General features: G+C 41.0%; 2 protein-coding genes across 3 annotated transcripts; both read right to left on the reverse strand.

Annotated features, from left to right (window-relative positions):
* Positions 1 to 38,911: 38,911 nt before the first annotated feature.
* gnrh3 (gonadotropin-releasing hormone 3) lies at positions 38,912 to 40,096 on the reverse strand. The gene is made up of 3 exons (XM_018749404.1): positions 39,959 to 40,096; positions 39,223 to 39,303; positions 38,912 to 38,977 (listed from the first exon to the last, which is right to left on the reverse strand). Exons 1-3 carry the CDS (start codon positions 40,094 to 40,096, stop codon positions 38,912 to 38,914), a joined length of 285 nt encoding a protein of 94 aa, XP_018604920.1.
* A 3,581-nt stretch (positions 40,097 to 43,677) lies between these two features.
* Positions 43,678 to 90,590, reverse strand: LOC108932908 (receptor-type tyrosine-protein phosphatase epsilon-like). 2 transcript variants are annotated; one of them, XM_018749623.2, is made up of 21 exons: positions 90,429 to 90,590; positions 68,272 to 68,547; positions 58,899 to 58,970; positions 58,008 to 58,107; positions 57,621 to 57,694; positions 55,524 to 55,672; positions 54,715 to 54,805; positions 53,319 to 53,395; positions 52,803 to 52,839; positions 52,479 to 52,576; positions 51,947 to 52,066; positions 50,840 to 51,003; positions 49,791 to 49,926; positions 49,266 to 49,415; positions 48,813 to 48,906; positions 47,889 to 47,965; positions 46,892 to 47,026; positions 46,308 to 46,433; positions 45,568 to 45,719; positions 44,616 to 44,751; positions 43,678 to 43,898 (listed from the first exon to the last, which is right to left on the reverse strand). In XM_018749623.2, the coding sequence occupies exons 3-21, from the start codon at positions 58,963 to 58,965 to the stop codon at positions 43,824 to 43,826; spliced, it is 2,058 nt and encodes a 685-aa protein (XP_018605139.1). In that variant the 5' UTR covers positions 58,966 to 58,970; positions 68,272 to 68,547; positions 90,429 to 90,590; the 3' UTR covers positions 43,678 to 43,823. The 2 variants fall into 2 exon arrangements, with proteins under 2 accessions (XP_018605139.1, XP_018605140.1); XM_018749624.2 differs by lacking the exons at positions 58,008 to 58,107; positions 58,899 to 58,970; positions 68,272 to 68,547; positions 90,429 to 90,590 and adding an exon at positions 57,801 to 57,948.
* Between the last annotated feature and the right edge of the window lie 53,589 nt (positions 90,591 to 144,179).

Below are 144,179 nucleotides of genomic sequence, written 5' to 3' on the forward strand. Positions count from 1 at the left end.
AGATGGCAGGATGCACAGGGGTTCTGCTCTCCATCCACACAGACACATAACTGTCGGGAGTGATCCAAACTCATCTAATGATTCACCAGCTGGGACCTTGAAAAAAAGGGGTCCCAAAACTTGATTCTGGAAAACAAGGTCTTCTGTCCAATCCAGAATGACCCTTTCCAGAAGAAGATGACTGTAATAAACAGCAGTGTTGTGAGCATAACCAGGCTGGAACACAATACAAAACTGAAATGCAAAACCTGACAAACTGAATGTGGAGATGACACTAAGTTCAGATTATCCTATATTACTGAAAACAGGCTAAAAAGAACCTTTTTACCTCAATGCAATAGATAGATTACTTGCTGCACTGTGACCTTCGACATATTCTGAAAGAACAGACCATAATGTTTCAAACAAAAGCATAAAGATCTTCAGTCATGTCTATAAAGCTTTAATTATACATATACGTATGGATTTACCGAGTATCTGAACTATTAGGATTGTGTACAGAAGGACAAAGTTCAGAAAGGAAAGTCTTTTACATTGCAATAATATTTAGAACTGATCACTCCATGTAGATCTTGAATTACAACCTTGGGTTGTTATCTGGATCACATTAAAGGACTACCTATTAAAAGAACACATTTTTTTTCTATGATTAGAACAAGGTGTTCATGACTAAATTGGGTTCGGACAACTATGTACTATCAAAAATAGCAATGCAATCCCAGTGAACAAGCTCCCATTAGCTGAGGGCAAATGCAGTGCATGGATTCACTTGCAGTCAGCGGTCAAAATTTATTGGAACCAGATTTTAATCCCTGGAAAGGTGCCCAAACATAGCATTTTAATTCAAATTACCAAGCATTGCTATGAAAGAGCCGATGTGGTTGCTCCCACAGGAAATGCCAAGCTAAGTTCATCTACAGATGGTAGTGCATATTGGCCAAGTCTGTCAAAAATCTGTTTCAGTAAATCTCTGCTTGAACACGAGATCATCTTTGTCATTTTTAAGTCATTTGAAGAAAAAGTATGGATTTTGTTGTTGGATCAGATGTGAGCTAGATTCATCGTGAACTCCTTTTGGTTGATAGAAACACCAGATTAAAACAACCACTCAGACAATGTAGATAACCCAGAGCATCAGAAGGCTTCTCGGTGCCATCACAAGGCCATCTTATCCTGAGGGCTTGCTATTGTGTCGCATCTGGAAAACGCCTTCCTCACCTGCTAGTCATCCTCAATCTCCATTCAAGGCCTCATATTAGAGAAAGTGAAAAAAGAGGAATATTATTACTGTTCACTGATGAGTAACAGACGCTTACAATCCCTACAATAGCACCTCTGGCAACCTCATCACATGGAACTTGCCGGAATCAAAAAGACTCTACAAGACCACAGATGGCCTACCTTCATTCTCTAGTTTTTATATGGTTTTCATTTTTTCTCACTTGAAGCTAGTTCCAGTTCTCATGACGTTGCAGTGAAAGGCAATCATTTTCATTAATTCAAATGTACCTTACATTTTTCAAAGGGGGTTTACAAAGTAAAAAAATAAACCTGTTCCCTCTGCAGAGTCTGAAATAATGGCAAACTCACTGCAAGACTCAGAGCTGTGATGAGGAGCTTGAAGCAACATATGAATTAAAAAAAGAAAAAAAAAATACAACGAATATTCAGGTGATGCCTATGTCTAAGGTGACACACACTGTTAGGTTTGCACTAAGGTGCTTATAGTTTACCAGTGTACACAGCTGGGTAAATCTTATTTTAATCTCCTGCTAAGCATATTAAGTAAGTTGGAGAAAGTATTCAAAGATGCATTATTTGGGACAGCTGTTAATGTAACGCTTACAGCTGCTGCCTTAGAGCCAAAGGTCATAGGTTTATGCCCCACCTCCAGCTGTAGTATCCTTGAGCAAAGTGCTTGCTCTGAACTGCTCCGGTAAAATTAGCCAGGTGTATCAAAGAGTAAGTAACCGTTGGTAGCTCAGCATTGTAAGTTGCTCTGGAGAAAAGTGTCAGCTAGATCAACAAATTCATTTTCTTGCACAGCAGTGGTCTAATCACTACAGTACCTGAAACCCTAAAAATGTCATTCCCTGAAAAAAAGCACACCAAAGAGTAAAGACTAAATAATAAATCTTTAAGTCTGGTTTGTACTCGGAATAAATAATATACATACCCAGATATTGCAGCAGCACCTTTGGACAGAGAGGGTGTTGGTAATTTTGAACTGATGCTATTTGTGGAAACATGGGAAACATACATATGGTGTACCTAGCTACGTGCAGTTGTTCATGTTGTCCCTCAAAAAACGAGCTCCATGCTGTTCTGATTTGATGGGATGTCGGAGCCAGCTGGCTTGGGTGGGAAGATGAGGTAAATAAGCTTCTTATTGCAAAGACCGGGCTTCTTCGTTCCACCAGGGCGGAGCGCTTATGTGCTGTTCAAGAGGCTTCCAGTGCTAATTGGTCTTCCAGTGAATGCAGAGAAGAACAGGATAGCACTCTTGAAAAATCTGTCTGCAGGCAATATAACCTAATTAGGATGACTGCCATTTTCAAGAAGCGCTGAGATCTGGCAAAATTTCTCCTGGATAACCAGGCATTCTGATGATTCAGGGTCTGTAAAACACCTAAAATTTTCTACAAACAATATAGCTTATTTTGCCCTTAACTGCATTATCTTTTAACTAATGTCATATTTGTTGATTAAGCTACTGGATCTAAACAGGCTTTCACTTTTAGTTTATTAACGCAACAAACTGAATTCCATTTCAACTTCAAATGATTTGTAACGACCTCAGACACAGAGTATTGATTTATCAATGAATAAAAAAGCAGAGGTTTGCCACAGAATTGATGAAGCTTTGACTAATTTTTTCCCTAAACTTTTGAAGGCAGAGAGAGGGCTGTGTGTAAATTCTTGTAAAACTTACAACAGTGTAAAATGAAAGGATTTTCAAGCTCGGGGTCCTGAGGTGAGAACGACACCTCGCTTCAGGCTTTTCGTTTTCTCCAGTCAGCCGAAGTCAGCCGAAGCCTCGGCCTCCTCTCCAAGCCCAATGTGCCCCCCGCACACTACACTGAACAAAAAGAGGCGCAAAGAAGGAGCTCTGATCAGCAGTGTGTGTTTGTGTGGGGGGTTCACCCCGGGAAGCAGACCCACGCTCTGACGGAGCACATGTCGCACGGGATGTGAAGGATGGCGCTGTGGGTCCGTCTCAAAGCCCCGAGAGCAGGTGTTCCTCGTCCACAGCTGCGGTGGCGCGAGTCCCAGCACCCCTGCTCCCCCAGTCCCCCTCCCCGCCAGCTCTGGGTGCAGCGAGCCGAGGCAAACACGCAAGGCTGGGCCCGCCTCGTACCTGTCCGTTGAGGAACACTAATGATAATGGATGGAGGCCTATTAACCCTCCCGTTTGTGATGGAACGCAACACTAATTGCTAAGGGGACTGAGTCAGCGGTTTTGTTTCAAAATAGAGATGTGTGCAAATAGAGTGTGTGTGTGTGTGTGTGTGTGTGTGTGTGTGTGTATATATATATATAGAAAGTAATATGAAAATTGCGTAACAACAACACACAGAGAGATCTGGATGCAGGCACATGATCTTTTGCACGGTCAATTTGTCTCATACCACCACGTGTGTCTGTGTGTATATGTGTGCATATACATTTTTTCCTGAAAAAAGCCGTTGCAGTAGACTTCTTGGCTCCATCAAGTAATGGAGATATGAAGTGTATACAGTAAGATCATTCATTTAATTGTAATTACTGAACAAGAACTTGGAATTGGAATATAAATAAAAAGTGTCCACATGCTGTCGGTAATTGCCGTTTTATTTCATGGCACAACAAAATAACACTTGACAGCACTGATGCCGTGGTTAATGTTAATGTTCAGTGCAATTTTTCATGTTTCTTCTCTTTGCCAGGTGTTCCTCAACAGGAGTCCGACAGGCAGCCAAAAGTGCACTGAGTGGTCATATATCAATCTGTGCAGAATAGAAACAGCCAGTAGGCAACCTTTGTCCTCTCCTCTGATGGTCTGCGCTTCATTACAGAGGGCTGCCGTTGCAAGGCTTTCCACAGAGGAGGCGGAAGTAAAATTGCACCCAATCCATTTTCAGAAATGTAGGCCAGCCACTTGGCTCCAAGAGTCCTGACAGCTCTACTGAATCCTCTGCCCGGCATTACATATCAAGGCTCTTTCTGCATACAGAACAATATTCAGCGGGATGCGTTGTATTTGTGTGACAGGGACTGCCTTGGGTGTACCTGCTCTCTGCTACCTGGGATTACACTGTACTCCCTATTTGGTACAAAGCCTATTATGGTGACATGACACTCCTCATTAGAAACTCCAACACTGGTCACCCGTAGTGCCTGCTGTTGACACACAAAAAAAGTTATTGAGAAGAAACAAGCTCCGTTTATTCTTGTTTCCGTTTTAAAATTCAGTGTCAAAAAAGGATTAAAAATAGTCAATAACAAATTCAGAATTGTATAAAAATTTAATCTTCTACACTTGCATAATATTACAGTGTTTCTAACCAGAAATTAATGAAATTGCCACCACAGAATGGAAATAAGAATAGGAAAAATAGGAATTTCTTAAAAAAAAAAAAAAAAGGGATTTTTTTTCCAGTTTATTTATTTATGTTATTTTTTATCAAGGTCATCACAAGCGAAGTCATGGATTTGAATGATTGCCAGCAATCTTGATCCTCATTCTCAGCACTTCATATCATAAATAACCTTCCAGACCATTATTGCTTGTTTTAAGATTATCTAAAAAATAATTGTGCGGTTCGGTGACAGGCCATAAATCCTCACTGTCTAGAAGTGGTCCCTGTAGGAACGCTGTGGGGTAATAGGAACACGACCTGCAATGCAATGCGGAAAGTACGTCTCCCTCAGACATGCAGCTTTTTGAGGCCTTGCTAAGGATGTGATATCATCACAGACTTTTAGCAGAAGGTTTTAAACGGCACATATATCAACATCTCGTGGAATAAATTACAAATAGTTATTTGCTTAGCTTGGGCTCCACTGTCTACGGGCTGCGTAAGTGGCTCAACATGGAAATGTGACATTAGGAAAAGAACAGTATGAATGAGTAAACACAGTTCCTCAACCTTGCTGACTACTTGCGGAGAGATTCCCTCTTTGCCAGACTGTTCCAACATAACCTTATGGTTTCTACATTATCACAAGTCCCAAGATTTGTTTCTTTGCTTATGCAGGAACAACATATCAAGCTCACCTGAAAAAAAAAATATCGATCCTTCTGGCATTTTCCAGTTTACATATAAGGATACTATCACTGGAACAATCTCAGTTGAGTGGCTATACAACTATGGCACCTGCTGGGACTTAAACCAACAAATTTCACGATGCACTTTATCCTTTTGCCAACTGTTCCTACTCAATAAGCTGCATAATCTATTTCTCTATAGAAATATGCTCAATTTTGAAAGTTGAGGTGTCATTACTGTGTTGTTCCAAATTCAAAGCAGTGTGTACATTTGTTGTCATCTTATTACAAAAAGTTATAGGTATTACCGTTTATTTAGTGATCTTAACTCATAGAAATTTTTTCTTTCTTATGGCAATAAAAGCCATATTCAGCTCAGGCAGGAAAAACTAAAGTTTATCATGTTACGGAGCTACAGAAAAAATAAGAAAAAAGAAATAAAAAAGAAATGAAAAAATTGCCTGCAGTGCCCTGGATCTCTTTGTTTCTAATACGCCAAAATAATTTCCATTTGAAAGTACAACAGTCAAATCCCAGACTAATTTCACTGTAATGGGAGAAATGTAACAGCTTCTAAAAATGAACCATCTTGACCTGAAGTAATGTTCTGGGTGTCAGAAGGGTTTCGGGGAGCAATTGGAGGAAGGATAAGAAATAATAATAATAATAATAATACCCTGTCTCAGGTTCACACTGTAGAGGCCTTTGGGGAATTGGACCACTTCTGGTGAGAACTGCTGGTTGCGCATGGAGGCGAGCTTGCTGGTGCTTCCCTCTCTAATAAACATAAATGGGTTCTTTTTTTGGTCGTTTATGAGATATTCTGTCTTTGTCACAAATGGCTTCTGGAAACTTAAGGCAGCTTTGGCCAGTTGGTGACACAGAGAGAGACACCATCCTTGGACCACTGAGAAGATCAGTTTCTGCCAGGCATACACACAAATTATCTCCCACAAAGAAACACACTGTGCACAGTCCTTTGGACGAGTAATGACGGGACCTAATGGAGGAAAGGGGGTGTGTTTCTGGAGCGGGGGGAGGGGGTCTTCAGCCTTTGGATAGAGAATGTGAGACCCTCAAGGGAATGTTGGGCATGGTGGTGGCAGCCATTACTGTGACAATGAAGGAGAGGGGGACTTCTTCTTTGTAGCTGACAAACAGAACCTCTGGGACTCACGTGCAGATGAGAAGACGAACTAAAACTGTTCTCTTGTTTGCTTCTGACAAGAAGCGCCTGGGCAAGAAAAAAAAAAACCTTCCCATCTTCCTACCATGACACGTGCGGTTTCCCCTGCGGAGAAGATCTGATGTCATACCTGGTTTAGAGCATTAGCTTGAACTTGCTGGTGCAGAGGGCTAATTATTCATTTTCCACCACTCCATCTGCTTTGTTTGCCAGAGCGCGGGCACAGGAGACGCAGAGCGATGGAGCCCGATCAGGCACGGGACCGACGGAGCGAGAGAGTGTGAAGAAGGCAGGGGCTGTGCGCCTTGGGCTACGTCCTCCTCTTGGCCGGTGCCAGTCGTCGGGAGTCTGTCGGAAAACCGCACTCCTAAATAAATAAAAAAAAATCTGCCAGAACTGCTGCAGGACCTCTGACCCCTACGTGTTCTCCCTCTCGCTCTGTAGGATAGACCCCAGAGACGATGGGAGAGGAGGGAGACGGGAAAACCGGGAGGCAAATGCTTGTGGAAGGCAAGGCCACGTGTCAAGCACACTAACGATTGTAAATGACCAAAGGTTATCACATGGAAAATTAGTACATTCAAAGGATAAGTACACAGGTTCATTGATGTTTTTATTACCTGTGTCTAATCTTATGAGGTATTTAAATCTGGCCACTTAGCGAAGCACTTTAAAATAGTTTTTCATGCGCTTGCACATAGAATAGTATACAACACTTCATTTCAAGAGTCTGCTCATAGCAGTTCAGTTATTTGACACAGTGCGGAAAAACTGTTAAAAAGAGCAACAACAGGAGATATAAAGCGACACATAAAGCAACAGCAAAATTTAGGAAAAACACAAGGGATATGGGAACATTCAACTTTCAGGTTGAAGATAATAGGGGGTATATGACTCCCAACTGTCATCACAAGGGAAACAGAAAGCAAGCAAATGTCTCATATATATGTTTTATTGATGGTCTCATATCAAGGTCCAGTCAGTTTGAGTGGCAAGGCCTTGACAAAGAGCGTCCTGAGCTGTAGAGGTGGACCGTCGTCCTGGTTCGAAGTCCATCACTCAGCCAGCCAGTCATGCACCTCGACAATCCGATCCCGTCCATTTACTCTGTGGTCCAAGGCCTGCTCACCTTCTGTCCGTCAGCCGTCACGTCTGCTGCTCCGGCCTGTCACTGGCCCTGCCATTTGCACCCTGTGACACACCCCCGGAGTAACCAGCCGTCATATAAATCAAATATTAAAATGGATACACCGTGTTTCTCCTCATGTATTATTGAGCCTTCTTTTTATCTGGTCATATGTAGGAGCAAGAGTCACAATAGAAGGAGTTATTTTGTAACGAGGGGTCTTTTTGCAGTAAGTACATTTTGGGCAAATAGCAGTTTTTATTAACAAACTGCTAGCTACATTTTGTATATTTAATCAGACTTATTCTAGCGCAAACAGGTAGTCACAAAGAGTGACTTGTATCCAAGTTCCTTTTTTGTTTGCCGACTGTACTAATTTTGTCCTCTCTCTTAAAGAAGACTCGCGGTAACTTTAAAACTTTAACAACCAGCAAGAATGAAAATCCTAAGGGAAATAGACACCTGTTTTGGAAATCTCAGACAATGAATTGAGATTAGTTCTTCCATTTAAGAAGGAAAATGAGGTAATAAAAATATAGTGTTTAATTATTTAGAAATGCATAACGATAAAATTGGTACTAAGATTTTTTTTTTTTTAAATAATGGATAACTGTCTTGTAGCTTCTTTCATGAAGTAAAAGCTTAGGTCTTTTTGTTTCCTCTCTAAGACACATTTCCTTATTGTCTTTCATTAAAGTTTCAAAAGAAGCCGTTTTAATTGTCAATCCTTTTGACGGGCTGATGGAAGCAACTTGACAATTAAGTTCCCGGGCTTCATTATGCATTTTAATTAGGACTTGTTTTGGCCCCTATTGTTATGTGACGGAGCGTTCCTGGTGCATCAAAATGTCACCTATTAACTTTCCCTTCATTTTCTTTAACTTTGGGTAATTAAACTCTTCGCGGTGTGACGGGAAGTGGAGGGACCCCCTGGAGGGGAAACGGGTTGGGCTGCGGTAGCGAAAACCGGCAATGCCCCCGTCCTCATCGTTGAGTGCCGTGACGAGACTCGACACGGGCCATGGTGCATCACCAACCGGACGACAGCCACCTGGCGCCCCTGCTTCTCTGCTCATAAATACTTCCCAGCACTCGGCTCACAACGACTGCACTCTTTCCGTTCGGGTCAGAACGCGTGACCGCCATTTGACATACAGGAGGCGGGAGGACTTGTCGAAGGGTCTGGGGTCTGTGATCTGGATGGTAGCTGTTTGCTCAGGTGGCTGGTCTCTGAGTGCACAGCCGTGAGGTGGACACCATGCCAAACCGGGTGTTCATGGAACAAGGGTCCAAAGACAGGTCATCTCACTCAGTCCCATGGGTATCCCCTGCACTTCAAGCAACCCGCATCTGCCTAAGGCAATGCTATGCGGCCTTCGTACGCATTACACGAAGGGCTTTACTTCCTTGTGCATGTTTAATAAATGAATGTTAAATACAGGGTGTTAAGGCAGTAATGAGTTTCTATGTTGCTCTTGTTTGCAGAGTGACTTCACTCAGGATTTTTACCAAGAGCTTGTGATGAATACAAAATTCGAAATCTTATTTAATTTTCCAGAGCACGCGACTCTCTTAAAGCTTTGGCATGTCAATGATGCATTTATACAAGCAAAATTGATATACAGAGGACAAAAATGAGACAATACTGCATTAAAAAGGGCATATTTAGCCTCGTACCATATGTTTTATAATAAACTCTGAACCAACACGTTCTGTACTGGACAAGAAGTTATTCTTTATGGACGGATGGATGGATTTTAGGTACATTCTTCATACTATAACTTCTTATAAAGTAGAAAAATATAACTTCTTATATATTCTTATAGACAGCTATCTTCTACAACTATAGACTTCATCTAACACATTTCATTTCATGTCAACTGGTGTCAAGTCAGTAGACCTCAACTGCTGTGCAATATCATACAGAGCACTCACATACTTGTGTATTATTTAAATGAGCATTTATTCATTTCACTGACACTTTTCTCCAAAGTGTCTTACAATCCTAAACTACCTAAACTATTTACCCATTTATACAGCCCGGTAATTTCTACTGGAGGTACATGGGGTACCTTGCTCAACAGCACTAAGCAGGATTTGTGATCTGAACCTGTTTATAGCTTATTTAACTATAAACTGAGCACCAAGGCCATTTTAATCATTTTCATTTAGGCTGCATGAGTCAGGTAGCTCATAATGAAGAGCAAACCAAAGGTTATAATTGCTCCTTGATATTTTTAATAACTCTGTCATGAGATCAAGTGAACTTGACAGATCGGGCCGTTGGAATGCTGCCTCTCCAAAGCGTCGTTCGCCCGTCGGCTCAAGGGACCCTGAATGAGTCGTGTCTCTGATGTCTAATTGCTAATTGTTTGAAACACCCTCTGCCGATTACGAACCTGGAAACATTGGTGCGTATGGATGCTGGTCCTCGATAACACTTCTGCAATTTTTTTTTTCCTCCCGCTTAGACAAGAAAGGCACTATTAGGCCAGCGCTCTGAGGCCTGCCCTGCTGTGTTTCTGCCTTACAAATGTTATTAAAACATAAAGCTGCATTTCGAGAGGATATCTTAACCATGTTAATGCGCGTTTGCGTGTCAACAGCTGACAGCGCTGCCATGCTACTTGGCCACAAGGGAAATTTACATGCATTTGAATTCACCCTGCCAAGCACTGCCATCTTCTCCTGACAGCCCATTTAACTAGGTGATGAGTCAATCTGCACAAGGCTACAGAGGTGGCGCTACTTCAGTCTGACCTACTCTTTAGAAGGATGGCTTTCTTCCTGCTCCGACAACACGTAATCCCTTTATTTGGAAATGTCCACTCTGCTTTTGCCTCCATTACAGACTTTGTAAGTGCCGGGGAACTGAATTCCCATCTAACTTCAGGCTACTTTGTCCATAAGCAAATTATGAATACATTTTGGTTACCTCTGTTTAAATCATTTGATTTATTTTTCAGATTAACCCTGTTTTTAGTGCTGGGGTTATGTCATTTGTGGTGAATATTGTGCTTTACAGATTCAAATATGATGGAATGTTAGGTTTGTCAGGAGCATATTTGAATCTTAAAGAAACATTTGCGAGTTCAAGTGAGTTCAAGTGTTACCTAACATTTGTCATCAGGACAATGGGATAGTGAAGAGAACATGCCAAAGTTACAAGTGAACAGCCCTAATTATATAAATCCAAAGAATACATGTTTCCAAGAGGGAGCTGTACTCACAGTACTGCAACAATCCTAACATTGCAAGTAGACTCCAAAAATTATCTCAGTTAATAATAGTAATAATAATAATAATAATAATAATAATAATAATGTAATTTACTATTTTACTACTAATTAATTATTTTCAAATATTTAGTTTGAAACTTCAAAGTTATAACTTGCAGTGCAAGTCATGAAAATCACCTGCTTTTACCAAAAGCTTTTTTCTTTTTTTTAAATATATATTACCCATCCGTTTTGCAATTTTCATTCATTTTCTTCATTGTACACAAAGTCTGAACAAAAGTATCACAACTTGGTAGGGTCACTGGGAGGTATGAGATATTCAACACACAGCAGAGCATTCAGCCTGGAGCTTGAGTAGTGCTGTTTATAGATATATTGTTTAGGGTGGCCATCATAAGGTCAAAATCCCATACCGTGACGTTTTTTTTTTTTTTTCCTGTACATTTTAGCGAGCCACTATTTCAACCTAAAAGAAGAAAGATGGTGATGAGAGAGCAGCCTTGGGACGCCACGTCCGAGGACTTGATCCTGTCAATGTCAGGGCAGTGAGGTGTGGGGCACAGAACTTGGGGAAGGGCTGTCCCGAGGGAGATGCTGCGACCTCCCTAATTGTATGGGGTCTGCAGCCCGTAGGGAAACCGATGGTTTAAGGGCACAGGTTGGGGGGGACTGGTTGCCAACAGACGTGTCGGACGCTTAACCCTCCCAATCAAAAACATCCCTCAACAGACAGGAGCTCCACGGACGGGGCAAGGCCAGCCACCTCTACATCACGGGGATAGATGAGATCTTACTGGCTGAATTAACATGGAGCAAAGTAAGATTAAAGAGCAGCACACCTCCATAATAATAAAGGAACAGACAGATACAACTGGAAATATCCGCACTGAAGATAGTACACACAAGGTAAAAAAACTGAATGATTTTTTTCAGGTCTTTTTTGACATCATGAAAATATCACAGCCAGATATTTTATAACATAGAATCAAGAAGAATTTTTTTCAACAGTATGTGGAGACCATGTAACCTGTTTTCCAAGCAGCTGTAGTATTAATAACAGCAGTGAGCTGTCAAGTCATCAGGGTAAGATCTCTTTGTGAATTTAAACACCACTCCTATATATACATCAGCACCACCCATAAAAAGCTTCTTATTTTCTTTAAATTTTACAAAAATGTAAAGTAATTGGTAATAACATTAGCACAAAACCTTGATGGGGATGTCAGGCTGAGGTGTACACAGACTAAATGTGGTTTAAGAAAGAACTGCTGCTGGAGTTTTAAATGGCAAACTCCACGTGATGACACTTTTTTGAAAGTGAACAGCTTTAAACATAAATACTGCACTTTTTACAGGCTATTATGCATAGGTATCTGATACACAGAATGTGCATATATTGAACTATGGTTGAGTGGTGCACCTAAGCATGTATTGGGGGTTGGGGGGACAGATGATTCTTTTTTCTTCTTTCTTCCTGTCTTCAAGTAGCAGAGGGCAGAACGGTCTCCCTTCGTTCTGATACAGTGACCTCTGAAGTGCATCACTGCCCCGAGGGCCTGAGGCCTGGCTCTGGCCACATCCAAACCCCCTGGGTTTGTAATCCCCTACCCCCTGCTCTCAACGTTGGACTCCAGACACCACGCCATTAGCCACATCTCCACGGGTGCTCATTAGTGCCGATCAATAAAGGCTACTAAAGGGACTGGCCTTGCCACCCCCTCTGCCCTTATTCCTCCACTTATTATATAAGAAGCCCTTCAACAGTAAAGCTTGCTCTTACACCAATTTCTGTTACAGTATTTTTTTTTTTTTTTTTTGTAAAGGGAAGTTGTTTCATACACATCGAAAGGCTGGGTTGGCATGTACCTATACCCAGATAATTCTGAAAAGTTCATGCTACAACTAATATGATAGATTCACTAAACAATGTTCCATAGCTGTCCTATGCTTTATGAAAATGGTAAATCACTGTTCTTTTCATGTCTTGATATCGTAGGTGAAACTTAGAGCCACTATACTAAATGTTGTAGGGCAATTATGAAAAAGATAATTACATTTAGATAGATAGATAGATAGATAGATAGATAGATAGATAGACTTAACTTCACTTAGCTTAAAAGTTTGCGAGAAATGCAAAGGCACTCTCTGTTACTTTATGATTAGAAGTACAGATTTAAGGCATTAAGAAAAACCAATGTGAGGTACACAAGACAGATGCAGATGACATCTGATGAGTGTGTGGAGCAATAGTGCGTGGGTGATCATCATATAGCCGCATATGGACTTTTTTCACAAGCTGACAGATTTTTTTCACAACTCTGAAACTTGAACCACTCAAATGCTACTTGTTAAAACAACGCAGATGCAGAGATGGGGAAACAGACAAGGGCATTATGTACTTCAATGATGTAAGGACTGTTTTTTGAAGGTAATCTTCTTTTTATTTTTATTTAAAATGGGTTTGGGGATAAAAATCTGAATGAATTAAAAGAGGTTAAAAAAACACAACCTGGTGTTGCATGAGCTTGTAGCGAAGTTCTGAAAATAAGCAAAGAACGGGTTTATTGATTTTTCTCTCTCTCCATCTCTCTCTCTTTTTTTTTTCTTTTTTTTTGTGGAGTCTGGGTGTGTAGAAGAGAGAAAGAATAAAGAAGTGCTCTTTGCCCGATATGTCCAAATGACATCCCTTGAGACCTGCCTAATGGTGGGGGAGGGTAGGGGAGCTGGGGGGCTGCAGGTGCCTAGCATGTCTCACGGATGGAACTGCCCTTAGGCTAGGGCTAATGGTATTGGCTGAGCCTGCTATAAGAAGCTCTTTTCTAATAGCCAACTTTGAGTGAGCCAGAAGACAGACGGATATTGATTAGTCCAAATGCCCTTGAGTTGACAACATCTGAAATGAAAATCCACCAGGCTAGCACAAACTTTTTGCAAGTTATGTTTCTGGCACACATTAAAAAAAGTAGGAAAAAAGATGGGAGCTACGTGAAAATGGTTGAAAGGATGGGTGGTCTTTCAACACTTCCTCTTCTCGTCTCTCGGGGATGCCTGACTACTGACTGAATTGTTATGGTGCTTCAGTTCTATGTAAACGCATTTGTACGCTCATTCTGACTCAGAGAGGCAACAGTTATGATGATGATATTCAATGTAATTAGACAGATTATTTCATGGACTTTTTGGAGAACTGTGTGGACCAGTGCTGATCTAATTCATAAAGACTAGTTGACAGGTTTAGTCTAAGTAGTAAGGGTCAAATTAAGCTGCCAGAAAACAGACAATGAAAAAATGTTATGCACCATCAGTGACAAAATAAAACTGATTCTTCATCCTATGACATTAAGGTCAATCATAACACACACGGGGAACCGGAGCCTACCCAGTAACACAGGGCGTAAAGCCAGAGGGGGAGGGGACACACCCAGGACAGGAGGCCAGTCCCTCGCAAGGCACCCCAAGCGGGACGCAAACCCCAGACCCACCGGAAAGCAGGACTGTGGTCCAACCCACTGCGCCATCGCACCCCTCCCAATCATAACAATATAAACATTATAACAGACAAACCCAATCATGAGTGAATTTCACAAGTGGCAAAAAATTTTGTATTCTTCACACATTTTGCGAAAGGAATATAACATTCATGCAACATACACTCTGCAGGCCAAATAAAAATATGAGGTCACAGAGATTTTTTTACACAGAATATGAATTGTATTTTTACACTGGAAACACATGACACTTCATAAAGTACCATGTAACCAAAAAAACAAAGAAGTTAGAACAGGAATTCACGGGCATCCAATGTTGATCTCAGACAGATCATTAACAATGTGAAATCTTATGGAACATCACAAGATCATTAAATCTTCACAAAGGAATTCATGCAACTACAGTAGATATGTTTCAGCCTAACAGTCAGCAGCAACAGGTCTGGGAACAGTTCTTTCGGAAGTGTGCCCCAACCTTCAATTTGAGATATGATTGACTGATCATTACACAAATGATGAGGCTCTCGAAAAAGGAAAAAATATATAATTTTCTTAACATTATGTATCATTTCAGTAAAAACTAAAACCCATGGAACATAATAAAATTCCCCCAAAACATAAGTATTGGCCCTGAAAATCAGAAGAGTATTTTGCGCCAATAACCCAAAACATTTATGGCAAACCAATGTCAACAGTCACTTGTCCCAAGCAGGGGTCATGGCAAGCCAGAGCCCACCCAGCAACACAGGGTGCAAGGCTGAGGGGACACATCTTGGACAGGATACCACTCTGCCACAGGACACCCCAAGCAGCATTTGAAAGTCAGACCCACAACACAGCGGGCACCAGCCAAACCCACCATACCACCACACCCCTGCTATAGCAAACCCCTTAGGACCAATAGTAGGTATTATTTATAGTGTTCAGTAATGCATTGCTTCTGTTCACAGATCAGAATACTTCTGAAGAGAATCCATCCTCAAAATTATGGTGCACATGACTTACACCAAGGTTTGATTTAAATTGACTTTGGCGGAAATAGTAAACCACCTTACACTGTATTATATAAACACTAAGGATATACAGTATAAACAATTAACTGGAATTAATAATATGCATGAATTCAAAGTTGATAATAGGTCTTGGTTAGATTTTTCACTAATTTCACAAATTATTCAAGCTAAAATAATACTTATTATACCATGATTTTATTTCCATGCTACACTATTATTTTCACTTTCATTTCTAAATCTTTTTTTTTTTTCTGTACCACCATAATGTTTATGTTTTTGCTGAATAGCCATTTTGAACTAAAAAGTTACTTGAATCAAATCACAAGTGAAGCATTGTGTAAACAAAGAATACATACATACACACTTTCAGAACCACTTGTCCCATACGGGGTCACGGAGCCAACCCGGTAACACAGGGTGTAAGGGATACACCCAGGACGGGACGCCAGTCTGTCGCAAGGCACCCCAAGCGGGACTCGAACCCCAGACCCACCAGAGAGCAGGACTGTGGTCCAACCCACCACACCACTGCACCACCGCACCCCCTACTAAACAAAGAATATTTGGAAATAAAAAGCAAATGCTGATAGACAGATTGACTGAGTCAGCAAGAAACTTGGTACCTTGTGGCAGTGCAGCCAGTCAGTATTATTGCATACCTCATGAAAGGGTTTTCATGAGACATTATGAGCAAAGTTTGGGACTTGAAAATAATATATTAACAGTCACATTGGTAAGTAGTGTATATAGCAGTGTAAGTCACCTTGGGAGAATAAGGTGTGGGCTGATAACACTACATAGAGTTCATTGGTACAGGTTGTTGGAAGTTGCTTATACCACACGTCGAAGATTACATATACATATGCTCCTCTACTTATGATGGTTGGACTTACGATTTTTCAGAGTTACAATGGTACGATATCAAGACACATTCGGTAGAACCCAAACTTCAAATTTTGAATTTAAATCTGTTCCCACACTTAGGATATGCGGTACGATACTCTCTGCCGATGATGGGCAATGGCAGGGAGCCACAGGCTCCAATCAACCATGCTCATGGTCTCTATAGCGATCAAGTCAACAAGTGTAAACAACCACAAGTATAAACAACCGACACTGTGTTGAAAGTGTTTTTTTTTTTTTATTCTGTGTTTTCGCATCCCATCATGTCTACTAAACGCCCCTGTATCTCCTGCTTAAATTTGCCCAGCTGTAAGCTATGGTAAGTAAGGTGAGCTGGGGTAAGCTGTAAGCTATGGGGGTGTGGTGGTACAGCAGATTTGGCCAGGGCTTGCTCTCCTGTGTATCTGGGGTTCAAATCCTGCTTAAGGTGCCTTGTGATGGGCTTGACATCCTATCCTGGGTCTGTTGCCTTGCACCCTCTGTTGCTGGGTTAGACACCGGCTTGCCGTACCCCGCTTGGGACAAACAGCTTCAGACTGTGTGTGTAAGCTATGGTAAGTGTTCTGAGCATGCCTAGGTTAGGCTATGATGTTCAGTAGGTGTAGTACTTATTCTTCTTCCACGTATGATTTTTTTCACTTACGATGGGTTTATCGGAATGTAACCCCATCGTTAATCGAAGAGCATCTGTATAATGAAATTTCTTTATTCTTATACTCCTAATTATACAGGTTTACAGAGGAAATACAGTGAATACAGTAATACAGAAAAAGTAAGAAAAAAGCATATGAGCACAGACTGTGGACTTTCATACATTAATAAATATTTGTTGACTGGTGTATACATCAACGTAAATGCAGAATAAACTGCATTACTCTAGTACTGTCTCTTAGTTTCAAAGCGTATGTAGCACATTGACAAGAAGTTCTTTGCCACAGCATTTTCATCAATAAATTTCCTTATGAGACTCCATAGTCGTGTTCCTTCAATATGAATAAAGAAATCAACTGACTCTCTATTAATATGAAGCCTTAATTCTTTTATATTAAGTAAGCCGACAAATAGAAGAAAAAGAAAATATTGTGCACTACAGCCTTTGAAACACAGCATTGGGCATTTCATATTTGTTTTAATTGTTTTATCTAGACCCATGGATTTTTTTTTTTTTTTTGTGTCAAAACTCACAAGAGGGCTTTAATGAAATATTGAGTTCAAAGACATCTGGACCACACGGAGGAGGAGCAGAACACATGAACGGTATCATAGGGTGGGTTCATGAGATCAAAGCCTAAACAAATCTTTCACAAAAAATAAGATTTATTAGATTAAGAAGATTGGACAAATGCAGTATGTATCCTGTGTAGGGGCGGGGGGACACCAGTGCAATTGTTTTATTAAGGATTTCATGTTAATGGAATGCGTAATACAAAATATTTATTCTTCTTTCTTTTGAATGAAATGACTATCATGACCTTTTTATTTGTCTGACATAATTTTTGACACAGTTTAATAATTCCATCATACACATGATGTAATGCCAGAATAAAAAAAAAACCCTTTACATAAAATATATGCAGTGTCAACAAAGAAAAACCTCAATATGCAATCGACTGAAAAAGCATTAAAACTGAAACCACCTCCCAGTTTTTGTAAATCACGTAACAGTTTGCTCCAGTAACACCAAAAACTGCATGATCCATCATAGTAGCTCACATTTTGTCAAAGCAGTAGGGTAAAATTCACATTCATCTTAGTTGCACAGGAAATCCCTTAACTAAAATACAATTAGGCCAGTACTCACAGTTGTCACTACTTGTTTATTGCAGGTGGCATGGTTCACTTGTTCTTCAGTTTCACCTGTAAGGAACAAATACGCACCTGCAAGTGCTGGCCTAGTGCTGGGCTAATTATATATTATTTCATTTTTTGTGGTGGAATCAGAATTTGTTACAGTAAACAGTTGCGGTGAGCACATTTTATATGTTCTAATTTCAATAAGAAGAAATAGTCATGAAATTCTCATGGTTTTGATTCTTTATAATTTTATTTCAACCCATCCATCCAGTTCCAATAACCCCTTTGTCCTGAGCAGGGTCGTGGTTATCCAGGGTCTATCCCAGAAGCACTGGGTGGAAGGGTAACAGAGGGGGGTAGATGCTGGCCTGATGCCAGTCCATCGCAGGGAAGCCACACACACTAAGGGCAATTTAGAGATGGGGTGAAAATGCAAACTCCACACAAACTGAGCAGAGATCAAACCCACATCACCTTGCACCACCAAGCACTGTCAGACAGCACTACTACTTGCTGTGCCACCATGACGCCCTTCATTTCAACCCTGTTTTTTAACTTCTGCAAGGCAGAACTCACAAAGTCAGCAAGGGACATCCTGAAAGAAACACTGTCAGAAAATAATAAATAAGTAACTAAAAATCCTGACTGCTTTACTTCATTGTGCATATCTGTGCCTGGACTTAAAATCCCAATGTCCGTCCTGGCTCCATAACTTACCGAAGTGTTAGAATATGAAATAGTTCCACAGTATGAAGTTAGTGCTATTGCATGAAGCCTGGGTGACTTTCAGACACAAGCTTAGCATGACCTCAGGCTGATGTCAGTGAAGTCTATATATGTGTGTGCATGTGTGTGTGAGCATAGTTCCGGGAAAGGCAGAAAATCCTCAATACAATAGCAATACAGCACTTAGGTGTACACATCTTCAGGAATTTACTGTACCCCTGTTTGGTTGGTGAGATGTAACACTGAACATATCAGGCCGTGGGGAGAAGGTATTTTCCGCTCAGGTTCATTCTACAATACTTAGCATTTAAGCATAACGGTTGCAGGCCGGGCGTCCCGATCTGATATCGTTCAACTCTCTTCCTGAGGAAACCAAATAGAGAAACAAGCTTTTGCTCAGCAGCGTGTGTACATTTTCCATGAGGCCAAAGCGCACGCAGGGGTCCCGCTTGAGGTTATCTCCAATCAGAAGGGGTGCAGGAATGGAACTGTCCGGGGATTGGAGAGAGAGGGTCGGGAACAGCATTTAGCACTTTACTGACCTCGAGTCCACCTCTTTGAAAAGTCCACATGGAGTTAAGATCCCCCCCTCAGTTATGTTCAAGTGATTTCTTTCCATCACCTCTAGAGAATAAAGTAGTTGATTGACCACCACTCTCAGGCCAAATTTACTCAGGAGAAGGGCTTGACGGGAATAGTAATGTGCAGGAGAAACAGAAGAACTTCACTCTATCACAAAAATCTAAAAGTGCTGACTCCATTTGGAGAAGGCAAAAGCCAGATGCTGGGAAAACAAATCCTGGAACGTAATAGCGTGGGGAGATACATGCAGTGGCAAGAATGGGAAAGAAAACAAGTCTGTGCAAGTCATTTGTTATTTCAGTCCATGTAAAACACACAACCCCCAGAAATATTATATTCAGATGCACCTTTCGGGCTCTGCAAAACTGAAGGCCAAAGAGGAAAACGATATTTCATTCTGCATCTTACTTTGAGCACACGCTCTGTCTTCTTGGGATGAAAAAAGAAGAGAATGAAATTCTAAAAAACTGCCATTTGGAGAGTCATGCGTGATAAAATTGTCTACTAAATGAAAAACATTGTAAAAAATAAAAAAAGAATAAGCCACCATAACAAGAGCAAACAGCAACATTCCACAAGCTGCTGCAAAGAAGTGAAAACCTGAAATGGTCACGTTTTTATTCTAAGGAGTTACTAGTATAAGTGAAACTTAATTATAACAAACAAATAATACATACAGTACATGACTGGCATTAAAACAACAATGGAAAGCAAAAACATAGAGGGTTGCTAGAGGGCTTCTGTAAGCACAGGACTACATTAGTACATGGCAGACATGAAAGAAGATTCAAGAGTTTATTGTCATATGTACAGTAAACAGTCTGTTACACCACACAATGAAATTCTTACTCTGTGAATTCTCTCAGCATGACATAAATTAGAAGGACATGAAGAAAGAAAATTTAGGAGCGAGATTTATACATTATATAAATATAAACATAATAGGAGACTCATAATATAAACATATATTATATAGTATAATAAGCTTATGTTAGGCTGAATGTAATAGGAGGCTTGGTTTAAGCCTCACCTCCAGCAGTAGTACCCTGGAACAAGGTACTTACTCTGAATTGCTCCAGTAAAATTACCCAGCTGTATAAATGGGTAAACAGCTGTAAATACCTGAACATTGTAAGTAGCTTTGGAGAAAAGCGCCAGCAAAATGATTATATGTAGCTGTAAATATAAAAAACGTACAGCTTCTCCATAGGACCAGGCTTTAGACAATATGTCAGAGTGGACTGATAAAGATTTAATGTGCTTTTCTGCTTGTGAACATGCCACTTACTTCGCACTTGAGGTCCCTGAGCTCCCTCAGCCATAGGAGTAAATGAAGAGACCTGTCCCAGCACTCAGGCAATGCACCACTGGAGGTTCGCGCTAGCAAAATAAAATGCACAAAGAATAAACAGAATATTACAGTGTTACTGGGGCTGAGATGAAGTTGCACCTGCTCAGGGGAAAACCCTTTTGCACAACAACTCGCACGATATCCTTCATAAACCTTACCTGCGGGAGAAGATATTTGCATTCAGCCAACGACAGGAAGCCCATAAGACTTCTTTAAATGGCCAAATTTAGACCTCACACACAAAGAAAATCCTTAGACGATAAACATAAAATTGGGTGGTTGTATGAATCACTCACATAATACAAAGATGGAAGAAAGATGAGGAATTACGTTTCTTAGACCACTGGATGCTAGGGATAGTTGTGCCCTAAAATGCATATTTCTTGTTATTTACGAAAATGTAGCAGAAGAAGTGGGGACCAAGAATCACAAAGCTTTAATAGTTGCTTAATATGCTTAATATGGTTTGCTTAGATGTGAGGAGAATATATTTGCCAAAATTCAAAGATGAAAGATGGAAAATGTTTTAAAATATGAATGGGGCTGACAAATGATTTCCACTTTAAGAGCAATTTGACCCATGAACAGTTCGATAGCCACAGCAGGGCTGCTTTGCTCCTGGGCCTCCTCCGCAGCCTGGCATTGTGCTCTACTGCATATACAATAAAGCGGGGAGCTTACCTGTCCCAGGAGAGCACGTTTAAAACATGCTTGAACTTATCTGAAGCCATGATCAGTGGAGCGCTCCCAGAAAGGCCTGAGTTTACACTGAACCTTAACCAAAATCACGCTCACGATTTTTCCTGCAGAACTGGGCTAGCTCCGAAAGTGCGGGTCAACTGGTCTTTCACACAAGGAGGGGTTGAAATTCGTAGATGTTTGGACTGAGTTTAGACTGATGGACACCTTCAATTGTGTCCATCTCAGTGTTGGGGCAATTTAATCTGGAGCGCCTATTGCCCACCCCGGAGTTAGAGGGCCTGGACAGTTATGATTATGCAGATAATTGTTTTTAATCCCAAGGCAAATACGAAGTTAATGGAGCATTTTAGCATTTCGAGTCACTTTGAAGAACACATCAGACTGGGGAAGCCCGTGGGTGAAATGAGATTTGTTGCATTTTGCCAACAATGAACAAGTACCTTAAACAAGACAGTGGTTCGTAAGAGGCCCAAAGTGATCATTTTGGAAAACAACACAAACCATGAAAATTCTCACACTAAACTGTTTTCCAGATTTTTTTTTCTTTTTTTTCTTGGGGGGGATATGGATGCAAAGCTAGGCCCCTAGCTTAGGGTGCATGGGAATATATCTGTGAATCATTGAGGATGACAAACTCACTGTCACTCACCATGCACAGCTTGCGCAGGATCATGGTGGTCTGGAGCCTATCCTGGGAGCACAGTGAGCTAAACTAGGTAGGATGCGAGTCTATTTCAGGGTGAGGAGGATAAAGGGTTTAACTCCAGACAGCTGGTAGTGTAGTGGTTAGCATTGCTGCCTTCAGATGCAAAGGCTGCAGGTTGACTTTCCAGCTATAATACTGTTGTGCAAGGCACTTACCCTAAAACTGCTCCAGTAAAATTACCCAGCTGCATAAATGGGTAACTATTTGTATCATTAACATTATAAGCTGCTTTGGAGAAAAGCGTCCGCTAAATGAACAAATGTAAACCGTTACATCGTTTTTCAGAGTTCACCATTTACTTTCAGGAGTAAAAACGGGCTTCGGCACTTGTACAGCCTGTCAGAAATGCAAGACGCAAGAGAAACTTTCATCTCAAAGATCTTCATCGGTGTTATTAATTTACCTTTGTGATTCAGAGAAAACAAAAGTAATAATCCAGCCCTTCCAAAAGACACTGTGATTGGAATAAGCATACAGACAAATGGCTTTTTTTTTTAACGTATAAAAAAATAATAAAGTTCAACTATTTTATTTCCTCGGCAAAAGATAATTAGGAAGAAAAAAGAATACGCGGTGAGCTTTGTATGTTTCTATTAAAATGGAAAAGCTCATCGCTGAAAGACCAAAGACATTCATTAGTGTTGCAACATGAAGCTGGAAAGGCATCGGCAGGCCGGCCTTTCTTCTCAGCAGCCGAAACGGCATGAGCTGCTTCCAGCGTCGCTTCGCTCTGGAAATAAGATGCGAATGCTGGTGCGACAACGCTAGATCGCCGGAAAGGTCGGTCTCGTACACACACGCGCGCACGCACAAAAAACACCCAGCTGGTCCAGAGATGAAACACATTGATAATTACATGTAAAATGCAATATTTCATCAGGAAAACTTTTAATAATCTTATTTCTTTTTGCACCGCCGTACCCACTTCCTGCTGGCCGTACACAGCAGAGGCCCTTTGTTCTTAAGACATTATTACCATACTTGCGTCTAATTAAACTGAGGAGGCTGCCTTTTCATGCTGAAACCGGACCTTTCCCACAGCCAAGGTGCGCTGTTAGCTCGGTACTGCTCAGCTCAGCTTGGACTTGCTCCTTGTTCTAACTGCCTACAATCCGGTGTGATCCAAAGCAGCCGCCACGGGGTAATGGGGAAGTTATGGGAAGAGCTGCTGTCTCACAGCGCCTGGGTGGTGCGAGAGGACATGGGTTTGATCCACGCTCCACGCTCCACGCTCAGTCTGTGTGGAGTTTGCATCTTCTCCCTGTGTTTGCATGGGTTTCCTCCGGGTGCTCTGGTTTCCTCCCACAATCCAAAGACATGCTGTTCAGGTTCCCCCATAGTGTGTGGGTGTCAGAGAGAGTGTGCTCCACTCATGTATGGATGAATGACCCATTGTAAGTAGTGTATCCAGCAGTGTAAGACACCTTGGTGAATAAGGGGTGTGGGCTGATAATACTACATAGAGTTTATTGAAAGTTGCTTTGGAGAAAACGTCTGCTAAATAAATAAATGTAAAAGTAAAAGCACGTGATGGGGAGAACAGGTAAAGGTGTGAGCTCAGGTCTGGTCAGTGTGGGTCACAGAGCCCCTGTGGTTTTTGATGCCTTCACTCAAAGCCATTGGTGGTCATGCACTAAGCCCAACTCCCTATACTCATGATGTCCTTCTAATTAACCTCGCAGGACAAAGTGAGGCCGCTGATGGGCCTCGTCCCGCTTGAGCCCAAATGCAAACTTCCTTCTGAAAAACACATCTGTTAATTATACATCATATCTTTGTTTTTTTTTTTTCACTATGATTTCATCTATTCATTTTCTATAACCCGTTGTCCAGTGCAGGGTCATGGTGGTCCAGAGTCTATCCTGCAAGGGCAAGGCATGAGGCAGGGTGTACCAGTCCATCACAGGGTGCACACACTCTTTCACTTGTACATACACACACTAAGAGCACCTTGGACTGACCAGTTCACCTGAAACCGATGTCAACATGGGGAGAACATGCTAACTTACCAAAATGAGCCTGATTGGAACCCATAACCAAACCCACAGCTCTACAGGAGTAAGGCACCAGTGCTACCCCCTGTGCAGCCATACCACTGTGTCGCACTGTGATTTAGGTGTTTATGTGTAACACTATATAAATTGTAACGCAATATAAATAAACAGAAACAATAACTGTGTTAATCAATGAGTGTGTGTGAGTGTCCTGTGATGGACTGGCAGACCGCCCAGGGTGCACCCTGTTCATGCCATTTGCTTCTGGCATAGGTTCTGGATCAAACACAACCTGCGCTGTGCAAGTGGTTATGGAAATGGATAGATGTGAATGCAATAATAATGATAATAATAACGAAGATGCAGTGATGACCCTTTGCAGGTGTGTTGCGAGAAGCAAACCCCTGCGCTTTCACTAATGTGAGAGGAAACCTGTTTGTGACAGCGCGGGATACACAGATTTACCAACTCCGCCTCGTGTGTGGAAGGGGGTGCATCTCAGGGGTATTCGAACCCTGCCTCGAGGCAGAAGCGCCTGGGATCTGACAGCAGAGGCAGATCCCCAGCAGCACGAGCGCAGCAGAGATGGCCGAGGGGAAAAGGGCAAGCCGACTGAGGTTCTAGCCGAGCCCCCCCCCGCTGCGATTGCACCGGGCTGAGGGGAAAACATACCTCTGTGCCCTGCTCCAAGGCATAGCGGGTTTTACCCCAGACTCAGCTATGTCACTCAACACCTGGCGATCAGAGCCCATGGTTGTAGTGATTGCGTTCCGCTGGGCAAACCGTAGTCCCACCTCACCTCAGATCACCACTGGAGGGCGCCGCCTGCTCTGGAACGCCACCCCTCCCGAGCTCCATTTTTTGTACGTCAAAGCTATAACGGCAGGTGTCGGCTCTCGTAAATTGTTTCATTGTTTAATGCAGAAACACGAGCCAATTCTTCGGGGGGATGAATCAGGGAACAAAAGAAACATTTCCTGCATTTCTTTTCATTATATAAAGCCACTTTGAAACTTTTCCATAACCTTGAATCGATGTCGACGCGCAGTCAAGGTTGGGTAGGAAGCGATGTCTCAGCAACCAGAAAACTGCCGCTACTTTCTTGAAAACGAAGGCAGTCATATTTGTCGCGCGCTTAGGCCTGTGATGCTTATAATAAATTTCATAAGTTAAATTAAGCAGAGTTTTTGCACACGGAGCTGGAACTGGAACTGACTTCCAGAACTGAACTCTGTGCGCAATATATATATATATTTTTTCCATTTCCTTGTGCGTGTTTGTAACAGGCGTGGAACAGAATGTCATTAGAAGCACTTCTGCGTTATTATCAAGCAAAGACACTTTAGTTTGCCTTATGCAGATGTTGGAGACATCTGTTGAATTCCTCTGATACGACACGAAGGGTGAGGCCACACGCGCTCCAGATCTGTAATTAATGTAAATAAGGGGCTTTGAACTGCGGCTCCTCGTTTGGGAAATGGTTCGAGAAAAATTAAAGGCTCACGCTTCCCGTTTTTGCACTTTTTTACACCTTTCTTTAATTTCCCACAAATGCATTCGCTAACTGCAAACTACTCAGTTCACCGTGCAGGTTAGTGTTGGTTGTCCAGTGAAAACGTGCCCCAATGCTATACTGGGTGTCACAATAATATATGGATCATGTTCCAAACAACATGAGGTGAGTGCTTATATTTATATTATATTTTCAATATCCTTAATTTTGGGCATAACACATTTAGATCCACTTCCCATTCTTCGGAGAACCATCTCCCGGACCACTCCGTGAATAAATGGAGCAGTGAAAAAAATAAGTTTTTCATTAGCTGGTACCGTCATATAATTTTGGGTAGTATTATCACAATTTTAAACCGACTGAAGAAAATCCACCGAACTCCCTTGCTTCAGAAAACAGGACTTCTTATTCTCACAAAAAAATAAAAAAAACATACATTAAAGTACAGAAAAATAAAAATTACCAAAGCTTAAGAGTGCCACCATGTGGAAAGTAAGAGCAAGGCCCTCCATACTCCATTCATCCAAATCAGAACCTTCTTGTCCAGTGCAGGGTCATGGTGATCCAAAAGCCAAAGGCATAAAACAGGGACACCAGACCACCACAGGGCAATTGCTCTCTCTCTCTCTCTCTCTCTCTCTCTCTCTCTCTCTCTCTCTCACACACACACACACGCACAGTACAGTGACATTAGATTAACCAATTCACTTGAAACACAAGCATTTTGGCTGTTGGGGAAACTCAAGCAGATATGAGAACACGCAAAGTCCAGATAAACAGAAATAGTTTCAGTCCCAAAGCCAAGGAGACACCATGCTTCACACCGTTTTCTTCTAAGTAAACCATACAGCCACTGTTCTAGACTGCTTTAACTGGGGGGGGGCATTGACTTTTAATACAGTAAATGGCCATACCCAGGGCAAAAAAGGTGGGTAGGGTGGGTCATCCCATATCCCAGCCCCCACTGGTCCTGATAGCACATACTATCATCTCAACCTTTTGAAATGGACTGGTCTGTGCTGTCCATAATTTCTTTATTTATTTTTTCGAAATTTTGTCCACCACCAGTCATCACCAAACGATACAGTCCATGTCTAAAGTGTGGAGTGGACTCAGTCTGCAAATGATAATCACAATAATCCCATAAAAGTCTCTAATTTTCTCATTCTGTCCTATGTATATGTTGAAAAACTTGAGAAGAACACCATCATGAGGATATGTCATGTAACATAACTGCTCCTGCAGCGAATCCTATAATGTATGTAAATGTTTATATGTATTTCAAAAAAAAAAAAGAAACTTACTAGGAAGGTGATCAGGTATTGTGGACATTCTGATAAAGTTTTATGCAGCTACTCGTGTGATGAACTTTGGTTCATATAGTGGAAAGAAATTAACTGTACTTAACAATCACATGTCTACAACTATGTCTCTCTTTCTGCTAATATAATAAACACATTTTATTCTCTTTGAGATGTATGTCACTTTGGAGAAAAGCGTCTGCTAAATGAATAGATGGAAATGCAATGACACAAGAAATAAATGTGTTAAATGTGTTAAAAAACTGAGCAAATTCCATGCCATTCAACAAGGAATTTCACAATCCAATTATACCGGTCACTGTGTTTATATAAAAAATAAACAGAAAAGGCTGGTTTACATATTTTCATTTCACACGGGCCAGACAAAAGCTAGAAGCCTTTAAATTCCTACATTAACACATGTGATGGTCCTATAGAAAGGTTGTCTGTCATTACTCCTGTGCTTAAGAAGCTTTCCATGAATCCCACCATACTCCAGGTCACATTAGTCAATTCCCTGCTGGGCACGGATCAGACGGAACGGAAGAGTGAGGCTCTAAACAACTTAAAAGTACGTCCTTTCAGGCTTCATCCACAAAAGCAATCACAGGCAAAACAAATCTTCGCAAACGCTAAAATGTCCCAGTGGTCCAGCACTCAAAAGATTTGACCGCGTAAGTAGGCTGACAAGACAAGCCATCTAGACTGTCATATGTAGCCTGTCTACATCTAAATGTAGGGTGGCATGGTGGGTTGTGCTGCTGTCTCGCAACTCCTGTGTGGTGTGAGAGGACATGGGTTCAAGCCCCCCTCAGTCTGTGTAGAGTTTGCATGTTCTCCCTGTGTCTGTGTGGGTTTCCTCTGGGTACTCTGGTTTCCTCCCAAAGACATACTGTTCAGGTTCCCCCATAGTGTGTGAATGAGAGAGAGTGTATGTTCCACTGGTGTATGGATGAGTGACCCATTGTAAGTATTGTATCTAGCAGTATAAGTCACCCTGGTGAATAAGGTGTGTGGGCTGATAACACTACACAGAGTTCATTGGAAGTTGCTTTGGGGACAAAAGTGTCTGCTAAATAAATGTAAATCTTACCAATTCCTTGCAATGGCACAGGCTCTCAAGATGTGCATTCATGCTGTTCTAAAGACAGATTGAGTCCACTCCACACTTTAGGCATGAACTGCATCATTTGGGGATTACTGGTGGTGGAAAAAATTTAAAAAAATAAATATAGAAAGAAAGAAAAAGGCAGGCCACATTATGGACAGCACACACTAGTCAGAACCCGTTCCTCACCAACTCCAGCTTTGACACGACCCTCATCCCTGCGGAGATCCTATGAATTGCCATCCTACCAGCAAGGCAGTGCAGACGGCAGAGGGAGAGGAAACAGAAGTGGGGACATGAGCAGGGCCACATGCTCGGCTAAAGGGTAACTCGTACACACCAGCAAATCCAAGCCCGTGTCTCGGCACCTCCAGGTCTATTACCAACAAGATGGACGAGATCAGTAGGGGAGCGAACGAGGGACTCCGAGAAGAGCGGAGGAGGAGGACCGTGCATCTATGTAAACAACAGCTGGTGCAGTAGGCCATACTTTCCCCGACAAGCCGAGGCTACGTCAGAGTTAGAACAGCTACGTGAAAGGACTTCAAAGTTTCAATCTAATTCTAATTTATTTACTTATTTCTTTGTTTCTCTATTTCTTTATTTAGTTTATATTATTTTGTGTTCTTTCTTTTAGCTGTTGTTGTTCTGAGGGCTGCTGCACAAAATTTTGTTTTATTGCTTACAATGACAATAAAGTATGTTACGTCATCTCATCTCATCTACACACACACACACACACACATTTTCAGAACCGCTCGTCCCATACGGGGTCACGGGGAACCGGAGCCAACCCGGGAACACAGGGCGTAAGGCCGGAGGGGGAGGGGATACACCCAGGACGGGACGCCAGTCCGTCGCAAGGCACCCCAAGCGGGACTCGAACCCCAGACCCACCAGAGAGCAGGACTGCGATCCAACCCACTGCGCCACCGCACCCCCCATCACACATTTTCAGAACCGCTTGTCCCTTACGGGGTCACGGGGAACCGGAGCCTACCCGGCAACACAGGGCGTAAGGCCAGAGGGGGAAGGGGACACACCCAGAACGGGACGCCAGTCCGCCGCAAGGCACCCCAAGCGGGACTCGAACCCCAGACCCACTGGAGAGCAGGACCTGGTCCAACCCACTGCGCCCCCCCTCTTTCATCTCATCTAATATTGTTTAAAAAAAGAAGCAGCCGGGACATTAGCTGCCACTGCTGATTCACAAGTCACACTGTATAGACCAGCCAACATTGAAGAAACACTTCTGTCTTAAAACACATTTAAAGGTGGAAAAGTTTACGATCTGTGTCTACATTGTAGTTATTATCGCGCTTTTAAACTGATTTTAAACAGATCCTAGCCTGTAAAATAAATTACTATAAATAACCGATTCACTGGGGTGAGTCATAATCCTCATGGGCATAGAAGCAAATTCCTTTAATGAAAGAAAAGAAAATTCAAGCATTTCTAATTTCATAATTAGAAATTACATTGGCGCTTAAAACTGAAAATATAGCCAAGAACTTTGGCTCCTATCAGTTGACATTTACAGTAGAGGATGCTTTGGTTTGAAATATATGTGCCAAGGACAGAGTGGAAGGAAAAAAAAAGTTTGGAAAACTTTCCTTTTAAAAGTACAAATGATGGGACTCAAGCTGTCATACTTTTGACATGTCAGACAGAAACTGGGTTGTCTTTAAAAATGATAATGTCTAGGAAAGGGTGGTGGGGGGGGGTCAAACAACCGGCAACCCAACAAATTAATTCAACCACAAAAACAATGGATGAACCCCTCTCCACCCCAAGGACACAAAGGGAAGACAGATTATTCTGGAGGTACGTTATTTAGGTGTGTAGCAAGAGCTGACATTGACTCAATGTCTTACACTTAAAAACAACGCTGTGGTATTCTGTACTACAAGGTTGTGTCCAGTCATAACAGTCCTGCCAAAGTGGCAGTGGCATAATAAATAAAAATTCTCTTAAAATTAAAATCAATAGCACATGTTTTGTCATTTAGAATGGGTTATCACTGCTAAAATGAATGGACGCACTGGCTCATTCTGAAACGCCCATGTGGATTCACCTTTACTTGTGAAACCATCCAGCTCAGCTTCCTTCCTCAAAACATTATAGTAAAGTCTGCCCTGGGAAGTGACCAAAGAAGAACTGAAAAAAAAGGTGTTGTTTCTTCCCCACCGCGCTGTCCTTACGTCATTAGACACAGTGAAACTCAACATTAACTTTGTCACACTACTATAATCACTGTACTGACCCCACATGCATTGTGACATCATCGCTGTCACCTCAGGCCTTTTATACAGAGTCCATAATTGGTAAATTGGCTGCACTTGTTTTCCATTCAATGAACCAATTTGCTGGTGTAGCTGTCAGTAAGGGAGACTGGACAGGACCAAGCTGAAGCTTGATGTAATGTGTAACGCAAGAAAGCAAAGAGGAAAAAAAAAACATATTTATATATATACCGGGGCGTGGTGGTGCAGTGGGTTGGAACAGGTTCAAGGGGTCTGGGGTTCGAGTCCCGCTTGGGGTGCCTTGCGATGGACTGGCATCCCGTCCTGGGTGTGTCCCCTCCCCCTCCAGCCTTACACCCGGTGTTGCCGGCTTAGGTTCCAGCTCCCCGCGACCCTGTAGGACAAGTGGTTTCAGATGATGTGTGTGTGTATATATGTATATGTATATATAATTACAGTTACTGTTATATATATAATAATAACAGTAACTGAAAAAATGGGTGGCTGGTGGCAGCGTGGTTGATGCGGTTGCCTTTGGCTCCGACGATTGCCGGTTTGACCCCCACTGTGGTTTGTGTGTGTGGCTGTTGTGCCCTTGAGCAAGGTGCTTGCCCTGCAATTACTCCAGTACCTTTGCCTGGCTGTGTACCTGGGTACATAGTTGTGGCCCTGTGATGGACTGGCATCCCGCCCAGGGTATGCCCACTCCCCACCCCTTCTGCCTTGTGCGCAATGTCTCCAGAATAGGCTCCGACTCGCCGTGACCCCGCTTGAGACAAGCGGTTATTGAAATTGATTAGTTGGTTGGTAACTGCAGAAGTGTTTCTTCTGAAAAGTGAATGCATATGAAGAAAATGACAGAAAATCTCAGTCACTCACTCAGTATTGGTAACCCATTATCCCAAGGTAAAGTTACAGTCTTCTGGGGGCCAACCCTGATTGCACAGCCCGCTAGGCTATGCAAGATACACCCTAGATGGGATACCAGTCCCCTGAAGGAGGAGAGTCTGCTCCACTACACTTTGTCCAAAAATCCTTAACAACGGTAGACTCGAGCCATTAAGATTCGACCTGTAGCCACAGATACACAAGATCTCATTTCTGTGTGTTCTCATAAGCCTCCATCTGAGCAATCTTGACCTTTCTATGTTTAAAGACAGCCCCAGCAGCCTCGTCCTATTCTCCACCCCGTCACTATTTGCCCGTGCTGTGTTGAGGGCTCGTAATGAAAGGTCCACCATCATCTCAAAGACAAGTATTAAAAATTCAACCCATATTACGCCATTATGTGCGCGGGAAATAAACTTAATGAGCTGGTTAATAAAGAAGTTAATTGTATCATTTTCATGCAGATTAGGGCCACGTGCATGCAAATCCCAGCTCTGCAATTATAAATAAATAAATAAATAAATAAATAAATAAATAAGCATGCACCATATAAATGTGCTGGGACTAAGAGGCCAGTAAACAATAAGCCGCAGTTTAATTTGTGTGAAAACAAAGTAAAGCTACAGCAAGGCTCTCCGGATGAGAAGCAAAGGAGTGAATTAAGAGTAGGAATGCGTACACGGGCAGTTTGTGCACAAAGGCACTGTGTTGGACAAAATGTTAATAGTGAAAAAGCTGAATACAGGCAATATTTCTTGAGTTGCTTCTTTGAAAAGAAAAAAAAATGCGACACAATGTTGTCACTTTTTTGGCATTCTTTTTGTGTTCAATCTTGGATTTCAGGTAGAAATTTTTATTATTTAAAAGTTGGTTACTTATAAGTTATTTTACTGAACCATTACTTCGGTAGGTACCCCAAGAACCCCAGTGTCACAGCACCTGGGTGGTGCAAGAGGACATGGGTTCGATCCCCGCTCAGTCTATGTGGAGTTTGCATGTTCTTCCTGTGTCTGCGTGGGTTTCCTCTGGGTACTCTGGTTTCCTCCCACAGTGCAAAGACATGATGTTCAGGTTCACCCATAGTGTGTGTGTGATAGAGAGAGTGTGTTCCACTGATGCATGGATGAGTGACCCATCGTAAGTAGTGTATCTAGCAGTGTAAGTAACCTTGGTGAATAAGGTGTGTGGGCTGATAACACTACATAGAGTTCATTGGAAGTCACTTTGGAGAAAAGTGTCTGCCAAATAAATAAATGTAAGAAAGTAACTGCATGTCTTTGGACAGTGGGAAGAAAGCAGAGAGTAGGAAAACGTTGAAACTGCACACAGACTGCTCTGGATTCAAACCTCCTACAGTACGGTGTCGCCATAAAAAAAAAAGAAAAAAAAAAAAAACCCTTTACCAATATCTACCAATGTTGTTGTTTTATTAAATAAAGTAGCACAACTCACAATAAAATTAAAAAAAAAAAAAAGGAAAGAAAGAAAAACAAACTTTGTAATCTTTCATCAGTTCAAAATAATTCTCTTCAGGAAACATCTATACAGCTGTGCATATTAATTTGTTGATTAAAGAGCTTAATGAAGGAATCCTTTGTGCTGAAAATGCAGGGGTACATGCTTTAATTTCTCACTAATTCAATATTCTTTGATAATGTTCACACGTTCCCCAAAGTGTCTACTGATGGGTTTAGGAATGTACACAAAACTGCACTCTAACAATGCTGCTTTCCCCTTGTGTGAATACAACTCATGATCCACAAGCCCTAATGCACAATTCTATTAGGGCGAGTTTTGTCTACGGGGCTTTGCCTGAAATTAATTCACATTTTTGAGTTAGCCTCCTGCAGTTTTTAATTTTTTTTTCCATCTTTATGATAATTTAGGAAAGGCACAAGGTGAACTGAAAGCTGAAGTTTTAAAGTCTAATTAGAAAATTATATGGAGCAGTTTGTCAAGTGGATCAGTTGCAACACTTGCTGCTGTTCAAGAGTTTATGTCCAAAATTACTTACAGTGTTGCTTAGGAAGTAAACTGCAAGGTGTCTCCCGGGGACTTCGAACCACAATGTTATAACATTACTAAATTTCAGCTGACACCTTTCTGCAACTTGACCTACAATGTTAGATAAGCAAATTCTCCGTGATTTAACTATTTGTATGTGAGGGTATTTTTATTATATTGAGTTGCAGTAAATACCTCGATCAAGGGTATTACAGCAGGAATTGGATTTAATCCAGGGACTCAGTTAGTACTAATTACTATGCCGCCTGCTGTCATTCTTATAAATAATAACATACATATGAGTAATGATACAACTGCCTGCAATGTGATGGTATCAGAAACATTACAAAAATAAAATCAACCCTTGAACGTATTTCATAGAGGTCTGCCTTAACGTGCCTTTCTGCATAAACTCAGAAGTAGTCAGGAGTCATCCGAAACAGCACAGAGTTGTTTTCTTGGTGTTTCAGAAGGAGACGGACCAGCTGGATGTGAGTTCAGTGCAGTCTGTATATCTCCCACACTGTGGCTGCTCACCTTTTAATTCCTGCTGTGATCAAGGATGGTAGCAACAGATGTGCTCTCACTAGAATTTACCACTTTCAGATCTTTTTTTTTTGTGACTTTCAAAATGGGCTGGGTTGTCATTCAAACATGAGCAACAAACCAGAAGTTTCTGGAAAGATACATCTTTGAAGATTTCCTATGCAATCACATAAAACGCGGACAAAGCATTGAGAGTAAAGGTGACTCGTTTGAATTTTTGAATGCATTCTGATTATTTGGCACATTTGCGAGCCTTTATCACAGGTGTCTTTTATGCCAAAAATCTGCCGTGGAAAAGGCGCCTCCGCTGACACCAGCAAGGTGACCTCTGCAATGTTAGAACGTGCAAGAGCTTCAGAGAAGCATGCGAAGTAAGCATTTTGTTCTTTCTTATGGTGTTCAGGACATCAGAATTGCGTACTTAGAATTAATGTATACTTTTACGGTCAAAATGAACCACAAGCTGAGTAATAGAATCACATGTATGGTGCAGCACAAAACAAACCAGCTAATATTACGGCCATGTAACCTGTACGTTATTGTTCAAGCCGCCCTGTACTGGTGTAATAACATCGAACTTACCCTATATTGCTAAAACTAAAGTGCTATGTGTAGAAACGCATCCCATTCAATGATGAGTCTTGAATAAAATCATTAAAGGAGATGGAAAGGCTGAATCGAACTTACCTGACTTCCTTGTGTTTCCTTCCTACGCCGCGATCCCTTGGTTTCAAATTCACTTACATTTATTTATTTAGCAGATGTGTTTCTCCAAAGCGACGTCCAGTGAACTCTATGTAGTGTTATCAGTCCACACACCTTGTTCACCAAGGTGACTTACACTCATAGACACACTACTTACAATGGGTCACTCATCAATACGTCAGTGGAATACACTCTTTCTGTCACTCACACACTACGGGTGAACCTGAACAGCATGTCTTTGGACTGTGGGAGGAAACCAGAGCACCCGGAGGAAACCCACACAGATACAGGGAGAAAATGCAAGCTTCACACAGACTGAACACAATTCAAACCCTCTTCTCTAGCAACCACCCAGGCACTGAGACAACAGCACAACCCGCTGCACCACCGTGCCGCCCACTTCTGTAAACTGTGCACTTGAACGCAGCACAGCCCCCTTGTAGGCCTGAAGATGGATGGGATATTCTTAGTTTACCTTTGAATGATGTTCCCTGTGTATAAAATGTAAGGCGGGTAATTTTGCTAGTTTGTTTGAAGCCGCACGAACACGTGCTAGGACAGTTACAACCTACGTATGATATTGTCAGTCTTACACTTATTGCAGACTGATTTGGTGTTGGTTTGAGAGAAACCAATTAGAGAGAGGAGGGATGGAACGCACTGCAGGAAGCTTTGAGAAGAAGTAGGGTTCTGGAGTGTTCGAGGTGTGAGGAGAGGGAGTTCATATTTTTTGGTTGCTTCGAAAGTAACCGAAGAGAGAAAATATCGTTTTAGTTTGATTGTGTAATGACAAGCAGTTTGTTTTGTCTGGAGAGGAGTTGATGAAGATACGTTTCCGTTTTGTACTCGTTTGTGTCCAATGAGTTTAGTGGGTTGTTTTAGAAAATTAAAGTGGAGGTTTCCAGCCCATCACGTCGAGCGGCCATGGAGATGGTGGAGAACCCGATAGTGCTTCGTGCTCCTGGCAATGCACCAAGTTCCTCGGGCCTTGTTAAAGCTCTCATCGCTGAAACGCGAGTGGACGATCCCGAATTTTCCTGGTTGTTGCATGGACAGCAGACGAAGAGGTCAACTGTGATTCATTTTCCTTGCTCGAGTTGTGAGAATGTCCGGGACATTATTTTTGGTGTCAGCAACGTGCGCAAACTTCCATGATAGGGCCTGCAAAGTAGGGGGGTGTTTTACATAAAGCTAAAATATTCTAGATACTATTGAGTTTGTGTTTGTTTAAACTTCTACTAGAAGTTCTAGACTCGTTTTGCGTGAAGTAACTCTGTGATGTTGTTTCTAATATTGAAGTATTACTTCTGCCGTGAAGTCTTTATTTTAATCATTATAAAATGTTGTTTGCATTTCTTTCAGTAATTTGTTGAAGGGATTTGGGTTACCGCTGCTGTTGAACAACACAATCCTGTATGCTTTGGTTTTTTTCTATTTCCAAAGTTTGGGAAAATTAGTACGTTGGATGTTCTGTTACAAAGCTATTTGCGTTGTGGGCTATAACGTTTCAGTCTTGATCCCAGGGCACTGCCCTCAGGTTAACAGATACACATACAGTATTTTTCCAGAATAATCTTTATGAGGAGTTCTGTACAGGGCTTGACATTAACTTTTTGGCTTACTGGACATTGTGACTAGTGATTTTCCAAAGTCAATATCCACTCAGCATTTTCACTAGCCAAAATGCAAGCCAACCCCCCCCCACACAAACACACACACACACTCAAACACAAACACACACACACACACAAATAAATAAAAGGTAATTGGAGACTAACTACATTTTTTTATCCTTTATTTGAACAAAAATGAGTTCAGCCTTTTTGTGCATCCACATTGTCGACAAAAATAACAATTTAATTTTACTTAATAGGCAACCTTTTTCGAAACATTACTGTCTGGTTGGTCTGGGGTTTTAGTCCTGCTTGGGTTGCCTTGTGATGGACTGGCATCCCATCCTGGGTGTGTCCCCTTCCGCTCCAGCCTTGTGCCCTGTGTTGCTGGGTTAGGCTCCGGTTCACTGCGACCCCTCTCGGGACAAGCTGAAGTTTTAGACTGGTATATAGAGATTTTTAAACTTTGAATATTTATTTTTTCATTTTATTTTTTATTTTTTAACTGGATGTTAAGGCGTGTATTGTTTTTTGCGAGTCCAATGTTGTGCACTGGCCGTGTCATGGTGTCCAAGACAAACTTCCCTGGAAAGGGACAATAAAGTATGTTCTATTCTATTCTTCTAAGCAGTTTCAGACAGTGTGTGGGTGTGGCCAGCCTTAATGGTAATTTAGGCTGCTCAGACCTCTTCATCTGCCCACATTCCGAGACTCCCTAGCTGGCGATAGTATTACAATTTACATGTAATCTAAGTTACCTTACTGTCTTCACGCCCTTAATATGCCGCTACATTTTCAACTTTTCTTCCCTCCTTCTTTTGCTGGAGTCTGGTGCCGAAGCACCCAACAGTATGCACACACTGTGCAGCAAGTGCTCATGGGACTTGTAGTATTATTTAGGATATCATTGGACTTAATTTGATTGCCCAAGGAGAGTTTTGTGAAATACATTTTTTTTTTTTTATTCATGCCACCGAAACGTCAGCCACCAAAGTGGTCAGTAGGGGTGATGGAGTTACCCGCCATCGCCATTTTCTACCCGCATTTGGCGGGTGAGCAGGTGTTAATGTCAAGCCCTCGTTCTATAAAGGGTTCACTTTACGAACAGTAATTAGGAACAATTTACAATGGTGAAATGAGGGTAGCCTATACTGGAAGCTGCAGGTCAGAGAGTCACAGATCTCAGGTATTGAAAGTCACAGGTTTCACATCATGGGTTCGATACATAGTTTGAAAAAAAAAATGGATGTTTTAGAATATTGCCTGAATTTTGAGTTTTATCTTTTCCTTTAGACTATTGACTGAAGGCACTAAATAAAGCCGATACAACAAATTATTTTTATTACTCGTGATACTGGAATTTTGAGAAAACTGGGTGCAAATTGAGAGTAGTAAATGACATTTGAAATTATGATTTGGAGCCTGAAAAATGTTGCTTGTTCCTTGTTGGAGCACCTAGAACTCCAACCAGGTTTTAATTTATTATAGAAAATATTTAATGACATCTTAGCAAATTTTACAGTAATCAAAGGGGGTATCTACTGAAAGACATTTCATATTATGTATAGTTTTCTTTTATTCTTGATGAAAGATTAATGCTACTTGATGGTAATACATTAACTTTTATTCATTTAGCTGATACTTTTGTCCAAAGTGAGTGACAGTGTTAAGTACCTACAGTTATTTACCCATTTATAAAGCTTGGTAATATTACTGGAGCAACTTAGGGTAAGTACCTTGCTCAAGGGTATTAGGCTAATGAGGTACAGAACTATAGAAATAACCTTTAGTTTTCATAAACAATAGATGGCAATATTTTTTTCAGGTTTTATTTCTGAGTCCCGCTCTTTTGATCCAGCAGTATTCTGGAGCAGGGCAATTGGGAAAGTGGTGCGTTCTTTTGCTTGTGGGATTAGCCTTTGTTTAGACCGTTTAAAGTATGAAGCTCACTACGTATTAACAATATTTGCCTTACTTTAAGGATGCTCAGTCGTCTCACTTGTAATTCCGCCCTTCAGATTTTTGAAGGATGCACGGGAAGCCTTGTGATAAAGTCCACTTGAACATGTAAGGAAGCAATTTCCACTTCTCTACTGGGGATCCAGAACCTTTTTGTTTTTGTGGCAGACTCAACCGCTTCATCTTTACCTGGTCTGACAGCCCTTTGTTTTACTACCTTTATTTTGCAGTTCAGTCTCGTGAAAATAAAAAAAAAAAAAAAAAAATTTGATTTGCTTTATGCTTGTTTGGAAAGATATTTTCTTTTTCTTTTCAGGCATAATTTTACAGTATTATCTGTGCAGAGGCTTTATTCAATCCAAAACTGACATTACTTTGCAAAACAAATGAAATAACTAATTTATGACAGCCACCCCTTTGGTGTCAGTGAAAAATGTAATGATTATGAAAAAACTTGTAAACAGTCTAGGTAATAAAAGACAAATTGCTTTCAGGATTGTAACTGTCAAAATATATTATCCATCAGTTTTAGAATACAGTATTAAATTACCACAGATTCAAGCAATTAGTGGCTGAAGTGTATTATCCAATTTTCAGCTATGAGCATAATGATAAACTCAGCACCTACGCATAGTTCACTGAATCCTAAGTGCTTTGTTAGATTTCGGTAAAATATATCATCCCTACTTTGTTGCTATGTAATTAGCTTAATTGCAAGAGCCTGTTGAATTATCTGCATATTGTAAAAGTTAGGCATACTCATCAAGCAATTTCTAAACTCAATTTTATTACAATTTTACAGAAGCAAAGTGAGGACAAGGGCAATAACATTTCTCAACTTACTACTAAAGCCAGTTGCAAACGTCATGGAGAAAATGCAAAGTTTTACCACTTTGGCGCCGGTTCTGTCGTTGTATCTAAAATTAATCATTTTTACAGTTTCCTTCAGTAGTTTTTTTTTTTTTTTTTGTAATCAAATTATTCTTTTCTGGTGCATCCATTTTCGTTTTCTGGTAAATTCTCCACCATCTTCTCTTCCCTGAGGAAATGGAATGACTTAACATTTTATGGAAAAAACATCATCTGTATAAAAAAAAAAGAAATTCATACAGGATAAAATATGTTTGCTTCCATATAACTGCATGTACGTACTCAGAAAATAACAATAACAATAACAATAACAATTCCCTGTGTTTCTGATTAGATATGGAATATTCTGGAACACTTTTACCAGGAAACCATGTATGACTGGACATTTGTACTGTAGTTAACGGGTGTACTTACGAACTGATTTGTACCCAAACTCTCCAACACAAAGGGGCTGGGTTCATCAAAGAAGGTCACTAAGTCTCCACTGTCCATCATCTGGAAGAAATAGTGGCTTTAGCTGAGTATTTCAGGAATATGCATTAAATTTCATTATTCAGCTATATTGTGGTCAGTTGTATTAAAATCACTTTACAGCACCCCACCCCCGTTCAACACAGAGCAGCAATCAGTGATTAGAGCCATCACTTTTACACTGGAAAAATGCAGGTTTAAATCCTACCTGTAATACCTTGGACCAAGGTAATGAGGTTGTTTTTTTTTTAAAATTTTACATTTATTTAGCAGATGCTTTTCTTCAAAGCTAATTCCAATGAACTCTGTGTAGTGTTATCAGCCCACACACCTCATTCACCAAGGTGACTTACACTGCTAGATACACTACTTACACTGGGTCACTCATCCATACATCAGTGGAACACACTCTCTCTGTCACTCACACACTATAGGTGAGCCTGAACAGCATGTCTTTGGACTGTGAGAGGAAACCAGAGCACCCAGAGGGAACATGCAAACTCCACACAGACTAAACGGGGATCAAACCCACCACCCGGGTGCTATAAGGCAGCAGCGCTACTCACTGTACCACCGCGCTGCCCCAGTCGTAAGTAGTCGTAGGTTCCTTGGGAGGACATTGTCATGGTCAACGTGACAGACTTCAAACACAGTACACAGCCCTACGCTAACAGTGTACCTTAACCTTTGCTTCCGTATCACCAGCACTTCTCTTCCCGCCAGGCAGCCAGCCGTACGACCAGTGCTGGGAGAAACCTATCTGAGCGACATGTGCCAGGACCACCAGGTGCAGAACACTTTTCCCTGTGAGCTCCATGGAAACTGAAAAAAAGACATTAAGACTTTAAAGAACAACCTGACATAAGACATCAAATGCAGGCTCAATTTAAATGGAAAAAAAGAAGTATATAGTTTTTATAGTACACTAAAGAATGACAAGCATTTACTTTTGAAAAGTGAAAACTGAATATTTGTTAAAAGAATAATACACAGAGCGACATACATTTTCACTGTGTCCGTCTGAGGTGCGGGGCACCGTACTTCCCTGCTTTTATATGAAATCTTACTCGCTGAGAAGGGAAATGTTTCTCCATGAGTCACAAAGATAATCCCTGCTCCAAAGGTGAGCAATCCTCCTGACAGATGCGTTTCATCTTTTAATGGCTAATAACCAGCTTTGCCAATAATAAACGCAGAAGGTGTCCAACATCCACGTACAAACTGGGGTAATATCCTTTAAAAGTTGTGGTGCCTTACCTAAGGGACCGCCTGAGAAAATGACGTTTTTAACAAAAAATTCTTCATCAGACGGCAAATTAACCACAGCTTGTCAGAAAATTAACTATTTAGTAATCCTGGTTAGTGTATATACACGTGGGTGACTACACTGCAATGAAATGGCCTCTGAACAAGGTACCTTTACCCTGAAATACACACGCTTGCTGAAACCCCTTGTCCCAAGTGGGGTCACGGCAAGCCAGAGCCTAACCCGGCAACACAGGGGGTGAGGCTGTTGAGGGGGGTACACACCCAGGCCTGGATCCCAGTCCATCACAAGGCACACCAATCAGGACTCGAACCCCATACCCACTAGAGAGCAGGTATAGGCCAAACCTGCTGTGCCACCACACCCTCTTCTACCCTGAATTAGTCCAGTAAAAATCACTCTACTATCTAAATGGGTAAATAATTATAAGTAGCATAATGCCATAAAATCACCAGCTAAATTCATTACTATCATTAATAATAATAATTATGAATTTTCTGTTTCCTTTGTTGGGGGGGGTGCGGTGGTGCAGTGGGTTGGACTGGGTCCTGCTCTCCAGTGGGTCTGGGGTTCGAGTCCCGCTTGGGGTTCCTTGCGATGGACTGGCATCCTGTCCTGGGTGTGTCCCTTCCCCCTCCGGCCTTATACCCTGTGTTGCGGAGTTGGGCTCTGGTTCCCCGTGACCCCGTATGGGACAAGCAGTTCTGAAAATGTGTGTGTGTTATATTACTTTGACATTACTGATATTTGTAATTGGTTAAGGACAGGGCATTATTCTCCCATGCTGCATTGCACTAAGCATAGTAAATAAATTTACTGTATTCTACAACGTTTGTAATGTTTGTTCCCTGTTTACTTTGTTGTTGTGTTGAATAATGTTCTGACCACGGAAGGGAGCTGTGTTGTCAGGAAACACCTACATGTGGCTGTGCGCATGTGTGTGGTTGCGATATCTTCTGTATCATTGTCACTATTGCACAAAACACACTTACTGGAAGTAAAATGACAGCTGAACAGGACAGATATGCCGCTGTACTGAATTTATCAGCTCGTTGTGCGGAAAAAAGTGTATATTCCCACATGCTCACTGGGTGATTTTTTTTCATTTCATATTTTATATGTACAGCATATCATGGTGTGCTGCTTTAGAAATATTGTTAAAGAATGACACTTCAGTATCCAATGATTTTTTTTTTTTTTTTTTATTTCTTGCAAATACTATGTACAATATAAACAATATTCAAACTTGAATGAGACTGTATGACACATAGCACTAAGATCAGGTTACACTTACAATGGTGCAAGCAACACATCGGAGACATATTTCATACACAGTTAATAAGATCAGTTATCACAGCTATTGTTGATCCCGTGAGCTCTTTCAAAAAAAAAAAAAAAAAAAAAAAAAAAAAAAAAAAAAAAAACTCTCCCCACCTCACCAACTTCCCAAGAGTAGTTTTCTGTCCAATGCCACTCCTTACAGCATAGTAACTTTGGTTAGAAAAGTGTATATAAAGAATTAGTAGCTCTTAGTAACCATCGAAAAATACACGTCTTGTTTTTAAAGTGTTAACTAGAGGTTTTGCATACAAATCAGTGTAGAAATTCTATGACATTGTAGCATGCCCTTCATTTTCTCTTTGGTGAATATATTTTTGATGTCTATGTAAAATTCGTACCTTATGTCACATGAGTAACCATAAATTGCATCATAATGTACAAATTCTTATTTCTTTATATAAAAAGTTGCCAATAACCGCTAAAAACATAAGTATACCCAGGTAATGTGAAATCACTTGTATAACTTTTGATATCTGATCAGAGAAGTCTAGTGGCCATCTCCCATTGCACCATGCAAATATATACAGTAATTGCGATTAAAATCAGATCTGCAACACAGGACTCTCAATTGTTTTGACTATTTAAAAAAAAAAAAAAGGGAATGAAAATATATTCTCATTGTGCATGTGACTATTTGTGTATTTAGGATACCTGGCTGTGCCGAGTTGTTCAGTGTGCTTGTTATGTGCAAAATGAGTTAATACAATTGAACAAAACCTACATTATTTCAGTGCTAAACGTTAAGAAATAAAAGCATCAAATCGAAATTATTTTTAAATGTGCCATTCATGTGTCCTGTATTGGTACAACAACAGGTAGCGCTGGGATCCTGTGCTTTTCAGTATGGGTTCAAAAGTTTCCATGTTCTTCCATGTTCTTCCCTGTTCACGTGGGGTCCCGCTGGGTGCTCCTGTTCCCTACCACAGTCCAAAGACTAGTTTCAGATGAACTAGTCACTGTAAACTGAATTGTGTGAGACAGAGACCATTATACACCATCATTGTCATTAATGAATTACCTTACATTGGAAAAGGAAAATCTAGTTAACACTCTGGTAATCTGGAAGACCTTCAGCGCATAGAGTAAACTTTGACCATTTTAATGTGTACTGTACTCTACACCCTCCACATGAACTAATGTTTGTCTTCACAGTAAAAACCCCTGCTTTCCAGATCAATTTACACAAAAGGAATTCCAACATTTTCCTTTTGAGTTAATAGTGCTGGTGCAAAACTGCTGGCAACAGAAAGCCTGGCAGATTTTTGTTTTTTTTTTTTTTTTTTTTTTGTTTTTGAGTATACAAATATTAAATTTATATAAAAACTCAAAGCTGCTGTTTAGAGCTCAAAATGACAGTGCAACCTTTTACTCAATTATGTTATTCTCAAAAATAACATTCATTTCAGCTCATGTGTATTTAAATAAAAGGAAAATATCTACAAAATAGTTTGAAGGAGAAAAAAAAAAAAAAAAAAAAAAACACTGGCAGGGATGGCTGGACTCAGCAACACTGCAGCATTGAAACAAATAGTTATGTACAGAAATTGGTATAAGTACAGGAAATCTAACCAATAAGTATAGGAAATCTAACCAATTTTCCTAGTTAGAAAGGTAAACATGAAATGAATTTACATTCTTGTCATATCAAATATCCTGTACATTGTAATGACAATAGAAATACTGTCAAAATCCACCACTAAATAATTCAGCCATTGTCAACTTTTTTTTTTTTATATTTTATATATACACACACACACACACACACACCTTTTTTTCCATGGATTAAGTATATTACAGTATTACACATCATGGTCTTTTTGTAGCTCTTGGGACAGGTGCCTAGCAAAACGTAGGACCACACATAGCAAAAAAGGAGTAACACATCCCAACCAAGGGACAGTGAAATAGAATTGAAGTAACGTTAAGGCAGAGCTCTTCATTTAAAATTGGCGTAGTCAGAGAAAATGTCAACAAAGTCTTGAACGACTCTATAGCAGAAGTCATACTGCTCCTGAGAAAACGAAGAAAAATATTTCATTAGCAAATACCTTTGTGTACAAATATGCTTTTTAAAATGATTATTCTAATCACATTGAAATAAGCCCCATTGTATCCATTTTTTTTTTTCCCCTGGGTCCATTAGTTTTGACTGGAATATTCATTACTGTCAGGGAGTCATGAAGCTAAACCTGTACCTGATCACCAACGAGAAGAAAAAATTAAATATAATGCTACAAAAATTACTGTCAACACATCTGGAGCTTTTTTTTTTTTTAAAAAAACCCTCTTATTTTCAGTACAGTGAACAGATACAGTGCTATGTGAAAATGTGTGAACTCTTGTGTCCCTTAGTTTTAACCACAAAATGGTTATTTAATTAGAAGCAGTCTTTCTCATCTGACCTAATAAGTGCGTGAAGATCACTTCCATAATATTGGTTTACAGGAAATGTGTGCAGTAGAAAAACCGGAAGTAGTCCAGGTACAAAAATAAGTGAAACCCAAGTTTTACCGGTTAAACCAAGTAAATGAAATCAGGTGCGTAGATCAATCGTTTTATAAGTTTAAGATTTAGATGTTAATATTTTATACAAGAATAATGACCATCCCTATAGGGTTCACACACTTTCAAGCAGCACTGTAAGCACAGGTACAGCTCCCAGGTTGCCTGCTGCTGCTGCGGCCGCTTTGAGGGCTACGTGTCACTCAGGATCGTTGTGAACACCTACCACCGTCTGCACCATGTGTGGCCTCTGCATTCGCAAGCTCTTCACGGTCTGGAAGACGTCCAGCAGGCCCTCGGCCTTCACCCGCTCCAGGATGTTGCTCAGGGCTATGAAGGTGCCCGTCCGGCCGGCTCCAGCACTGAAGACACACCAGACCAGCGTAGAACACCAAAGTGGAAAACAGATCAACTACCCTCCAGCAAGTTATTTACCCTTAATTACCAACCTTCATAAATGGGTAAACAATTGTAAGCCGTAGGAAGAGGAGTAACTGTAAGTTTCCCTGATTAAGTTCATATTATAAAAGCAGTGAGCTTCACGCTAAAAAGGCCTGACGCCATTCTTCCGGTTTTACCATCTTTATATTTTATGCAGGCATGGTGGGTGGAAATGAGCGAGTGTGTTCCTGCACGACACTGGAGAACCGCCGTTTCCCCCGGTGAGCAGCAATAAACTGCTCCAGTCGGATAATGACACCATTAGCCTCAGACGGTTCATCAGATTAAATGAAGTCAGTGTCAGGAAGGATTTCACATTTATTTAATGTTAATTGACTCTGAATCACAGGAGCAAATCGACCCCGTGGGACCCGGCTGCTTCTCAAATACTTCACCTAGAGCGACTTTCTGATCTTACAGGTTTTTCCTAAGAGGGAACGATTGCTTTTAATGCTCTGCGTCAGACAGAGGCGAGAAGTACAATTAGGCTGAAAATAAATTTTTTAAATGATTCCCATTATTTCTGCAAAGTTATTGAGCACTTTTATACTGTAATGCGAATGTTTGCCTTCCATTCTGCAGAACATTAGAAACGTTTCATTTTCACTGAACCAATAAGGAAACTAAATAGCGTTAGCGTCAAACTTGTCCAACAGCAGCCCTAGAGGTAGCGAAAGTTACTGCAACTGTGTCACTAAATTGGGCAGCGGGACTGATATTTCCATGTGCATTATTACCTGCAGTGCACAACAATGGGGTGGTTCCCTGACTGCTGCTGCTGCTTCTGCACGGCGGCAATGAGGTCAATCATCCCCTTGCCCTCGGTTGGGATGCCAATCTCCGGCCAGCCGTGGAAGTGGAAGTGCCGAATGAGGCGCGTCTCCTGCTCCTGTTGATGGACACACAGCTTACCTGGTGGTGATGCCGTATGTTTTTATTCTATAATTAACTCATTTGTCATTTACTCCCGTATTTATCAACATCGCTTTATATTGCATATGTATGTTTAATAAAATATATATTTAAACATGCAATATAAAGTGTGACAACAATTTTAATATTTTATATATTTTGGATTGGGCTAGACACATTTTATAGAAAGCATTAAGTACAAGACAAAATGCTATTATAATTACACACCTTCAGAGACAAAAAGAATCCAATATATATTCTTGCTCTTATATTTAATGCATCAACATTTCCAGGGTGATGTGAAATGAGCTGTCAATGTAATGACTTATCTGCCTAAAGCAGTCTTATTTTTGTTAAGAGTGTGTATCTACTAATGAGAACACATTGGAAACAGCAGTGCTATATAAAAACAGCTGACAGTTGCATTCATTTCTAAATATATTTAACAAAATACTACTAAATATGTTTAACAGAAAAGGCAGGTAACCATTAACTTTTTTCTGCTTTTTTTGTAGGGCTAGTGCTGTTTCGCAGTAAATGTGGGGATTTTTTTTTTGTTACTCACTGGCTCATATTTAAGAAGCATATCCCGCAAGTTGAAGGTGTCACACAAGGTGTCCCCCTTGGCCTCCACAGTACAGTCACCATATGTCATACTGCCCTCTGCTGGCCAGTACTGGAAGCACTTTTCCTGTGAACGTTCAAGTCAAAGAAACAGAGCTGGGAAAATGCAAACATCTTGTTTGAGACTTCGGTTACGTGAAGCCGATGCTTCCTCCAAGGTCACTTAGTGTTTACGTACCTACAATTACTTACCCATTTCTACACCTGAGTAATTTTTAATTCAGGGTAAGTACCTTGCTCAAGGCTGCTACTACACCTGAAGGTGGGATTCAAACCTGCAACCTTTAGGTCCAAGGGCAGCAGCTCTAACTACTATGCTACCAGCTGGCCCTAGTCTTAAGTTCTTAAATGGGGGGGGAATCATGCCACAAAATACATATTGCACAACAATATACGGAAGTAGAAAGATGTGACAATATAACTTTTCTTCGTAAAAAAAAAAGGAACAAATTCCTACGAAGCCCCGCCAGTTTGCCAGCCCATTCACACTCATCCGATGACAGCTGCTGATGGCTGACGTAATACCTGCTCCCTCTCCTGCAGCTCAGTCAGCACGACCACAGAGTGACACTTCCACTCCCACACCATCCTCCAGAAGTCCTCCACCGTACTGGCCAGGGGCCCCTGGGTAGCGATGAAGTAGTCCTTCTGCCTGTAGCCCTATGTAGGACAACAGAGTGTGACATCTTCACTTAACCCCATCGTTATACACAGCTTTTTGCAGAATTATTACCTCTATTATTGTTATGCAGGGTGGGTTATCACCATCACTCCACTTTATACAGATCCACACAAATCATACGCCGCCACTAATTATGGTAATAATAATCCTCATCATCAGCACTTTTTTTACGCTATTGTTACTTATCCTGTTATTTGTCTCCGTCAGTATAACGGCACTTTGTTGTCACATGTCAGATTGAGGAGCTACGTGTGAATTTCCCTGCAGCGATTAATAAAGTCCCATCCTGTCGCTTGGTGCAACATTGTTTTTGACAGTCAGGTACTTTGTAGCTACTGTGGTTAAGCATCCTGATATCGGAGCAGTCCATCCCCCCCATATTCTCCACACTAGAGCAAACAATGTCACTTTTCATAAGCCGCGCAGTTTGACCGCCCTCGGTGTCTTCACTTCAACAGCTGAGCTCCTAGATGAGAGGCAGAGCGGAATGCAGCCGGACACAAAGCGGACAGCGGCCCGGGTCACTCAGGGGCTCCGACCACATCGACAGAGGCGGTGTCTCCGCACAAGGGCTGCACTCTCCCTTGTTGTCCAACTACATTCACATTTGGATAACTGTGTTTAACCAAGAGGAATTTTACTTAACATTTTCTCAGCCTATAAACCGATAAACCCGAGTTCCACTGTTGGGACTCATTTCCGGCTATTGATCATTTCAGGTTATAAGTGTACTTTACATTTGCTCATTCGGCAGCTGCTTTTCTCCAAAGCGATGCACGACTCGGTAGTGTGATTTTACTCTTATTCATGTACGTGAGAACAATGGCAGAGCGTACTTACGTCTATGAAGGACGCATTTATGTAATCTGTAAATTCCTGCCCTCGTTTCATGGACAGGATAACTCTGTTGAAATCATCTAGAGACGGAAGACACAGAGAGAAATAAAAGCTAAAGGTCCCATCAGAGCTCCGGGGGCTCCACTAAAACTGAGAGGACAGTCACTGAAAGGTCATTGAGTCAGAGTGACGGAACCCCACTTGACGGCTGCCCTGCCTCGGTCGCTCGCAATCTTCTTTACTTCACTCCAACGCCACCGAAAGGCTGCGGTTTGAGTGCAGCACTCCAGCGGAAATATCAGCTTGTACCAAAATATTGGAAAATATCAAGATCCCTCAGTTCCAAATGACAGAAATATGAAAAGGTGGCTATTGCAGCCATCCGTGTGTGACGACACTGAACGTTCCTACTCTAAAAGTTCAAATGAGCATAAACTTGCGTGACGTGTATAGAGCGCATTTCGCAAATTACGATGACAGTAAAGGTCAGGGACTTCACTGGAACTGAACTTGATGGGAACGCACGCTGGGGCAGCGAGTAGTGGCGCGCTTAGAGCTGCTGCCTTTGGAGCCAAAAGGTCATAGGCTCGATCCCCGCCTCCAGCTATAGTACCCTGGAGCAAGGTACCTACCCTAAATTGCTCCAGTAAAATTACTCCGCTGTAAAAATGGGTAAATAATTGGAAGCAGCTTAACATTGTAAGTTACTTTGGAGAAAGTGTCAAATGAATGAATGAATAAATAAACGTAGATCACTGCAGACCGAACATTTTAAAAATCCTGACATCCACCCTGCACACAGAAATACATCCTTTCATCAAAGTAACAAATGTTTTATCCTACAGTAGGTAGGTACGTATCTATGTATGTACGAATGGACAAATGAATGAAAAGGGATCTGCCCAGTCACGCGATGCCTGTACTTACAGGGAATGATCTGAAGAACACGGTTCTTCTTCATGTTGGCTGGCAGGTTCCCTGTTCTCATGTCCTCTTTCATTATCCTAACATTGGTCAGTTTCTAGGGTTAAAGCATGGGAATTGTTATTCGATTTGGGAAAAAAAAAAGACACCCTTTAGAATCCCATCTCTACTTAAGGCATATGAAAAAAGGGGACCAAAAAAGTAAGAAAATGGATACAGTGGTCCTGTTTAGCTCTACTCTTGAACTGTGCCAAGAGCCTTCTGACAACAAGAGTCAGACAGCCATATATGTAGCTCAGCTAAAGGATGTAAATTTCTCTTCGGTTTCGGGTGCGCGCTCTACATTTATAACGGGTGCCGGGGGGTGGGGGGTGTTACTGAGCGTGAGGAAGTGGTTATATATTTTGGAGCTACAGGATGCAGAAGAAAGAGCTTTAACGGCTACGTCACTCTTACTCTGAACTCCTCCTCCAGGCCGACCCTGTCGAGCGGCACGCTCGTGTTGTGGAGCTTCTGCAGATGTCCCTCCAGAGAGCAGACGTCGAGCTCGGTGTCGCCGTACAGGTAGTACTCCAGCAGCGCCAGGTATATGAATGAGTACTGCATCTGGGGGCCAGCGAAATAAGCAGAGATTATTGCAGTATAAACACACTGATCACATTTAAAATATCATTTTTTAAAAAAAAAAAAAAAAAAAAAAAAAAAAAAAAAAAAAAATTGTGAAAAGTAAGCAACAATGTGCAGAATGGTTAAGGTCATGGGCTTCAACCCTAAAAGGCTACTAGCTCAAACCCCTATTTTTGTGTTCTTGAAGTACAAAAATCTGAAGTGCTCCCATAACAAAATAAAATGGGGGGGGGAAATCTGCCTGCATAAATGGGTGTTAATGTAAAACTGAGTACTTAGCATCCTGATGTTAAGCAGAGGATGACCATGAAGACGACCTCCATGCTTTTCTCAGGGGTTCGAGAGTCAACTCACATCCGTCTGCACGAGCTGCGAACGCTGATCTCGGATTTTGGACACAAAGCCGAAGACATCAATCTTTTGCTCCATGTGCATCATGTCGATCATGGCGTCGATGACGATGAAGGTCCCTGTCCGGCCCACCCCGGCACTGCAGAGAGAGGGCACAGCCTTTGCAAACAAGAAATAACCTCTTCAAATAGTTAAAATACATCTAAGAATACATGCAGAGGGACAATCGAAGCATCTCTGCATGAGCTTCTGTTTCGTAACTCTGACTCCGAGCACTGAGCACCTGAGAAACAGCAGCAGCATCGGAAACAAGGACCGAGACATCCAGAAAAACATGGGAAACAATTACAATTAGTGCAAGAATGGAAGATGGCATATGCACGATTTCTAATCAAGTTCCTATGCATTCTCATAAAACTTTGTGGCCACCCTGTGCTTTAACGTATCAGTTGATGCACCACCTTTATAAACAAATTGAAGGGGGGGGGGGGGGGACTTTGGGGTTTCATTGCTTTCTCCCTGCAAACTGGAAGCGCAGGATCCACTGAAGAACAGGTGGGAGCCCACTAGATGACCCTCGGACACACGCTCCGAGGGAGCTGAATGGAGGCATTGAGATGAATCTCGACATGCCCAGTACTGATCTGAGAGCCTTAGTCAAGAGTGCGGGGCACAACACAACCACCTGCTGTAGCAGCTGTTGGAGAGACTTAATATGAGAGATGACTGCCGTCAGCTAGTACCACAATTCTATAATCATGCTCAAAAAATGTAAGTGCTGGATGGATGAAGAGGGATCATAAACAGTAGAATGACTAATGGATATAAGTGAAAATATAATTTGAGGAATAAGTGAACACCTTTTTACCTAATTAAAAAAATAACGAAATATCTATAAAAATAAATTATTAATTTTTATATTACGTTAAGAGACTTAAGCTACTAGTTCAATTACCGGGGGGAAAAAGATGTTTGAAAATTGGATCGAACTGAATTGCATGAGCCAGAGTAGCTCCAGCAGGGCGCCCTCTGCTGGTGGCGGTGGAGCCCACCTGCAATGCACGACGATCGGGCCCGCGTGCGGCGGGTTCACTGCCTTCACCTTCTTGAGGAACTTGAGCATGCCGATGGGGGAGAAGGGCACGCCGAAGTCAGGCCAGCTGGTGAAGTGCATCTGGGTGACGAGCCGCGGGGCCTTGGAGCCGTCGCCAGCCTGCTGGAGATCACAGAAGGGGTGGCCTTCAGCGGGGCATCCACAGAACTACACCCACGCCTCTGGAGAGTCAACACACCCTGCGGGTCCTTATCTGTAGGCCAAGGGGCGCTTTTAAGGTAGTGCCACAACGGATGTATTTAGCTACTTATTTAGCCATTTAACCAATGCTTTTCTCCAAAGCGACTTAACAACATGAAAGTAGCTACAGCTATTTACCCATATATATAGCTGGGTAATGATCAGTGGACCAATTCAGAGTAATACCTTGATCAAGGGTACCGCAGCATGGGATCTGAACATACGTTTGAGTGTAATACAGCGGCCGTACCACTGTGCTACCGGCTATCCTGAGGCTTTTTGGTTTACGTCCCGCGTCCTAGTATTGCTGCAGTACCCTAGAAAAAAAAAAAAAAAAAAAAAAAAAAAAAAAAAGTAGGTACCCTAAATGGCTATAATAAAAGTATTCAGCAATATAAATAAATAAATAGCAAAAGTCAAATTGGAAAAAGAAAGAAAAAAATCTTCAAAGAATAGAAACAATAACAACTAGAACTTCGTCTGCCCTTATGCTTCAGTGTTGTGCCGGAATACTGGTAAATTACAATTTTCCTGGAAGGGATTCGTAATGTTAACGATGAAAATACGTTGCAGCTTTGTACAGCATTCTTGCGCTAAAGAGGCACTACATTTAACAACTGAGACTCAAACCACAGAATACATGCGAAAGAAATTCAAAGTCTGATGTCTTCGCTGCTCAGACAGCTGCATTTTTTTTTTTTAACGTACAGCTTAGCTACTGTACTGATGATCATTCACACAGTTGAGCAATTTAGGGTAATTGCCTTGCTCAAGGGTACTACAGTCCTAGGTGAGGATCGAACCTGCAACCTTGTAATCCAAAAGCAGCAGCTCTAACCACTACACTACTCGCCGCCCATCTTACATGCTGCACACAGAACTTGCGGATCGTGTAGTCCACCAGCACGGTAAAGTCCTCCACTGCCACCCGGATGTTCCCGTAGCTCCAGCATCCCTGATCAGGCCAGTACTGACAGCATTTTTCCTGGAAGGAGGCAGACGGGCACCGATTTCACTTCGCCGGGACACTACGGACATGATTGCGCGCACGCGCACACGCACACACTTCTTGCAGCCTGCAAACTTACCACTTCAAATAATGCTTTAACCACATTTGCAAATAATTAAGCACTTCTTCAGAGTTTGGAAACAAATTTACGGAAGACTGGACATAGGCCTGCAGGTGGCATAGTGGGTAATGAGTCGAGAGTTGGCACTAAAACCCCCGCAGTGCCAAGAAAAGGCCTTGCTGTTCCCCTCGGAAACGGGCCACGTGTTAACAGCTCCAGTGAAATATTGCGTGGTTTAAATTAGCCGAAATACGTGAAAGAAAAATGCGAAACGGTTGCACAGCCCACTTAAAGTGCTTTCAACGAAGCGGCGCGAGCGGCCCTCACCTCTTTTCTTTCTTTCAAATTAGTCAGCATCACGATGGTCGCCGTCTTCCGCTCCCATATCATCCTCCAGAAGTCTGCCACCGTGTCCTGCTTCGGTCCTGTCCAATGCAATGCGAAGTCTTACTGACGATCAGTCCAAGATACCTTTTTTTTTTTTAGCTGCAATGTCGTTTGTCCACAACGTATTCCAACACAAGGAAATACATTCAAAAAGGCAGTTATGAAATTTGGCGCTAAAATTAAAACGGACCGATTCATAGATTTACTCGTAAACTCATAGTAACACCCTCTAAAAAAAAAAAAAAAACGGTTAACTGTCATTACCTTGTGCTGCAATGAACTTGTTCTTGTCTTTGTAACCCTGTTAAACAAATTCCACTGTTACTCTAAGATACCATGACATTCAAACTAGTTATTTATTGCAAAAAGTAACTACATTTGTAATAAATGTAACTACACTAACTACAATGTAACAATCTGATCTCTATATCGTGTTTTTTCTTTCTGCTGCTGTCGCTCTGAGGGCTGCAACACATTTTATTATACTGTATACAATGACAATAAATGTCTTATCTTTTTTCCCCCCTGCATGATTTTCAATGTTACAATGTCAGGTTTATATACAAATCTGATATTATTTCTATTATCTGCCATCTATTAGCGACCCATTTATACAGGTGTATATTTTTTCCTGGATCAGTTTCATGCCAAGTACCAAGGACACAGCAGAAGCAGGACCGGGGATTCGAACCCAGGTCTCTTGCATGCCTGACCGCTAAACCGCTTGCTTTAATAATACTTATAACTAATGAATAATAAGAGCAGTGACACACAACTCACATCAATGTAGGAGGCATTTATGTAATCTGAGCCAGGAATTCCATCTGGATCCTCCAAGACTACACGAGAATGGTCATCTGGTGAAGAGGAGGAAGGGAATTTATGGAAATAACAAAGAGTGCAGAACAAGCGCACAAGTTTAATAAAACGTCTCAACAGGTTTCGTCCAACACCTCACCGAGCGAGTTATGCAAGGCGACGATACGGCTGAAAGAGGAACAGTGCAGCAATGACCACGCTTTCTGTGGTGAAACATCATCGTGACGTTAGGAAAAGTCCCCGATCTTTTCCGAAGCTCGTTTTGGTTACCGTCTTCCCCTGAAGTACTGTCGGTCTTACATGGTGCTCTTTGCTGGTTCTTTCGCTTGACTGAGTACTTGCGTACCCGTTTTTCACACCCTTGCTCATTGCTAGGAGTTAACAGGATGTTTTAGGTTAATAACCCTTGATAGGATCTGAGTTGATGTTTCTGACCCCGAGATCAACTACATTTACATTTTTACATTTAGCTGATGCTTTTTTCCCCCCAACACAACTTACAATGTTATGGTTACAATTATTTACCCCATTTATACAGTTGGGTAATTTTACTGGAGAAATTTTAGGGTAAATACCTCACTCAATGGTATTACACCCAGAGGTGGGGATTAAACCTATGACCTTTGGATCCAGAGGCAGCAGCACTATCCACTACACTACCAGCTGTCCCTAGCAACTTACAATTTTACATTACTTAGAATTTTTTTCCCCGTTCATACAGCTGGGCAATTTTCAATAGAGCAATTTAGCAATGTACCCTTGCGCAAGGGTATGAACGCAGGAGGTGGGACTCAAACCTGAAACCTGTGGGCCTAAAGGCAGCAGCCTTAACCAATGCACTACTCCGTACCTACAAACTAACTAGCCACTACAAGCACTACAATAAGGAAGTGTGTTTCAGGACCTCCGCCCATTATTTGAGGCACTGCCAGGGACACCGCAGCACGGTAGGTCACTGCAGGATTATTTTTAATCGTACACAACCCGGGCTTCTTAACATACTGCTCATTCAGGGCAGCATAAAAATACATTATTAATAATTTTTCACGTAAAGGTTCTATCCAACGGAGTTTCTGCTGTCATATGTTTATATAGGAAAAAACTTCAATTGGGCAGCTGAAGGGACTTGAACCAACAACCTTCAGGGTGCAAGACCTTGACAGTTACGCTGGCTGCTGACCTAACATGTCTACACATTGTGACCCCGACTAATCAAGTGCCTCCCAAAGAATGAATGAATGAACGAACGGATGATCACTCATGTGCGGACCCCGACCCGTGGAACATGCTGTACCTGGTCTGTCGCAGCTGTGCTCTCAAGGAGGGGAAGCAGGTGAGGATATATCTCATTACTCACAGGGAAGGATGTTGGGATATCGGTTCTTCTCTTGGTTGTGATCCTTGTTGGCTTCTTCACACGTGCCTTCGGCATAACTGGCAGGCAAGGCCTGGAGGAAAACGTGTCACAGCTCATATAAGGGAAAATGACTAATTAATTAAATAGTTTCTGATTAAATGATACGGACAGCTGGTAGTGAAGTGGTTACAGCTACTGCCTTCGGACCCAAAGGTCACAGGTTCTATCCCCACCTCCAGCTGTAGTACCCTTGAACAAGGTACTTATGCTAAATTGCTCCAGTAAAAATGACCCAGCTGTAGAAATGGGTAAATAATTGCAGATAGAGGAACACTAATGCGGTTTGGAGAAAAACATAAGCTAAATGTAAGCAACGGAATTATTTATGATGCAAGTCAAAAATGTGTGTCTTTTCAAAAGTCGAATCATTACTGTGGATACTTGCCGAGTTACACTTGTACAATTTTTCCTTAGCCGTTTTATATATATATTTATATTCATGGGCAGTTCACATAAAGACCACCCTTCATAGACAGTGGAATGCAAATAGTAATATTCCATCACACCTCAGCTTCAAATTAAGTAACAGCAGTGATTATTAAAGTAATAGAAAGCCTTAATTGTACCCCAGTGTCTTCATACACTGATATCCTAATATGGAGAGTTGGGTTTCGTGTCAGCCGCCTGCTCAGAGGTTCACTTTCGAACCCGGACCCGGTTCTTGCCGAGGCGGAAGGTGAAAAGACGCAAAGGAAAAGGACGAGGCCCCGCAGAGAGCTAGTGGTGGGGTGGGGTCGGGGGGTAATTACGTTGTACTCCTCGCGGAAGAGCTTGCCGTCGTCGGCCGAGCGCAGCCTGTATTCGTCTTCCAGGCACTCCAGAGAAATGGCCGAGTACCTCTTGGGGGCAGCAGCAGCAGTAGGGGGCGGTTGTGGTAAAAGCACCACAGTCTGTTGTTCTGCAGGGTCAACATGGGATCAACAGGTTTCATCGACTCAAGCGGTGCAAACCTTTCTCTCTATATGCAGTTTACGTATAAAACAGTCACATGTACAATGTAAACACGGTTTAAAATCTGTGGGCAGAAGAGCTTAAGTAAACATCACGCGTAAACCACTAAAGTAAAATTATCTAAAGACCACTTCGTAGTCTATTCTTTCATATAGGTGACATGTGCTGTATACCAGGGAACGGGCAGCATAACACACACACACACACACACACACACACACACACACACACACACACACACACACACACACACACACACACACACACTTTCTGAACTGCTTGTCCCATACGGGGTCACGGGGAGCCAGAGCCTACCCAGCAACTCAGGGCGTAAGGCCGGAGGGAGAGAGGACACCCAGGACGGGACGCCAGTCCGCCGCAAGGCACCCCAAGCGGGACTCGAACCCCAGACCCACCGGAGAGCAGGACTGTGGTCCAACCCACTGAGCCCCCCTAATTTTATAAATAATATATAAAATATTTACTTAATTAAGAAATGCCTCTGCTTACATCTTTCTGCCAATATACAGAGTAGATCATTGATTTTTTTTTCCTAAAAAATTTATTCACTCAAATCAATCTCCCTCCTCATCAGTACTATAGCTAGACTTGAGATTCAAACGTGTGTTTGATGTGCAAGGCAGCAGCTCTAACCACTGCACCACCCGGTGCCCCCTAGAAACCGATAGCAGGAGCAACTCATAAGACACGGACACTGCCTGTACACATGTACAGTGAGGTATGCAGTATACAGCTTGAGTAGCTCAGCCAGAGATCTGAAGATTAATGGAAACTACTGTGGCTGTGCCCCCTCCGGGGCTCTGACACATAACGCCTCTGCTTCTTGTTAGGCGGTATTTGAGGGGTGAGGGTACTCTAGTGGAGCAGCATGGTAAAGACTTCATACGCTATATTGCAGTTTCAAATATGAGCGGAAACTTTCATTTTAAGTGTGTAACGCGAACCATCGACTGGGTGTTGCAGAGGCGTTCAGAAAGGTGCTTGGGGGGGGGAACACAGCACATGCATACCTGTGCAAATTCACAGACATATATACGTTTTAGGTGACATTTTCCTAAGAAATAATTAAGTATTAATGCTAAGGAGAACACATGTCCATGTACAGTACGAGTACAGAGAGTAACGCAGCCCGAACAATAATAGGGCTGAAATGGCACTTCCTGTAATGCAGTAAAACCCCTCGAACTGCTTGTTGAGAAACATCCATCAGGCTGCTTTAACCACACTTGGTCTGCGTGGAGAGAAAGCGCTCGAACCCGGTATGTTCAAGGGCACCGGCACCGAGACGAGGCCTCGCCATCATCCCGCGTAAAGCACCTCGGTACAAACTGCTAGTGCGTTTAATAGTCACGATTGACAAGGACCCGATTCAATATCTACCAACTTATGTATCTCTCTCTCACACACACACACACACACACACACACACACACACACACACACACACACACACACACACACACACACACACACACACACCAAACTGCTATACAACTGCCACTGTGTAGAAAAAGTCCCCACCCCTCGCCCCACATAGAGAGTTTAATATTAACCACAGGAAGTAAGGGTTTAACAGTTTGCAACTGAGCAATTAAATAAAATTTTAAAAAAAAAAATCAAAATTAATGTAGCTGTGTTCTGTGTCCTACTGTCTTCCGCAAGCATTCAGCCATGTATCAGTTAACAAACATATAACTTGATTTTTGCATCTGGAAATAAGAAGGAAATATCAGAACTCTGAAATGCAAAATGAAATTTCTGGAAGAAAGAAAGAAAAAAAAAAGCTAAATTAAATTCCGAACGCGAAGGGGACCGTTATTCCAAAGATGCCACGACTATTAGTAGCGACGGCCGTCCCTAAGGTGAACACTAACCTTGTTCCTCCAGAAAGCCATTTGGCACCTTCATGTCCACAGCGCTGACGTCTGCCTTCCTCTGTTTTCTTAACCTGACAGATGAGACGAGAGGCAGGTGAACGCGGCGAAACGTGAACGCGGATCAACGCGACGCCTGCGAGAGGAACCCGCTTTGACGCGCAGGGAAGGGAAACCCACCATCTGAAGTTGTAAAAGCTGTTTTTTCTCATTAGACTAGAAGACCCCCAGGGTGGCGCCGAGCGCACAATGCTGCTGAGACGGGGACAGGCGTGCTCTAGCTGTCCGCGCACACGCTCGTCTCACTTTTGGCTCAGGCAGCTGTTCCGGGTGCAGGCCCTGCCCACGCGGCACCGCGTCACGGGCGCCTCTCGCGCCCCTCCTCACCTGAGGAAATAGACCGCCAGGAGAACGAGGACGGCGAGCAGCAGCAGGGAGATCACGGACACGGACAGGACCGCGGGGGGGCTCAGGAAAGCTGGGTCCTCTGCGGAGACACCGTGCGCCTATTAATCAGTCAAATCGGATCAGCTGCGGGAAGCAGGAAACGTGGTATTTGACAGCGGTACCGTTCAGCATGGTGCGGTGTGGGGTACACAGCTGTCTGTACAGGGTTGAACACATTAAATACCCAAACTGCTCCATAAAACAATGACATATAACTACACTATTGACATTTATTCCTTCAGCTTTTGTCCACAGCAACTTACACTGTTAAGGTTACAATTATTACAAACATACAATTATTTACCCATGTATATAACTGGGTAATTTTTAGTGGATCAAATTTCAGATAAGTGCCTTGTTCAAGGGTACAACAGCTGGAGGCAGGATTCGAACCCACAACCTTCAGGTCCAAAGGCAATGACTCTAACCACTACGCTACCAGATGTTTTATTCCATGTGTTCATATGGGGCAGCCGGTAGCATAGTGGTTACAGCTCCTGCCATCAGAGTCACGGGTTCAAATCCCACCTCCATCTGTAGTACCCTTGAATATAATACTTACCCTAAACTGCTCCAGTAAAACTATTCCACATTTCTAAATGACTGTTCATGGCTTAACATTATGAGCCAATTTGGAGAAGCCAAAGGAATAACTATAACAGATGACTGATCTTATCGAAATTAATACATAAATCATACCGGTGAAGTTAAGTGAAAACGAACGTCTTGGTTTTCTTTCAGAGAAATACATAATTACCTGTACGACTTTTAGCAAGGCTTGAATTTGTGCACCGCTGCACCGCGGTTTCCTGGCCGAGGTGCTGAACTTACCACTTGTGTGATTTCCGTTCACTGAACCATTGAGTGCCGTTGCCACCAAACACAAGACTGGCACCATCGTTTCTGCAATAAAACATATGGATGTCACTATCATACAACAGAACTTTCATTCATATGAGGGATTTTAAAAAAAAAAAAAAAAACCCATCATCAAGTACGCATCACAAATTCCCAAACTTATTTTTTTGGTAATTGTTTATTATATATTCATTTTTTTTCTGCACTGATTTCTTATGAAAGCGCCGGAACTTGTTTGATAAATAACTGAGCAAAGAAACATTAAATTAAGTGCTTCGAAATGGAGGAAATCCACTGCGTAATATGTGCAGTGGTGGGGCACAGTTTTCACATAACTAGAGAGCAATAAAAGTTTTTTTTTTTTTTTTTTTTTTCCCCCCCCCCTCTCTCTCCCCTTCTTCTTCTCTACCAGGATTATTACTGGGTAAGAAAAAAAAATAAAATAAAATAAAAGTAAAAGAAAAATCTTGCCGCTAGAGGGCACTCGTCCCACATACATCTGGCAGCTGATGCAAAAAATAACTAATGTTCAAACTAAATGTGACATCAAGACAATGTATTTCATGTCTTATAAATAAATACAATGTATTAAAATGTTATATAAAATAGCAATTTTAAAGCCATTGGCTTCATATATTTTAACAGTCATCAAAAGATCAACAATATAATAATAATATTATTATTATTAACAACAAAATAACTGTCCCTCTAGTTAACTTTGCAGAACACATCTTGAGACCCCACGGCTCAACCAACAGAGCAATGGCTGAGAAGAAAATGCTCCTGCTTGGCTGGCGCAAGTGGAGGTACAGTACGTTCCTCCATGCAGCAGCGAAGATACTGGAGAAAGTTGGCAGATTAATAATGCTGCCTACTGACACGTCTCAAACACGCAGCCATAAAGAGCAAACAAACACGTACGAAAGTGCAGCGAAGCGCAACGCTGGAGCTGCAGGCTTGTAGGTTTTTCGGAAGTTATTTTAATTTTCCAAAGCCAAACATTCCATTGAAATGGGAATTAAGAAAACCAAATTTGGGCCAAGAGTGGACCATTCTTCTCAAGCACTTCGACGGAAAGGAAGAGGAGAACTCTGTAGGTGAGGAGTGTCAGCGCTCCGAGATACCACCGCCCTGCGCCGGTTTGCCATGCGAGGAGCGGTGATGCCTATCGGCACCACTGGATGTGGGTCAGTAGGGTGGGGGGGGGGGGGTCAACTCCTAGCCTCTCGTGAATCCTGCTCTGACGTGAAAATGAATCTTAGATTTGAACGGTATCTTTAGTATCACTACTGTCAGGGAAGGGGCTGGGATCAGCTTAGCAACCAGCACCTCAACACATTTACATATTGTGGTGCACAGCGCTGCGGGTTTGGACGGGGCGAAGAAGGACGCGGAGGCAGTGTTCATGACGAACGACTTATTCGAACACTGGCACAAGGGAAATCATGCTCTCGGTCCGCAGACCCCGTTTCCTCCCGTCATAGGTGCTTCCTCCACTGGATGCTCTTCTTCCGCCCTGCTGGCTTTCAGTGTGGCGCCGTCTTCCCACCCTTCTTCCTCAGTGTTCAGCTGCTCCCGGATTCAGCCTCATCGTCCTGCCCCATCCCACTCTGACACCAATGTGGCATGCAGCACCGTGGGTTTGGATGGGGTGAAAAAGGACGCCGAGGCAACGTTCATGACGAACAATTTATTCAAACACCAGCACAAGGGAAATGATGCTTTTGGTCCGTGGACCCCGTTTTCCTTCAGGACCTCCACTTACAGCCAGCCTAGCGCCCCCAGGCTCTTTCCCCAACACACTGGGGAACACAGCCACCCCATTATTTTCTCCGTAAGTGTCCCCAGTGGTTACAGACACATTTAACATTATTTCCCATAATGCAACTATTTACATTGAACGAGTAACGTGGGTCGTTACAATATTTAGCAGATGCTTTTCTCCAAAGTGACTTCCAGTGAACTCTGTAGTGTCATGAGCCCACACACCTTATTCACCAAGGTGACTTACAGTGCTAGATTTGAACCTGTCCAAAAGCAGAACTTCTAACCACTTTGCTAGCAGATGCCCCAACAGCCCTGAATGAGTTCACAGAATCTCTGTAAAACCAGGTCCTGTTCAATTGCTTTGTTAATTTATTTATTTATATGGCACCTTTGTTCAACCCGACTCACACTGATTTGCACATGTATACAGCAATATGCTTTTACCCTTTCAGTTCTGGGTAAGTACTTTGACCCAGGGTACAAAGCAATGGTCCTAACCATCATGCAATGTGCTGCTCCTTCATGCAACCGCAGGGGTGGTTACTGCTGTAACCCCATTTGAGGGTGATTTGAGGGTAAAGAAAAAGACAAAGAAAACTAATAAATACCAGTTTGGTGTGGATGAGGGAACATTTCGAGGATGGACCCGTTAAAAACAGAAGAATCTTCGACATTCATATGAACCTTTATGCAGCTACTCGTGCGATGAACATTGGTTCACATGGTGAGCAGAAACTAACTGTACTTTAGAATCACACATCTGCCACTATGTCTCTTCCTGCTAATGTAATGTACACTTTGTATTTTCCATGAGATGTACATCACTGGAGAAGAGCTGCTAAACAAATACATGTAAATGTAAGCTAAGTGGGGAAAGCAGACAGGCTTAAGACATCTCTTTTCATACTGGACCTTTTGTCCCCCCCGATTCATCTTTATATCTGATCAGCCAAGGCTCTGTTTAAAAGTTTCACTGCATCCAGCTTTCAGGCTGAAAAAGAAAATGAGCCATGGGCCTGTTTACAGCTCCTCGTACACCACAGATAACCCACACGTCCCACCTCCTCAACCGGCTGCGTCAAAGCACTGGAGGAAGCAAGGACACGACGACTCTTTATTATAACACATATATTAATACAGTATGAGCTATGTCTGTTTAGTCAACACTGAGTGTTGAGTGGATATTAATTTTAAGCTTATGGTTTTAATATGTCATGTTCTGCTTAAATTACCCAGCGGAGCAGCAGGAACAAGGGAGTGTACCACAGTGTGACGTGCAAGCAGAAACGCGCGCAGTTGCCTGCCAAGTGAGTGGGTGGAGAAACCCTGGCTATCATTATCATGTAAGTCACTCAAAGGGCTGCGTCAAATTTATTTCAAAAACATCACCACCTTAATTTCCTAACTATCTTGTGGCCTTGGTTTGTGGGTGCATATGTATCGAAAAGTACCCATGACAATTTATCTTATATATGTATGTATTTATATATAGCACATCACATACACACATCTGAAACTGCTTGCCCCAGGTGGTGTCACGGGGAGCCAGAGCAAGGCACCCCAAGCGGGGACTCGAACCTCAGACCCACCAGAGAGCAGGACTTGGTCAAACCCACTGCGCCACCACATTTTTTATATTATATATATATATATATATAGCAGAGAAGTAAAAGTTAAATGGCATGCTCCCAGGTTTCTACCCGCAGAGAGTCACAGTGACAGTTAATGTGTGGTCAGACATGGGCCTGAGCGCATGAGAGCCTGAAAAAACAAATAAAAAAAAAAAAGGGGGGGGGTTTCTGTTGGTGAGTAACAGGATGGTTATTCCTACAGGGCACCCAGGGCTGACAATGAGATGCAGGTGATAAATGGTGATATTAACATCATAACATGATATTATCATCATTTTCTTGTATTATAATAATAATAATAATTATTATTATTATTATTATTATTATTATTATTATTATTATTATTAATAATAATAATATTATAATGAGCACATTATTATTATTATTATTATTGTTATTAATTCACCTTTATTTAACCAATGTTTTGTCCAAGGTGACAGTTTTAGGCTTGTATACTAAGGAACAATTATTTACCCATTTACCCAGCTGGTTTATTTTTAATGAAGCAATTCAGGGTACATATCTTGATCAAGGGTGCTGCAGCAAGACGGGGGGGGGGGGGGGGCTTTAAACCAGAAAATGAGGCGTCTGTCTAAGGGTGGGGGTGGGGGGATGCCTAACATCCCGAGGACTGAGATTCATAAGGCTCAGTGAATGCTAATAACAGTAAGCAAGAACAAAGCATCACTTAATAAGAGGATGGAAGAGGATGACGGTGGAATGGATTATAAATAAAGTCAACCAGCCAGCATGGATACGTTTCATGTTTTCCTATGGAGAACCTACAGATCCCTGCTCACACACTATTTATTAAAAACTCAGCATGGACCCCACAAATACTGCAAATGGCCATTATCACTATGTGCTGAATGAGAGTTGCTCTACGGCATCTCAGAATCTGCTTTCATTTGATCAATATGTAAATGGAAAACAAAAAGGATTATTTCTACAATGACACACGTGAAGCAAGCTTCGCCTTCGGACCTGAAACGCAGCTCTACTCGGCGTCTCTTTGATGTCGGCAAGAGGGAGCACCAGGGAACTGCGTCTTAAGGACTAAATTATTTAGAGCATCGCGGTTACCTTGAGGTTGTGAATGGGGGGGATAATAGGTTCCAAGAGAATTGACTCAGTTACAATGGCTTGTAATGTGTAGCCTCGAGCGCCGCGAAGGACAAAACGAGAGCGCTGTCGTAGTCCATCACCGCAGACAAGAAATGGCTCACGGGGGACAGACAGAGAAACCGGGACAAGATCCTGAGGTTTTGAGTCGCATTTGTTTTCTGCACATTGGTTCAAAATCAGGGCTGGATTTGCCTGTATATCATGAAACTGGGGCTCAAACATACTGTTACGTTTGTTATTATTTAACTATACACAGGAGTACAGCATGAACGAAATACGGTTTGCACAGGTTCGGCACGACACAAATTGGCCTAGTGCCATGCCACTTAAACACAGCTGATACACATGCGCACACTTACCGAGACAAGGGAACACCAGTCATCGATCCGTCAGGTTGCTATAATTTACATTGTTGGTAATAACATACAGTGTGAGGTCCTCAAAATAAGGTGCACAAGAAGTGTAGTATGAACGTAATGTGATCTGAGTATAAATAAGAGTACTTAATACTTTAATAGAAAAATGTATTTTTACTTTTTATTCTGCCATTGTGATTTAATTTGAATTATTCTCCACTTTATTATACTTTTCACTATATCGATTTTTTTTTTTTTTTGGTTACGGACTATTACTCCATTATATTTAATTGTATGCCTTTTTGTTGTCTGCTGTGAAAATTTCTAGAATAGCAAGCACTTCTGTTCAGGGGACTCAAATGGCCTGTTTTATGGGTACTGATAGATAAGACAGTATATATAAGAGGCAGAAGGTATGGCTGTCTGTAGTGGGGTAACGTGTGTACACCGTGGAAAAGAAATAAACCATTTTTTAAACTTGTTTCGGCACCGTTATTGGATGAAGGAACACAGAGCTAGGAAGCGTCTGTAAAAGAATAACCTCGGCCCATGTAACATGTCCAATGTGCGCAAAGATACTATTTATGAGTAAAGCAGTAGCTCTTACTCTGAACCTTAGTGACTGTTTACTGTATTTTCATTGCTTGAAGGAACATGTGAGATTATGACAAACTACAAATTCCCACGTTACAGCATCAGCAATGGTTGGTTGGTCCAATGGTTCGGTGCTCTTCTCAGGAATTCTTTGTGAGCCTAGTGACATGTGTTGTAGTTTTTAAAAATGTTTATTCCAGTAATTAAAAATTTCCATATAAGAGTGTGGGGGGCAAGTTCTGGTGGTTGTGCTCCATCTGCCATGGAAGGTAAGTCCTCACAACAGTTACTCATTGTAAAGTGTGTTTCCCCCCCCCCCCCCCCCATTCCTGATTAACTCCCTGGCTTTGTTTCATCGGTGCTGAGCCAAAGAAAGTAGAGTGGTAAAACTACAGTGCATATTGACAAAGAGCAGGTGCCAGAGAGACCATCCATTCAATGCCCTCCTTACTCATTAGCAGATATTCTTTTATAAGCTGTTCTCATCACTCCTGCCAGTCTGAGTTTCCCGCTGAGGATGGAGCAGACACAGAGAAAAACATTAAATTTACCTAAAAAATGTTTGCCTCTGAACCCAAAGGTTGCAGGTTTGAATCCCACCTCCAGCTGTAGTACCCTTGAGCAAGGCACTTACTCTACATTGCTCTAGTAAAATTACCTGGCTATATAAATGGGTAAATAACTGTAAATGGCTTAAAACATTGTAAGTTGCTTAGGAAAAAAGTGTAAGCTAAAATTAATACATGTAAAATACTCCAGAATCCATACCAGAATTGCTTTACAAATGTTGTACGAAGCCAGAAAGAAAGCAGGTGATCCCCTGAAGCAAAACACTGACGTGTGTACACTAATCGCACCCCACCTCCAACTGAAAGCGCCCCACTTACAAGGGCCAGGAGTCCACCTTGTGTTATCAGTCGCATGGGCTGTGTGTTAAAAATTATAGCGAATGAGGACATCTCATCTATGGCTGGAATGAGGAGGGAAATAAATAATAAAATAAATAACTATATATAAAATAATCTATTTTTTTAAATATTTATTATTTATTTTATTACGAGGGGCGCAGTGGCGCAGCGGGTTTGGCCTGTGCCTTCTCTCTGGTGGGTCTGGGGTTCGAGTCCTGCTTGGGGTGCCTTGTGACAAACTGGTGTCCTGTCCTGGGTGCGTCCGCCCCCTCCCTCCAGCCTTGTGCCCTGTGTTGCCGGGTTAGGCTCCTGCTCGCCGCGACCCCTCTCGAGACAAGCGGTTTCATTCAATGTGTGCGTGTCTGAACCGCTTGTCCCATACAGGGTCACGGGGAGCCAGAGCCTAACCCGGCAACACAGGGCGTAAGGCCGGAGGGGGAGGGGACACACCCAGGACGGGACGCCAGTCCATCGCAAGGCACCCCAAGTGGGACTTGAACCCCAGACCCACCGGAGAGCAGGACCCAGTGCAACCCACTGTGCCACCATGCCCCCATGTGTGCGTATTTATTTTATTAATAAATTAAATATTTTATATATATTATACACACACACAAAACAAACCACTAATAGGGAACATGAGCTGGTGTTAGACCATCATGAGACAGGTTAGTCTTACTCTACTGATGATGTGTTGCTGCAATAGTAACCCTAAAACAAACACAGCTATGCCATGATACGTTCCTTAAATTAAATAATCCTTTTTAAAAAAAAAAAAAAAAAAAAAAAATTATATATATATTCTGGGGTTTCATAAATTTCAAAGACCAACTGCCAGTTGCACAGCATCTCATTGCATGCTCAAATAATCAAACTGCACATTCCGAACTGCTCTAGATACTGCTGACTGTCAGCACAGTTACCAACCATCACACTACTGCTATCAGCAAAAAGGGGACGAGCTCAAAAATAGCAGCCCTCTTTCAACCTGACCACACAGCATCCTTCTCAGTATACAGCTTCAGTCTCCTGTACCTTCTCATCTCCTCACCAAATTTATTCGGAGAACAAAAATAATGTGACAGCAGCTGTGACATTTTACATGGTCAAATATGCATCTTCAGACAGGCACCACTACAGTTTTTTTTTTTTTCCCCCTCTCCCAAATACTGTAACCGTATTTTTATTCCACTTCCTGGCCTCAAACTCCTTGCATGAGCTCTAAAGACACGAGTCACGTGCTTGCAGCTCGTGGCTGAAAATTTGGCATCAGTGCCCCTGGGTCACTGCTTGTGGGGAGAGTAGAGAGTCTAATTTTTAGCAGCCCCTAACCAAGGTCAATGAGCAGCACAGCCACTTTAGAAACACGACCCCTCCGGAAGCAGAACGTGGTCCCATCCAGTCCACCCCGGATGGGAGCGCCGCAGACTAACAGCGCATGGATTGGGAATTGTGAATTTCCAGAGATCACATGGCAGCTCGCCCAGCTATTAGAGTTGAGCTGATGTACTGTATACCCCTCCAAAATCAAACCAGCACCATTTAATGGCTGCCACTCCAAAGCGACATGCTCATAAGGGATTACCGCAGCCGAAAAGAGCAAACCTAAGCCTCATCCACTGCATCCGCTGTTGGCGATTAACGGTACGTTCTTGAGGGGTTCAAACTTCAAATGAATTCATACGTATTTGAACCGCCTTTCCTTCGAAGCCATTCACATCCACTCCTCCCTCAGCTCCTTGTGCTTTAAAGGAGTCTATAAGAGTCCAGTAGTCTTGCAAGGAGCTTAAACACTTATTTAGGCACGTTCCCCGAGACCGGCGAAAACCCCATAACAAATCCAGCAGCCTTCCTGTGATGGTTTAAGGTGAGCCCAAGGGATGACTCTAAGGGCCATTCACACAGATGCAAACACACCATTCCGGATGTTCTTGCGGTCTACAACCAGCCACCTGTACTAGACTGCTGAGCCAAAAACCAAAGCTTTGAGTCCATTCAGCTTTACCGCCCCTGCTGCTTCTATCGCATTTCTCCTTAAAAGACTAAGTGGCCCAAAAACAACCTCTGCTCAAACATCCAATCTTGGAGACCCACCGCTTGTTTATATCTTCAAGTTCTGCCAAAACCTCCTCTGCTAAATAACCTCTGACACTCTTCATTTCAGCTGCTGTCTCCTAAACCTCTCTAGCACCACTCTTTCCCCTCAGCCTCTCATAGTGTCGTCTTCAAATGCCCAATCTTGTCCGACTCTCCATATTGACATACCGCCCTGTTCTCCCTCCCCCAACAATAACTGCAATGGACTTTCACGCATGTAAGTTTTGCTTCCTTCTCATGAAATATTTTCCACATCCGCATTCATCCTAGACCAGATCTTTTGATAAAGGTGCACCTTAGACTCTACATCAACGACCTTCACATGCACATGGCTTCTACAGCCTTGCCATCAACAACCATCATTTCTACTGAAGTAATATTGGTCTGCAGCCATACTTTGTTCTTATACTTAGTTCTATAATATATAGAAAATTTTACATGTATTTATTTAGCAGATGCTTTTCTCCAAAGTGACTTCCAGTGAACTCTGTGTCATGTTATCAACCCACACACCTTATTCACCAAGGTTACTTACACTGCTAGAGACACTACTTACAATGGGTCACTCATCCATACATCAGTGGAGCACAGTCTCTGTCACTCACATGCTATGGGTGACAGAGTTACTAGTCTATGTGAACAGCATGTCTTTGGACTGTGGGAAGAAACCAGAGCACCCGGAGGAAACATACACAGACATGGGGAGACCATGCAAACTCCACATAGACTGAGCAGGGATCAAACTCATGTCCTCTCACACCACCTAGGTGCTCCAAGACAGCTGCACTACTCGCTATGCCACCGTGCCGCTCATATACAGTATAAAATATTCAGTCCTAACTGCTATGGGATTTTTGCGGGTACTTACAGGTTGAGGGCTTCAATTCACTGTGAGAAATCTCTCAGATCCATTGCAACTTGTGACAGCAGCCCCGTCTTACTGGATCCAGCAGGCGTTTCCTTTGCAGTCCGGTAAAAATCTTGGTACCTGGTGTTTTCACATTGCTGATTCGCAGAATGCCTGATCTTCCTTGTGCAAACTAGGAGGATTCAGCAGACGGTCTAATAAAGGGCCCACCCTGGAGTCTCAGCTCAGCATCTTTCCCTCAGGATCTTCAACGGGTCTTAAAGGACCATCCGGCATCTATTTAAATAAGGGAGGAAAAGAGCATTTCGTCAATCTGGCTGCTTGTATCCATTCCAGCAGTGCAGAAAGGGAACTACAAGGGCTCCAGAGAGACACATGGTCTACCAATGATAAAACTTAAGGTCTGCGAGTGGAGAAATGGACTTGTAAAGGTCTTTAAACTTGAAATCCAAATTCTGCAACGACTCATTGCGCCAGTGGAGAACTGTCCAGAAACACACTAATCTCCTGCTTGGTGTTAAGACAATTTACCGCCCCTGTCAAGGAATGATGGAAGGGTTTAACTGAAGCACAGATGTCCTCCAATTTAAAGTGCTGATGCTTTGAAAATCCTGCAGTCACATGACACTGCCACACTATTATAAAGGAAGGCGTTCAACTGGGGCGGGCATCAAGATGTTAGATTGAAAAAAACGTTTTAAGTTATGCATGAAGCATGGGCAGTGTTTTAACTTATTTTCAGCAGTAAAACAATAGCAAACACAATAATACATAAGAGACCATTACACTGGCAGTGACATTTCTAGGACCTCGGCCCCAGTGCGGACAGGGTTACTGACGTGGGGCACAATTCATCCACCTGGGCACATTCTTCAGAAAAACAATCGTGAGCTTTCACACATTCCAGACAGTTGCTATAGCAATGGTCGAGCATGGCTGCGACAGGCATGCAGTGGCTTTCACTTCACCGGTTAACATGTGTGAGCTCATCAGATTTTGTTCTCCGAACACTGATCCACAGCCAGGAATCAATCCGGAAAATGACTCATATACGGGGTGTGTTTCTTTAGTGGCATTTCTTCCACCTACTTTCATTTAAAGTTGATAGTATAAATACACACAAACTGGTGTGTATATAAAACTAACTAGTTATTTTTGCACCGTTTTCCACTAACTGTTTTTTTTTTTTTTTTTTTTTTTTTAAAAAAATCATACTTTTAGTAGCATGATAAACTTGCTCTACACATGTCTCACATGACTTAAGCAAGGGAAAGGATTTAAAATGGTAATTTGTTCATTCTGAATGCGTTTTCTGTTCTTCAAACAAACGCTGTGGGATTAGAAACAAAAACTTGCACCTGCAATTATGCTGATTCTCATGCCAATAGCAAACCCAAAACTCTCCAAGTTTATTCGAATGGGAGATGATTTACAAAAGACTCGAGTGCTTCACTAAAAGAAGGCAAAACACAAAAATATTACTACTTCACTAATACTTCAGATCAGGGTATTAATTCAGACCTTTTCCCTTTTCCCTGATATTTAAGGAGGCTTTAAGGGCTTTATGGTCCAGCTTGGAGTCATGATTGTGAAGTTCGCTCCAGATGGCTGTAATCATTGGGTCAGACAGCAACATGCCGCTTCCACCAGGACTAAGAATAGGGATTGCAAGGATTGTGGAACTGTGGGAATGCAGCAAATGCTCAGTCAGCGTGCACTGGTAGGACACAGTCAGATACATAAACCATCAGAAAGAATCGCTAGGTCCATCACTTGCACTTGAAATCACCTGTCCATCTTCCATAAGGGTTGACAATGCTAGCATTCAGGGTCAAAAGTATGTGGCTCCCCCCCATTTTTCCCTTTCCCCATAAGGCATTTTGTTAAGAAAGTTTCAGTATAGGAAAGCAGCAATGCCCACAGATGCAGGACATTTAAGCGGTCTTTGCTTTGACCCATCTGTCTAGTTCGTCCCATCAAAACATTGTCTGGGTGTACTCAAACTTTTGACTAGCACTGTAGCTTCACAAAACTCCAGAGCTGATGGTCCAGTTCTGTAAATTGCTTTATCAATCCACCATGCGTGGAAGGAGAACCCAGGCCTGATAACTGCTCCAGAATCCCATAAGCTGTCATCACAAAAGAGCAAGCCCAACCAAAACAGCAAGGAAAATGAAACATGGAAAATTTAATGAATCAAAATAAGCATATCTGATCAAATAAACACATCTCAGCTCCAACTCGGCTGCCAGAGCTTATAAACTACAGAGAATAGAGTTGAATTTGATTTGGCAGAGCACATGTAGCAAATGTATGGGAGCAGTGAAGACAATTTCCTTCACTAGTTCTACAAAGTTACACAAAGAACATAACAACGTCTCACTTTCTTGTTATATTCAATAAAGAACAGAAGGCCGATAGTAGCTGGTGTCGTAATTAAAATCAGGAACTAAGGAATTCACAGTATGGCCACATTGTCAAAGGTAGGAAACTATGGAAGGCTACAATTTAAAGAGTTCACACAATTACAAAGTTGTGTTTGTGCTATTAAATACACTGAGTTATTTAAAATCATAATACAGTATAATACATACGTTTGGAGAAAAGCAACCCCCCCAATGTCAAATACAGGCAGTTCACGGGTTGCGAAGGTCCGATTTACGTACAATATAATCCTGTAGTTACGAACCACCACCATAAGGCCTATTGTATTAAAAATTTGAGTTGCTGTACATATGATGACTCGTCGTAACAAATGCGAGCTACTTTGCATTGCAAGCATTGCGTGTCTACAGCGGTTCGTTGGATCATGAGCCCGAGGTAGGACTAAGACTTGGTCCTTTTCAGTCGGACCACGTTGCTATTAACGGTGTCTCGTGTGTTACTGTATTTGGCTTTAACGTTTCTTGTTTTTACCTTCCTGACCATGGCACCAAAGCGTAAATGTGATCCAAGTGATGGTGATGCATCAAAGAAAAGGAAACGATCATGACTGAAGCTAAAGTGGAAATAAAGTGATCGGAAAAAAGGTGAAACGCCAACGAACATTGGAAAAGTGTTAGGCTACAGTCGGTCAACAGTCGGGACAATATTAAAAGACAAAGTGAAAATAATGAGCATGTAAAAGGCTCTGTCCCGATGTCCCTCTCTCTGTATTATAAATACTGTAGTAATATTTATTATTAGCGTATTATGTAAATATATTTCAGTGCATCTGGAAGTGTTTCTTTAATGTTTTACGCAAAGAAAGGTTCACGATATACTAAATACTAAGACAAAAAATTTGACAAACTGATGTTAGATACGAACCGTACCAAACTGTTCCGACTTCCGTACAAATCTGACTTAATGACAAACTTAAGAACAACATTTGTTTGTAATGCCCGCGTTCAAGTCTGTAGGAAGGATTCTTGTTAGTGGATCGCAATGAATCCAACCCCCCCCCCAAAAAAAAAAAAAGTTACATCACTAACATTCAAAGGTTTTGATATAGATGCCATCTTTAAGTTTTCTGTCAATTGTTGCTAAGCAGGTATACTTACGTGGAGGAAGGGCAGAGACATTTGCAATGCGTAACATCACCGTGTTCTTTTAAACAGTGCACTCTGGGAACTGAAACGGGAAGGTTCTTGGTATTCAGATGCATGCAAAAAAAAAAAACCCATGCAATATGAAAACTATTAATATTTATACTGCTCTATAACTATTGTTCCCTATTGGCCCTTCAGGGACCTGTTCTTTGGAAGGGCATACAATAAATCCCCAAAAGTTTGACATTTAAACTAATGTCACAGGCACACCAAAAGCAGCAATAAAAAGGTCCATGTTCACACCGTGTGCAAGTTGAATGTCAGAGTAAAAATTGGCTTAATTCCTATCCAGACCTTGTGCACCATAAGGTATCAATACTTGTGCAGGAGACAGTCACAATCACATGTAACATCGCATTGCGAGCATAGCAGACCTGTCATATTGAACTGAACACGACCATAAATTCCACTAATCGAAAATTTATATACCGTGTCACAATCCACATTACCTTAGTGCAACTTAAATTCTGGGAAGGTATCTTTGCTGAACATGCAGAAATACTTTTTCAGCATTAATAGAGCATTTCCAAAATTTTCATTTGTGTTGCTTTTGAGATGGTGCCCCAGTGGTGTATACTTCCAGTGACCTTCCAACAATTACAAATTAACTGCGATTATGAATAACTTTCAGTGCAGGGCTTTTTTTCTTTGAAGATGACATATTGACATGTATCTCAAAAATTGAGATGTTTATATGCATCTGGGAGAAAGGAAAAAAAAAATTACTAGGAAGGTGATTTGGAATTGTGGATATTCTGAAAAAGTTTTATACAGCTACTTGTGTGATGAACATTGGTTCATATGATAAAAAGTAATTAACTGTACTTAAGAGTCACATGTCCAACTATGTCTCTCTCCCCTGCTAATGTAATGTACGCATTGTATTTTCTATGAGATATGTCACTTTGGAGAAAAGCATCTGCTAATAGAATTGATACATTTGAACACACTATAGTGCGTCGGAAAAGGACGAGATCACTACTTGCTACCTGTGACCCCAACACTAAATATTGGACCCCTGATTGCTATGGACCTTTTGTGTCTGTGGTAACCAGTAAACACGCAACATGTCCACAAAGAAGCAAACTCACATCCTTTGGTCGAGCTACGCACAGTGACGGAAGACAAGGGCGTTTCAAACCCCCTGGATTTGGAGTTTCATCTTACGGAAAAATGCAGTATTTAAGCATCCTTCATCACTGGACACATGTCACATGCCAGACACTCTGGTTTTCTAGCCCAATTGAAAGAAACACACTTATAGTACAGTGAAAACCTGTATGCAGCACTGCTTATTGAAATGGGTAAAAGTCTGCTCAAAATGTACTAGTAGGGCATTCTACTCACACATTCTACTCAAAAACCAAAACTATAACGCATAGCTATGTATTTTAAGCAAGTGAGTATCCAATTACACTGGGCGTTTTTTCCTTCAAAAAACTGAATGTTTAATTGTATAATGATGTTGACACATTGGATTAGTTCAACCGAGCTAAACATGTTTTGCTCCTGATTTCATTTGTACTCAGCATGTGATTCTTCTCATTTCAGTGTCCAACAACAGCTGGTCAGCATTGATGAATTCTCGTTGCCTTGATGCCCTGCCCTTCACAAAAACCATTTGTCGACACAACAAATATTTGGAACATGGAGAGGTTTCACCAGGACATTGCAATGAATGAATGAATGAATGAAAAGCTCAGCTGAACGAAAGGAATGTGTCAGCATCATTACGTGATTAAACACACACACACACACACACACACACACACACACACACACACACACACACACAGAGAAACTGCTTGACCCAAGTGGGGCCACAGCAAACCGGAGCCTAACCCGGCAACACAGGGCGCAGGAGCCAGGATGGGACACCAGTCCGTCACAAGGCACCCCAAGCAAGACTTGAACCCCAGACCCGCCAGAGAGCAAGACCCAGTCAAGCTTGCTGCACCACCGTGCACCCCATATGCAAATCAATACAAGTTAATTTCATTAAGGTCTACTACTTGTAGTAATAAAAACAATTATTCACAAAGCAAATACAGATTTTCACTTTTCAAAATTTCTTAACTCAGTGCTGAATGCTTCTGAATCCTGGACACCAACCTTAGTAAAAGACTATGTGATCAGTGTGGTTAAAGGCCTCTAGGTGGTATGGTGCTGCAGTGGACAGCAACGTGGACAGCATTGGTGTTTCGCTGCACCTGGGCTGTGGGTTCGACCTCTATTCATGCTGTCTGTGTGTGGATTTTGAACGCTCTCACCATGTTCACATGGATTTCCTGCAGGGGCTCTGGTTTCCTCCCATAGTCCAAAGACATGTTTCATGGAAACTAGTGACTAAATTGCCTGCAGTGAGTGAGTGAGTGAGTGAGTGAGTGAGTGTGTGTGTGTGTGTGAGAGCGCCCGCCACATGGCACTGGTGTATACAGTATAGGTGGCTGAATGATGGTAAGGTGTTAAGGAATTTAGCACAGAAAGTCACCTTGAATAAAAGGTGTCAGCTAAACAGTGCAGTACACAGTATACACTGCATGTTGCTTTCGAGGAAAACTGTTAAAAGAACAAATGGAAATAATCTAAAAGATATCTTAACATGAACAAATACTTTCAAATGGCTCAGTGATAGAAGACAAAATTGTACCTTTGGTGAGAAGTGTCACAAGTACATAATGATATAACAACTTACTTGTAAAATGATTTTACTGTGTCTAATGGTACGGTATTAGATTATTCAATATGGAAAAATGGTTATACATGTCAATACAGCAATCAATACTATTTTTTCCTGCTAAATGACTGCTCTTTTTTTCCTGATATATGCACTTTATTGTTTTAAGATATCTAAAGTAGGGCATTAATAGCACTAAACAAGGTATAGTATGGCCTTTATTTCAATATATTAAAAAAAAGAAAATATATATACGCAACAAAAGGAAAATAATTAGAGGATGTTAAGTTTGTCTTTCAAATCACTGTAGCTATTATTATTCTTCTCAAATCTATCAGAGATCTGGGCCCACCACTACTCCACAAGGGAGTTTGTCAAATCATAAATCATTTACAGTACAAAAAAGCAATAATATGCATTCCACCAAAATAAATTCTAAATAATATTCTGTGCATTTTTAACTGCTTTTCTTGGGGTGGGGGGTGTCTGCTATACAGACCAAGACTCAAAGCTCTTGCATTCATTTGAGAATTCAATCCTGGACAAGGAGTTCATTGTGGTGTCTTATGGAGGAGAAAGTATGCTTCAGAGGGCCCACATACTCCCAGAATTCCACAGCCCACAGGTGGAGACACAGAGAGTCATTGTTACAGGGCCGATGCTAAATCAAAGCCAATTTCATTTATACAGATGAATCTGCAGAATACTTTCATAGTTTGTTCATACTTGCTAACAGAAAAACTGCTAAATATTTTTACTACCACAATTATCTCATATTAGCATACATGAGTGTTTATACTGTATTTGTCGCATCAGTCTAACTGAACGTAACTTATTAACACCAAAAGTCAAAAACAATCCAGCTCCTATGGGCAAACCTTCTGAATATATTTAGGAGTTAAATTCATTTTCATAGCACTGAGTGGGAACAACTATAGCATGGTGATAAGCAGCTCTGAAGAGAACATCTCAGTAGAATTCAGCAACATACTGTATGGGGAGTGGCCTTGCGAGCATTTCACGGGGGGGAAAAAAAAAAAAAAAAAGTTGTTAAAAGAAAGAGGAGATGCTGGGACAGCAATTTATAATGGAGTCATTTCCTTCAGCTGAGGAATTTTGCATGAAAACACAAACTGACTGTTAGACATGAGGCACCAAAAAACACTGATCCAAGATGTATGACTGAAAGCAAATCACAAAAAGTCATTACAAACGATATATAATTATATATTCATATACATCTATGAATATATATTGTCATACACATATATTCATATATAAAGGGGAGCGTGGTGGCGCAGCAGGTTTGGCTTGTGCCTGCTCTCTGGTGTGTCTGGGGTTCGAGTCCTGCTTGGGGTGCCTTGCGGCGGACTGGCATCCTGTCTTGGGTGTGTCCCCTTACCCTCTGCGTTGCCGGGTTAGGTTTGCTCTGACCCTGCTCGGGACAAGTGATTTCAGACAGTGATTACTTACACACACACACACACACACACACACACACACACACACACATATATATATATATAGAGAAGTTAAATAAATCAATTTCTCTTACAAGTGAAGTAATTGCTAAGATACTCTAAATGTGACTGGTTACATCCTATGTCTTTGCATTTCTATTTCTTTTCCTATGTCTTACACTCTCCCCAAAACATTTGTGTGCCCTGAAATTTTCAAGTTTCTATTAAATAATACACACACACACACACACACACACACACACAGCTAAGTCTTTAATTAAAACATAGCACTAAACCATATATCAGTTTTCTAGAAGAGTTGCACCCTACTAGTCCATGTAGCCAGTTAAAGAAAGGACACTGGGTCATTTCTATGAATTTGGAGGATTACAAAGTGCTCTCTGCAGTATAAAGATCATGTGTACTATGATCATGTGACTGTCTACGAAATACAAATATTTTCTCAGGATTTTTACGGTGTTCATCATGTATGAGTTTGCCTCCCAACATTCCAGAAAACTCTTAATGCAATAAAGGTTGTGTTAAAATGCATCTCAAATACATTCCCAGACTTGAACTGAATTAATCCATTTCTTCAGGATTAAATATGTACAGCAGAAGCACGGCAAATGCTGGGAATATTAAAGATGCAATGGATTTAGACGTCTTCCTTTGTGTCGTGTTGGGCTCCAAGCAAACTGAATAATTTGTGCTGACACCAAAGATACTCACCACTCATTAAAGCCATCTGAACCCTTTTTATATGTTGGCAAATGTGTCACCAGCTCTAGTGTTGCTGACCCCACAAAACGAAGATGCTCGGTTAAGCACTTTTTACAAGGACCCATCGGTTTCAATGGCGCACAGAGTTGCTCGCCGTCTGAGAACATGCTGTTTAACGACGTTGAAGTGTGTCTCGGCCAGATAAGCTCATTCCGTTACGTCCCGATTTGGACGGCTTGAAGACATCGCCAGCACATTCCGCCATTACGAAGGTGAATCCCGGCAAAGGGCAAATATTCAAAGCCAGAGATGTGCGGTTTCGCTGTTGTGTCACTTGACCCTTGAAATCAATGTCAATTTCAGAACAATCGTAGAGACAAAAAAGCAGGATGCATTATCGTTCTCACTGAATAAACAACGACAGATATATTAGCTGGTCCACTAAGGGGACTTGTTGGTATAAGAGCATCGGCCCCATCGCGAGCGGCACATTTCATGGTCAGCTGAAATCTACAGTGGTTAAATGCCACTCTTCTCTATGGTGTTAATGATTTTGACTTCTGCACAGAGATACTTTCCTACAGGCTATAACTAAGGATGACGGCAGTTTCTTGGAGCCTTTAAAAAGGAAATATTTTTAAAATGACTGTGCAAAGCCCCCATTCACCCTCCCCCATGCCTCCTTTCAGCATGAGAGCAATCCCTCGGTGCCTTCGACAACAGAAACCAAAAGGATTTTTTATTTCCATCGAGACACAGCATCCGCCCCCCAGATGGAAACCAAGCCCCCCTTCCAAATGACACAAGCAGCAGCCTGGCAATAACCCAGGCATGTAAATTACCACTGGGGGTCCTTCTGAACCTGTTTACTAAAAATTCCCTGATTATTCAATGGGAAAAACATCATATGGATATTTGCCTAAAGACAGATATTTTACAGATTTTCAAAGACATCAGAAAATTGTTATACTTGCCTCATACTGACTATGTAATGTCTGTAAAGACGACAAGGCAACCGCAAAAAAAACTGAACAGAAATTAAACCAGTAAGCAACAGAACTTCTTGAAACGTATGTAAAACAGAAAGGAGGAAAATATCCAATTTCATAAATTTCTCTTGATATCCAGGCAAGTAAACACTTGTAATTCACCGTCTCCTGTGTGATTTTTTCTGCCGTGTGCTATGACCTTAAAAAAAAAAAAAGAAAGAACCCTCTGCTTGAATGTCATTTTGTAAACGCGTTCAAAATTGCAAAACGACACAAACCTAAGCCAGATTTGCACCTACGCCCAAATGCACAGCTCAGGTGGAGTGACATACCAGCATTATCCACTGTGCCTCCACCATGACACCAGTGTCAAAAATGACAACTTAAATACTCAAAAATGTTCACTTGAAAACACTGCAGAGGCCCTTGTCAATGAAGAAACAAATCCTTAATTACTCTTGAGGATCCCAGGGTTTAGTTTACATTTTCATTTATTCATTTAGCAGACACTTTTGTCCAAAACGACATACATCTCGGCAAAAGTACAATTTATGCGTTACATTAAGAGACATAGCTCCAAACATGAAAGTCGCAAGTAAACCTAGTTTGTTACCTATCACTTGCTGCACCTAAGTTCATTGTTCGAGTAGGTGGATAAAACACAGGATAGACGAATCCTGATACCCTCCCATCAATTTTTTTTTTTTTTTTGATATTCTAAAACACTCAAATAAGCAAGTACAATGCTGGCCTAGTGGCTGAATAAAGGTTGTATCAGGGGATGCTCATGAAGTTACGATGCGTAAACAATTACACCATAAATGAGCTGGAGAGATCTTGGGCAAAGTGGATCTGGAAAAGGTGGGTTTTGAGACCCTTCTTGAAAACAGAGTTTCCGCAGTTCTGAGTGACTGCAGAAGGTCATTCGACCACAACAGAGCCAGAACTGAGAACCTCCGAGCTTTTCCTTTCGTGCGCGGGACCACCAAGCGAGCTGAAGTAGACAAATGAAGGGGTCTGGCTGGGGTGTAGCTGTTGATTAAGTCTTGTAAATAGCTGGGAGCAGTTCTATTGACGCATTTGTAGACAGTAACCAGGGTCTTGAATTTAATTCTGGCAGCTATAGGAAGCCTGTGCAGAGAAATGAGTAGAGGAGATACGTGGGAACACTTTGGCAAATCAAGTACAACTCGTGCAGCACCATTCTGTAGAAGCTGCAGAGGTTTGATGGCAGTAGCAGGAAGGCCACACAGGAGAGAGTGGCAGTAGTCCAGACGGGAAGTCACCATGGCCTGGACAAGTAGTTGGGCAGAGTCAGTAGGGAGATAGGGACGGATCCTACGAATATTATGCAGGATGTATCTGCAGGACCGGGATGTGGCTTCGATGTGCAGAGAGAATGACAGATTCACGTCAATCGTTACTCCCAGATTCTTAGCCAAGGAGGTAGGTGAAATGAGTGAGTTGTCCAGTTTGATCAACAGATCGTGACAAGAGGACAGGCGAGCTGGGAGGTAAAGAATCTCTGTTTTGGAGAGGTTGAGTTGGAGGCAGTGATCATACATCCATGAAGAGATGTCCAACAGGCAGGCAGCAATGCGTGTGGAGATGTCTGATGCACCAGGTGGAAAGGAGAGTAATAGCTGGGTATCATCAGCATAGCAGTGATATTTCAAACTATGGGAGGCTATGACCGGACCGAGGGAGGAGGTGTAGATCGAGAAAAGAAGAGGACCCAATACCGAGCCCTGCGGAACACGGTTGAGAGAAACAGAGGGGAAGAACGAATGCTCCGCCAGACCATTTGATAGGATCCTTCAGATAGGCAGGACTCAAACCATCTTAGTGCCGTACCTTTGATCCCAAGCTGGTTAAGAGAGGACAGTACAAACCAGTGATTGACAGTGTTGAATGCTGCGGACAGATCGAGGAGGATGAGGACCGAGGTGAGGGAGGCAACTCTAGCAGCTTGGAGAGTGTCAGATACCGCCAGAAGGGCAATCTCAGTCAAGTGGCCAACTTTGAAACCAAACTGATAACCACCGAGGAGATGGTTCCGGGTGAGGAAATCAGACAGTTGATCACAGGCTGCCGGCTCTAGGGTTTTAGACAGAAAGGAGAGGAGAGAGACTGGTCTGTAATTTTCAACTACGTTGGGGTCCAGGGAGGGTTTTTTTTTTTCTTTTTTTTTTTTTTATAAACAGAGGTGAAATGACTCTGGTTTTGAAGGCAGTTGATGATCGTAGAGTTGGAGGAGGAGAGTTGCGGGGAAATGTTCTGAAGGAGTGATGATGGGATCGGATCAAACGAGCAGGTGGTGTCTCTGCGCAATATCAGGAGGTCAGAAACTTCAGAGTCAGAGAGCGGCTTGAATTTGGAGAGGATAGCTTCGCAGGGTCCAGCGTAAACCGGGCAGGTTGATGGTGAGAAATAAAAGTTTACCAAGAAAACATATTCTACACCAGACCTCTGTACAATATAAAATTAATAGAATAGTAGAAACATGGTTATTAAGAATAACTGACAATCTCACAGAGCTTGTGACAAATGTGTACCCACCTGTTTCAAAAACACCACCATTATCCCCGTTCCTAAGAAAAACAAAGTTATTTGCCTTAATGACTATAGCCCAGTGGCACTGATGCGACCCCAATTGCAATGAAATGCTTTGAGAGGCTGATGCTGGGAGACATTAAGGACACCATCCCAGACACTTTGGACCCACTGCAGTCTGCCTACCACCACAACAGATCCACTGAAGATGCAATATCACACGCCCTTTAAACCACTCTGGCTTGCCTAGACAATAAAAACTGCTATGCAAGGCTATCATTTGTGGACTATAGCTCGGCATTTAACACTGTCATCCCAACCAAGCTGATCCACAAACTACTAGGTCTGGGGCTGAGTGCCACATTGTGCAACTGGATCCTGGATTTCCTCACCAACAGACCCCAGCATGTGCAAATTGGCAGAAATACCTCCTCCCCACCGACCCTCAATACTGGCACTCCACAGGGAAGTGTCCCGAGACCGGTGCTGTATTCCTTGTTCACACAAGACTGTGTGGCCAGGCGCAGCGCCAACACCATCATAAAGTTTGCTGAGGATACCACCATTGTAGGTCTGATCACCAACAACGATGAAATGGCCTACAGAGAGGAGATGAGGCTCCTGGCAGGGTGGTGCCAGGACAACAACCTGTCTCTCAATGTCAGTAAAACTAAGGAGCTGGTGATTGACTTCAGGAAACAGGATACAGTTCATGCATCCATCTACATAGGAGGAGCCATTCTAGAGAGAGTCAACAGCTTCAAATTCCTAGGGGTCACCCTCACTGCCAAACTCACATGGACTGAGCACGCAGCATCAACCATCATAAAGGCCCATCAATGCCTCCACTTCCTCAGGCATCTGAATAAAGCCAGGATGTCCACTACAGTCCTCACCACTTTCTACAGGTGTGCTGTGGAGTCCGTCCTCACAGAGTAGCATTTAATCATCTGTCGGAAGTTCAGTGCTGGGTTTCCAGCTTGTGAGCTAAGCAAAACACTTGTGAACGTGACACTGGTACTGTTCTGTACTGTTCGTGACACTGATACATGGAATGAGGAAAGTAAGAGGCCCCTTGTGTGGGGTGAGATGTCCTCAGTATAATTGCCAACCGCTGTGGTGCTCCTCTGGGTTGGCTCTCGAACTTGGACGTTCAAAAATGTGACTCCCTTAAGATAGTCTGGATGAGACTGCGTCGTGTAGGAAACTATTTCTGCCATTTCGCTTTCCTTATTGGAAGCATCCTCAGGGAGCTTCCACATCTTGCGAAGGCTGGATGTGAAATGGAGTGTTCGACCAGGGTGGGCGTATTTATAGGCGGGGTTGAAGGTCGTAGCGGGTGGTCCCATTGGGTGGTGTCCCTGCTGCGTTTTCCACCTGCACTGTATCTTCAGAGTTGCTGGTCGGCTCGTTGATCTGAGCTTCCGTGCGAGGCAGTCGGGTTGTCGTGGGTCTGGAATGGAGATTGGAAATGAGGGGTGTCCAGGTCCTTGATAGTCTGAAACCTTCTTCTCGATTGAAGTTATTGGGGTGCTTCTCTATCTCGATCGCTTCTCTTAACTATGTGGCTCATGTATCCCAGTTTCCTACACCACGCGGTCTCATGCAGAAGATTTAAAACCCCAGTTAGTTGACACCAGGCGCAGAAGCCTACGTGGCGTGATATCCCTTAAGATCCCTCATAAAACGGTGCAACTGGTAGCGTATTGGTTGGAGTATCTGCCATGGAATCCAACCTCCAGCTATAGCAGCGTTGAAAGTGCTTACCCTAAATTACTTGAGTAAAATTACCAAGCTGTGTAAACAGGTATATAGTTGTAAGTATCTTAACATTGCAAATCACTTTGGAGAAGAGTGTCAGATAAACAAATCTAAACGGCTTCCAAATTCAATGATTTAAAAGTATTTGAGTTCCTACCAAATGCAGCACATGGTTTCCTTGTTGTTGTTGTCCGTTAGGAAAGAAAACACCTCAGTGATGTATGGAGAGAACCCTGGGGGGGGGGTTACTCTGAATCACTTTAATATTAATGCAAAGATCGCAGTGTAAGTGTCCTGCATTCTTTACACACCACTAATACAGGACACACTTTTTGCCACAGGGCCTACTTTTGATGGGTGGGAGGGAGAGAATGGGGGAATATTATTATTATCATCATTATGGATAAACAATATTTTGGAATGCATCAGTATGCTGAGACAATACACAGCACCCCCAACTACTGAAATAACTGATTTACTACCACGATGCTGGTATACAATTCATTTTTTCAAGGCCCTCAGAGCTCTTTTATCCAGAAGAATAGAAATTAATTCAAAGTAAAACCGCTGCAGTTAAAAGACCAGTTTTAAACACTTCCTCTGAATGTGCTTTTTTGGATGTTCTCCAAGACATCACAGTATGATTAGCTATGACATTTATTTTTGTCTCTGTGCGCATGTTGCTGAGCGTGATCTCTGGCTCAGCTCTGCACTGTGGCTTCCAGCTTTCTGGCCATCTGCAGTTCTCTCGTACCACGCTCAGCCCTTGGCAGTTCCCTTTCACGCAATAAAGCTACACGCTACAGAAGGAAGGAACAAGTTTAAGGGTTTTCATTTCATTTCATTTTAAGGCTTTTGAAGAAATATAACATCTACATTTATTTAGCAGATGCATTTCTCCAAAGCAATATCCAATGAACTCTATGTAGTGTTATCAGCCCACACACCTTATTCACCAAGGTGACTTACACTGCTAGATACACTACTTACAATGGGTCACTCATCTATACATCAGTGGAACACACTCTCCCCGTCACTCACACACTATAGGTGAACCTGAACAGCATGTCTTTGGACTGTGGGAGGAAACCAGAGCACAGACATGGGGAAAAATGCAAACTCCACACAAACTGAGCAGGGATCAAACCCACATCCTCTCACGCCACCCAGGTGATGCGAGACAAAAGCGCTACTTGCTCAAGTTTGGCTGGGGCCTGCTCTCTGGTGGGTCTGGGGTGCCTTGCGACAGACTGGCGTCCCGTCCTGGGCGTGTCCCCTCCCCCTCCAGCCTTGCACCCTGTGTTTCCAGGTTAGGCTCCAGCTTGCCACAATCCTGCTTGGGACAAGTGGTTTCAGACTCTGTGTGTCTTTGGGAAGAAACCCATGCAGACCTACGCAGAACATGCAAGTTCCACAGAAACTGACCGGGGATCGAACCCACATCCTCTCGCACCACCCAGGCACTGTGAGACAGCAGTGCTGCTCGCTGTGCCACCATGCTGCCCACAAATATAAGACGGAATATAACTGCTTATCAAAATGTTCTCTAAATCCATCTTTAAATATCACTGACACTCGTGACCTGTATCACGTAAATGTGTTGTGTCAATGGGCCACACAGGGAGCCAAGGTCTATTCGCGTGCCATGAAGCACAGCACAGACACAAACCCTTATTAGGAATATATTATAAGCCACACTGCAGGTGGGTATCTAAATATTATAAACCTAAGTACACAATAACTAAAACCATCAATAACATGAGGCATTAAATTACTCCAGATGGCAGTGAAACAACATATATACATTGTTCCACCACTCTGCTGCTCCTACAAAAGAGCTGAAATTTTTTTTAGAGGCTTGCTCTTGCATCGCGGTAGTGACATGGAGAGAGAGATAAGAATAAAAGGAAGTCTGAGTGCATCATTCAGTACAGTGCGCTGCAAATATAGAAATGGTGTCACGTAACACATATTGCTACATGTGGTTGTACGCGGACCTGTACGAACTGCTGGAGGCTGCTGTCTGTGCCGAAAGAGTAAAGCAAAGCAGGGATCATAAATAGCAGGTACTGCGGATCGCTGCTTAATTTTGTCTTCTCTCAGCCAGCTATTGGAGATGGTATCCACATACGTGACAGATCATCACCTATTCTGGATCAGTCAGTCAATCTCGAAATTTATCGACGGCTTCAAATTTTAAGAGAGCTCTTCAAAATTACAAAAATAAGTCCATTGTGTCCCAGAGTATTATAGCATTCTATCAGTTGTGGGACATTTAGGGTTCAGTTTCTAACTTGCGAACAGCAAAACACTACTGAACCCTAAGTGGGTGAACATGACTAATGCTGTAAACGTCTGACTCCGAAATGTGTAACTCCGATTCATCATACATTGCAGACATATCATGATCTCAGAGTGGATTTGTTAAAAATAGGGTAATATTAAATTATTTGCACCCTTTGCTTTCCCTTTAATGGCATACCTACTGGTATCCATCCAACCCCTCCCCAGATGGAACAGTAATAGTCCAGTAAGAGATGTTAAATACTACACCTGTCACATTTCCTTTGAGTATTTCATGCACCGCTTCCGCATGCTGCCCTGGTTATTTCATAAAATACACAAACCCAGTCGCTAAGGAGATTGAGCTGTGATTTAAAAAATTGAAATACATAAATATAAAAATGGGAGGATCACCCAGGATTTATTTCAGAAAAATGTAGACAGAATAACTTCTCCTTCAGTTTAGAAGGTCTCAACACTGGTCTCCCCCCATCCTGCTCTTCTGTAACAGGGTAAACCTCAGTGCTGAGAGAGATACTGGTTGGCTCATTCTTTCATAGTGTGTTCAGACTAAGAAGAAACACACACAACTTTCATTTGAAAGCCTACAGAGAACAAGAATGCCCGAAATGGTCTGCGCTCTGCAGCACCTGCAGCATCCCTCAGCCAAGTCCCACTCAGCTCTTGCAGTACAAACTGGCACTTTGACCCTACTCTGACATCGACTCTTCTGAGACCTGCTGTCTTCACCCCCAGCCCCCACCACTCACCATCTGGGCTTGTTCCTCCACTCTCTAGATCCACAGTGAGTGGTCCATTCATAAATTCACAGCTTACACAACACAAGTCCATTGATCCAAAGTCAATCAACAAGCATGGGAGGTTGCTCCCAGAAAACAACCTCCTGCTGGTATAGAAATCAATACATCAATTATCCTTACCGGAATACTATAAAATAAATAATAATAATAATAATAATAATAATCAATAGTGTAAAACAAACTGTCAGCAACAATAACAACATGACATTCTTATTGTTGCTAACATTTTTTTAAACCATTAAGTTTTCAATAATGAACAAATATTAGACTATACCCAAATAATATTATTCAATATAATACTTAACAATATTACATAATAATATTACTACTCCCAAAACACCTCTGTTACTTTTTAGAGTATGTACGATTTTTTACTATAAAAAAGGTAGATCTGATATACGAGAACACGCATACACTGGAAAACAGGATCCATATTAGCAGAATCCAAACTATACAGCATATAAGGAAACCCGTCTAACCATGAGAACATTTTTCTTTCTGCAAATTGCACACAGGGACTGGGGGAAATATATGAGAAAGAACCCAAAAAAAAAAAAAAAATTCCAAAAAAACTGAAACAATGACATTCTGCTACACATTTCAGTAAATATTTCAGACTTCTCCAAAAAAAAAAAAAAAAAAAAAAACTAATTCACAAAAATAGAATATCCATATCTAAGCAGTACTATCCATTAATACCCCAGAAGCTTCTCTGAAAAATCACGCCGGACTGTATAATAAATCTGTGCCCCAGAGGAAACGCGTGTATAAGTCATCTCATCATTGACCCCAAGGTAGCTGTTCAATTTGTGGTCCAAGAGAGCAAAGCAGATATCGCTGATGCCCTTAGGCCCACAGAAGCTGCTCAGAAGGGGGTTTAAGTGGGTTCAAAGGGGACAGTCAGTTGTGTATGTGTAGTTTACTTTTATATTCACAAGCATCAACCGGGATGGGCAGAAATTATGCTAGAATGGATGGGATGTAGTTAAAAGTGCTTTTAAAACCCTTGTTTCTACCATGAAATATGGTGATACTGGGAGCTCTTGTTTTACTCCAGTTTCTTGGATGTGTCACTGTTGATGACTCTGGAAGGCAATTGGTGACCAGTTTGGAAATTCTGTGGTCCGTTCACCATCTCGACTATCCCTTCCCTTCTGCACCTAGGCTGAAGAAGCAACCCAGAATTTTTGAAAAACGAGAAGCGCGTCAGTGCAACGAAAGCACTGGTTCCATCTACTTCTGTTTGATGGCGCTTCAAAATAATGAAGACAGCGGCAAACTGGACTTACTCCGGACACACGTCCAAAGGAGCTTTAGCGCTCCAGTGAAAGGCTGATCATGCCGACTGCCTTGGAGGACAGGAGGCGGAACTGACAGACAGCACTGCGGGCTTCGACAGCAGCTCTAATGGTGCATTCAGCTGAAACTGATGACGGCTGACCTTGGAGGTGTAAAGCGCAGTAAACGTCGCAGAGGAACAAACTCGCAATCTTACAAGACAAGTAGGTCAGAGGGTGCTGATAAAAACGGCAGCAGAGGAGCATGCATTGTAAAGCAAAAGAGCGGTCATTTAAAAATGTAGTGACAGCATGTTCGTTGACATGGCAACGAATGCACGCACTCATTTACAATAGATACAAATGGAATTTCACAGGACGTAGAAACGTGTCAAGGAGGATCATTTTAATAAAGCCTCACAGGACCTGGGCTGTATGGGAATAGGTTCAAACCGAGCGCCAGCTTTGTAGAGTTCGCATGTTTTCCACGTGCTTGTGTGGGTATCCACTGGGCGCTCTGGTTTCCTCCCACAGTCCAAAGAGATTCAGCTCAGGCGAGTTGAACACACCACATTACCCTTAGTGTGCGATTCTGCGTCTGGCTTCCCTTGCATCCAAGGTGTAATCCCGCCCCCCCAAGTCTCGCACCCAGTCATTCCGGGATAGGCTCCGGACCCCTGAGACCCTGACCAGGACACACAGTTACAGTGTGAATGAGTGATTTCAATATAGAGGCATTTGTCTGGTCAATACCTCATTTGCTGCGTACGATCGCAGCTTTTCTGTACTGTACTTTGTGCCCTGCTTAAATCGCTTCTGTCCCAGGAATTATTCACCAGGCCAGACATTCTACCTGAACTGCCCAACACTCTCCCTTCTCTCCGAGACCATTAATGAACATAAAGCTGCGGGCAGCATTCTCGGAACCTCCACTCACAAGAACCCTGGGGATTTTTCCCTTCCTTTATTTATGTTGCCATTACTACTCATAACAACCCAACATTGACAGTATTTTACCTATTTATACAGCAGTACCGGGGTATGGGAATCAAACCAACAACCTTGAGATCATAAATCCATGTCTTCCACCATCACAGTAGCTGCTACCTCCTGCACTTGTGGTGTTAAGAAATCAGATGCAATTGTGCATATGCACATAAATGCTTATAAATACGCCGCGGAGAGTTTCTGTGGAATCCCACAGCACAGGACATGTCGAAGGGTTAGGGAACCCCTGTGCCGAGGAACCATCTCGGACGGACGCTAGAGGGTTGTGGGCTTGCGGGTGATGCGCGCAGGTTTTTCACACTACACCTGAGGTTTTAACGCTTGAGTGGCTCTTCAAGTGTGTGTGTGTGTGTGTGTGTGTGTGTGTGTGTGTGTGTGTGTGTGTGCATGCACAAGTGAGGGCAGCTGATGCAGGCGATGCCTCTAATTTGAGCAAACACCATGAAAACAGGGTAATGCCTTTTTTCATCGCAATGCCTTCTCAGTTAGTACGTTTGTTAACTCAGCCTGGACACTTCTTTTGGTGGGGAGGTGGGAGGGGAAATAAAGAGTGATGTGAAAAACTGAAAAATCACATATTAGAATAAGTTTATTCCTTTTCTTATAAAAAATAAAAATAATCACTCAAGTGATATTGTTTCTACCTCGCAACTGGTAAATATTATTGACTGAACTGATAAGATGAATTAAAATTGTAAATGTAAAATAAAATTGAACTACATTTCAGAGCAGAACGGAATCTCTCTACCAAACTTTGAACAATTTATTTAACAATTAAATGGCTTTATTCATTTCTTTACTTGTCTCAGATCCTGACTTCTGACAATCTAATTTTTTACACCAATTTTAAGATGTTTGCAGATCTGTCCCATCCCAAATAATCGGTGCCCGTAATAGGATAACCAACAAGGATAATCCTTGATTTTCTCAAAATGAAATATATAATCTGAGTTTATATCTGAAACATGTATTTTATGCAGGAAAGCAAATATACATACAGTATGATGACTGAATCATTCAAACACATTACACTTAAAATCCTCATGGTTTATAAAACAATAAATAGGAAAGTAGAGAGGTTATCAAAAGAGCTGATGTTCACTGTGACTAATGGGTCCTTTTGGCAGGTTGGCTATTTGTTGGTTTAAATAAAGAAATATATTAAACAACCTTCCTGCTGGCCTCAAGGAATCATTTCAGCAGCCCAGCTAACCAAGCCCCGGCACACTGCATTCATAATTCCATTTTTGGACATAAGCCCGCAATAAAGATTTCTCAAAATTACATTAATGGTGTACATAGCAAACAAATATTTTGTTACCATCTTTATACCATCAAGCATGAGAACTGAGATTTTAATAGGGATATTTAACATTCTGCAGTGTCTCCACAAATCCTGCACATCTTCTATATTGCATCATTTAGCTAACAGATTTATGAAAAGGGACTACTGTTTCACCCTCATTTCCATCATATATTTATAGAGTGGGATATTATAGTGAAGTAATTAGCCCCCCGGTACAACAGGGCCTCTCTCTGGATCAAAGCTGAAGTTCTTTACGGTCTATCATCGCGCGCGCGCACACACACACACACACACACACACACACACACACACACACACACACACACACACACACACACACAACCGCTTGTCCCAAGTGGGCGAGCTGGAGCCTAACCTGGCAATGCAGGGCACAGGGCTGAAGGGGGAGGAGACGCACCCAGGATGGGACAGCAGTCCACTGCAATAGACCCCAAGCAGGACTCGAACCCCAGACCCACCAGAGAGCAGGCCCCGGCCAAACTCGCTGCATCACAACCCCCCCATATGTAACAGCCTACTACAAAATTCAGCAAATTATGACCAGCATTGTTATTATTACTGTTATTTAGAGACTTTGTGAGTAACACAGGGTTGGATAAATTATTTGCAGCCCGTGTCCCTCCTAAGGTTTCCATCAACTTGGTTGTCCAAATCCCAGCTCCTTGGCCGCTGTGAACGCTGCTGCGGGTGAAGGACTGCTAAGTCTGCATTATTCTTATAATGTTTTGGGTTCAAATCCCCTCAAGCTGTAGTTCCATCAACAAAGGTACTTATCCTGAATTGATAATTGTATGATGTGTAAGTCACTATGAAGGTGACTAACATCATAAGACAATTTGAAGTCAGGTTAACAACAACAACAACAACAACAACAAAACTCAGATAACCTCTTTACATTATCCTCAATTCATACATCAGAAGTCTAACCAAGGTCATTCTGAAAGTTTTATTTATCATATTTATGAAAATTATACATTTTTACCCCATATAGTACCAAAGACAAAGCTGCATAATATTCAGTAGGACCCTGAAACTCAGATGTCCTCACAGTAAGATTAATAGAACGCTGCCAGTTGCAAGACCTCTGTGCTCTGATTTGTGTTTCAAAATAAATTTAAAAAAGCAGTGTGCCACTGGAGACGAATGAGAAGTAAGGAGGGTGAAGGTAAGACGACCGAGGCTCCATCCAGGTAAGACGACCGAGGCTCCACCATCCTGCTCCACTGACCCACATTCTGAGCACCTGCCCGTTTAAATGACCACAGAGGAGGCGTGCAGTTTCCCTTCAGTAGCTACTCATCATCCTTACTCATATTCACTTCCACAGCCTTGGCTGGATGGTCGCGATCGCCCCGGTAAAACGTAAACGGTCATTCCATCGTATCGTATCCTGTTCTTATTTTTTTTTATTATGGTAACAAACACACCGACACACAAAACACTGTATTCTTTCCGATCAGGGAGTCCAAACAACAACACTTGATTTCAGTTCCGCTTTTCATTTCCCTTTTAGCACAGCGAAATGCAAAAATTAAACAGCAACGCAAGTGATGATGATGATGATAATAATAAGAATAATAATAATAATAACCTGGTGTGCAACGGCATTGCCGCGCGCGCCCTGCACCATCATCATGTTTGTGCCATTTTCACCTGAATATTTGCGGAAAGGAAAATCCGCTTCTTACCGTGTATTTACAACGTTTTCGGAGCGTTCAGCCTCAGATGTCACACACGCCGAGTCCAGAAGAAAACATGCAGTCTGTGTGTGTGCATGTGTGTGTCCGTCACTTGATGTGTCTCAGAGAGGATCTTCACCCGACCGCTTCGCTGTGTTTTCACGCAAACAGCCTGCGAGGTTCACTGCTGAGAAAGCGCGACCCCTGGCGGTGCGCTTTTATAACTGCACGTCTCCCATCTCGTCGCTCTTGGAGGGCAGCAAAGAATTAGGTGCGAACATCAAGGTATTTACGATTTGTAGGGCAACTGCTTTGAGACAGTGGGGGGCGCGGTGGCGCAGCGGGTTTGGCCGGGTCCTGCTCTCTGGTGGGTCTGGGGTTCGAGGCCTGCTTGGTGTACCTTGCGATGTACTGACTTCCCGTCCTGGGTGTGTCCCCTCCCATTCCAGCCCTGTGCCCTGTGTTGCCGGGTTAGGCTCCGGCTCCCCGCGACCCCACTCGGGACAAGCGGTTTCAGAATGTGTGTGTGTGTGTGTGTGTGTGTGTGTGTGTGCTTTGACGCATTAAAATCATCTTGATCTGATGAAAAATGAAGTCCATTATAATAACCGTGTTATATTTTCATACTTTTTTTTAGAATTAAGCATTTTTCTGGGTTAAATAAGAAACACTGAGCAGTTCCCGGTGATCCGGAGCCCATCCCGGAGCATTTGGCGCAAGGCCGAGGGGGATCACACCCTGGACGGGACGACAGTCCATCCCAGGGTTGTCTTTTTTTTTGTCCACCGCCAAGTAGGAGACATTTAGAGTGAAACATCGCCCTCTTGTGGTGAAACAATTAATACTGAAGAACACTTTACTATATACTGTATACTGTATGAACCACTGTCTTTACTATGCTGAGCGTTACCCCCTCTAAGATTTACAACTTTACAAAATATTTGTCTAAAGCATGTGTGAACAATTCAATATTTGGAATATATACATGAATAAAAAATGATAAATTAATAAAAATTAATGAAATGGAGCACATGGAGGGGTGTGCGGCGGTGCCGTGGGTTTGACCAAGTCCTGCTCTCCGGTGGGTCTTGGGTTTAAGCTGCACTTGGGGTGCCTTGCGGTGGACTGGCGTCCCATCCTGGGTGTGTCCCTTTCCCCTCCAGTCTTGCGCCCTGTGTTGCTGGGTTAGGCTCTGGTTTGCCGCAATCTGGCTCGGGACAAGCGATTTCAGACAATGTGTGTGTTTGAACACATGGACCATACACCATACTCCTAGATTTTTTTTTTTTCTTCCAGAATATATGTATTTAAGACAGTTCCACTGCTACAAATGTTTAAAGACACAAAGATTTCATTACATATTCTAAACTAAAAGTCTGCCCACCCCTGCTGGGCAAGGTGGGCAAACGTTCCACCTAGTGGACGTGCAAAAGAGTAAGCCTAAAATGTTATCAAAATGCCGTGTGACACGATAAAATGCTTTTAGAATAAATCAAGAGATTGCTTTTGATTTGATTTTTCAAGGAATATTTTTCTCCTTCCATTCTGTACAAGGCACCCTTTGGTGTCTAAATAAATAAAACAGTAAAACCTTGACAATCCTACATTTTTACTTTGACAGGAAGATAAAGTACTCGCATTGACGCAACCAGGCAGAATGCACACCAGAAGGGTTCCTGCTGATGAACCCTGAAAATATGCACTCATGTTACTTCACCATGACCATTAATCCACATCTTAGAGACGACAGAGACTCGCAGTGACATTCGGCTTATTGCTAAAATAACACCTACTCTAAAGTGAACGGTTTTTGGGCACCAGTGGTGCATTTCAAATAAACCGTTTAAGATCTTTCCGCGGCTTAGATACGACAAATATCTCCAGGGATGGGGGTTGGGAGTATTATGAGGAGAAGGAGCAGCACGGTATTTACACAGGCCAGCCTCCCTTGCAGTAACATGGCTATGGCAGCAGGTGGTGTTATGATGAAAGAAATGTGACTGAGAGGTAATTGGAGTTGGATTCATACCCCTGCAGGACGGAGCTCAGTCCTGAATGCTTCCTTGAAAGTATCCAACTGTTCAACACAACACAACTCTGTGAGCATCTTTCAATAAAAAAAAAAATGTGGTGACCTCATACAGCAGTGAGAAACTGCAGAACCGAGTCTCCAGGACACTTTAATCTTCATACCCAGCTTTCACCTCCTGGCCTTTTCTACAGACCATTTTATTCACAGCACTGCTGTCTGTAAATACTTTTCACATTTATATGTTTTTACTCCTCTTGTTTCTGCCAAAGCAGCTTTCAGATACACACACACACACATTTTCAGAACCGCTTGTCCCTTACGGGGTCACGGAGCCTACCCAGCAACACAGGGCGTAAGGCCGGAGGGAACACACCCAGGACGGGATGCCAGTCTGTCACAAGGCACCTCAAGCGGGACTCGAACCCCAGACCCACCAGAGAGCAGGACTGCGGTCCAACCCACTGCGCCACCACACCCCCGAGCTTTCAGATAATAAACAAAATCAGTAAAACCTAGAGCTACCTTGATATCGCTGCCTGCCATGAGAATATTTTTATCACTTGTGTGATGTAGATGTTGAAAAGGGAATGAATAGTTGCTGTACACAAAACAAAAAAGCACAGAGACAGTCACAGACTAATGTGTTAATTCCTGGAGGAGTCTTCATGTGTGGAGGGTGCGGTGGCACAGTGGCGCAGTGGGTTGGACCAGGTCCTGCTCTCTGGTGGGTCTGGGGTTCGAGTCCCGCTTGGGGTGCCTTGCGGTGGACTGGCGTCCCGTCCTGGGTGTGTCCCCTCCCCCTCCGGCCTTACGCCCTGTGTTGCTGGGTTAGGTTCCGGTTCCCCGCGACCCTGTGTGGGACAAGCAGTTCTGAAAATGTGCGTGTGTGCGTGTGTGAGTCTTCGTTTGTTCAGTATAGGAATCAAAGCTCTGCCTTTTATTTAGACCCCTCCCCCTCAGCTAGGCCCCACCCATTCCCTCATTAATCAAATCCTGTTAGGTCCAGGCACATGGTACCAGCTTTAAACATTTAACAGTCTGTTGATACACCAAGGTGTAAACAAGGAACTTTTAAACATTTACATTTATTTTTTTAGCAGATGCTTTTCTCCAAAATGACTTCTAGTGAACTCTATGTAGTGCCATCAGCCCACACACCTTATTCACCAAGGTGATTTACACTGCTAGATACATTACTTACAATGGGTAACTCATCCATACATCAGTCAAAGACACACTCTCTCTGTCACTCACACACTATGGGTGAACAGCATTTCTTTGGACTGTGGGAGGAAACCAGAGCATCCGGGGAAAACCAACACAGAGACACATGCAGACTCCACACAGATTGACTAGGGATCGAACCCATCTCCTCTCACACTACCCAGGTGTTGTGAGACAGCAGCGCAACTTGCTGTGCCACCGTGCTGCGAACACACACTGTAAACATGCAAAAGGAGGGAATATCTTACGTGGGAGGGGCATAGTGACACCATGTTGAGTGTGAATGAGCAGATGATTGAAGAAAGAAGATATAAGAAAATTCTGGAAGCGTGAATGTGTGAGCTGGATTCCTGGATGTGTCTGGACTCCCCAAGTGTTTGTTCCCGCAAATTGTACTGTATCCTACCGAGAACATGCTGTGGATGGACTAAGGTGGAAAGGTGGAAAGCAGGAAACAAGAAGAGGGAAGCTGGAGCCCAGACCACCACACGATCCACCAAGGCTGTCGAACTATGATGACTGTCTGACATCGTGAAGGCCATGCCAGTGGATTATAGCCAAGCCAACAACACACATTAATGAATCCCTGGACTGATACTTACAACTTATAACTGTTTACCCATTTACAGTGTATAACAGTAATTTTTACTGGATCAATTCAACCGCCTTGCTCAAAGGTATTCCAGGAAGAGATTGGCTTCAAACCTTTGACCTCCAAGCCTAAAGGCTGCGATATGACCACTACACTTCCTGTAGCCCAGTGTAACATTTTCCGATAACAACTGCTACTATAAAAGTATATCCCCTCCTCGGCTCTCTCCATTGGCTACCTGTTAGCTGTCCATGTAGAGTTTAAAGCTCTGGTTGTGGCCTACAGGAGTATAAACCATGTGATCGCTGTCTATGCCTTAACCAGACTGCTACTCTTCTCCAACACTGGTCACTTTGTCACCCCACATGCTAGAGGTCCAAAATCAAAAGCCCCAAGTTTCTCTCTTCTGTCTTCAGTGTTGTGAACATTTTAGTGTGGATATTTCCTCTGTCCCTCGGAACTGCTGAAACCCAGTCAACACTCACGAAGACCTTCAAAACACATTTCTTCTGGACCTACTCTTCTGATTTACCCGCTCCTTGAAGTTGCACTACATTATTTACTTAAAAATATGTACTGTCAATTCTATATGTTGTTACTGCTGTCATGTATGCTGGTTATACAATTAGACTAATTGACTGTACGTGTCTGCATCTATACCTCTCCATCTGTTGTTAAAATACACCTTTATTTTACTCTGAGACGTACATGACTTTGGAGAAAAGCATCGGCTAAATGAAAAAAATGTGCATGTAAAATGGAAATCGTTCGTGCGACAAAAAAGCCTGGTTCACTGACACAGGGTTTCTGGATTCAATAGTCTTACATTTATTTACTTAGCAAACACTTTTCTCCAAAGTGACTTCCAATGAACTCTATGTAGTGTTATCAGCCCACACACCTCATTCACCAAGGTGACTTACACTGCTGGATACACTACTTACAATGGGTCACTCATCCATACATGAGTGGAACACACTCTCTCTGACACTCACACACTACGGGGGAACCTGAACAGCATGTCTTTGGATTGTGGGAGGAAACCAGAGCACCCGGAGGAAACCCACGCAGACACAGGGAGAACATGCAAACTCCACACAGACTGAGCAGGGATCAAACCCACCTCCTCCTGCACCACCCCGGCGCTGTGAGACGGCAGCGCTACTCCCTGCGTCATCATGCGGCACCATGATGTTCATTCTAGAACTCTTGGGCAGGGTGGGTGATGTGTCATGGAGAAGGGGATCAAAACTATCCTGGTCCTTCTCCATCTCTTGCCGAAGGGCAAGCCCTTTCTTGCTGTTTCCCAAGTATAGCTTGCCTGTCTGTGTGGCATGCTCCATATGTGCTCATGGTCACGTGTTGCACACTATAGCGGAATGTTCATGTCTTCTGTACATGCGTGCACACTGTGTTCTGCATACTGTAGATGTGTGCAGCTCCGTCTTCCTTTTTTAGGAACTGTGTCACTTCCTATATGCTGTTACTCAGTGCCTTGCCTCTGCACTCCTTTATTAAGACTAATTGCACTGGTTCGATGGGCATTTCTTAACAATCGCTCAGTCTTTCCTTTTATCTGCTCTTCACTCTTTAAACGCCCCCGCCGGCTGGGAGAAATTAATCCGAGATGCCAGTACCTGCACAGCATGACCGACAACCTGTGAAGAGCTGCTTTTTAGGCCATGATCCTCCTTTGTTTTAAGTCCCTTCCCCCTGTTTATTTTTTTAGGCTATTATTTTTTACTTTAACTACCATGTGCTTCTGATGCATGGTGTCTCAGCTGGGTGTCATTGCTGTTTCGAAGTTCTGGGGCTGTGGGTGCAATTCCGGCACCTGCTCTCACCGGGACGAGTTTTGTACCAAATGCTTATTTGCAGCGTTCCTCCAGGTTCTCCAATTTCCTCCCACAGTGTGATGGCATTCAGTTAATGCAAACTGGTGAGTGCCAATTGCCCGTGGCAGGGGAACGCATCTGAGATACCCGTCATATATCCTGTGCTTCCCAGGATGATCCAGACTGGGTGAGCAGTTTCTAAAATAAGTGGATAGATGGATAGTTCACAGCTGAACAAGACCATGCCATGCAGTGAATAATAGGAAACCACAGATTAATAAATGACGCTAATGAAAAGAACGCCCAAATTATTTGTGTAACAACTACATTTCGAGCATTTCTAGAGTTTCATTTCTACATTTAAGCACACACACACACACACATTTTCAGACCCGCTTGTCCCATACGGGGTCACGGGGAACCGGAGCCTACCCGGTAACACAGGGCGTAAGGCCGGAGGGGGAGGGGACACACCCAGGATGGGACGCCAGTCCGTCGCAAGGCCGTTGCAAGGCACCCAAGCGGGACTCGAACCCCAGACCCACCAGAGAGCAGGACCCGGTCCAACCCACTGCGCCACTGCACCCCCCTACATATAAGCATTTTCATTTATTTATTTATCAGATGCTTTTCTCCAAAGCTACTTCCAATGAACTCTATGTGGTGTTATGAGCCCACACACCTGATTCACCATGGTGACTTACACTCATAGATACACTACTTACAGTGGGTCACTCATCCATACATCAGTGGAACACACTCTCTCTGTCACTCACACACTATGAGTGACTTGTCTACCTGAACAGCATGTCTTTCGACTGTGGGAGGAAACCAGAGCACCCTGAGGAAGCACACGCAGACACAGGGAGAACATGCAAACTCCACACACACTGAGTGAAGATCAAACCCACATCTTCTCACACCACCCATATGCGGTGAGACAGCAGCACTACTCGCTGTGCCACCATGCCCCAAGCAGTACTCATATCAATATGCAAGTGCAAAATCTATCTCTTCTTTTTCTAATAGATGTACATTCACATTTATAACCGACACGTTTCTCTAAAGCGACTTACAGTGCTAATGTCCTCACAATGATTTACCCATTTTGACAGCTGAAATATATTCAATGGAGTAATATTGGCTAAATTTCATGCTCCAATATACTACAGCAGGAATTGTGATTCAAATCTGGGTACTGCAAGTGGAAGGGAACCACTATGCTACCTGAGTGTTCCTCGTGCCACCAACCGTCTTGTATGTTCTGCTCTCAGAATTTGAGTCGTATCAGGAATCTCTGCTATTCTCTAGCTCCTCTACCTCAAATCCCATCTGGAGATGAATGAGGGATCAGAAAAGAGGCCTGTGGGCCATGTTTTAGTAGTAAAGCCATATTGCACTCCTCCCTGTAGCAAACTCTACAAATGACACACCCTTGCGACCCTAGGCCTGGAGATTCTGACTGCATCGCCCAACTGACACTCTTCACTCTACTGAGAGTTTCCAACAGATATGAATAGCCTAAAGAGGAAATAACTGTTTGTACAAAATGTCTAAGTATGTGGTTAGATGCTGTTCCCATGTCACCTTCGTATAGAAATCCCCTCAATGGTTAAACAATTTCATATTACTCTTCATTGCATATACAGATGCTCCTCGACTAGCGATAAGGGTTACGTTCCGATAAACTCATCGTAAGTGGAAAAATCGTAAGTCGAAAAAGATTACAGTACCACACCAACCAGAGGAGTGTGGTGGCACAGTGGCACAGCAGGTTTGGCTGGGTCCTGCTCTCCAGTGGGTCTGGGATTTACGTCCTGCTTGGGGTGCCTTGTGGCAGACTGGCATCTCGTCCCGGGTGTGTCCCCTCCCCCTCCAGTTTTACGCCCTGTGTTGCCAGGTTAGGCTCCGGCTCACCACGACCCCACTTGGGACAAGTGGCTTCAGCCATTGTGTGTGTGTGTGTGTGTGTGTGTGTGTGTGTGTGTGTGCTGCACGTACCAAACATTATAGCCTATCCCACTCTCCCTTAAATGTGCTCTTACACTTAACACTTACTATAGCCAACAGCTGGGTAAATTTTAGCAGGAGACACATCTGGGTGTTCAGTAGATATGATGGGATGTCAAAACCACAAACAAAAAAATGCTTTCAAGACAGTATTGGTTGTTCACACTTGCGTTTGTTTACACTCATTGGTGTTGATTGCTACAGAGACTGCGAGCGTGGTTGAGCGGATGCTGCGGCTTGCTGCCATCGCCCAGCATCGGGAGACAGTATCATACTGCATATCACAAGCATGGTAACAGATCGAAATTCCAAATTTGTAGTATGGATTTTACTGAATGCATATCGCTGTCGTCACTCTGGAAAATCGTATGTCGAACCATCGTAAGTAGAGGAGCATCTGGAGATTTACACACACACACACACACACACACACATCTAAATATATATATATATATAATGTGAGTGTGTATGTATATATATACAGTATATATATAAAAGCACCACCAAGTTGAGGGTGACTCCACTACACGCAGTTCCCATGGCCAAGAGGAAACAGATGCAGATTGCTTCATCCGTGCATCCGAGCAGGTGCAAACAGAGAGAGAAACATGCAATCTTGACACACCCTAAGCTGAACTTCATGCTCACCGAGATGCTCTGGAGCTGTGAGAAACCAGCGCTGCGAACTATGTCATTGTGTTCCATACACTGTGCATGCATGAATGTATTAATTATATAAAATATATTTAACATGAAAATTCCAAGAATATTAGAAAATATTACAAAAATCCCTGTAAATCCCTGAAGTGTAACTTTTTTAAAGGAAAGTGTTGCAGTTGTGCACCCATGATTATGTGCCCTTTTTGGGCTCATGCAGCACACAGGGCTCTGAAGGAGCAAACTTAACAGTCTTTTAGCATTTGCAGTGAAGTGTTAACCAGCTGGTCTTTTAATCAGCGTTTTTTAAAACATAAAACAGCCAATAACATATACTGATATTGAAACGCTAATACCGAGAGGAAAAAATAAGCAATCGAATAACCAAAAATATGACTTTAATTTGAGAACAGGAATAAAAATTTAAAGATGGCTCTTTTTAAAAGATCGGAGGAAGCTCACTTACCCCCCTTTACCTCATTAATCTCCATTGGTCGCAGAGGTCTGGGGTTCTTGCCATCTGATCAGTTGTCATCACCGTGTTAATGGAAAGATACCATCTTTTCACCGGGGATCCTGCAGCTGCTTCAGCATTTACCATGTTCTGTCTCATCAACACTGGCTGTGCCTTTGCTTCAAACTGTCCCATGCATTGTTCGCACCTCAGACACCAATTGTGTAATGTCTAAAGAAAAACACAACTGCCTGTGGAACGTATTGATGCAATGCATTGATTATGCTCCATGGCAACAATGGGTAATAGATATGGAGACTGGATTACTGGCCTCTTGTCAAGTCACACTGCCTTTATAAAGCTTCATTACACCCATAGACTGCTATAGCCTGTACTTCAACTTGTACTCACCATGGTAACAACTGTTGTGATTTAGCACTCCCTTTTACACACATTAGGAAATACAGTTTCTTTTGTCAGTTTGAACTATGGTGTATTTTATTTGTGTGTGTGATGTGTGTGTGTGTGTGTGTGTGGAACTTGTCCATCAAAGTCATTTCCTGTGCTGAACAGTCTCCTGCTACCAATTTACTGTTGTGAGAAAATGAAATAAATAATTTATTTATTCATATTGATATTTATTTGTTATATATATATATTTGTATTATTTATTTTACAATATTTCACATATGAACATATTTTAAAATTAAACTTAATCAAAATAGTTTCCTTAGCTTGTGGAAAATTATCAGTTTTGTTATAAACATATAATGAATGTTCCTTGCAGCTATTGTCTGTTTAGTTTTGATTGTATGTTTTTTTTTTTTTTTTAATGTACCATTTAATAAAAAACTTACACTTCACTTAGACTAAGTTTTTAGTTAAGTTTATATACGGGGATCACGGCAAACTGGAGCCTAACCTGGCAACAAGGGGAGCAAGGCTGGAGGGGGAGGGGACACACCCAGGACAAGTTACCAGTTTATCTCAAGGCACCCCAACCAGGACTCAATCCCCAGACCCACCAGAGAGCAGCACCTGGGCAAACCTGCTGCACCACTGCATCCATCTAGCAGGCAGGCTACATCAACAGGAACTTGTCCAGAGGGGAGCACCATGAAGACTGATGGGCTGAGAGAACTTATCTCCAGGACCTGTGTCTAATGTCCAGAAACCCAGCCAACTGACACTGAGGCAGGTACCTTGCTCCTTAAGACATGTCCACCCCCACGCATCTGCTATCACCCCTCCAGTCCATCCTAGCATCCTGATGAGCACTTAGCCTAGAGGAAGCTTTCCTCCCATCATTCCTCTTGAGATAAAGTGATTTCCCAGGCAGCTCCATTACTCCCGACGGCAGGGTAGTGATTTCTTCCGTCACAAATTTATCATTGCCTATTCTTTATACTGGGTCAAGTCTCTTAGTAAAAAATGCTTTCAAAAGCATTCAGAATAATATCTTCATGCTAAACATTTTTAAACATAGTACACATTTATCCAACATTTTTTTTCTCAAGTAACTTGCAATGATTTGCCCATTTATACGGCTGAATAATTCTTAGTGGATCTATCTATCTATCTATCTATCTATCTATCTATCTATCTATCTATCTATCTATCTATCATTAAAATAATCAAGAGCTACAATTAATCATATTTAAGAACTCACACACAATGGCTGAAACCGCTTGTCCCAAGCGGGGTCACGGCGAGCCGGAGCCTAACCTGGCAACACAGGGCATAAGGCTAGAGGAGGAGGGGACACACCCAGGACGGGACGCCAGTCCATTGCAAGGCACCCCAAGCGGGACTTGAACCCCAGACCTACCGGAGAGCAGGACCCACCCCACCCCCTTCTTGTATAAATAAATGAAAAAAAAAAAAAAAAACTGATAGATTATTTCATATGGAATTCTGGATATCTTACTTTTGCCCTGAAACCATTCTGAGACCCTAATGGTCATCCTAACCCTACACTGTATGTGTGAGCCTACAGTATGGGCAGGCTGACATCAATTATCCAGGAGGTATACGGGTCATCAGCACCGTGTCTAGGTGAACAGACAGACGAACTCCATATCTCCTGTGTCGTAATTGTTGATGACAGGTTTTCATTAGCATAAAGACAAGATAGTGTCCCCTCGTTGTAAACTGCAATAGGCGCTTGGGAGACTAAGTTAATGAATAGGCTAATTACAATATCTATTGAGAGGCAGTGACACCTACTTTAATCAACTCACAGCAGGCACCCAATCATAATGACATAATGCACAGCCTCTTTGACATTTAATTAAGAGAACACAACAATGTCACGGAATCTTTCTATGATTTATGCAATGTGGGATGTATGTTTGTAAATAAATAAATAAACTCAGTAGCACAATGTGTAATGAACAATGCAGTTTTATGTGAACGAAATGTCTTACGTGGATAACTGAAGGGGAAAATTCCACAACTAAATACTTTACAGAATTCTTGTTCTATCAGCGAACGGCATAATATATTCAAAAGTGAAATGCTGAAGAATGGATTTAAATGTTAAAAAGGTCATCTTTAAATGCTTCGGTACATGCAATTCATGATTTGCGTTGCTGTGACAAATCCTTTCATGAACTATCGAAAGTTTTATCTGTCAAAACCAAACATGTATATCATAAAAGGATTATGGATTTTACATTTACATTTATTTACATAGCAGACACTCTTCTCCAAAGCGACTTCCAATGAACTCTATGTAGTGTTATCAGCCTACACACCTTATTCAGCAAGGTAATTTTAGAGAGGAAAAAAAAAGTTTTAAAATTAAGCGAATTTTCTTTTAATGAATGACAAGTGGAGCACAATATGAGGCAAGCAGGCAATGTGGTGGTGTCATCTTGTGATCTGAAAGTCCCTGGTTCAAATCCCATTACTGCACTGTAACCCTTAACCAGTGTCCTTACCTTGAATTGTTATGGTTAGAATACCCTCTCATATGAATGGATAAATAACTGTAAGTAACATACAATCATAATGTTATAAGTTACAGTGGAGAAATTTCTCAGCCTAATGAGGAATAATAAAAATGATAGAGGTTTGTGTTTATTTATGAAGTTCGAGCAGAAAGCAGTAATGGCTTTGTTTTAATCTTGATGTGTGCAGTTAGGACACAATATAATACTGGTGCCTTTGGGTGTGGACAGCATGGTGGCACAGCAAGTAGTGTTGCTGTTTCACAGCGTGTGGGTGGTGCAATAGGATGTGGTTTCAATCCCTGCTCAGTCTGTGTGGAGTTTGGATGGTATCCCCATGTTTGCATGGGTTTCCTCTGTGTGCTCTGGTTTCCTCCCACAGTCTAAAGACTTGCTGTTCAGGTTCCCCTGTAATGTGTAAGTGACACAGAGAGAGTGTGATATGGATGAGATCTGGATGAGATCATACTGATGTATGGATGAGAGACCCATTGTCAGTAGTGTATCTAGCAGTGTAAGTCACCTTGGTGTAGTGTGGGCTGACAACACTATATAGCGTTCATTAGAAGTTGCTTAGGAGAAAAGTGTCTGCTAGATAAATAAATGTAAATGGTTTTGTGTGCATTGAGGACAGAGTACCATGCGTACAGTACTTGCCTAAGAGCAAATTAGTTGTCTTCCAACATACAGTAAAATGAAGGCTAATATAATTATAGCCACATTTTTACCTTAAGGAAGATCTTTTAAGAGTGGAGCTCTTTTTCCCTCAAGATGTTACTTTATCCAACTCCACCTTGCAGAGGATTAAGTTGGAGAATTCGACCAGCATGTCTCCCTTTCTACCTGTCCTGGGTCGCGCATTTCAATGAGGTGAAAACTGGCAGGCTGTCTGCGTATTGTCTCAGGACTGAGGGCTGTGTTCCACCTAAAGTAATACACCATCCACAGTGCAAGGTAATGGCCAAGTATACGGTAGTACCTGACCCTCAGCGTTACGTGCAGCAGAAGATCTCAGGGCTCTTTGTGTTGAGTCGGAGGATCAAGGCCTCACCGGCTGATGTTCGTGGCCTCCTGTTGTGGAACTTTTCAAAGACTCTCTGTCTCCAGTCTATGCAGATACTGTACGCTTAACTCTGTACTCTGCATGCCTTCTAGACGATGGGAAGGATCGGACATTTGTCCGAGGTTTCAGATGCGCTGACTTGCGGAAAAAATCCCATTGCACTGAGCTGCTATCATATTATACCCTTAAATATTTACCTTTCTTGTTCTCACTAGGCTCATTTTATTTGGCTATTGCTTTCTCATCAGAAGCAGCATAACTGAGCTTTGCACATATCCTCTGTCGGTACTCTATTATAGATTTTTTTATTACGGATGATTTGTTCCATCATTTATCTGTGTGTTACAGAAGCTACAGAAGTAGTGATTTTTTTTTGTTCATTCAGTTGTTTTGTTGGATTAATATGTGCAAAGATAGACAATTTAGTAACTGTGTTTCAGTATGCTTATCAGTTTATTGTGTTTATTGGTATGCCGCATTTTCTAAGTTCGAATCTTTTTACTTAATATTTGCCATTTTTATCAAGGTGGGTTATGGGTGCAAAGAGTTAGTTTCATTTTTTGTTTTGCTGCAAACAGATGGGCACTTTCATTTTTATATTCACCAAAGTAATACAATTTCTTTTTAACCTTTCAGAGTTGGGCATTTTACTGGAGGCTAAATCCTTGAAGTTATTACAACAGTGAAGAGAGCAAGATTTGCACTAACACCTTTTACGTTCATGCCCTTAACCACTGGCTCCTGACCTGTATCTTTGCACATGTTGATGAAATAATCCTGTTTTACTATAATTTACATTTACTTTTCCTAGTTCCCATTTATAATTCACCAAAATATAACTGTTAATATCATGCTGGTTTGCAAGAAGTTGTGCTAATTGTTTGTCGGTTCTCTGAGTTCATATTTCTGGAAAGAAGGGTGATGGGACATAAATCAGATTTAGTAAGTTGTAGGTGAGGGGACTGCAGTGATTTCAGGGAGGAGGAGAGAAATTTGACTCTAATGAGCTGCTGTCATCTGAAGGAGTGGACTTGGGAAGCTGTGGATGAATGAAAATTCCTCTCCTAGAATTCCATCTTCAGTCTTCATGAACAACTCAGGAGAACTGTTTTCTACCTCCTATCTCCTGAAATTTCTGATGTCAAGCGTATTGTTTAAGCATACTTATGAAGCACAAAGCACAAAGAGGAAACAACTTCATCTGAAATGACTGTAATCATAATTCAGTACACTGAGAGCTGAGAAGAAGAATTAGAGGAAGAAGAAGACAGAAAGAGCAACATACTGTTATGATGGTGATTGTCAATAATACCAACTACTTTTTTCATTTCAACATTATTACTTGCACAATTTATGCAGGTACATTTCCTGGGCCATTTTCATCTCTTGCCACTTTCTTGAAGCAATCATTCAGGGACAGATTACTGTGTGCTGAGTTTTTCCAGCTAGATCCATTGCTCTAACAAAAATGGAAATTGTCAGCAAAAACTGATATATTTCACTCTGGGTCTGTTTTCAGTTTTGCACTTTTTGTGTCATCATCACTATTTGGGCTGAGAAGAAATATTGAGGCCTGGCCATTTTTAAGATCCCTCAGTAGCCTGCAGGTTAAGGCCATCTGTGGTGTGAACTTCCAAACCTGCCGCAGACAAGAGATGATTCTAATTCGCCCACTAAGCTGGAGAACTTTAGGAAAATCGAATTTTTATGGGCAAAAGAGTGGATGTCTTTTTAACAATCCTCTTTATGGTACTTCATTTTAACAGATGCTTTTCTTCAAAGTGACTTCCAATGAACCCCAACATCAACAACCACTTATCCCAAAAAGGGTCACGGCAAGTTGGAGCCTAGCAACAAAGGGCACGAGGCCGAAGGGACACAGCCAGGACAGGACGCCAATCCATCGCAAGGCACACCAAGTAGGGCTTAAACCCCAGAGCTGCCACACATCAGGAACCAGCCAAACCCGATGCGCCACCATACCCCCTCTGACAAACACACTATAGTGTTATCAGCCCACAGCTTATTTATAAAAGATGACTTGCACTGGTATATAGTGTGGCACATGGCATGGTGGCAGCATGGTGGCACAGCTAGTAGTGCCGCTGTATCACAGCACTTGGGTGGTGCGAGAGGACATGGGTTTGATCCCCATGTCTGTGTGGATTTCTTCTGAGTGCTCTGGTTTCTTTCCACAGTCTAAAGACATATTGTTCAGATTCACCCATAGTGTGTGAGTAACAGAGAGAATGTGTTTCACTGATGTATGGATGAGTGACCCATTGTAAGTAGTGTGTCTAGCAGTGTAAGTCACCATGGTGAATAAGGTGTGTGGGCTGATAACACTACATAGAGTTCATTGGAAGTTGCTTTGGAGATGAGTGTCTGCAAAATAAATGTAAATGTATATACACTACTTACAATGGGTCACTCATCCATACATCATCATGTGTTCTCTGTCACTCACATACTATGGGTGACTTAGAGTCACAAGTCCTCCTGAACAGCATGTCTTTGGACTGTGGGAGAAAACCAATGCAGACATGGGGAAAACATAAACTCCACATAATCTGAGTGGGGATCAAACCCATGTACTCTTGCACCACTCAGGCACTGGGAGACAGCTGTGCTCCTATGCTGTTTAACACAGTGGTTCATTTTGAGTGAAAAATGCTATCTAGGAGCGTAACTTGAAGGGTTTGTGGGTGACTTTATGGTGTGATTATCAGGTATGCACTAGTTGCATGCACTTGGTCATTGTAAATGGCCATACCAAGAGTTCCTTGTGAACCCAGTCGATTTTTGGATAGACGGTTGCTGTCCCATTGCTCGCCCAAAGTGTTCAGAATCCACACCAACCATTCTGAAGAAAAAGAGGGCCCTTTTGGCTCTGTTCAGTAGAAACATAGGAGCTTCACAGAAAAGACTGTGCGCACTGTCATCTGTGGCTGCTAAAGCTGATTTTGTATAACACACCCCGTTTGAACAAGGTATGAATTAATAATAAGTTCTCCCTGTATATCAATGGATCAAATGCTGCAAGTCACTTTGGGAAAAAAAGTGTTACCTAAGCAGTGATTTAATAACAATACTGTAAGAATATCTTTTTTTGCAGCTCCCTCATTTATTTCTTAATTTCTGGAAAATCTTTTGATTCGGGGGTGTGGTGGCGCACTGGGTTGGACTGCAGTCCTGCTCCCTGGTGGGTCTGGGGTTCGAGTCCTGCTTGGGGTGCCTTGTGATGGACTGGTGTCCCGTCCTGGGTGTGTTCCCTCCCCCTCTGCCCTTATGCCCTATGTTACCGGGTAGGCTCTGGTTCCCTGTGACCCTGTATGGGACAAGTGGTTCAGAAAGTGTGTGTGTGTGTGTGTGTGTGTTGATTCAGTAAGGTCTCCATTTCAGTAAATATAAACCCATCAGGTTCTGCAAACATTCTATAGTGCTGGATCACTCCTTGAAGATTCTGCTGCTTTTGCAAACAAAGCACAGGGAGAAAATAATTTTAATATAAAAAGGGGTGTTAGCCAAGCTTTGAAAATATTACACTGTATTAGATATTGATTTGCACCGCATGTGTTCAATGTTATTTGGATATGTTTAGATGAATGACTTGTGAAGCATTTTTGTTCTGGAATGAAATTATTTAAATTTTATACATTTTATACATTATTCACATTTTTCACTATGTTGAATGCTAAGAGTCATTTTTTAAGTTACAAAAGTTAAGCTCCAACTGAGACTCGCAAATTCTAAACCATGTTATCAACTACTCAAAAATTATTTTCTGTTTTTAATTAAAACTATCTCAACTATTTTTGAGATCAGAATCCCGAAAGTTAATGACATTGCCCCTTAGTTCAATCACTCAATGAGGAAATATTTCACATATTCATTTTCTTTTTTTTTTTTTTTTTTTCGACAGGTCACCAAAACAAAAACTTGTTTTTATCTGGAATTTTGCATTTAAAATTATTCAACACCACAATACTCTGATGTAGAGAAGTTTGGCTGAGTGGCCTGAGCAGTTTTGGAAAGTCAGTAATTAATACTTATGTGCTATACTTGAAGGCTTCTTGTAAATCAAACTTCTCACATATAATAAATAGTTATTTACCAATAAATTTGTTTTATGAGGCTAATAAAACACCGGTCATGCATATTTTTGGTTCCTCAGTAGCCACCTCTCGCTTCAGATGTACGTGGGTTTAAAGCAAGTTTGATTTCATCTGACTTTGAATCCTGTGTATAAGCGACCTGCAAAACCTTTCTCGCAGTAATCACATTCTATCACCATCAAATTATGTGTTCTGACAAGCAATTCTCAGCTGTTGAGTTGAAATAAATACGTCCCAGAAGAAAATGTAATTTATATTCTCTCAGTGTGTACATATCTGTCAGTTTGACTGTCAGTGGAATATACTGATCCGGTAAATGTAGGATTATAACAGTATGAAAAGCCTTCACATTGATTATCTCTTAATTCTTTACCAATGCGCGCACACACACACACACACACACACACACACACACACACACACACATAATTTAAGTGTGTTTGTGAGAACAAAAAGTATTCTGGGATACAATGTATAATTACACTGTTATAAAATCAATACTCATCTTGACTAAATTAACTAATAAGTAATAAATGTATTTATATATATATATATATATATATATATATATATATATACAGTATATACAGGATGCATACCAGTATTACCTGACAATGAAAAAACACAGATGACTTTTTTAATATTAATTTTTACTTGTTACTGTATATGCATTTTCCACAGTGTAATGACTTTCAGTGTAGCTATATCTCAAAATACAGACTTGTTTACTGCAAATACATTAATAGATCAATTCAAATAAAGCAATCAAATAACTGTTTGCTAATGGATGGATTCAATGGGAGCTGGTTTCCTTCATCAGACAAATGCGACTGAAAATACCATAGAACAGTGAACTGCAATAACCCTCAAAAGCTATAATGTGTAGGCACATGGCTAAAAGTGAAGTGCTCCGGATTAATCAACCATTAAGCTCAGCATGGTTATACACAACAACGTAAATCTGTTTGATGGTTTCATCTGCCAGGTCCTTCTCCTCGACCAAGTGACTCCCGAAATGTATTGTTTGCGGTGAGACAGTACAGTTCTCCTGTTCATAACAGCAAGAGGGTGATTCATTACATTTTATTGGGCAGGTTTCCAGTGCTCAAGTGTTTATCAATCGTGTCAAGATGAATGGATATCTGAAACAATGGTGTGCATCTCTTACTTCTAGAAACATAAAGGGGAAAAGAGAGAATTATCGCCTTATGAAATCTCCTCCCAGTACCTTCCTAGGCTGCAATGTTTCATTATTTTTCTCACTGAATCAATTTTAATTTTCCAGCCCACAATGGATCAAAATAATTCTGTCTCCTCCAGTAACCTCCTTCTGACTTTTCGAGATCAGCAGAAACAAAATTAAACAAAGGACAATTCTGAGTGTTCAAAGTTCCAGGTATTCATAGGTTGTAATGATGCACGATTAAAGGATGGCATCAGTCAAATTATGATAGCAATCAATTTTCATGTGCTCAGGTAATGATGTACAATCGCTTTCTTAATACCTGGTGTGCCTTGTGGAGCAGAGCGATAAAATTTGTTCTGTCTATGGCTTCTGGTGCTTGATGATACATTGTACTTGTCCCCGAGTTAGGCCCGTCCCCCACAGGCTTTCCTAGCAGTGATTTAAAATGACCAGTATTAATGCATTACAGCTTTACTGCAATTTTCTGCCAGGATGTATTTGTCTCATGTTCATTCTTGTAAATTTATGCAGCTCACATCACATCACTTCTGACCCAACATTCCACTTTCTTTTTAAGGATCTAATTTTACTCCAAGTGCATGTCCTCTGTGCAGTCTTAGCCTCCTTAATACTTTGGGAATAGGTGTCCCTGATTTTTTTTTTTTTTTTGATTATTATTATGCTGTGTTGTATTTGTCCCTTTGTGCAGATTCTGCTTACAGACAGGCCATCGGTAATGAATTCAGATGCTCCATTAAAGTCAGTTACAATGAAAAATGTTTTGTAGATCCTGATGCTGTCCTTTTCAAGAGAAATGAGTTCCCATTCCTTTTTCGCCTGCATGCAATGCTCAGTTTTGATTTTCTGAACATTATTCAATGAAATTTCTTTTCCAACAGTATTTCTGAATGCTTATGTACCGAAAAGGTCCAGGCACTTCTGAGATTGTTTTCTTCAAGTCTGAATTCAGACCTTTTCAAAGGGTCATGCAGATTCTTTACATTCCTCTCCCATGTCTGCCAAAAGTTTTATCATTTCTTTGGCATAGCAAATCAGTTGTTGCCTCCTGAATAAACGTATAATTCCTTAAGAAAACTTGGGAATACATCAGATGCTGCCATTTAATTTAATAATTTGTCATCACCTATTGCCTCAGCCAATGACATTATTTAAAACCATGTTGCTGTTGATGTCCAGCTGGCTATTTGGAGCATGGCCCTCCAAAAATACTTTCTTTTCAGATGTACACATTGCGTCCACATTGCATCATGGGTCCTCATCTTCCAGAGCAGCTCCACACAGTGGCCCCATTGTCAGACTTGTCCCTGTCATCGCCTGACACAGGGGCTTTAGACCACATACAAACAAGCAGGAAAGCAAAGGAGATAGAAGGTACTGAACATCATGTCAAATGTTGTGGTGAACTGAATAATCTGATGCAGCTCTCAGTCACAAAGTTCAATGACACCTCATTGAGACCAGCTGTCAGCTCTTGCAGCATGACTCTTGCCTCCCTTTGTTCTTTACTTCTTTCTCTGGCTAATTTTTTGCAGCCTTGTCCTCATATAACTTGAAATTTTTGCTTGGCACACCTTGGGCTCCACCTTTACATGAGAAAACGAAGCATATTAAACTGACAACGAAAATGTGAGTAGTAATTTTAGCAGTCAGAACCTGTGAAAAAGTGGAATCATTTCATATTTTCCTCAACAAAGGGTGGTTTAGGGCATGAGGCAGGACTCATCCTGGGCAGAATATCAGTCCATTGTAAGGCAACCGCACACTCTCAGTCTTCTATTAAAAGATAGATAGATAGATAGATAGATAGATAGATAGATAGATAGATAGATCGTGACTGACTGAACAAACAAACTAAAGAATGAATGAACAGATGAACAAATGAACGAACGAACGGACAGACGGACGAATGAACGAACGAACGAATGGATGGATGAATGAACGGACGAACGAACAAATGGCACTTTATTCCAGGGGGTAATTGCACTTGGTTGCAGTAGCATACAATATAAAACATATATGATGTCCATTATTATGAAATAAATGTCAATAAGCAAACATGGATGCATACATACGTACATACATACTGTATGTACAAAACAAATAAATGAAGTAGGACAGATGGGTCAGTGCCATTTGGACAATAAGAATTTAATAGCACCTGGATGGTGAGTGGACTCATTATATAGCCACATACGACCTCAGGTAGCACTCCTTGGAACAGACTCTTCGATTTCTGTTTAACTTCAACCAGATAAATTCATCTTCATCTGTTTGTTGGTGTCTTATCACAAACTTTTCCTACTTGACTGCATTTGTACGTGTCTGCTTCGCAGCTGTTTGTTTCAAGAGCTCACTCACACCCTGGATGTCTCAATGAGCTCTTGCATCCCAACAGGAAGCGAACGCAGACGCACAAAGAGAGTGACTTCTTAATTTATCTCCCATACAGCGCTCACTGAAGGCAACATGCGGAAGACATTTCAATTCATTATAATGTAAATATTAATTAGCAGACTGCATGACACCAGCCTCATCTCCCTGCAATCTCCCAACATGCAGGAGGCACCAGATGAGGGCAGCATTGATCCAGCACTGACCCATACCCATAGCCTCTGGACATGCCTATGAAGCATGTAAACACATTTTAAAATCCGGTAAATGTATTAATTAGAACTGCTTCCATTTAATTTTTACACTGCACAGGAAAGCATCATAATCTTAATTATAATCTAATAATTCACTGGTCTTGTGAATTTTGACAATGGCGTTCTGGTTTTAATTAGCCCTGTAGTTGCTGCAAATGAAATATGTGTGTAGACAATTTATAACAAAATGTCTTTGCATATCCAAGCTACAGCAGCACCATTTTTTTCTTTCAAATACAGTTTCTTGATACAGTAATTATTTTACATGAAGGTAGTATAGTGGGTAAGGCTGCAGATCCCTGGTTTGAATTCTACTCTACAGTCGTATCCTTCATCAAGGTATTAACACTGGGCTGACACAGAAAGAATTCTATATCTTTCTTTGTGAATGAGTAAATCATCGTGAAGTTACTCATTTAACACTCCAAGCCGTCAACTGCACCTTTAAAAATGAATGTTAATGAAGTCCATATTTCACTGTATTCCTTTCGCTATGTTAAATGTACCAAATGATTTTTTGTAGTATTTCATTACAATAATATGTGAATGTAATTATTATAAATATTTGATTTAGCAATCATTCTAGTCTTTGTCTAAGTGGCTGGACTGATCTTTCCCCGTATAGTTAAGTCCATCAAGATATTCTGGTGTATGAAAGGGCTCCACTGGATGGCACTGTGGACAGGAAAAATAAATCATTCTTAGTGAACTGGGGCATTTAAACATAGTTGTATAAAAAACCCTCACATGACAGAAAAGCTATGCCCTTAAGTGTTATATTTTATCATTAAGTGTTTTGCCCAACAAGGCCCATTCAGCTACTAGATGGCAATATGTGTGTTCTGAAAATATCGCCATATCTGTTATGATGTTTTTCTGTCTGTTCTTCTGCATATTCTGGCAGCACCAGCACCTGACCCCCCCCCCCCCCCCCCCCTCAACTTTCCCCTCTGTAGACGTTTCACCATGCATGGTCTCCCAGGAGCTTTTGGAGAAGTCCTGTGTTTGCCCAACATGGTTTACTGCCTTCAGAACAGAGCAGCAGGTAATCATTTTTCAGCCTGGAAGAAAAAAATTTTAAAAGGCCTCTTTTCACAAAGTATGCCTGACTGCAGGATCCCACAGAATATATAGTGGAGCAGGATCCATATTAACTGTGTTAGCCAGTGAAATTATACGTAGTGGGAGTTCTTATCATGAGCATTTAAAAAAAATAAAAAGGGTGAAAGAATGAAATGCTGCAGGAAAAAACACACAGCCCCATTTGTATAATTTATAACCCAGCAGCAAAGACAACTGAATATCCTTTAAAGATTATTGCATTAACATTAATTTTTTTAACAGGCACTTTTCCCAAGATGATGTACAGGTTGGGATATGTAAAAGTACATTCCACAACAGAAGAAGAACTTTAGGTATATATGCAAGATTGTCAAAGGCCAACTTGTTTGTCTGATATCAGAATTTTTACTTGCAAATGTTACTTGAGCAGCTGCTGGTAGAATTGTGGATGAAACGGGAAATGTTTAGATGATCATGGATGATCATGTTTTGGGTCAAATGTATATAGCTGTTAATAGATCTGGAGAGAAATGTGTCAGAAAGAAATAGATTTTGAAGCCCTTCCTTATTGCTGAAATGATTTCAGCAGTTCTGAGGGACTGAGGAAGCTCATTGTACATCAGTGCCAAAACTAACAACCTGTGGACTTTCTGTTTTGGATCTCTGGAATGTGGACCCCCAAGTGGTGAGCAGTAGAGAAGTGAAGTGATTTTCCTGGGGTTTAGAAATGAGCAGCTCCTTTAGGATTCTGGGTGCGAATCCTTTAATCGCCTGGTAGGCCATAACCAGAGTCTTGATCATGGTTCAAGCAGCCAAAGGAAACACATAAGGAGAAGCACAAACAATTTTAAAGTTAATCTTAACTCTATATGAAACATTGTTTTAGAAGACTTGAAGGACTTGATTGTCACAGGCAGTGTTTGAAAGATGATCCCGTGTGGAATTATTGTACCATTTTGGGGTGAACTATTTCTTTTTGGGTATAGTTCTAGATTTTGGTGGTAGCAGAGACAATACAAACATTGATTTGATAACATTAATGCACCTGAATAAAGTCGCATAAATTCAATGAAATTAGTCAAAATGTTTAGTAAATCATTGATATTTGGCAACTGAAGTATAGAGTTACCGCAGTCCACCTTGTCATCTTGAGGTCTGAAAAAGTACTCTCTGCTTTTCAACTCAAACACTAGAACTTCTTCCATGTTAACATGCCTTTGATGAACATCATTACACATGCTTACATTTTTTGTCTGTATTTCCCGGGAACTCACAAATGTCACGCCCCCGGGAACGAGCGAAGCACCTGCGGTTAATTGAACCAGTGGGATATAAGGAGCTCTGAGTCCGCACCATGACGCGGATTCTCACAAACACCTTTGTGGTTTTGCAGTATCAGCATCTTTGCCTTACTTATTCCCGTGTTCCTGGTTTCTGACTCTCGCCCGTTCTCCCTGACTACCGACCTTCGGATTGCCAATATTGTGATGTTCTTGTCTTGCAAGACCTTCGCCTGTCCCTGACGTCGTTTACGTCCAGTCCTACAAACCTCGCTGAAAGATTAAAACCAACCCGCAACTGGGTCCACTACCCACCTGTCTCTAGCCTGCTTGTGTCAAACATGACAACAGGGAACTATATTAATTTCTCTTCCTTGCTATTATTTTACCAAGTCAGAGCAGAAAATAAGGAGAATAAAACATTTTGCATTGAAAAATCAGCCTTATTTTCAGTTGCTCTTAGAAAAGCCTTTTTAACTTGTCCACGCCCGTGACTGTGCTTGTTAGCTAACCATGCCGAGGTGCAACAGCCTGCAGGCACAAACTGTAGTATTACCTCCGTATTTATAGTTCACAATTTCCTAGGAGCTATACTAAATTGCCTTTCGGCAAGGGTCAGGGGCTTATATAAATACACATACATGATTTACATATTGTGACCGGGAGTGAGAAGGAAAGGCTTCAGCACCTGGGACAGCTCCCTGACATCGACCCCAAACAGCATCGGGAGCTGTCCCATTCTTACACACCTGTGGTTAATGGTGTCATCACCCCAAGGAATAAAGGGCCTTTGAGAAGGAAGATGGAGGCAGGTTGTAAGACTCTCAGTGAAGAATTCCTACGTAACTCCCTTGGCAGACTGTGGTGACCTCCTGGATTGAGGGACATCAACTGGCAGCAGTTGACAAAGGGTACAGCATGTTTGACTGCTTATTCACCCAATGATCTGTAACCAAGCTGAATTTCACCCCAATTATTATGACCCACAATCCAGCTGGGGGAAGATGTGCAAGACCAAGTTCCCAAACCATTGATAAGTGTTTTTCTCTTTTTTCCTTGACTTTTTTTTTAAAAACTTTCCACAGCTGTTAGTTAACTGGAAGAAAAGCCAAGTGTTTTGAGTTTTTATCTTTTTTTAGTGTCATTTTTTTTTTCTTGTATGAATGTCAGTTTATACAGTGCATCCTAATAAGTGCAGGTCTGCCAACGAGAACTTTCTAATGATTGGTCAGCAAGTTTATCTCATGGATATAAACTGAGCTGATTATTAGATGCTCCTGGCAAAAAAAGTGTGATAAGATGCATGCATACTAGAAGAGTGTTCATCCAACTATTCTACTGGTCTTTAACAAAAGGTTTAGCTTGTCCCAATCAATATTTCCATTAAATCACAACCACTGTTTTATTTCAACACAAGTACAATAGTCTGAAAATTGTGTCCTAAAGAAACAATGCTGAAAGATATATTCCACTGAAGTGATTTCTGCAGAATGAGCTGGCAACCTAGCTAGCCTGATGGCTAATTTTCCTCCAGCTGAGATTGATTTAGCCTACAGACACTCTTCTGGTGCAACTGACATAAAGGTCTACTGAGAAATGTACTGATTAACTTCTGCATTTTTCTGAAAAGGAAGACATTGAGCTCCAATGAAGAAACATTTCATACGATGCTCCTGTTTTATGAAGAAAATGTGAATTCAGAGTAGTAAGTGGAATAATTACCTCCTAGCAATTTTAAATTGAGGTGAATGATAACTTTCTTGGGGGTGCTATTGGGTTCTAGTTCATGGCTTTGTTTTGTGCAAGTGCTGTTTTAAACGAATATGTTATATTGTTAAAACATCAACACTCCTCTGGCAGGATGACTTGAATGGGTAAAAATGAAATTTGGCACTAGAAAAGGAAAAAAAAAGAATTCATTCTAACAATTTAAACTGCAATTGAAAAGTCAGGGTTCAAAATACAGGATATGGTGCTCAACACCTCATTCTCCTGTAAATATACAGATGGATACGGTGTGTGTGTGTGTGTGTGTGTGTGTGTGTGTGTGTATATATATAAACACAAATATAACTCAGAGAGAGATACTTTCCTTCTTTTTGTTCCACTGTTTCCAAGGGCACTTTATAAGAACAGTTCATCTGCTCATGATAAGAAAATGATTGAGTGTCTTGGATCTTCAGGGTTCAAAGCTGCCCTCATGTGCACATACAGAAAAAAAAAAATAAAATGTTAGAGCTATGATAAAGTTCCCTTATGGAGTCTTCAAAAGATAATTCACACTATTACTTCTTCAGACAATAGAAAAATAGACCTTAACATTACTATATCCTTTCTAGTGTTAGGTATCTGTAGCGTAGTCCTTTTAATTTGAAATCAAGAGATGCTCCATCTTGTTGACAGTGGGTGTCAGAGGCTGACAGGGACATATTGCTGAAGAATCCTGGGAAAGAGGTCGACTGCCGTAATTAGCTGTAGTTGTCTGCAATTAGCATGTGATCATGACTGATAGCCACTGATTGAGAGGGAGTTCCATTTATAGATGTTGAGCTAAGTTAAAACAGGAATGACACAAAGAGTGAACATTGTTGAGTTCAGAAGTGACATCATGATATTTATGGTTACTTTGCACTTGTTTAGGGGTGTCTAAAGTCGAAAAGAAGTTGGGAATGCTTCTGCACCATCCAAACAGTTTTTAGGAAATTACTGAGCTGATGCATTTTTAATGCTTTTATTTCACTGGGCATTGCCTGTGGTTTGAAGACTGTGGTTGAGCAGACTTTACCTGTGACATGCGTCTGTCAAAATCTAGGCCCAGTGCTGTTCCGAAATCAACACATCAACTGCTGTCAAGAGCAAAAGGCCTTAGGAAAAAACTTTTTTTCAGTGTGCCAGTGTGGTAGTCCTGAAGTGTTCTGACACCCTCCCCTCAACACCATCCTTAAAACCCCCCTGCTGCTAGATCAGGGCTGCAAAGATCAGCAAATCATCCGTGAAATTCAGCCATATTAGTCGGGGCTTTCCATGAAAGTAAAAGTGGCAGAGCTCAAGCCACTGATGAGCTGTGGCTTACCACTTCATCAGGACATTCATTATCATAGAGCACTGTCCATTAGCTCCTTCGTTCGGCTTACCGATGGAAGATGACCTTGATGTATAGGACAAGTCTCAAAGTTAGGGGAACTGATGATGAGCAGAGGTGTCATGTGATTATCAGATTTTAAAAAAAATGTAATGTAAATTTTAATATATAATTCAAAAAATTAAATATTACTGGTGATTAGGAATTGTCGATATTCAGATAAAGTTTTGTGCAGCTACTCGTGTGATCTACATTGTAACTTAAATGTTAATATATTTAAAAAAAAAAAAAAAATACTAGGAGGGTGATTAGGAATTGTTGATATTCCGAGAAACTTTTGTGCAGCTGCTCATGTGACGTACATTGTAACGTGAATGTTAATACATATTAAAAAAATACTAAAAGAAATGCACTGTTACTGAAAAGATTAGATGTGCAATCCTTTTTTGTAAAATTACATAATTCTAAAAATTTGGCATGCAGCCACACCTGACATTGTCACGCTCACACACCACTCACTCCTGGCAACCTGTCATGGATACAGCTAGCAGCTAACAAACAACATTGACATGTCCATTGACCATGACTTTTTAACAGTGAGCTACCAGGACTCCGCTATTTAAGCCCCTTCTGCCTACAGTGAGGAGGTGAGAAGTCGCTGCGATCCCGGTTAAGTTCCGAACCTTTTTCCTGAAGTCTTGCCCATCCTAAAACACAGTTACGGTTGAATGAACACCCTTGTGTCCATGTCCTCTTGTTCCAGCAAATCAGTACAGTTGCCACAGTGACCTGATTCTCGTTTTCATAATCCAGACTCAGTTTTAATGACCTATTGAGGAAACAATTTCACGGCTGAGTAAACAAACCATTAAAACATCAGAAAGTGAAACCATTAAATGTTAGCCGAAAGCGAGGATTCTTTAACGCACAAACATACCAACAAAAAAATAATAAACACATGACATTTGTTTTTGATTGAAAAATATCCCAAGGATCAAAACTCCATGGTTCTCTCCTTGGGGAAGTAAACACAAATATGATGTACTTTGAACCAGTTTATTGATATTTTATTAGTTAAACAAATGTAGAGCACAGGCTAATTAAGAAAACAGCTATGTTGTTATTATTATTATTTCCTGGAATTAATTGTGACCCGAGCATATACTTTGATGACTACCTATTGCTCCAAATGGTTTGCTCTGTCTTCTCTGACACTCTTGGTAATGATAACCTGCAGTGAATCATTAGGAAATTATTATTATTATTATTATTATAACTTTGTAACCACTACTTTCACGAAAAATATGTACAGCAATTTAATCTATTTATCCAGCCAGATATTTAACTGCAGAAATGCAAACTAGTTACCTTGCTCCGTGATAATGCTGGAAGTGGGACAACCAGCAACCTTTTTCACTGGAAGGACATGTCTTTTCCCACAACGCTACCCAGTCCCCTAAGAACTGTTCCAGAGGGACTCCTGACAGTTGACAGTGAGGCAGATGTGCAATTATATGGTTGGTCCCAGAAAATTTCAGTGGGAGACTCATCCACAAATGACTTGATGTAGGCAACATCAGCACCAGACAGGTTGGGAACACTTACCACAAAGGAAAGACCACATTCTTTAAATTGTGCTGTTTACAGTTGTTGTTTTATAATATACAACATTTTAAAGAAAATGTTTTTTAAGCAGTCTTATTTTATCGATTTTTTTTTTTTTTTTTTTTTTTAAATCAAACAGTAAAGCTCCTTTTTTTTTTTTGTTAAGATCTTGATGAATGCCATTCGTTGTCTCCTTGTCTTCATTTGTTTTCCATAGGCAGCATTGACCTTTCTTAACTCCATAAATTGTCTGATGAAAATTGTCACATTTCCCTAATACCAGGTGTGGTCTTGCATCAAATTTTCCTTTTAAATCGCATTTGCTTCCTGGCTAAACTGAAATAATGACCAGAACGTCAAACAATCAAAGCCATGGCTTCATTTGCATTTTCTCTTGTTCCATCCTCCATATCTGATTGGATTGCAGACACCACCAATCCATTCTAATGCAGAGCTATCATGTTACAATGGTCAGTACTGCTGCATCAAACTCTTTGTGTTTAATATTTAATTGAGGTAATGGTCATCTTCCTTCAGGATGATGATTTTATTGCATGTTTCAGATGTAATAATTTAGCTGATAATTGCATGAGATTTGATTTGCAGGTTAAATTGTTTACAAATACTGTACCTGGATGAAACAAAGCCAGAAGCCTCCAGACTATAAATTAAATGACATTGTGTTCACATAAGACATAACATTAAGCAACATATTAACCTATTATGAATAATTTCAAAATTTAAAAACTGAGGGATTAATTGATTCAATGAATCACATAGCAAAAATATGCAGAGTTTAGAAACAAATTTGACAATCTATTGAAGCTACATTTGCATTTATACCAGATTTGTTTAATCAAGTTGATTAAGTTTAAATTTGCCATGTGTGAAATCAAGGAACAAAGAAGGGTAATGGACGATTTTTCAGCAAAGATGCTATGCTGTGGACAATGGACTTTGTCTTTGTAATCCATTTGGCAAATTGGCTTCTCACATTTGAGTGCAGAAGTTGAGAGATCTAAGTCAACCTTTGAACGGGGCTCTAGTTTGACAACAGGAAAGGCTGCAGTCTTCCTACCATTAAGGACAGTATGCAATGTCTAAAGATCAACCTCCTACCTAATGAAACATTATGCAAGGGTCCTCATGAGCAAGTTCAGTTAGAATCCAACTCAGTCTGTTTGGAGTTTGATGTTCTCCTTGTCGTTGTGTTGTTTCCATGAGTAATCGTTTTCTTCCCACAGTCTGTCAGCAAGTGTTTCAAGTGAATTGCTGAATTGTCCTTAGTTAGTACATATGTAAATGATTGATATATCGTAAACCGTCCATTGTCTCTAGGGTGTTCCCTGTATCCTGTGCTATGTTTGCAGGATAGGTTCCTGACCACTGTGACCCTATATTGAGCAAGCAGTTATTGATGTTGGACGGTTTACATATACTGTATATGTATTGTGTATATATAGATGTATATTATGTATATATGTGGGGTGTGGTGGCACAGGAGGCATGGCTGGGTCCTGCTCTCTTGCGGATCTGGGGTTCGGGTCCCGCTTGGAGCGTCATGTGATGGACTGGTGTCCCGTACTGGGTGTGTCCCCTCCCCTTCTGGCCTCACACCCTGTGTTGCTGGATTAGGCTCTGGCGACCCTGCTCGGGACAAGCGGCTTCAGCCACTGTGTGTTTGTGTGTATATTTTTTTAACTGGAGTACAGATTTCCAGTACATGCTTTCTGACCTCACACTAACATGATGCCAACAGAAATGTTGGAAAAGTGCTGTGGTAACCCTGGCAATGTTTAAAGAAAGTACAACTTTCATGGCTATATCTAACCCACATCCTAACTACACTGGAAAAAAAAAAAAAAATTCAGTATTCCAACATTTCATTTCACATTTTCAGAACTGCTTGTCCCATACGGGGTCACAGGGAACCGGAGCCTACCCGGCAACACAGGGCGTAAGGCCAGAGGGGGAGGGGACACACCCAGGACGGGACGCCACTCTGTCGCAAGGCACCCCAAGCGGGACTCGAACCCCAGACCCACCCGAGCGCAGGACCGTGGTCCAACCCACCGCACCCCCCAGTATTCCAACATTTTCTGGCAATTTCTGCTCGCATCCAACATCCCCATCCTGCAAAGCTGCCATATATAACCCTAAAACATTCCAAATATTTGGTACTGCTGTGTACAAACAGCAGTTTTTACAATCATTCAACAACACTGAAAAGTGGTCAATTTGGCTGCAGTGTGGTGTGTTTTGTGTCATACCATTTATTTACTGCAAGTTAAAAATTATAATGCAAATTACTCATGAAACAAACTTTAACAATACTAATTTTACAAAGTAATACTTTTTTTTTCTGATGATTGAACAGTTGTCTGAAAGCTTCCATCAGTGGGACACTGGGTAATGTAGTGGTTTGGGCTATTGACTTGTAATCTGAACATCCCAGGTTAGAACCCTGAATACCCATAATGAAGGTACCTACTCTTCACAAAATAAACGTGCCAAGTCACATAAATTTCTCAATAATGGTAAGCTTAGTCAAACAAACCTAATCAATGTAAGCCACCTTGGAAAAACGTACCAGCTAAATAAAGAGCTCATTTGTGCCTTATTCCTTATTTCTCCAGGATAAAACTCAGGAGTAGCAAATGCAGAAACACCTGTGCTCAACAGTCCTCCATTGCTTGTAGTTTGTATGAGCTGATACAGCGTACATATTCGAAAGTACTATTTACATAGATAAACAGTGTTCTCCACTGATAAAGAGCAGAAATCAGACTAAGAGTAGCCATTTGTGTCAACAAAGGGAAGGAGAGAACCTCAGTGGGAACCATCTCATTTACCTAAGGAAGCCTTGGATATGTTTTTTCCTGATGTTCACTACAGCCTATTGTGGTTTGCCAGGGATTTGAACCCACAACCACATCATTACGTGAACCACACGTTAATGTCTTAAATTGCAAAGTTAAGTTGATTTGTCACTAAAAGGGAGTGAAAGACAAGTTTTCAAACTGAATTTGCAAATCAGAAACATTTTGTGGTTTGAGTAAAATTATACTTTGAGTTTAATAGAAAATATTGCAGTTAATTCAAGTTTTAACAAGAAACATGTAACAGTCTGTTCACCATAATTAACGCACATAATGAGTTTGTTTTTTTCATTGTACAGTATCAGACTTGGCATAAATGTTTAATATTGGTGTGGTGCTACAACAATATCCAACCTCTTTTTATGATCTACTTCTTATTTAATTAATTTTTCTTTTTTTTTTCGTATTTATACTACTATTTATACCCTCGTGTTTTTATACTCTGTAAATTCTTTGATATTTATTCTGTAATTCTGTGTCACCTGTTTGTCTGTAAATACTGGAAGCATCTAGAACCACAGCAAATTCCTTGTGTGCATCAGCACACTTGGCCAATAAAACTTCTGATTCTGATATTTATGCTTATGTGTTTTATACTAACAGGGGGTGCGGTGGCACAGTGGGTTGGACCACAGTCCTGCTGTCCGGTGGGTCTGGGGTTCGAGTCCCGCTTGGGGTACCTTACGACAGACTGGCGTCCCGTCCTGGGTGTGTCCCCTCCCCCTTCCGCCCTATGTTGCCAGGTAGGCTCCGCGACCCCGTATGGGACAAGCGGTTCTGAAAATGTCTTTGTGTGTTTTATACTCACATTTTTTTCCAAAACACCTAAAAAGACAAATTTCACAACCTTAATGTTACATTACCTTGTAAAAAGTAGTACCCTGAGTACTTTTATGCACAATACTGAATTCCAGATAATGCGCACCTGCTGGTTTCAAATCTTCCATGCTGTGATGATGTTTGGTGGCCTATACAGAGTGAAAAGCAATAATGCCAGAAAATAAATCATTAAGAACTTCTTTATGATTCTTGTCATGTTCCTTCCGGTGCTGCATTTGCACACCAAACAGGGACATGCTCTTTTCCCCAGTGTCTGTTGTATCTTTGAATAATCCTTCCTTCATGGTGCTCATAACTTGCTGTCCTTTCTAAACTCCTTTTGTTCATTTAAATTCTTCAGTTGTAAGAACACTGTTTCTGCATTAGCCTCTGTGGTGTCTTGTTTCATTGAATAGTATTTAACAGAGTGTCAGGGTGCACAACATTTTGTCATCAGTCCCAGTCTGTGTTTTCATTCATGGCCCATACTTTGGTCAAATACTTTAGGTTTATCATTGAGACTGAGGCCAGTCTATAAAAAAGGTATAAGTAAAATAAATTAATAAATGAAGTATAAATGTCAGGGAGTGCAGTGGCTCAGTGGTGCAGTAGGTCAGACCAGGTCCTGCTCTCCAGTGGGTCTAGGGTTCGAGTCCTGCTTGGGGTGCCTTGTGACAAACTGGTGTCCCATCCTGGGTGTGTCCCCTCCCCCTCCAGCCTTTCACCCTGTGTTCCTGGGTAGGATCTGGCTCCCTATATGGGACAATTGGTTTCAGATGGTGTGTGTGGTGTATAAATGCCCACGGTAATAATGTAAGAACTATATATAATTTTTTTCTTCAAGGACTATTAGTCTAGGCTTTGTGATTTGACACTAACATGAAACTCTATATTCATATAGAAAATCTCAATTTTTTTGCATAGACACTATGTTAATAAAAGAGGCCCTATTTTATAGTTTGAAAAAATCTCGATTCAATTTATCTTTGTCTAGATCAAGCTAATCTGGTTGCTTCATTCTGAGCCTGGTGTTAGCAAAGAGCGTGAAGCACTTTCCATACAAGTTTGTGACCTGAGTGGAGGAAAAAACAAAAAAAAAAAAGAAAAGAAAAACTGTTTTTACATCTTAGGATTCATACTTGTGTGAATAGTATCAACTTTGGATAACAAAGCCACAAAGGCAAATGATATCAGCAGTAATGAATACCATGCCATAGCATGAGACATGTGGAAGTCTAACAAAGGATATGACAGGTGTTTTTTTTTTTCTCTAACACAAATAAAAGTTCCAACTGTAAGAGTATGCAGGTATATTAAATATAGAATGGCTGTCTCCAAAGAGTATGAAATATTGAATAGCTGGGTGCAAGGAATAAAGTAATAAAAAATATAGACATACGTATAATTGTAATACTTGGGAATTTCTTTCTCTGTGATGTCGGAACTGAAATTTAATTCTGTGTGGTGCTCGACTCTTAACCGGATGTAAGAGTTTCAAAATAAAATGCACAATCATGATTTGCATAGTTATTTTTTTAATCATTTGCCAAGCCCCAGCTTATCTTTAGTTTCTGGAATATTGATATAGACAAGATATATTCACTCTGGACAGCAGTAGACTACACTCCCAATCCTCTGAACAAATAAACTAACCTATGGAGGATCATGAAGAGGGTTGCAGATCTTAAAACTTATAATATTTTACAGAAGTCTTAAAACAGACATTTATATAGAAAAAAAGACAGTGTTTGCGAATTTTGACAAACAGGTGCTTAAAACCATTGGCTTATAGTACAGGTCCTCCTCCCAGTGTAGTATCCCCTAGCAAGGTACTTGTGTTGACCTTGTCCACTAAGAACACCCCACCATATAAATTATAGTAATTTGCTTTTGATAAATGTGTTGAATAATGTGGAATAATAATTCTGGCCAAAGTAGTGTGTTTTTTGTGTGTCTTTTTTATTCACATTATGGTGTTCTTTTTTTCCCCGCTTTCTTGGTATTTCTGCCAATAGTCCATTATACCCTTTTTAGCTGGCTAATAGGGTCAGCTTGTGTCTATTTCATCCTGACATAATGTGCCACTAGCATAATAATACAAGCTGTGCCCACCCTTGATGGTGGAACTCCTGGAAACTCCTTGGGCCATACATGCTTGAGTATGTTAAACTGAATTTTTTTTAATTTTATATTTATACAGCACACACATTTGCTTTATGTTTTTAATTTCTGTAATACATATTTTCTTCTTCATTATATGTAGTCATGTGAAAAATTTATAAATTCTGTTATTAATATGCTGGCATGGTTTATTGAGATAAAATAATCTAACAATAGACCATTAGAAAATCAATGCACAGGTACGTAGAGCCATTTGCGAAAACATCCCCATGTCAGTGGTCATTAATATTTGTTAAGTCAAGTAAATTTGAAGCCTTTCTACAAATGTGGAAAGTGCCAAGTATAGCAACATAGTACATTTGTTTACCTGATGCTTTTCTCTAAAGTAACTTACAATGTTGAGTTACAATTATTTACCCATTCCTACAGCTGAGTAATTTTTACTGGAGCAATTTAGGATAAGTGCCTTGCTCAAGGGCTCCATCCCAGGAGGTGAGATTTTAGACCTGTCACCTTTGCATCCAAAGGCAGCATCTCTTCCCATTACACTACCAGCTGCCAACCCGAAAAAAAATTACAAGCCCACAGCTCCACTGCTAAAATTATAAGGAGGGAACTCTTTTACCCTTTTGTCAACCCTTTGAAAAATACTGCACCCTAGACACTGGAAAAAAAAAAAAAAAGATCATACCTGCAAAGGTGACGTTCCAACATCTTTTACTTTCAGAAAGCGTTCACAAAATAAATTATTTTCATGTTAGTGTTATAATGTGTTTCAGTAAAAGCTGTATATAATATTGTTCTCAAGGTCACCATTCTTACAGTGAACCAATTAACATGTCCAAAAAATAAATACATTACATTAAAAATTATTTCAGTAACTTAAACTGGGACTGAGAGTTAGTGACACAGCTACTGCAGGCAAAAATGTGATATTGGACTAAGTAACTATTTTATAATTGGAATTGGGGCTAAATACAAAATTAGTCACATTAAAATGATACTTTTGTCATGGATACACCAAAGTGTCCTCATGGCAACCAGAAGCTTGTTTTAGATTTGTTTACAGAAGATCATTTCAACAAAGTCAATGTGTTAGTCTTAAGAGAATGGGGCAGGTATCATGAAAAAATGTAATAAAATCAGACAAAGTAAAAAAAAAAAGCTGAAGCATCAGATTTTTGGACTGACTGGTCCAGGGCTTCAGTTGTCAATGATATTTAAAGAAACAGAAAGAACCTCTTAAATTATGGCTGGTGACATTAATATGTACAATGCACACTTCCAAGTTCAGTCGTTTCAATTCAAGAGAGATTTCGATCTTAATGCTTTTTGTGTGGGTTTTTTCTAGTTTTACAAGGTCTTCTTATTATGCTAAATTCTGTATAGCATTTTTGTACAGAACTCTGTGCATAATTTTGTACATGTGATAAGCAGATTGTAACTTCCTCAGCCTAAATGGACTAAAAGTACATTTTGACTGTTACCTGAAATAAATCACACATAACATTAGATAAACTGACTATTTGAAAAGTCAGAAAATTTGGCAACACATTTCATAAAATATAAATCATTTCACAAAGGAGCAAAACTTTTGCTTCCATATATATGTACATTTAACAGCCCATGCCTTTTCCTAACGAAAATTCTAGTTAATTTCTTTATTTCACTTAATTTCTTCAGTGCCCGAAAAGTAGCATGTATATGCAATGTTAATAATCAGCTGTTACTTATATATGATCTTCGTTCACTTATTATTTTTCATTTAAACCTCAATCCAACCTTTAAATCTTTCAACTGATTAAAAATCCCTGGGGTTGAGAGACAGAGAAAATTTAGTTTAGTGAGAGGGAACAGATATGATAATAATGAGATAGAAAGATTCCATTAAACCCCAGTAGAGTTGCTGGGGAAAATATTTCAGTGAAATACATTATTATGATTAATTCATCATAATTCATAAATCAGAATTTATTACTGTTTATGAATTTGAAAAGTTATATCAATCTCACCACTTTTTAAAGGTGCTTTAGAATCTAAAGTTGGAAAAAATAACTGATGAAAATGACAAGTCCCTCGGGGACACAGCCTCTGTCAGTATGTAACCCAAGTCTTTCTATAAACCATCTCTGTGCGGGTACTGGTTGCCAGTGGCACGAAAGGAAAAGCTGCACAATATTTGAATTTCAAAGTCAGCTGGCATACAGTTAGGTGTTTCACACAGTTCAGCTTCGTTATGGATTATGAATTATGCCTGTCTTCAAATCTCTTATAAGGAATGACTCAGACCAAGAAAAAATTGCTTATGTGACAGAAAGGTAATTCTTGAACCTCAAACCAAGTCTCGAACGTACTAATATAGAAGGCTATAATATTTGATGATATTAACAGCTTTTTTGGTCTATTACTGCTACTTCCTTAAATTTTTCTTCATTCTAATGTCAAGGCAGGTCATGTTACACAAGAGACTATGAAAAATTGTATTATTCTCAAACCACATTTAAAACTGCTTCATAACAATGCCTGCCACATGCATAAGCCTCATATTTACCAAAAGCTTTGTGCAATCAAAGCAAAACTGAAGTGGGAGCCATGAAATATTAATGTATGGGAGCAGCATGATAATGCCTGCTGGTTTACAGCTTTACACTTTGAATATGTTTAAGGGTATAATTACTTCCTCATCTATTTGCAGTAAATGGATTGATCTCCCTGTGTGCTACTTGAGTGATTTTTTTCCCCTTCTCTTTTAAGTCACTGTTCCGTGAACTTACATAAAAATGCAAGCTCTTTTTTGAAGGTGGGAATGAATTTCATCTTTGATGAGCTCTCATTAAAAGCACTTTTGCACACACACTGCAGAGGGCATACACATACACACCCACACACGCAGATTTGTATCCGCGGCTCGTGTCTCGGGAGTTTACGAGCCACTGATATTTCCTACTCTCAGGAGTCACTTTCAGGAGGAAAGTGAAGCTTTATTCAGTGAACAAAATGTTAAGTATTGTAAGAATCGTCCTCGCTTATGCAGTTGACTTCCGAGATGTAACGGCAATCCATGTAATGCAGCACATGTGAGATTTATGATTTAGTATGTTTATACAGTATAATCAACTACACATGTTATTCAAAGTCACCCACTCTAGAATGCTTGTTCTCGCAAACATTCTTTACACTCATACGATTATTTTATCTATCAATATGGGTCAGGCATTTTTGCTTATGCAGGAATAAACAAAAACATGATATTATTTGTGGTAGTCACAGATTTTAGAAAGGAAAAACAAGCAGTAACAGATGCACTCATTTTAATGTATACAATATGCATATAATATGAAAAATGGAATTATAACCTCATTAAAGTATAACATTTACATAAGAATGAAAGAAATATCAAAAACTTAAACTGAAGCTTTGAAAGCAGATGGTCTGAAAGATTATTTGTTAAATGGAATAATAGGCAAACCAATTAAGAGAAATATGTGCTTAATCTGTTAGTTTTAAAAAGGCAAAAATCTTCAGATCTTAAAGAAACAAATACACATACATACATGCATAAAGTCTGGGTCCTGATTATTATATAATTTGGAAAGCAGAAAGCAGTCATGTTTGTACCAGTCATAGTGAGAGTGCTGAGCTTTTGTGTCCTGTTGTATCTGGTGTTCATTGCTGCCAAGAGACAAGGAACACACACTGCAGTCATCACTGGGAAGGTTGCTGTATTGCATTAGATGAAAAAAGATACCTTTACTGTATTGCTTTCTTCATTATCTGTCATTGTTGCCCAAGCTCATTTAAAATCCCAGAACAATAAATGAGTGATTAAATGGGTGACAAAACAGTATCAGTCACATAATAAAAATGTTATCTGAACATATATGAACAGTGCCATCATAAACAGAGGTTAAACTCCTAATAGATGAACAAAAACAACGTCTAAGACCAAATAAAGACAAAAATATAACAAAATCAATGTAATGAATTTAAATTTATCCAACAGTTTTAAAATTACTGACAAGCACAGACAGAGATGTTGATGTTAGCTAAAGGCCACTGAAGGACACGATGTAATAGAAGCTAAAAAATCCAAGGTCTCTAAACTTCATGAAGGGAACAATATTACATATTACCGATGGTTTAATGCAAACCAACTTGTAATATCTGGCCCATTTATGGTGTGCACCTGGCTATTTATTGGGGGAATTCAATGTAAACAGCATGGTTTAATATATTACAATGGATGTGGAAAGAAAAGCTAGAACCAGCAACCTTTAGGTGAAAAAACACAGGTCTTTAACCACTACACTACCTCCTGTCCTTTAAACAAAGTTTTATCAGTCTTTAGAGCACACTACATTCAATAGTTTTTGTTTCATGTTTTTATAATGAGAGGGACTTTTGTATGATTTCACTGGCTAAGTAGTAATGAATATGTTAAAAATATTACGGCAATTACAAAAACTGCACTATACAATTATAAGCCTTTTTAAAGCAAACATTAATTCTTGCTTTATTTTTATGTTCTTAGGTCTTAGTGAACTGTGAAAAGCCAAATTTATCTTTCTACAATTTGCCTCTAATTAAAATTATAATTTGATGGTGCAGTATAGACATGCATATGCTGCCTGGATCATTCATCAATTCCAGTTCTTAAGTATTTACTTTATGAAAGAATTTGAAAAACTTTAAAGCTTGAGAAGAAGAGAAAAAATGTTGAGGCCTATAGGTGCTCTGAGGCATTTTAAAGTGACACAATGTAAATAGTTGATAGTTTTGATCAGTCATAATTTGGATGAGTCATAATTGTCCAAATGCTTTCACAGTTACCTATGGAGGAACTCAATCAAATTCTCTTTAAAATAAATAGAAATTTTTTTTGCTTTATTCGCTTATTTATCAGTATGTAAAGGAACAGGGCACCTAATGTTGCTCATAAATTTCCAAATTTTCTCAACTTTGGTGGATACAAAGAGGTGACTCATGCAAATAACTTCTTCATATCATGGGGGGGATAAAATCCCATTCAATATGCCATAGTGAAGTTACTTCAAGATTTCTCTGTAGTTGACATACCTTTATTTCTGAAGGAAGCTGTTTTTTCCTGAGGAATGCACTCAGGTGTAGTACCAGCGTGTAATTTCAGTCCCTTCAGTGGAATGAAATCAATGGGAATTTAGCATTTCCTGCATTGTTTATTAAGTTGTAGTTTGAAATAACCGACCATCCAACCATCAGATGCTGACAAATGTGAATACATGCGTTATTACCCATATATATATATATCCACATAGTTTTGGTCTGCAGTTTTTGTAATTTTAAAAATCTTTTAAGTTTTATGTTTGAAGGTTTTTAAAGATTTCTCTATTACTTGTATTAATTGTAGCTTTGGCTGAGGTTTTTAGAGAAGCTAATCAGTGAATACACTGAGGAACTAATTTATTAATTGTGAATTGTGTGTATTATATATTTGTGTTATGAATAAATTGTATTTTACTTTGTATTACTTACTCGACAGCCTTATTTGCTTTTAGGCCAGGAAAAAACCAAACAACTTTTAGGTGGTCTTAAATACTGCCTGTTTCAGTGTTGCATGCGCTCGGTTGGAGGTACACGGGAAAACCCATTGCTGGGGAAGTTTTAATACATTAGTTTTGATTAATCATTGTATTTTAGGAAAATGGTGAATTGCACAATAAAGGAGAATGATATTCATACACAAGTCTATGAAAGGCCTTGGGTGTTACAGCTCTGTACTGTTTAAGCAGCTGGTAGGAAAGGAACTGTAGGGGACTCTTGTAAATGTTGTATATATAGCTCTTTTCCTCATTTACTTTGTTACATTACTAAACACCTACAGCACTAAAAAAAAGTTGTTGTGACTTACCAATGGTTAAAGAAAGAACTCAGAGAAAGCACATTTACCCCACACCAAGACACAAGGTATAACATGAGTTACAAACTAATTTCAGGTTCCAACTGTGTTTGCAAATTGAGAAACAGATGTATATATACTTATTTGGGGAAATAGTTAGCTTTATAAGTTGCTAAGTTATAAGTTGCAATTTATTCATTTAGCAACATGAAACATTATGCTTGTATCCCGTGGTCTGTAAAATGATTTTTCAGCTTGTGTTTATGGGTAGTTTTAATTGAAACAACTCTGGGTTAGTGCTGTGATCAGCGGTGCAACAGCAGGAATTTAAACCAGATTTCTTTGCAAGGTAACAGCCCAACCGCATTGCTACTTGATAACTCCAGATATGACCTACTATGAAATATATAAAAATAAAACATTTAGTACTACATAAAAATATCAACAATAACAGTATATAAACATCTTGTTTGGCATTTGTCTCATTTATCGTTGTTTCATTAGTTTGGTGTTGTCCTTTCCATTTGTACTTCTACTGACATGAAGTGTTCACAAATATGTGATAGCCGTGCAGGACACATTTTGGCAAGCCATGGTGGGTCTTGAGAAGTGGAAAAATCTCTCTTTTTTATTGTTTTGTGTCATGTTGATGTGAATTGTTAACAAGAAGAAAGATCTGAAACAACTTCTTAAAGCACATACTTGAAAATATAGCTCAAATGAAATTGGTTGAGCTCTCAGTAGTCGAAGGTTATAATATCCTATTACAGCCTATGTGCAGTGGTACTATTGGCTATTTAGACAGCAGAAGCAGAAGTGAGAAGCTAAACAAGCATTATACCGTATTTGGGCAAGGATTTTCGGAAGCTGTTCTTCTCTGGTTATCGGGAGTTATTGATCATTTTGCAATGGCAGAGGAGTTTCGTACAGTATTTGTTTTGTCTTTTGCTGGTATGGGGCAGAAGAAATCAACATCTAAGTAGCAGAATAATCTGATCCCCAGTAGAGGTTTTCAGCAGTTGCCAAAATAATCAGGCTTCACACTAGAACGAAAATAAAATCAGAATGAGCTACCAGCACAAGAAGAGTGCAAAAAATTTGGCTGAAAACATATTTGTTTCTAATCTTTTTTTGGTTTGTGGACACTGTTATTTCACCAAAAAAAAAAAGAATACTGCAATTTTTTTTTACTTTGTAACAGACTACCACATTGACATGAATGAAGAACCAGGTCCTGATGTTGGCTGTCCCAAAGTCAGCACAAATGCAGGTCAATCCCTTCCGCCATCCTGACACCACAATTAACTTACTGAAGTAACACCTCCAAAAAAAGCAGTGATCAGTCTGGGTACAGTGATCATTACCAACAAGCCTTGTTCCTCCACCAGGGACCAGAGAAGAATGCGCTGTCACTCTAGCCAGGGAACATCTGCTCCTACTAAATCATGGTCCCCCATCCCCGTGTATGAGCTATCAGTGCAGGTTCCATTTTACTACCTGCCTGGCCCATGACAGGGGGATAAATAAGATTGGTTAACTGACTGGCAAAGAGGAGAGCAACTGCCTCCCTTTTCAAACTACTGCTCTGCATGTGTTGATCAACGGCAAGGGGGCTCACTGACTGATGGGAAATGTAATCGGCCCATCAATCAGTTCGCCCAACCCTGTACGGCGGGTGAGCGTACGCAAACAGCACCGTATCTGCTCCACACACATTTGGTCCTCCAGTAGAGGGGCTCCATTCACCTTCACTCTATAATTTGCAGCACTTTCAGGACAAATTGTTGGCTTCTGTTGAGTGCGTCACATTCATCAGGCATTTTCTCACTGGTGGATTGTAATGTTGATGTGCAGCACTGGGCCAAAAGTTACCCTCTGATGAGACAAGGACAAAGGAGCTATAGAGGCTCCAGTCCAGCCTTAACTATATACCAGACTCCCCATATCAGCAGAGTTGTCCCTCGCTGAAAAAGAGCAGGGCATCTCAAGCATCTTATTCATAATCTTAGCGCTTTCCATTCTCCCACCTCACAGCTTGCCTTCAGACACAAAATTCATTGCATTCATCCAGCTTTTTTGCACCCACCACTTCGCAGTGGTTTCCCGTTTTCCTGTTTCTCGGCCTCATTTTGATAACAAAGTGAATCGTGGCACATAAATACTGCATATAGCACTGCACATCTGCTGATGAAATGCCTTGTAATGTCTAAAGGAACAAAACATAAAAAGCATTTTTTTTTGCCACACAAGATGCTCATTTAAAAGTTTACAACTGTTATCAACATTACCAGATAAAACTAGCTTGGAGAAGATGTAGTGAGGAAAATTTGTGTTCCAGACCAACTGCATGTGCTTCCCCTGAAGTAGCCAGACAAGTGGCCTATGAAGCAACGACCCTTTGAAGAAAAAATGTGAACTAAGAAAACTGCAAGGGTGCTGATGTGGCATGAGACAAGACTCGTAGGGTACAGAATTACGAAGAGAATGACAGAGAGCTTGCCAAGAGATGTGAAATAACTGTAAAGTGCTGACAAGCATCTTTAATGCGTTCACATGACAAGATCTTGAACCAAAGGCTAATACATAATTTACCTGAAGAGTGTATACTGGAGCAGCGTTGGTAGATAACAGAGAAGTAGATCTCTCTTAATATTTTACTTATATTAAAATCCATGTTATAGCTTTCAGGGGTTGCAGCGGGCTTAGCTGGGTCCCACTCTCTGGCAGGTCTAGGGTTCGAGTCCTGCTTGGGGTGCCTTGTGATAGACTGCCATCCCCTCCTGGGTGTGTCTCCTCCCTCTCCAGCCTTGCACCCTGTGTTGCTGCGTTAGGCTCTGGTTTTCTGCGGCCCGCTTGGGACTAGCAGTTTCAGACAACGTGTGTGTGTTATGGCTTCCTGCTAGTGGTACTGAGTTTACATTTAGCAGATGCTTTTCTCCAAAACGCCATACATCTCAAAGAAAATTTGTGCTTTACATTAGCGAGAAGAGAGACATGGATGCAGACGTATGATTCTTAACTACAGTTAGTTTGTTACTTTCCACCATATGAGCCAATGTTCATCACATGAGTAGCTGCATAAAACTTTATCATCTCTGAAATAAGTTCATAAATTCATCTCTGAAATAAGCTCTGCATGGTTGGCATATTTATTGGCTGAATATATTGACTTGATGGGGGTGCAGTGGCGCAGTGGGTTGGACCAGGTCCTGCTCTCCGGTGGGTCTGGGGTTCGAGTCCCTCTTGGGGTGCCTTGCGATGAACTGGCATCCCGTCCTGGGTGTGTCCCCTCCCCTTACACCCTGTGTTGCCGGGTAGGCTCCGGTTCCCCGCGACCCCGTATGTGACAAGCAGTTCAGAAAATGTGTGTGTGTATGTATATTGAATTACTGACTAGGGGTGAATAGAGTACTATATTGGTTATGGCAACGTGAACAGTGTCATGTCCATGCAATCACCTCCGTTCCTGCTAAAATTGATGTTATCAATTGGTGGTGGACAATTTACGTGAGTTAAGTGAGAACAGTAGTCAGAGTACAGCAATAAAGTCTTCTTCTGAATTTTCCAAATTTTTACTTTAACTTCATACATATGCCTAATATTTCCATAGTGGTCTCTGTAGGGACAAGAATAAAGGCTGTTGATGTTCTGATGTTTTCTCCTCTTAAAATAATCATCGCTATGTATATTGCTTCCAATAATCCCTATTTTTCTAATATAGTGTTCTATAAATAATAATAGCAATAATAAAATGGAACCTATTTTTCTCTGAAATGCAAGAGTGGCAAAATGTACATTCCAAGCACTTACAAGTGAAACAAAGTGTTCTACAGATTTTAAAAGTTACCTTTTGGGTTTTTGTCTGTGCCGGGACTGAGAGCAAATGAGATTCCAGTTCTGCTCTGTAATGACAGTTTACAGTTTGCCCCAGGCACAGCCGTCACGCCCCAGGGGAAAACTGCAGTACAGCTGCAAAGTCTGGTATGCTACTGGCCAAAAGCAACACCTTGTCATTCAGTCTTAATTCTCTTCTTGAGTGGGTGGTGTTTCCAGAGCTCCCTGTCATTGTCAGGCTTCAGCTGAGGTCATCCTAGGACCTGCTTGCTGCTTGATTGTATTTGGTATGTGAAGTTCTAGGGAAAAGCTTACTATGGCCTAATTTTATCTACTAATTTTATGTAGTGGCAGATGCAGTTCTGTTTACATTAAAATATTTTCCACGTAATACATAACAGGTGTGTAACAGGTTGACCTTTCATAAATTATAAAACCACTTATACAGTATGATATAAACCATATGGATATTTAAACAATTGACATGCAAAAATGGTGAATTATATAATCGGGCTTTCTTATATCACACACAGATCATCTGAACTGCTTGTCCCATACGGGGTCACAGGGAGCCGGAGCCTAACCTGGCAACACAGAGCATAAGGCTGGAGGGGGAGAGGACACATCCAGGATGGGACGCCAGTCTGCCGCAAGGCACCCCAAGCGGGACTCAAACCCCAGGCCCACCAGAGAGCAGGACCCGGTTCAACCTACTGCGCCACTCAAGTCAAGTCAAGTCAAGCTTTATTGTCATTCCACTACATGTGTGGACATACAGTGGGACGAAATGTCGTGTCTCGCAGGACCACGGTGCTGTGTAAAATAAGCATAAATATAAACATGCAACACTAGACCTAAGGACAGCTTTTAGACCTACATAACTAATTTACTAAGTCGATAATCTGAAATTAGTGCAAATATACATATACTATAAACAGTTAACTATACAATACAAGTACTTACATAATAACTGTGCAGTAGAGGTATTGGCACTGAGCCCCCCTGCTGCTTTGTTATATTTTTTTTCACTAATTTCACATATTTTTGATCTTAAAATAATGCTAATAAGGAAAAATAATAACAAAATGAAGTAATATAAATACATTTGTTTTTCTTTCAAATTAAGTGTTTACCTATGTATTATTGTGTTGTAAGAAGTGCTACTAATTCCAATACATAATTCATGTTAGAATGGAACAACATATTTTTTGTTTATTTACTTATTTTGATTAATGAATTAGTTAATTAACTAACTAATCCGTGAATTAATTTGTTTCTCCAACTACATGTGATTCCTGCAAGCATGATTTTCACAGCTTTATGGTACCCTGTCTGATTTACAGCACTGGCAGTTTTACACAGGCCAGTCTGACAATGAAAGGTCTTTCAGAACAGCATTTTGCTGAGTCATGTTGGGTAGCCTTTTCAAAGCATATAGAGAAAAACCTAAGCAGAAAATAACAAAACATTCATTTGAAAAAAATCAATACAACTTTAAGAGTAAGCAAAAGTATAAACTAAGATAGAATTACACCAAAAAAAGCTCAGGATATGTATGACTATTTTACCGTGATGGCATTAAACTGATTAAATTAAAACTGGACCTCTAAAATGATGCAATATATAAAGGCTGAAACCAGAATTGGAACTAGTTATCTATCTATCTATCTATCTATACATATAAACTTTTCTTTTGTTTTTATATTACATTTTGAAACAAAAAAATACTTTTTGTTCTTAAAAAGTTCAGGTCCTTTGCCATTGTGAAATTGCTAAACATTTGGGTGCCTTAAAGTATTGTCAAGAAGCTTGGGGAGGCATCTGAGATGGTGCAGATTTTACTGTGATACTTCTAAGTTCATCTGCCCAGTAACCTAGGAGATCCACCTTTTCATTAATCTTTTCCTATAAATCTTTGTAACTTGCTAGAAGTTGTCAGCGGAGACAGCTCACTATTTCAAGTCTATATTATTCTGCTGAACTCAGCGGACGTATTTCAAGAAGTGGGCGTAACTTCTGGGGATGGGATGCTGCCACTATCAGCGAGGACGTGTGTGGCAGAATGACACACGCAAGCAAAGTCGAGAGTACATCTGATTGAGTGCTGACTTCATTCCCTCGGTGGGAGGGTAGTGGATGTGAACAACATTCAGGCTGATGAGGGAGGAATGGGCAGGTGACCTGGGGAAATGGGGACATTAACATCAAAGACAAAGGCCTCTAGGTTGTGTGGGATCTCCTTCCTGGGTTATGTCTGTGAGCTGTATGAGGTTTCTCATCAGAGGATGCTACATTATGGGACAATGTTCACAAACAGCTGCCACTGCAAATTCAATACATAATCAATGCATGTAATTAAAACTCTGCCAGTACTCTACTGTAGTCTTTAAATCTTGTTAGATAGAAGATCATAATGCAAAGCAGTAAAAGGTGTGTTTTTCAGCTATACGTGTCATTTGCAAATTTTACACATAGAAAGGATGTTTATCGGTTTATCAATACAGTAACTATAAAAGGAGTAGAATAATGTGAATAAAGAGGAAAACTTTTCAGAAAGATGCTTTAATCTTTCAAAAAGCCAAAAATGGGAAAACTATGAGAGAAATGTAAAGAATAAAAGTGAAGGTAATGACAATATTTGTTATACGCAAAAATATTTCATGAATTTGGTAGTAATTGCAGTAACTACCATTCTGATGACTCATTTCATTTCCTTGCAGCTAGACATGGGAATACACTGATTCTGCATCTTTTACCTTGCCACCCACACAGTCTTTGCTAAATCTTCATTCTTCGGATCACAGTGGGATGTATGGGAGGTTAGGACATAACCCCCAAAGAGCAAAAATGAGAACCCAGAGTTCTCCAGCTTTAATTAAGACTACATGTGAGGGTGGCTCTGACCTTTACTGGTTTATTTTAATGGAAGGGGTGTCTCTCTGGTGGAAGGGCAGGCCCCAGTCTGCCAATGTTTGTCATTTGTGGGGGCTGAAAGTTCCACTCATTTAAAGGCAGGGTGTTGTGTTTCTTCCTCCATAAAATGAAGAAAACAGATGAAATGGAAAGAAAATGTCCAGCGTAGCAGAAATAAATTCATACATTCTGTTTAGGATGTCATGGAGTAACCATAAAATGTCAATTATTCAGTGATAAAGAATTGTCTAAGTTTCAATCCATTAAGTATTTTGCCACTGTACTACAGAAATATTTATTCTGATGTATTTATTCGATGTTCTATTAATTCAAATTATCGTGCTTCTCTGTGGGAGTGATTAGAGACCAGTGTTGAATGAGAATGATCATATAACAACAAAATGCAAAGCAGGGGTTTGAAGAGCTGCCTCCGTAATTGCATGTGCTTTGTTTTCTACGTGATCTTTGGGTGCCATTTGAATTCATACTGAAATAGTTCTATGCATTTAGAAAAAACTCTGGCGTAAACAAAGCTCTCCACATAGCTATCAATCTAACCTTTCGCAGGTCTATGTCTTGACATTCCTGAGCTGCCTGAAATGGAATAAGTTAATGCTCACATGCATTTTTTAAAATATGAACATTACAATTTACATGAGATTATCGTTGCAATTTTCTTTTTTTTTTTTTTTAATTTCAGCAAATGTGTTTAAGATATTATTCCAAAATATTGTTAATTAAAGCTAAATAGTCTAACCTGTTCTACTAGTAGAATAACTGTGCTATTAAGATCTGTGAGTAGCAGAGAGGAATATTTTGTTTTTTTTTCACACAGAGCTCTAGCAAATTTTTACAAAACCAGTATTTTTAATTTTATCATTAAATCTGTGAAACCCTTAGTCCACATATTTATTTAGGAAAAAGAAAGTGTTACACTAATTGTATTACTTATTGCTAGAAAGTGATGCCATTATAAACAAATTTTTTACTCTCTTTCTAATCATCCCTGTCTGAGGCATTCACAAACTGGTGGCTTGCGAAATTAGAGGTGCTGTCATTTGGAGTTGCTTTCTCAAGCCCAGACAATGGTAAAGTAATATGATGCAGATGCAGATCAGTTTGGACTGTCATCAGTACAATGTTCTTGAGTATAGCTAATTCATGAGTGTACAGCTCCTCAGAATATTTTGATCAAGAAATCTGTCACAGTTATTGATAAATATTTCTTTCCTTGGTGGTGATGTAAGTGCCACGGTGTAGCGGTAGCAACATTTTGAGTGGAGAAACTAACCAGTTACAATGCTATCTATATATATCTGTCTATTCTCTGCTCCCTCCCCCTCCAGTACACTTATAGCGAATATTTCATTTAACATTTTTCACAATTCATGTTATGCTGGAAGCCCTCTTTTAATCATGCTAACTGTGTAGCAATATAACGATTCGTAATGTCTGATACTTGTGCTAACATGGTTTTCACTGATAAACATCAACATCAGGACGCTAACCCTAGAGGACCATCCAGTTCCTTGTCACTGCAAGGCACTTAAAATCTTGGGGCTGGGACATTTGTATCAGTGTCACATGGGCATCACAGAGTACTCCATTTAGACCACAACATGTCCTTAGAGTACATGATGTAAAATGACAGTACTGGCTAAAGGACAAGCAAGATGAACAGTGGAGTAGGATAGCAGTAAAGTGGAGGGCATCTGGTCTTTAGCTACCAGATTGTTGCTTAGATAGTTCATGTACATGAAAAACATGATTACTAGAGGAATTCTATATTTAGGTGCTGGCATCTTAAATTGGTGGTTCAAAGCATCACAACTGAAGGCTGCGAGTGAACAGAAACTGGGTACTGGGAATACATAGGAATACCAAATTCAGTGTTATCTCTTATAAGCAGATGAATGAGTGGAACTACCATTGTTTGTTCAAAACATGTCATGGAAATGGGAATCATCACAGTATTCTGAGGAGCATAATTTCACCATTCTTTCTAGCCAACTGATGCTGCATTTGCTCATGTCTTTCTGTGTTTTGATTGTCAGTCTTGTCTTGAGTTTGCATTGTCAAAGGAGGGACCTCTTCGGGGATATATGTTAGCCTTCTGATTATGTGTTCTACATTCTCAACAAATTTACCTGAGGTGTATTACTCTGTCAAGAAGTAGCAGTGCAAGTGAAGGATGACAAAAGGAAATGAAAATTTAATAGAAACTTTCTGTATTCAAAAACAGTTTATACTACAATAACATGTAGCTGCTTTGGAACTAGATACAATGCTATACAGTTTTGTACAAAACTATCTTGGAAGTTGTCATGACCCCATGGTGCAATACTCTTGGGGAACACCAGAGTTCTTAACTCAGGGCCAATTAGCTGAATCAATCACATCTGAGTTCAATGGATAACAAAGTGTATAAAAGAGAGAGATTGGGCGGGAGGACATTGTGGATTCTCCAAAAACTGAACCTCTGTGTTCTTGCCTTGTCTGGGGAGCTCTGCCCTATATCCCTGTTCTCGTGTTCCCAGTACCTGTTTGACCACATGTTGAGTCTTCAGTGTCATATTCCATAAGCTCCTTGTTGATTCATTGTCCTTGCCAAGTCACCGGTCATCATGTTCCCCAAATCATAGAGCCATGGTGTCTCTAAGGTCTCTTTGTTGTTGTGCGCTCAAACATTGACATTCATGAACTTGCACTGACTCCCTTTGCACTTCAGACTTCTAAATATCACTGTCAAGAAGCTTTTCACTCGAGTCCATCTAACTCTAACAGCTGAGAGAATTTAATGTAATTATTTGTTTAACAGGGAGCGCGGTGGCGCAGTGGGTTGGACCACGGTCCTGCTCTCTGGTGGGTCTGGGGTTTGAGTCCTGCTGGGAGTGCCTTGTGCCAGACTGGCGTCCCGCCCTGGGTGTGTCCCCTCCCCCTCCGGCCTTACGCCCTGTGTTACTGGGTAGGCTCCGGTTCCCCGCGACCCCGTATGGGACAAGCGGTTCAGAAAATGTGTGTGTATTTGTTTAACATATTATTTTAATGTATGGTTTATAACCTAAATTATTTATATTGATTATTCATTAATGGGGGTGCGGTGGCACAGTGGGTTGGACCGGATCCTGCTCTCCGGTGGGGCCGGGGTTTGAGTCCCACTTGGGGTGCCTTGCGATGGACTAGTGTCCTGTCCTGGGTGTGTCCCCTCCCCCCACAGCCTTTTGCCCTGTGTTGCCGGGTAGGCTCCAGCTCCCCATGACCCTGTATGGGACAAGTGGTTCAGACAGTGTGTGTGTGTGTGTGTGTGTGTGTGTGTGTGTGTGTGTGTGTGTGTGTGTGTGTGTGTGTGTGTGTTTAGGTATTACATCAGAATGGCGGGTGTGGTGGTGCAATGGATTTGACTGATTCCTACTCTCTGGTGGGTCTGGGGTTTGAGTCCTGCTTGGGGTGCCTTGCAATGGACTGGCATCCTGTCCTGGGTGTGTCCCTTCCAGCCTTGTGCCCTGTGTTGCTAGGTTAGGCTCCGGGTTGCTGGGACCCAGCTCCGGACAAGCAGCTTCAGCCAATGTGTATGTGTGTGTGTGTGTGTGTGTGTATTACATTAGAGGCTGAATGTAGCTTTCTTATGTCTTTTACATAATGGCTTTGGGAGAAAAGCCTTTGAGTTTCTTCCAGTACACTTCTTTATTGAAGGAAACCCTCTCTTCATTAAAGTTGATATACCTAAGACTTGCTGGCTTGTATTTTGAAAAAAGATCATTACAGCAATGCAAATAAGGACATAGCACACAGTAACAGGCAGATGGGTTTGCTTGGCCATTGTGGCCTTTATGAAGTACATGAAGGACAAACTTGCAATAAATTAAGACAAATGAGGGTTTGTGTTATATCCCTGAGGATGCCACATGATGTAGAACATTTTTTAATGTTCATGAGCATTATGTGGGTCTCTTTCAGGAATGAAAAAAAAATCCAAAAATTCTGTCTCCTTGTCTCCTGGGAGACAGATCTTTTATAGGCATCAGAATAATGAAGCTCTAAAATCTAAACAGCAGCTTGGCATTATACATTAGGCCTGCTACATTTATATATTTATTTATATATTTTCTGATGAAACAAAACTTCTGAGAGGAATGTAGTCATTCCAGCTGTAAACTCCAGAATTAATGATGCTACTTTATATAACCAGAATGCAGTAGATGCATACTTTTCCTGCCAAGACTATCACTTAATATATTGCCCATTCCTTAATATACTGTTAATCAGTAAAGCAGTAAAATGAAACCATCAAGTGGCTCTTACATCTAAAAAGTCTATTAGAATAAGTATGCAAACTCATTTTTTTAGTATTGCCTGTCTTGGTGAAATAGCTGGGTTTTTTTTTGTTTTTTTTTTTTCCCTACTAAATATAACGAGATATTCTTGTGACGCTAGAGACATGCTAGCAAAAAACCATTTTTTTAATATTTCAGAATATTCCCACAGCATTTAAGAAATGCCAGATTATGCAAGAAATTTGTAGAAAGTTAAAGGGATGCTGTTGTTACAGGAAACATTATGCTAGTTTTCCCTTTTCTTTAGTTTGTGTTACAGAAACTGCACTTCATTTTAATCTTATAAAATATTTTATGTCATAAACACATTATATCTATGTTTAGTTCCTGGCCTGTATACCTATTATGCATTATTATCCTATGACCTAAATTAATTTATGATGCTTGTCCTTTTGTGTCTATGTAGGTGCTATGTATTTTATTTACCGGCTGAACTTGTTTGCTCTTAACATATAATGAGACTCTGGGAAAAGGAATGTGTCAAAAAGAATAAGCAAATGTAAATGTCCCTTTCTGTTCTCACACAGCGACAAGAATTTATTGTTAATATTTACTGTTAGTTTCACGCGAAATATAGTTCACATAGTACTAAATGCTATCACTATCTAGCTTTCTATGCACAGAAATATTCAGAAAGACACACAGACCTTTACATACCTTGAATTTTTTGTGAACTAGTTAGAAATAGCTTTGCACAGAAAGAAAAGTTTTATGGCATTCCTTCAGACATGGTCTTTGGGGGTTTCAAGGTTTGAGCTGCTATTGGTGAATGATGTTTGAAAACTTTGAAACGATGCCTTATTTCAAAAGACAGCAGCACTGTGTGAAAGGTTAGTTCTAGGGCAACAGTTGGAGCAATGGTTAGAGGCATCCACATGGGAGCAAATGGAACTTTGAATTATTCCAGTAAGAACACCTTGCTGTATAAATAGGCAAGTCATTGTAAGAAGCCTACTATGTAAACATAATACTGTAAACCACCTTTGATAAAGGCAACACACAGATAACTACTAATATTCCTGAAATCAAGACATATTAAATCAGTATTTCTCTTGTGTGTGTATGTGTGTGTTTTTTTTTAATTGTTAGAGACAACTTCAAAGTGAAAAATTAATCAAAATAATGAGTGGTTTAAGTATGTACACTACTCAGTTACTGTGTTGTGGAAACTTAATATCCTTGACTAATAGCCCTTATTCAGAAATGTATCTGCCAAAGCATGGCATACATAGATTTTCAAGTTCTTGGTCTTTGCTTCTTACAGGACCCATAAAGCACAGCCAGATTTCAAAGAAATGGTTCATAGACTGTAATCTTCACATCATTCGATGCAGCAAATTTGATTTTATTGACTGGACCTATCAAGGACATTCAACTTCTTTTACCAGTCTTTTTAGGCTGTTATGTTGAAAGGTAAACTTTCTCCTCAGTTTTTTCCCTTGCAGACGGCTGCTTTTCTTACTGTCCATCTATCCATCTGTATTTACTCCATACATGTTCTTGTCAGTTCACAAAGTTTTTCAGGACCCGCTCCAAAGAAACACCCAGAAGACAGAATTTGCCACCACAATGATCTGACAATTATTAATAATGGTTATGAAATGCTCAGCTCTAAAAAATAGTTTATTAGTTTCCGAACCTGATACAGTTAGATTAACAGTTCTTAGGGTTTTTCCCTTTTAATTTAAAAGCAGAAATTTTGTCACTGCAATCAGGAAGTTATTCCTGTCACTCCCAAGTCAATGATAATTCACACTCATACGTTAATATTTCTTAGCACCTGATGTACTTCTCTGAGATGCCAAACTTCTCAGTATCTCCCAACTTAAACAGGCAAAAGAGCAAGTAGGGTCTTCCATGCAATAGTATCTTTAAAACAAACTATCATCTGTTTTGTCAGAAAATGGTGGGAGGAAATAAAAGAAAAGACTAAAACTCAAAAAGTGATTCAAGTCTTATTTTGTTCAGTCACTTTTCTCATTGTTCTGACAAATGAAATGAGGAAAAAGATTTTCTAATGCTATTATTCTGGTGCGCCTGACACTGGGTGGAAATAAATACGTATGACATGTTCCCTGATCCAACAAAATGCCTGGACGTGGGTAAATGTGCAGTACTGCATTTCTTCTACGCGTCTGGAATATGGGGCTATTTGTCAACTTTTCCACGGTAACAAACAGCAAACTGGACTGATGGTGCATCAGAAGAAAGTCATATTTGGAAGTCACTATTTCTTTTTTTAAGATTCAGATATGTTTTAGGATCCTTTACATGAGAGTGGGGCAATACGAAAAGAAATACGACTACACCAAGGCAAAGCACTGTAAATTCAGCAAATTATGTTTAACACTAAATATAACCGTATAAATGCATTAATTTGTGTCAGGAATGAGCTTGTTCCAAAGATATAGCAAGAGATTTTCATTCTAATGAAGTCATAAATTCTCTCTCTTTTTTAAACGCAAGTAACTTATCACACAAATCTACTGGCTGAAATTACTGTTATCTGCAGCAATACATATACTGCAGAATCATAGGGGTCAAAAGACTGTTATATCTGTATTTATGAGTTTTGAGTTTTTAGTGAGTTCTTGCAGTGAAGGACGTAAACCATTCTTACAAAGTTCATAAACATAAACTGGAAAATTACCAGATTTTTTTTTAAAAGTCTCATGGATGTTCTTGTGCAGTTTTAGGAACAGAAAAAAATCTTATGTTCTTTAAGAATGGAGGCCGAGTTTTAAAGAGGGAACAGACTTTATGTATTCACTGTCTGTACAGTCATTGCTATGCAAGAGAAACATGCGGTTACTTCCATCTCGCCCAGCTGGATGGCGGATGTGTGAATGTACACTGTGCCGGCAGTATTCTTGCTTTTCTGTTGACTCTGTCTTACTCAGACTTGCCACAAGTGAATTCAAACTGTGAGCTTTGGTGACAGTTTCCTCATTATATTCTCAACACTGTAGAAAGACAATAGAAATGGCACACTCTGAGGATGATGTTCATTTTCTTTTTCATTAGACCATTGGGAAATAATTATACAACGCACAGATACCTTTTTATTTTTCTGGATGTTTTAAAGCATTTTACAGTTTTGCACAAAAATGTGACTGTACGAGGAGTTTCTATTTTATATACTGTAATATTTATATTCTATATGCATATAGA

This window comes from Scleropages formosus, chromosome 4, assembly GCF_900964775.1.
Source record: "Scleropages formosus chromosome 4, fSclFor1.1, whole genome shotgun sequence".
Taxonomy (NCBI): domain Eukaryota; kingdom Metazoa; phylum Chordata; class Actinopteri; order Osteoglossiformes; family Osteoglossidae; genus Scleropages; species Scleropages formosus.

What these genes read in the sequence shown, in the direction of transcription:
- gnrh3 (XM_018749404.1), bottom strand. Translation starts at nt 40,096, where the DNA reads ATGGAGCTCACAGGGAAAAGTGTTCTGCACCTGGTGGTCCTGGCACAT. An exon ending in ATACGGAAGCAAAGGTTAAG is followed by an intron (nt 39,304 to 39,958) that starts GTACACTGTTAG and finishes TATTTCTTCCAG; the next exon opens with ATGATGGACAGTGGAGACTT. An exon ending in GTTTGGGTACAAATCAGTTC is followed by an intron (nt 38,978 to 39,222) that starts GTAAGTACACCC and finishes CCATTTCCTCAG; the next exon opens with GGAAGAGAAGATGGTGGAGA.
- LOC108932908 (XM_018749623.2), bottom strand. Translation starts at nt 58,965, where the DNA reads ATGGTGCCAGTCTTGTGTTTGGTGGCAACGGCACTCAATGGTTCAGTG. An exon ending in TGGCTTTCTGGAGGAACAAG is followed by an intron (nt 55,673 to 57,620) that starts GTTAGTGTTCAC and finishes TTGACCCTGCAG; the next exon opens with AACAACAGACTGTGGTGCTT. An exon ending in AGCTGCAGGAGAGGGAGCAG is followed by an intron (nt 46,434 to 46,891) that starts GTATTACGTCAG and finishes GAACGTTCACAG; the next exon opens with GAAAAGTGCTTCCAGTACTG.